At 44.9% G+C, this 119271-nt stretch overlaps 1 protein-coding gene across 4 annotated transcripts; it reads right to left on the reverse strand.

Annotated features, from left to right (window-relative positions):
• Nucleotides 1-16661: 16661 nt before the first annotated feature.
• On the reverse strand, nt 16662-115040 carry cnsta (consortin, connexin sorting protein a). Of its 4 annotated transcripts, none has more exons than XM_072512880.1 (11): nt 114883-115040; nt 89960-90423; nt 87226-87425; nt 63647-63677; nt 56258-56344; nt 53830-53941; nt 45388-45409; nt 44132-44228; nt 32329-33242; nt 21877-22006; nt 16662-20081 (listed from the first exon to the last, which is right to left on the reverse strand). In XM_072512880.1, exons 2-11 carry the CDS (start codon nt 90354-90356, stop codon nt 19885-19887), a joined length of 2187 nt encoding a protein of 728 aa, XP_072368981.1. In that variant the 5' UTR covers nt 90357-90423; nt 114883-115040; the 3' UTR covers nt 16662-19884. The 4 variants fall into 4 exon arrangements, with proteins under 4 accessions (XP_072368981.1, XP_072368972.1, XP_072368979.1 ...); XM_072512871.1 differs by having other exon boundaries at nt 87226-87443; XM_072512878.1 differs by lacking the exon at nt 114883-115040 and adding an exon at nt 114701-114829 and having other exon boundaries at nt 87226-87443.
• Nucleotides 115041-119271: the final 4231 nt, after the last annotated feature.

Here is a 119271-nt window from a genome sequence, read left to right on the forward strand (position 1 = left end):
GGGAATGAATTTAGGTACCTGCAGGTGCGAGATTTCCTACGCTGGAAGGTCTCAACCTTCGCACTCCTACCGCCAAGGGGATACAGGACAGGGTAGTTTCCAAAATGTGGGTGGGAGAAGGGAGGGTTTCGGACATTCATAAGGAGCTTATGGGGTCAGAGGAGACGCAGACCGAGGAGCTGAAACACAAATGGGAAGAGGAGTTAGGAGGTGAGATAGAGGACGGTCTCGGGGCAGACGCGTTGAGTAGAGTCAACGCGTCCACATCATGTGCCAGGCTCAGCCTGATACAGTTTAAGGTGGTTCACCGGGCACACATGACAGTGGCCCGGATGAGCAGGTTCCTTGGGGTCGAAGACAGGTGCACAAGGTGTGTGGGAGGACCAGCGAACCATGCCCATATGTTCTGGGCATGCCCGAAGCGGAGGGGATTTTGGCAGGGGTTTGCGGATGTCATGTCCAAAGTATTGAAAACAAGGGTGGTGCCAAGTCCAGAGGCGGCGATTTTCAGAGTGTCGGTAGACCTGGGAATCCAGGAAGGGAAAAAGGCAGACGTTCTGGCCTTTGCTTCCCTGGTAGCTCGGAGACGGATATTATTAGCTTGGTTCGACTCAAAGCCCCCGAAGTCGGAGACATGGCTAACTGACATGGCTCGCTTTCTCTGTTTGGAGAAAATCAAGTTCGCCCTGAGGGTCAATGTTAGGGTTCGCCCGGACGTGGCAGCCGTTCGTCGACTTCTTTAGGGAGAATTTTTTTTTTTTTTTTATTAAATATTTTATTGAAAATTTTTGGTCAACCAACACAGTACATTGTGCAGCCTTTACACAATATTATAACAACACAAATAACAATGACCTATTTTATAAACAAAAAATGAATAAATAATAAATAACAAAAATGAAAACTAGCCCTAATTGGCAACTGCCTTGTCACAAGTAACACTCTCCAAAAATATAATTTAACAGTCCAATATATAATTATCTGTAGCAACGACCTATACATACTATACAGTATATATTAACAACCCTGAGAGTCCTTCTGGTTCCTCCCCCCCCCCCCCCCCCCCCCCCCCCCCCCCCCCCCCCCCCCCCCCCCCCCCCCGATCCCGGGCTGCTGCTGCTGCCTTCTTTTTCCCATTCCGTCGATCTTTCTGCGAGGTATTCGACGAACGGTTGCCACCGCCTGGTGAACCCTTGAGCCGACCCCCTTAGGACGAACTTAATCCGCTCTAGCTTTATAAACCCCGCCATGTCATTTATCCAGGTCTCCACCCCCGGGGGCTTGGCTTCTTTCCACATTAGCAATATCCTGCGCCGGGCTACTAGGGACGCAAAGGCCAAAACGTCGGCCTCTCTCGCCTCCTGCACTCCCGGCTCTTGTGCAACCCCAAATATAGCCAACCCCCAGCTTGGTTCAACCCGGACTCCTACTACTTTTGAAAGCACCTTTGTCACCCCCATCCAAAACCCCTGTAGTGCCGGGCATGACCAAAACATATGGGTATGATTCGCTGGGCTTCTCGAGCACCTCGCACACCTATCCTCCACCCCAAAAAATTTACTGAGCCGTGCTCCAGTCATATGTGCCCTGTGTAATACCTTAAACTGAATCAGGCTTAGCCTGGCACACGAGGATGACGAGTTTACCCTGCTTAGGGCATCTGCCCACAGCCCCTCCTCGATCTCCTCCCCCAGCTCTTCTTCCCATTTCCCTTTTAGTTCATCTACCATAGTCTCCCCTTCGTCCCTCATTTCCCTATATATATCTGACACCTTACCATCCCCCACCCATGTCTTTGAGATCACTCTGTCCTGCACCTCTTGTGTTGGGAGCTGCGGGAATTCCCTCACCTGTTGCCTCGCAAAAGCCCTCAGTTGCATATACCTGAATGCATTCCCTTGGGGCAACCCATATTTCTCGGTCAGCGCTCCCAGACTCGCGAACTTCCCATCCACAAACAGATCTTTCAGTTGCGTTATTCCTGCTCTTTGCCACATTCCATATTCCCCATCCATTCCCCCCGGGGCAAACCTATGGTTGTTTCTTATCGGGGACCCCCCCAAGGCTCCAGTCTTTCCCCTATGCCGTCTCCACTGTCCCCAAATCTTCAGTGTAGCTACCACCACCGGGCTTGTGGTGTAGTTCCTCGGTGAGAACGGCAATGGGGCTGTCACCATAGCCTGTAGGCTAGTCCCCCTACAGGACGCCCTCTCTAATCTCTTCCACGCCGCTCCCTCCTCCTCTCCCATCCACTTACTCACCATTGAAATATTAGCGGCCCAATAATACTCACTTAGGCTCGGTAGTGCCAGCCCCCCCCTATCCCTGCTACGCTGTAAGAATCCCTTCCTCACTCTCGGGGTCTTCCCGGCCCACACAAAACCCATGATGCTCTTTTCAATCCTTTTTAAAAAAGCCTTCGTAATCACCACCGGGAGGCACTGAAACACAAAGAGGAATCTCGGGAGGACCACCATCTTAACCGCCTGCACCCTCCCTGCCATTGACAGGGATACCATATCCCATCTCTTGAAATCCTCCTCCATCTGTTCCACCAACCGCGTTAAATTTAACCTATGCAATGTGCCCCAATTCTTAGCTATATGGATCCCCAGGTAACGAAAGTCCCTTGTTACCTTCCTCAACGGTAGGTCCTCTATTTCTCTACTCTGCTCCCCTGGATGCACCACAAACAACTCACTTTTCCCCATGTTCAATTTATACCCTGAAAAATCCCCAAACTCCCCAAGTATCCGCATTATTTCTGGCATCCCCTCCGCCGGGTCCGCCACGTATAGTAGCAAATCGTCCGCATACAAAGATACCCGGTGCTCTTCTCCTCCCCTAAGTACTCCCCTCCACTTCTTGGAACCCCTCAACGCTATCGCCAGGGGCTCAATCGCCAGTGCAAACAATAATGGGGACAGAGGGCATCCCTGCCTTGTCCCTCTATGGAGCCGAAAATATGCAGATCCCCGTCCATTCGTGACCACGCTCGCCACTGGGGCCCTATACAACAGCTGCACCCATCTAACATACCCCTCTCCAAAACCAAATCTCCTCAACACCTCCCACAAATAATCCCACTCCACTCTATCAAATGCTTTCTCGGCATCCATCGCCACTACTATCTCCGTTTCTCCCTCTGGTGGGGCCATCATCATTACCCCTAACAACCTCCGTATATTCGTGTTCAGCTGTCTCCCCTTCACAAACCCAGTTTGGTCCTCGTGGACCACCCCCGGGACACATTCCTCTATTCTCATTGCCATTACCTTGGCCAGGACCTTGGCATCTACATTTAGGAGGGAAATAGGTCTATAGGACCCGCATTGTAGCGGGTCCTTTTCCTTCTTTAAGAGAAGCGATATCGTTGCTTCAGACATAGTCGGGGGCAATTGTCCCCTTTCCTTTGCCTCATTAAAGGTCCTCGTCAGTACCGGGGCGAGCAAGTCCACATATTTTCTATAGAATTCGACTGGGAATCCATCCGGTCCCGGGGCCTTTCCCGCCTGCATGCTCCTAATTCCTTTCACCACTTCTTCTACCTCGATCTGTGCTCCCAGTCCCACCCTTTCCTGCTCTTCCACCTTGGGAAATTCCAGCCGATCCAAGAAGCCCATCATTCTCTCCCTCCCATCCGGGGGTTGAGCTTCATATAATTTTTTATAAAATGTCTTGAACACTCCATTCACTCTCTCCACTCCCCGCTCCATCTCTCCTTCCTCATCCCTCACTCCCCCTATTTCCCTCGCTGCTCCCCTTTTCCTCAATTGGTGTGCCAGCAACCTGCTCGCCTTCTCCCCATATTCGTACTGTACACCCTGTGCCTTCCTCCATTGTGCCTCTGCAGTGCCTGTAGTCAGCAAGTCAAATTCTACATGTAGCCTTTGCCTTTCCCTGTACAGTCCCTCCTCCGGTGCTTCCGCATATTGTCTGTCCACCCTCAAAAGTTCTTGCAGCAACCGCTCCCATTCCTTACTCTCCTGCTTCCCTTTATGTGCCCTTATTGATATCAGCTCCCCTCTAACCACCGCCTTCAACGCCTCCCAGACCACTCCCACCTGGACCTCCCCATTATCATTGAGTTCCAAGTACTTTTCAATGCACCCCCTCACCCTTAGACACACCCCCTCATCTGCCATTAGTCTCATGTCCATTCTCCAGGGTGGGCGCCCTCCTGTTTCCTCCCCTATCTCCAAGTCCACCCAGTGTGGAGCGTGATCCGAAATGGCTATAGCCGTATACTCCGTTCCCCTCACCTTCGGGATCAATGCCCTACCCAGCACAAAAAAGTCTATTCGCGAGTAGACTTTATGGACATAGGAGAAAAACGAGAACTCCTTACTCCTAGGTCTGCTAAATCTCCACGGGTCTACACCTCCCATCTGCTCCATAAAATCTTTAAGTACCTTGGCTGCTGCCGGCCTCCTTCCAGTCCTGGACTTCGACCTATCCAGCCCTGGTTCCAACACCGTATTAAAATCTCCCCCCATTATCAGCTTTCCCATCTCTAGGTCCGGAATGCGTCCTAGCATCCGCCTCATAAAATTGGCATCATCCCAGTTCAGGGCATATACGTTTACCAAAACCACCGTCTCCCCCTGTAGTTTGCCACTCACCATCACGTATCTGCCCCCGTTATCCGCCACTATAGTCTTTGCCTCGAACATTACCCGCTTCCCCACTAATATAGCCACCCCCCTGTTTTTCGCATCTAGCCCCGAATGGAACACCTGCCCCACCCATCCTTTGCGTAGCCTAACCTGGTCTATCAGTTTCAGGTGCGTTTCCTGTAACATAACCACATCTGCCTTAAGTTTCTTAAGGTGTGCGAGTACCCGTGCCCTCTTTATCGGCCTGTTCAGCCCTCTCACGTTCCACGTGATCAGCCGAGTTGGGGGGCTTCCTACCCCCCCCCCCCCCCCTTGTCGATTAGCCATCACCTTTTTCCAGCTCCTCACCCGGTTCCCACGCAGCTGTATCTCCCCCAGGCGGTGCCCCCCCGCCCATCCTCTCCCATACCAGCTCCCCCCTCTCCCCAGCAGCAGCAACCCAGTAATTCCCCCCTCCCACCCCCCCCCGCTAGATCCCCCGCTAGCGTAATTACTCCCCCCATGTTGCTCCCAGAAGTCAGCAAACTCTGGCTGACCTCGGCTTCCCCCCGTGACCTCGGCTCGCACCGTGCGACGCCCCCTCCTTCCTGCTTCTCTATTCCCGCCATGATTATCATAGCGCGGGAACCAAGCCCGCGCTTCTCCCTTGGCCCCGCCCCCAATGGCCAACGCCCCATCTCCTCCACCTCCCCTCCTCCCCCCATCACCACCTGTGGGAGAGAGAAAAGTTACCACATCGCAGGATTAGTACATAAAACCCCTCTTTGCCCCCCACATTCGCCCCACCACTTTGTTCGAACGTTCTTTTTAATAACCCGCTCATTCCAGTTTTTCTTCCACAATAAAAGTCCACGCTTCATCCGCCGTCTCAAAGTAGTGGTGCCTCTCTCGATATGTGACCCACAGTCTTGCCGGTTGCAGCATTCCAAATTTTATCTTCTTTTTATGAAGCACCGCCTTGGCCCGATTAAAGCTCGCCCTCCTTCTCGCCACCTCCGCACTCCAGTCTTGATAAACGCGGATCACCGCGTTCTCCCATTTACTGCTCCGAGTTTTCTTCGCCCATCTAAGGACCATTTCTCTATCCTTAAACGGAGGAATCTCACCACTATGGCTCTGGGAATTTCTCCTGCTCTCGGTCCTCGCGCCATCACTCGGTATGCTCCCTCCACCTCCAACGGACCCGCCGGGGCCTCCGCTCCCATTAACGAGTGCAGCATCGTGCTCACATATGCCCCGACGTCCGCTCCCTCCACACCTTCAGGAAGACCAAGAATCCTCAGGTTGTTCCTCCTTGCGTTGTTTTCCAGTGCCTCCAACCTTTCCACACATCGTTTCTGATGTGCCTCCTGCGTCTCCATCTTCACCACCAGGCCCTGTATATCGTCCTCATTCTCGGCTGCCTTTGCCTTCACGACCCGAAGCTCCCGCTCCTGGGTCTTTTGTTCCTCCTTTAGCCCTTCGATCGCCTGTAGTATCGGGGCCAACAGCTCTTTCTTCATTTCCTTTTTGATCTCTTCCACACAGCATTTCAAGAACTCTTGTTGTTCAGGGCCCCATGTTAAACTGCCACCTTCCGACGCCATCTTGGTTTTTGCTTGCCTTCCTTGCCGCTGTTCTAAAGGATCCACTGCAATCTGGCCACTTCCCTCTCCTTTTTCCATCCGTATCCAGGGGGGATTCCCTTCTGGTTCACCGCATAGTGTTTTTAGCCGTCAAAATTGCCGTTGGGGCTCCTATCAAGAGCCCAAAAGTCCGTTTCACAGGGAGCTGCCGAAACGTGCGACTCAGCTGGTCATCGCCGCACCCGGAAGTCTTCTTTAGGGAGAATTAACCGGCAGCAGAAGCGTGGGGGTAGTTTAGTGTAGAATAGGAGGCTAGAAAAGGTGGGACCTGTGAGAGAGGAAGACAGCTTTTGCACGATGTTCATAATTGTATTTATACTGTTTCTTCTGTTACTGTTATAAAACCATAAATACCTCAATAAAATGTTTATAACCAAAAAGATGATAATGAAGCATTTGTAGCATACGCAAAAGGGACAAGTGTGTTATTGTTTTGCCAAAAGAATTAGTGAGCTCACCTAATTCCATTAGAAAAGTTTGAATAAAAGCGTATCCCTCTCAAAAATCTGAAAATAATTCAGCTGTTGTCCAACAAACGTACAGAAATGTATCGTGGGGTTTCGAAGGTGTCATGAGATGTACAAAGCTTGTGCTTCACTCAAACACACAAAATCCACCTTTCACGTACTGTGGGTTGATATAGACCCAGGGCCAATTCCATAACTTCATCTTGCTTGTCTCAAGTATGAAAAATTTCCATCTGGAGGGTTCATTTCATTATAGGAAGATTTCTGAACTTTGGTATATTGTACTGCCTAAATCAATGTAAAATAGTTAATCTTAAATTTATTGCTAACATTAGAAAAAAAAAAATCACTTCAATTTTTAAAGATACGTTGGTTCTCTCCCCCTCCCCCACCCCCTTCCCTCCCCCCCTCCAAACAAAACAACCCCTTTGGGGGGAAAATGGCATCAAGACAAAAAGGCTCTTTGCATAATTAATCTGACGCATTTCATTTCGATAAAAGGCTTGTACGGCTACAGCTCATTTACACCCACACCATTCAACGTAATTTAGAGTTACAGATTGCATTAAAAATTAATTTCCATTCACTTTATTGCTGTTATGGAAGCTGTACTTCCTCTGGGGGATATTTAGGTGAGTTGTTTGCAGGTGGTCAGAGGGCCAAAGAATTGTAGAACTAGCAGTCAAGGGAATTGTGTTTAGTATACAGACAAGCAGGCATTTAAAAAATATATATACATAGGTGCAACAAGGGCAATGATTCTGGGCTGAATAAATCCACAACCTCTAAGTACAGTTGATTTAATCTCGAGACATGGCAAATACTTGCGTCATTTTAATTTATAAACATGAGCAGATTACATTCATGAAATAAATCCGGTGAAATTCTCCTGGTTTAGTAGAATACATTTGCAACACATCTGTTCTGGATAACGTTATACGTCACTCAATCGAGTACATCCAACCATTCAATTTGTAAATTTAGGAAAGAAAATCCCAAAATGTCTTCATGCAAACTAGCTCCATGATTTTAATAAGATCTACGTATTTAAGTCTTCCATTCAGCTTCATAAATGTGTATGCAGAAGAGAATATGTTTGATGTCCAGCGGAACAACATTTCTCAGAAAAAGTTTCTCAGACCACAATGGAGTTGAGAGGGCACCACGTAACATGGCTAGATTCTCCGCAGCCCCATGGCAAAATTGCGTTTGGCGTGGGGGCGGAGAATCCAATTTCACGCTGAAATCGGGCCCGGCGATTCTCCGGGACCCGAGAACCTGCATGTTCGCGGAGTACTCCGCGCGGCTGGGGGTGGGGCCATTGCCAAAGGCCTGCCCAGCGATCCTCTGCTCCCGACTGGCCGAGTTCCCGACGGTGTGGTTCCAACCACCTATCGCCGTTCGGGAAGCTCGTGTGGCGGCTGCAGACTCAGTTCGTGGCCGCCCTGCTGGGGGGGCGGGAGGATCGGACAGCGGGGGGGGGGGGCTCCTGGGCAGCTCGGCTGGAGGCCGCTGCCAGGCGCGGACTCAAAACCAGAAGTGCGGGGGCCCGTATCTGCAGCTAAAGCTGTGTGAATCACTCTGGGTCCCTGCTAGCCCCCTGCGGGTGAGTGAATTGGCTGATCTTTTTTGAAGGAAACTCCAGAGTGAAATGCCAGCGTTTTTACGCTGTCGTGGGGACATAGTCCCATTTTGGGAGAATCCAGCCCGATATCTCTAAAATAGTGTGAAGAATAGCCAGAATGAGATTGTACAATAGCGGCTTGAAGTGAATCAGCTACTTATCTTTCCTTTCTAGTATAATTCAACTCTTACCATGTAGCTGACAATTGCAAACATATTTGAATCATAACAGCAACTGGGATCTAGGTTCCATTCCAGAATTGTGTGTGTGTGTGTGGAGTTTGCACGTTCTCCCCGCGTCTGTATGTGTTTTCTCCGAGTGCTCCGGTTTCCTCCCACAGTCCAAAGATGTGCAGGTTAGGTGGATTGGCTATGCTACAATTGCCCTTAGTGTCCAAAGAACAAAGAACAAAGAAAATTACAGCACAGGAACAGGCCCTTCGGCCCTCCCAGCCTGCGCCGATCCAGATCCTTTATCTAAACCTGTCTTCTATTTTCCAAGAATCTACTTCCCTCTGTTCCCTGCCCGTTCATATATCTGTCTAGATGCATCTTAAATGATGCTATCGTGCCTGCCTCTACCACCTCCGCTGGCAAAGCGTTCCAGGCACCCACCACACCCTGCGTAAAAAACTTTCCACGCACATCTCTCTTAACTTTCCCCCTCTCACCTTGAAATCGTGACTCCTTGTAATTGACACCCCCACTCTTGGAAAAAGCTTGTTGCTATCCACCCTGTCCATACCTCTCATAATGTTGTAGACCTCAATCAGGTCCCCCTCAACCTCAGTCTTTCCAATGAAAACAATCCTAATCTACTCAACCTTTCTTCATAGCTAGCACCCTCCATACCAGGCAACATCCTGGTGAACCTCCTCTGCACCCTCTCGAAAGCATCCACATCCTTCTGGTAATGTGGCGATCAGAACTGTATGCAGTATTCCAAATGTGGCCTAACCAAAGTCCTACACAACTGTAACATGACCTGCCGACTCTTGTACTCAATACCCCGTCCGATGAAGGCAAGCATACTGTATAACTTCTTGACCACTATCGACCTGCGTTGCCACCTTCAGGGTACAATGGACCTGAACTCCCAGATCTCTCTGCACATCAATTTTCCCCAGGACTCTTCCTTTGACCATATAGTCCACTCTTGAGTTAGATCTTCCAAAATGCATCACCTCGCATTTGCCTGGATTGAACTCCATCTGCCATTTCTCTGCTCAACTCTCCAATCTATCTATATTTTGCTGTATTCTCTGACAGTCCTCCTTGCTATCTGCAACTCCACCAATCTTAGTATCATCTGCAAACTTGCTAATCAGACCACCTATACCTTCGTCCAGATCATGTATGTATATCACAAACAACAGTGGTCCGAGCACGGTTCCTGTGGAACACCACTAGTCAACTTTCTCCATTTTGAGACACTCCCTTCCACCACTACTGTCTCCTGTTGCCCAGCCAATTCTTTATCCATCTAGCTTGTACACCCTGAACCCCATACGACTTCACTTTTTCCATCAACCTGCCCTGGGAAACTTTATCAAGCGCCTTACTGAAGTCCATGTATATGACATCTACAGCCCTTCCCTCATCAATTAACTTTGTCACTTCCTCAAAGAATTCTATTAGGTTTGTACGACATGACCTTCCCTGCACAAAACCATGCTGCCTATCACTGATAAGTCTATTTTCTTCCAAATGTGAATAGATCCTATCCCTCAGTATCTTCTCCAACAGTTTGCCTACCACTGATGTCAAGCTCACAGGTCTATAATTCCCTGGATTATCCCTGCTACCCTTCTTAAACAAAGGGACAACATTAGCAATTCTCCAGTCCTCCGGGACCTCACCTATGCTCAAGGATGCTGCAAAGATATCTGTTAAGGCCCCAGCTATTTCGTCCCTAGCTTCCCTCAGTAACCTGGGATAGATCCCATCTGGACCTGGGGACTTGTCCACCTTAATGCCTTTTAGAATACCCAAAACTTCCACCTTCCTTATGCCGACTTGACCTAGAGTATTTAAACATCCATCCCTAGCCTCAATATCCGTCATGTCCCTCTCTTTGGTGAATACCGATGCAAAGTACTCATTAAGAATCTCACCCATTTCCTCTGACTCTGCATAAATTCCCTCTTTTGTCTTTGAATGGGCCAATCCTTTCTCCAGTTACCCTCTTGCTCCTTATATACGAATAAAAGGCTTTGGGATTTTCCTTAAACCTGTTAGCCAAAGATATTTCATGACCCCTTTTAGCCCTCTTTATTGCGTGTTTGAGATTTGTCCTACTTTCCCGATATTCCTCCAAACCTTCATCAGTTTTAACTTGCCTAGATCTTATGTATGCTTCCTTTTTCATTTTAGCTAGTCTCACAATTCCACCCGTCATCAATGGTTCCCTAATCTTGCCATTTCTATCCCTCATTTTCACAGGGACATGTCTGTCCTGCACTCTAATCAACCTTTCCTTAAAAGACTCCCACATTTCAAATGTGGATTTACCCTTAAACAGCTGCTCCCAATCCACATTCCCTAGCTCCTGCCGAATTTTGTAATACATGGCCTTTCCCCAATTTAGCACTCTTCCTTTAGGACCACTCTCGTCTTTGTCCATGAGTATTCTAAAACTTACAGAATTGTGATCGCTATTCCCAAAGTAATCACAGACTGAAACTTCAACCACCTGGCCAGGATATTCCCCAATACCAGGTCCAGTATGGCCCCTTCCCGAGTTGGACTATTTACATAAACTTGTACATCTTGTGACACCCTAAAGACTGCAAAATAAAAGTTGGTACACTCTCAAGACATTTCCTTACCCAAGCCAGAAATACAGGTGGTCGAGTTCAGCCAGCAGAAAATATTTCTTTACAATCACAAGTAGCTGATTCTTCACACTATAACTCTTCAACTAAGGGGAACAGCTGCTCCCTATCCATCCTGTCATTGCCCCTCGATCAGGTCACCCCTAAGGTTTTTCTGCTCCAGCGAATACAATCAAAGCCGATCCAACCTCTCTTCATAACTTGAATGTTCCATCCCAGGCAACATCCTGGTGAATCTCCTCTGTACCCCATCCTTCCTATAATGTGGCATTAGTTTCACACACTACTCCAGCTGTGGCCTCACCAAAGTTCTATACAACTCCAACATGACCTCCCTGCTTTTGTAATCTATACCTCAATTAATAAAAGGCAAGTGTCCCAAATGCCATTTTCATCACCCTATTAACCTGCCCTCTTGCCTCCGGAGATCTATGGACAAACATGCCAAGGTCCCTTTGTTCCTGGAACATCCCGGTGTCATACCGTTAATTGAATACTTCATCAAATTACTCCTTCCAAAGTGCATCACCTCACACGTTTTCAGGGTTAAATTTTATCTGCCCGTTTGACTGTCCTGTCTAGATCTTCCTGCAACCCAAGACACTCAATCTCACTGTTAACCACCCGGCCAATCTTGATCATCTGCAAACTTACTGATCCTACCCCTCCACATAGTCATCTATGTAGTTTATATAAATGACAAATAATGGGGACCCAGCACAGATACCTGTGGGACACCTCTGGACACTTGCTTTCTGTTACTAAACAGCGGTCAGTCATCACCCTTTGTTTCCTACACCCAAGCCCATTTTGAATCCACCTCATCAAATTACCCTGTACCTTCATAAATCTCCCGTGCGGGACCTTGTCAAAGGCTTTACTGAAATCCATATAAACTACATCAACTGCACTACACTCATCTACACACAGAGTCATCACCTCAAAATATTCAATCAAATTTGTTGGCATGACCTCCCTCTGACAAAGCTATGCTGACTATCCAATCAAACTTTGCCTCTCCAAAAGGAAATAAGATTCGCTCCTTCAGAATTTTCTCCGATAGCTTCCCTACCCTGTTAGTGAGGCTCACTGGTTTGTACTCCCCTGGCTTATCTCGACAACCTTTCTTAAATAGTGTAATGAGGGCTACACGGTGGTGCAGTGGTTAGCACTGCTGCCTCACAGTGCTGAGGTCCCAGGTTCGATCCTGGCTCTGGGTCACAGTCCGTGTGGAGTTTGCACATCCTCCCCGTGTTTGCGTGGGTTTTTCCCCCACAACCCAAAGATGTTTAGACTAGGTGGATTGGCCACGCTAAATTGCCCTTTAATTGGAAAAAATGAATTGGCTACTTTAAATTTATATAAAAAATAGTGTAACAACATTATCTGTTCTCCAGTCCTCTGGCACCTCTCCTGTGGCAAGAGGAATTAAACATTTGGATCTGAGCCACTGCAATCTGCTCCCTCACCTCCCACAGCAGCCTGGGACACAATTCATTTGGACCTGGATATTTGTCCACTTTCAAGCCTGCCAACCCCTCCAATACTTTGTCACACCCTACTTCAATTTACTCAAGAACCTACCAATTTCCTTTGGTTCCACCCACAGATTGTCCCTTGGTCCGTAATGGACCCTACTCATCCCTGGTTATCCTCTTCCCATTGATATACTTTGAGAATATCTTGGGATTTTCTCTTCTTTTACCGGCCAGAGCTTTCTCATATCCCCTTTGCTTCCCTAATTGTTTCCTTAAGCTCCATCTTGTACTCCACTAACGCCTCTGTTGATTTGCTCCCCGAATACTTGCTAAAAGCCTCTTTTCCTTCTCATCGCATCCTGAGTGTCCCTAATCATCCATGGTTCTCTGGGCTTGTTACTCCTTCCCATCACCCTAGAGGGAACATGTTGGGGCTGGACCCTCCCCATTTCCTTTTTGAATACCTGTTATAACCTGCCTACTGACGATTGGCTGGGGACTAATGACTATCCCACAATCCTATGGGAGTATGAACTTCCCCAATGAGGGGGGCGGAGAAACTCCTACTATAAATAAGCTGGCCAGTCCAGGAACCAGGAGGAAGGAGAAGGTAGCAAGGGAAGTTACTGCTACTGCTATGTATATATTGTTATAGTAAATAAACGTTATTATTTTGTATCCTTAAAACTCGTGCTGGATTCTTCGGGGCCCTTACAAAAATACCCCCCCACTGATCTTCTGTACATTTCTCCACAAGTAACTCTTCCCCAGTCCACCTTGGCCAGATCCTGTTTTATTTTACTAAAATCTGCTCCCCCCCCCCCCCGCTGCTCCAAAACCTTTTTTTGCAACTTGTTTATTTCTTTGTCCATAACAAGCTTAAATTGTACTACGTGGTCCCTATCATTAAAATACTCCCCCCACCAACACCTCAACCACCTGCCAGCTTCATTCCCCAGAATTAGGTCCAACACTGCATCGTCCCTTGTTGGACCTCTACATATTGACCTAAAAGGTTCTCCTGTAAATATTTTAAGATCTCCACTCCATAACACTATAATTATCCAAATTAATGTTGGGAAAGTTGAAATCACCCAATATAGTTACCCGATTGTTATGCTTTTACACACCTCCATGAATTGTGCAGATATTTGCTCCTCAATTTCCCACTGACTATCTGGGTCTATAATAAACACCACCTGGCAATGTGACTGTCCCTGTTATTCCTAAGCTCTACCCACAAAGCTTCATTTGATGCCCCTCCAAAATATCATCTCTCATTTCTGCAGTCTGACTCCTTAACTAATAATGCAATGCCTCCTATTTTACCCCCTCCTCTGTCTCGCCTGAAGATTCTGTACCCTACACACAGGGGGGGGGGGGGGGGGGGGGGGAGATTTAATGAGGCACTTGAGTAGCATTTGAGGGGCACGGGGCACTGAAGAATTAGGAGGATGGAGTGCCCGTCACCTTTCTGACTTGTCATCAACAGGGAAGGTAGAGGATGCCTTTCTTGCCAGGTGGCCAATTGAGGCCCTTAGGCATCAATTAGGGACCACTGCAGCTGCCATTTTACTAGTGATGGATGGAAGGGTGCCTTTTCCACATGGAGAGATCACCCAGTAAAACCTGATGCCCTCCATGCAAGCTCCAGTGTGGGGCCTCCTCCTCCAGCACCCTAGGGGCTTTTCACAGTAACTTCATTTGAAGCCTCTTGTGACAATAAGCGATTTTCATTTCAATGTCCCAGAGAGCGAGAGTGGGTTCTCATCCCTTAAAAGAGTCCCAACATCAGCTTGTTCGCTGCCTGACGGGGCTCTCCAAAACAGCTGAGGTAGGTGTTTTGGCCTGCCCTTGGGGCCACCATTGCCTCAGAACGACTCATCACGCTGTTTCTCAGTTCTAGACTTGTCAGTGTCATCATGGAAGTTAAATAAGAAATTTGTTTTTAAAAGTTAAAGCATTTTTTTTTGTTGCTATTACTTCTTGATGACAGCATCTGAGGTGCTTACCAGGAAACAGAGACCAGTAGTTGACAAAGATTCATCCAGACTCAAAACATTAACTCCCTTCTCTCTTACAGATACGGTCAGACCTGCTGCGATTGTCCAGTATTTTCTTTTGTTCTATATAACCAGCTATCCACAAATATTAATATATTTTGTGGTGTCACAAGGAGCTGTGTGCTGGACGGACAGTACTTATAATATTCTCTAGTTTCTTGACAAGAGTTTCTCCCTACCGAGATGGCCACCGGATGTCAACCCGGAAGTCGCATGGCAGACTGATGGAAAACTCCCATCAGGAATCAGTACAATGAGGATCAGCTGTGTAGCCTTGCTAGACTATATAAGCAGAGCATCATATGTTACTCTTGGAGGAAGCCAACTTGGTGAATGCAAGGAAGGTGCCTTGGAGAGTGAAGAACTTGCTGTTGCATGTTGCTGACCGTGGAATTTATGAAAACCCTGGTTTGGATTGAACACTGGCCTGTATGAGAACCCGTACTGGTAATCTGACTGTCGCTGTTATATACTGTATTTGAGTTTTCCTGGGAAACAGATTAGCCTCCAGGTTTAAATAGGGATATACCGTATGGAAAACGGGGCTCAAAGAAGAGATAGGTGTTTATTCACTTTCTTTCCTGTTTTGCTGATTATGTGAAGACCTTTAAGTAAACTTTCAGATTTTGGTATTTGAACAACTGTGAGCTATTGAACGGAGTGAACTTCACCCTGCCTATCGCAATCCCCAGCCCCTGGCAACATCAAAATTTCTAAAATATTAATATGTTTGCATTTAGTATGCACATGTGTCATGATTTTCCCATTCTTCTTCATAGTGTTACATTTGAATATTTTAACTGTAAGGGATGTGCTTTTCATTAGTTAGCTTCCATTCCTCCCGATGTGCGACTGCAAAATCTATCGGCGAGGCTTGTATTTATACGTTACTGGATGGCACTTTCTATTTATAAAAAAAAAAATGTTTTTTAAAGTACCCAATTTTTTCCAATTAAGGGGCAATTTAGCGTGGCCAATCCACCTAGCCTGCACATTTTTGGGTGGTGGGGGGAAAACCCACGCAAACACAGGGAGAATGTGCAAACTCCACACCACAGTTCCCGGGTCACTACTGCTACTATTGTCCTTGACCTTTTCCTTTGACCATGCAGCCTATTTTTGGCTCCTCTCCTGTAAGAAGATAACGAGAGGTAACAGATATAGGTTGAGAGACAGCAGATTTAAAACTGAGATGAGGAGGAATTACTTCTTGCAGAGGGGGGTGAATTTGTGGAACTCACTGCCACATAGTGCGGTGGAGTCGGAATCATTAAATGGTGTCAAGAAGGAGATAGCTATATTTCGGATTTTAAAAAATAGGTTAATGGGATATGGGAACAGGTAGGGAGGTGAATTTGAGACCAGGATGAGATCAGCCATGATTTGATTGAAGGGGTGAATTGCCTACTTCTGCTCCGAATTCCTATGTTCCCAAGAAGGAAGCAGCACTTCTACCACTGCTATTTCAGGCTTTGTGCCAGCTAACTGCCCAACCACATGTGCTCTTTGCACCCAGTCCCAAAGGCACCAGCACTCTACTACCACTGTTTCAGGCCCGGTCATCTGCATGGCCACCCTCAATTTGTCTTCTCTACCTTAGCAGGAGATACCATGTCCTAGTCTGCCAACATCTTAACAGGAACAGAGAAGACAGGTATTTGACAAGATGATATGAACTGGGTGAGGTTGCAACAGACCATCACACTTGAACAGCCTGTTGACACACTTTGTCTACTTGGGCGAAGTACAAGAGAGGGTGGTTGGAACTATCTTGCAGCTGAAGTCATCACCTTCAAGAGACTGGAGGACAAAATTGACAGGATAAAAAAAAGGTTCATTGTCAGTTTTTAGAAGCTTGTGGTCAATTCAGTTGCAGCCATACCCAATGAGTTAAATGTGTTTTCTGTAAATATAAAAATCAATTACTTTAAATGAGGAAAAATTCATACAAAAGGTTTAACTCGTGATTTTCTATTTAAGATCAATGTAAATCACAAGTTGCAATCTCAAAATACATGGCCAGTGATGGAAATTACATGATTCACTTTACAACAGATAATTCCATCTTCAAGTCATAATTCTGTTTACAGGTTTTACATGTTAAACTGATGCTAATAAAATTACTATACAGTGTACTTCATGATATTCTGGTGGCCGTGTTAAATTATTTCTGGTGAAGAATGCAATAAGTATTACATGATACAAAATGAATAAAAACCTTTAACAGTTCATACATTAAGCACTCAATTCAAGAGGTTTAGCTACCTCTAATACTACAGAGCAAAATCTTACATATTTCCTAGAATGATAACATGCCAATCATTTGAATTTACAAAAACAGGAGAAAAATAAAGCTGAAATGATTTGCTCTACATACAGCATAATTTACATTAAATAAATTAAATTTCCAAATCATTAACTTTGTATAGTGTACTGATCCAGCCAGTAACACTGCTAATGTATTGCACCCTCTACAATATAATCATGCGCCATGATACAGTTCAGGTTAAAAGCTGGCAACTTTATAGATATATATTACTTAAAAGTTGCTAAGCTAAAATTTAAGGCCCTTTTACTGAAATTTTTAAACTGATGACATATTTCAGACAGAGGGATAAATTTACTTGTAAATCCCCTAATCCAACATGCCGGAGCATTTCTACAATATTCAACATGGAATCAAAGAAGGAAACAATGATTGCTCACTTCTATTTACATCGACAGACTTGTTAAACACAGAACAAATGCCCACAAAGAAAAACTCAAGACAGAACAACAAAGCAGGTCTCTGTACCTGAATGGTTAACCTCTCTCTGTCTCAGCTGCTGAGCAACCACCTGCACAATTATAGTGCTTTTTTTCTGTTTTTACAAGAATCAATTACACACAATATTTGCAGATGCCAATGAATTAGAAAATAGAGATCTGTTTATAGAAGCAAGGCTTTAAAGTGTTATGCAATGACATCGAGGAGTTACGGTAATGACTCAATCTGCTACAACCAATGTGTGTGTACCTTTGTGTAGAGACCTGCTCTTTTCTGAACAATTTTGCAGTTTTCTAAAAAAAAAAACTAACTTGAATTCATAATTTCGCTTAAGATCAATATTCCACACCTCAAAGTCAAAATTGATGATACACGGCTGTAAAATGCCTCAGCACATTCATTTTGTAATATTGTGCGTGCTTTGTAATGCAGTAATCAGACTTAAAGTTGTCAATTCTTTTACAGTGTTCACAGCATTCTCCTACATCCGTGTATCCCAGTAGTAATATATCACGAAACTCCTTAAACACATCTTTCCTCCCAACATTATTCTACAATGTCAGTTTACCTAAAACATACAAAGGACGAAGCAGCAGAGCACAACCTGCTGACAGGTACCAGCAGCAAAGATAGAAGCCAGAGTGTAGGTCAGGCTTCCACCTTTTGCTTTTCTCAGCTGCAGTATCTGAGGGGGAAACAGCAAAAATAATAAGATTTCTATCTACAAACAAAAATCAAGATAACCTCAAAATGTTTCAACCTCAAAATTAGCCAATTTGAAAGATAACATTTTACATAAACACAGAAATGCTCAACCTACTTTATAAACAGAAAGCAATTTTAAGGCTGTAACTCAAAAAAGGCTTCAATGGAATGTACCCTTCCACTGATCTTCAAGGTGGCAGAAATCTAATCGCCAGCACTGGTCAATGCTGCTCAAAAGGGAGCAAAGCACACTCAGGTGGACTGACTGGGTTCTTTGCTCCGGATGCAATCAACCCTTGTTTAGTGCCTCTCCCTCACTTCCTAACACCTTTTCTACCAGCATAACTGAGATAGAGAATTTAATATGTGGAGAAATCACAATGCCAACCTAGATCTGTCTGTCCCCTCTACACCATAAATGAAAAATGTGCTCAAGCAACCGCCACACTAAGAAATAATAATCCATCACAAATGAGTTAAACTCAGGGCAGCACGGTGGCACAGTGGTTAGCACTGCTGCCTCATGGCACAGAGGTTCCAGGTTAGATCCCGGCTCTGGGTCACTGTTCGTGTGGAGTTTGCACTTTCTCCCTGTGCTGCGTGGGTTTCGCCCCCACAACCCAAAGATGTGCAGGCTAGGTGGATTGGCCACGCTAAATTGCCTCTGAATTGGAAAAAATGAATTGGGTACTCTAAATTTATTTTAAAAAACAAATGAGTTAGATTTGCAAATAACTGTTTTGACAAATGATCTAAAATGAATAAAAATTAAACTTAATTTAACAGAACAAATTCCCAAGATGAGAAGGAACAATCAGTGAATTATCTCACTGCCTGCTAAAGTCATCTTGCTCACTCACAGACACATCCAGTTAACAGTAAATCATTCTCAGTGAATTATCCTCTTTCAGATGTGTGACATGTTACTCAAAGGTAGCACTGACAATATGTACATTTGAATATTGACTCAACATAGAAAATGTTACTCTAGCAGTAACAATATTCTCAAAAATATTAATTTGTATGCTTTTTTTTTTAGACTGGGGTGCAGAGAGAGCGTTGGAACAAGATTTAAAAAAAGATTGACAGATAAAATCAGACTAACTTTTAAACACAACAGTATCACTGCCAAATCTGAGGTCTGTAGAAAACATTGTAAGTTATCGATGAAAAAAAAGCCCTGAGGCAGCAAAGGAACCTGACCATAATTAAAATGGTTCTGAAAGTAAAACTATATAGATTATGATACACCATGATTTTTAAAAGGAAAAAAATAGTAAAACTGACAAGTAACAACCATTACAAAAATCAATGTATAAATTGTCTGTTCACATTTGAATGATAAATTATTCTACGACCCATTATAAACCCAAATTATGTGCAGATTGCCCTAAAAGGCAAATTATACAAAAGCCATTTTTTTCAAAGTGATTGGCAAAGTCTGCTGTCCTCACAAATTATGCAAACAGTATTAACGGAGTTGCATATTTATCCTTCCTCGTCATGTCAAGCTAGGATTTGTTTTGTTGAGGTCCACAACTCCAGCTCTGAAGTTCCTGTGTTGTGTCTTACTGACAGTTGTATTCCACAGCAGATACTGCATTGTAGCAGGAACACGTGATCAATTTTTCAATGTAGTCCTTTTGAACCCCGACTTACACAATGACTTCAATTCTATTTATAAAGATAGTGTTGTTTTAAGAAAATTACAGCCAGTGCTTTGCTTTCTCAATGCCTTGTTGGAACTGTACATAGTAAAAGTTCATTTGTGTTGTGAAGTCTTTGCATACATTGGACTCCAGATCACCAAATGTACAATAAAGCGCTGTCCCTCCAACACTCAAAAGTACTGTGACAATGCACAGCAGGACCAAGAGGAGGCAGGAGTTTCCATTTACTTCATCTAAGGGAAAATAATAAAAATCAAGTCAGCATATTGACATGTGATAACAATGAAATATGGTACAAAGACAGTCTACCAACTCACTTGATATAAAAAAGACAAGATAAATTGAATTTTCAAATGTTTCTAAACAGACATAGAATTTACAGTGCAGAAGGAGGCCATTCGGCCCATCGAGTCTGCACCGGCTCTTGGAAAGAACACCCTACCCAAGGTCAACACCTCCACCCTATCCCCATAACCCAGTAACCCCACCCAACACTAAGGGCAATTTTGGACACGAAGGGCAATTTAGCATGGCCAATCCACCTAACCTGCACATCTTTGGACTGTGGGAGGAAACCGGAGCACCCGGAGGAAACCCACGCACACACGGAGAGGATGCGCAGACTCCACACAGACAGTGACCCAAGCCAGAATCGAACCTGGGACCCTGGAGCTGTGAAGCAATTGTGCTATCCATAATGCTACCGTGCTGCCCTTATCCACAATGCTACCGTGCTGCCCTGTTGCTCATACTGTCTACAACTTGGCATTTCATTCCATCAGCCTTCAATATTATTTCAGTATTATTCATAACAGGGTATGATCCATTCGCCTTCCAAAGTTGTATAAAGCCCCAACAAACAAGGCGGGTGGACTAGCTCCCAGGGCTCCATCAAATGACACTTCAAATCAATAACCAGAAGATGTACAAAGCTCTAAGAACACAGAAAACAGGAGGAGTTGGACATGCAGTCCTTTGAACCTGCTCTGCCATTCAGTAAGATCATGGTTGATCTTACCTCAACTCCACTTTCCTGCTCTACTCCCATATCCCTATTAAGACATTGCAATTAGTTGTCTCATTTATGTTAAGTATCCATTAATTGACACTGATATGTAAAGGGGCTTCAGGTGGCCTCTGTCAGGTGGTGTGTTGTTAAGAGTTTTGTGCAGAGGCTGTGGAAGTGAAATAAATGGTGTTTGGTGAAAAGGAACAAGAACTTTAGACTCTTCATTTCACAGCAACTAAAACGTATAACAATCCCATGAATAGGTTTCCTTTAATTCCCTATGCTGTTTGATGGACTTGACTTCTACTCCTGTCTTTCCACAGCACCAGGGAATTAGGAGTCAGCTGTGGGTATAGGGGCATGGGATGGAAACTATATTCTGCAGTGACATAAAACCAGGCTCTGGTACTCTGAAATGCTGAAAATCAACTCCTTGTAGCATCCACTGATTTTTCTAGGTTTACAAGATTAGTAATGGGCTGATGTTTTAGCTCCTTTAAATAAAACTCCTCTGACTAATTGATAGAATGTATTTTCAAGTGTATGAGGAATATTTACTGAACTGCGCACCAAGACTAGCAACCGTGCTAAATAGAGAGTACAACAATATTGATCTTTTCATGGTGTATCCCTACTAAAGAATTGAGCCATGGTCCATGTGATATACTGCACCACTTGAGTATCCTAAAAAAGAACTTGTCTGAAAATGTTATATTCATATTATGTTGAAGGTTGGAACAAGGACATTTGATTTGACCTACTTCAGGTTTGATATCACCTGATCAAGATTCCTACACTTTATTGCACTGATCAAAATAGTACTTTTTTCTGCTATTCCGTAAGGCACATGGTTTTTGGCTTTATTTAGTTTTTACATCACAATTATTTTCAATAGCTGTCACATTCAATTCATTCTATTGTCAACAAACCAGAGTTTGAGGTCTGACAACCCAGTCCTAATATTTACATCAAAAATGTGCACAAGCAGCACCCAAAAATGCCAAGAGTCACCATCTTACCGTGCTCCAGCGTATCCTGTGGTTCCTGAAATCTTACTCTCCTCTTTGACGGCTTCGGTTGTACCCGCAAGACGTCTTTGTTTAAACTTCCTTTTTTCAGAATGGAAACAAGACCCTCTGGATGGGTATTCTGTATGAAATGGAGCAGAATGACTTACACAAGAAGAAAATGTTCTACATATGCCAGAGCAATCTCCATTTTAGAATAAAGGGTGTGCGAATTCCATAGAATCATCAAAATGATACAGCACAGAATGGGGCATTCAGTCTACCTTGTCCATGCCGATCCCAAAACACTTAGGTGCTCTTTCTAATCCCATCTTCCTGCACATGGCCCATAGCCCTGCAGTTTACAGCGCTTAAGGTGCAGATAGAGGTACTTTAAAAAAAAGAGTTTAGGGTGCCTGCCTCCACCACCAACTCCAGCAGCGAATTCCTGACACACTCAATCCTGTGTAAAAAAGATTTTCCTCATGTCCCCTCTAATCCTTCTGCCCTTAGCTTGAATCTGACTCCTGTTTTTGAACTCTGCCAAGTGAAACAAATTCCTCCTGTCCACTCCATCTCCACCCCTCACAATTATGAATACCTTATTCTCGTCAACCCTCAGCCTTCTCTGTTCCAAGGAAAACCCCAACCTCTCTAATCTTTCCTCGTAGTAACAATTCTCCAGTCCTGGCAACATTCTAGTAAATCTTCTTTGCACTCTGTCCAGTGCATTAACATCCCACTAGGAGGAATCCAACATGAATGCTACTGGAACACAAGGTGCTTCACAATGACTCGGATTAGCCTTCCACTTACAGGAGACCCAGCTGTCCCAATCGTCTCATTGGATACAGGTTGCCACAGGAAGTGTTGAAGTGGATTTGCTGTATATGGACAGAAGGTTTCTCACTATGGAAACCAATAGCCCTTTTGTTATTGGTAGGTCGACCTGGGTAAATTACATTACCAGCATGGGAATACTGAAATGTACAGTGCTCTAACAACCAAGACCTCTTTCCACTTGATTTAACAACCAACACTGGTGTTCAATGACATGGCATGCTACTTTTGAAAATCAAATTCATTTTGGCATACTATAAAATAAAAGGGTTCTGCAACAAAATATATATACTTTGTGAAGACAGAGTGTGGTTTAACCTTGTGCCTATGGCACTGAGAACCCGGCCCCGGATCACTGTCCGTGTGGAGTTTGCACATTCTCCCAGTGTCTGCGTGTGTTTCACCCCCACAACCCAAAGATGTGCAGGTTAGATGGATAGCCACGCTAAATTACCCCTCAATTGGAAAAAATAATTGGGTACTCTTAAATTTATTCAACAAAAAAAAAAAAAAAAAAAAGGAATTTAAGGCTTAATTTAAAACCATGATGGTGGAAGCTTTGGGCCCAATCAGGGAGCAACTGAACAAGACAACTAAAGCAGTAGGCGTGCAGGCAGAGAAACTGAAAAACATGGAGGTCTCCTTATCCCAACACGAAGACAGATTTGCGTCCTTGATTTAGAAAATTGGTCAGGGCGCATGAACCGGAGGCTGGTGGGTGTACCTACGGAAGTTGAGGACGTGAGGCTCACCAGAATACTTTGATGTAAGTTCTCCCAATTGATGAGTGGTGATGAGGTATTTTCTGTGCCAGAGCTCGATAGGGCACACAGGCCTTGAGGCAGGAACCATGACCGAATGAGCAATCGCAAGCGGTGATCATTCAGTTTCATAGTTTCCAGAGAAAGGAGCAGGTCCTGGAATGGACCATGAAAGCCCCAAAACATCATCTGGGACGGCAACATGATCAGGATTTACCAGGACATCGGCACGGAACTGACAAAACAACAGGTGGCCTTCAATAAGGTAAGACGGTCCTTCTTAATCGAGGAGTGCGATTTGGGTTGTGTACCCGGCGAACTTAAGGGCCGTGTCTTCAGGATCCTTAAGGGGGAGGGGGAGCAGCCAGAAGTCGTGGTGCACATTGGTACCAACGACGTAGGTAGGAAAAGGGGTGTGGAGGTAATAAACAAGTTTAGGGAGTCAGGATGGAAGTTAAAAGCCAGGACAGACAGAGTTGTCATCTCTGGTTTGTTGCCGGTGCCACGTGATAGCGAGGCTAGGAATAGCGCGAGAGTGCAGCTGAACACGTGGCTGCAGGAATGGTGTAGGAGGGAGGGCTTCAGGTATTTGGATAATTGGAGCGCATTCTGGGGAAGGTGGGACCTGTACAAGCAGGACGGGTTGCATCTGAACCAGAGGGGCACCAATATCCTGGGAGGGAGGTTTTCGAGTACTCTTCGGGAGGGTTTAAACTAATTTGGCAGGGGAATGGGAACCAGATTTGTAGTCCAGCAACTAAGGTAGCCGATATTCAGGGCGCCAAAGCATGTAATGAGGCAGTGGGGAAGGGAACACTGACAAAGGAGAGTACTTGCAGGCACGGAGATGGGTTGAAGTGTGTATACTTCAACGCAAGAAGCATCAGGAATAAGGTGGGTGAACTTAAAGGCATGGATCGGTACTTGGGACTACGATGTGGTGGCCATCACGGAAACTTGGATAGAAGAGGGGCAGAAATGGTTGTTGGAGGTCCCTGGTTATAGATGTTTCAATAAGATTAGGGAGGGTGGTAAAAGAGGTGGGGGGGGTGGCATTATTAATTAGAGATAGTATAACAGCTGCAGAAAGGCAGTTCGAGGAGTATCACCCTATTGAGGTAGTATGGGTTGAAGTCAGAAATAGGAAAGGAGCAGTCACCTTGTTAGGAGTTTTCTATAGGCCCCCCAATAGTAGCAGAGATGTGGAGGAACAGATTGGGAAACAGATTTTGGAAAGGTGCAGAAGTTATAGGGTAGTAGTCATGGGCGACTTTAACTTCCCAAATATTGAGTGGAAACTCTTTAGATCAAATAGTTTGGATGGGGTGGTGTTTGTGCAGTGTGTCCAGGAAGCTTTTCTAACACAGTATGTAGATTGTCCGACCAGAGGAGGGGCAATATTGGATTTAGTACTTGGTAATGAACCAGGGCAAGTGATAGATTTGTTAGTGGGGGAGCATTTTGGAGATAGTGACCACAATTCTGTGACTTTCACTTTAGTAATGGAGAGGGATAGGTATGTGCAACAGGGTAAGGTTTACAATTGGGGGAAGGGTAAATACGATGTTGTCAGGCAAGAGTTGAACTGCATAAGTTGGGAACATAGGCTGGCAGGGAAGGACACAAGTGAAATGTGGAACTTGTTCAAGGAACAGGTGCTACGTGTCCTTGATATGTATGTCCCTGTCAGGCAGGGAAGAGATGGTCGAGTGAGGGAACCATGGTTGACAAGAGAGGTTGAATGTCTTGTGAAGAGGAAAAAGGAGACTTATGTAAGGCTGAGGAAACAAGGTTCAGACAGGGCATTGGAGGGATACAAGATAGCCAGGAGGGAACTGAAGAAAGGGATTAGGAGAGCTGAGAGGGCATGAACAATCTTTGGCGGGTAGGATCAAGGAAAACCCCAAGGCCTTTTACACGTGAGAAATATGAGAATGACTAGAGCGAGGGTAGGTCCGATCAAGGACAGTAGCGGGAGATTGTGTATGGAGTCTGAAGAGATAGGAGAGGTCTTGAACGAGTACTTTTCTTCTGTATTTACAAATGAGAGGGGCGATATTGTTGGAGAGGACAGTGTGAAACAGATTGGTAAGCTCGAGGAAATACTTGTTAGGAAGGAAGATGTGTTGGGCATTTTGAAAAACTTGAGGATAGACAAGTCCCCCGGGCCTGACAGGATATAGCCAAGGATTCTATGGGAAGCAAGAGATGAAATTGCAGAGCCGTTGGCAATGATCTTTATGTCCTCACTGTCAACAGGGGTGGTACCAGGGGATTGGAGAGTGGCGAATGTCGTGCCCCTGTTCAAAAAAGGCACTAGGGATAACCCTGGGAATTACAGGCCAGTTAGTCTTACTTCGGTGGTAGGCAAAGTAATGGAAAGCGAACTGAAGGATAGGATTTCTGAGCATCTGGAAAGACACTGCTTGATTAGGGATAGTCAGCACGGATTTGTGAGGGGTAGGTCTTGCCTTACAAGTCTTATTGAATTCTTTGAGGAGGTGACCAAGCATGTGGGTGAAGGTAAAGCAGTGGATGTAGTGTACATGGATTTTAGTAAGGCATTTGATAAGGTTCCCCATGGTAGGCTTATGCAGTAAGTAAGGAGGCATGGGATAGTGGGAAATTTGGCCAGTTGGATAACGAACTGGCTAACCGATAGAAGTCAGAGAGTGGTGGTGGATGGCAAATATTCAGCCTGGATCCCAGTTACCAGTGGCGTACCACAGGGATCAGTTCTGGGTCCTCTGCTGTTTGTGATTTTCATTAATGACTTGGATGAGGGAGTTGAAGGGTGGGTCAGTAAATTTGCAGACGATACGAAGATTGGTGGAGTTGTGGATAGTAAGGAGGGCTGTTGTCGGCTGCAAAGAGACATAGATAGGATGCAGAGCTGGGCTGAGAAGTGGCAGATGGAGTTTAACCCTGAAAAGTGTGAGGTTGTCCATTTTGGAAGGACAAATATGAATGCGGAATACAGGGTTAACGGTAGAGTTCTTGGCAATGTGGAGGAGCAGAGAGATCTTGGGGTCTATGTTCATAAACTTTGAAAGTTGCCACTCAAGTGGATAGAGCTGTGAAGAAGGCCTATGGTGTGCTCGCGTTCATTAACAGAGGGATTGAATTTAAGAGCCGTGAGGTGATGATGCAGCTGTACAAAACTTTGGTAAGGCCACATTTGGAGTACTGTGTACAGTTCTGGTCGCCTCATTTTAGGAAGGATGTGGAAGCTTTGGAAAAGGTGCAAAGAAGATTTACCAGGATGTTGCCTGGAATGGAGAGTAGGTCTTACAAGGAAAGGTTGAGGGTGCTAGGCCTTTTCTCATTAGAACGGAGAAGGATGAGGGGCGACTTGATATTGGTTTATAAGATGATCAGGGGAATAGATAGAGTAGACAGTCAGAGACTTTTCCCCCGGGTGGAACAAACCATTACAAGGGGACATAAATTTAAGGTGAAAGGTGGAAGATATAGGAGGGATATCAGAGGTAGGTTCTTTACCCAGAGAGTAGTGGGGGCATGGAATGCACTGCTGTGGAAGTAGTTGAGTCGGAAACATTAGGGACCTTCAAGCAGCTATTGGATAGGTACAAGGATTACGGTAAAATGATATAGTGTAGATTTATTTGTTCTTAAGAGCAGCACGGTAGCATTGTGGATAGCACAATTGCTTCACAGCTCCAGGGTCCCAGGTTCGATTCCGGCTTAAGTCACTGTCTGTGCGGAGTCTGCACGTCCTCCCCGTGTGTGCGTGGGTTTCCTCCGGGTGCTCCGGTTTCCTCCCACAGTCCAAAGATGTCCAGGTTAGGTGAATTGGCCAATGATAAATTGCCCTTAATGTCCAAATTGCCCTTGGTGTTGGGTGGAGGTGTTGAGTTTGGGTAGGGTGCTGTTTCCAAGAGCTGGTGCAGACTCAAAGGGCCGAATGGCCTCCTTCTGCACTGTAAATTCAATGATAATCTATGATTAATCTAGGTCAAAGGTTCGGCACAACATAGTGGGCCGAAGGGCCTGTTCTGTGCTGTATTTTCTATGTTCTATGTTTGACTCAAAAAATTTCTGTTTTGAAACTCCCGAGCAGGCAAAGGACTTTATCAGAGATCATGGTTTGGGCATGGCTTGAGGGCTCCGGGCAGACAGGTGAGGTGTTAATATTTTACTGTTTTTATTGTTCATGTTGTTAAGGTGTTGAGTTGGGTTAATGGTGGAGTTGTTTGGATGGGGTCGTTCCTCGGTTCAGTTTTGAAATAAAGCTTACCCTTCTTTATGGGCTCAGTAGTTGCTGGGATGGCAGGGGGAATCTTTCCTCACCTTGGGGCAGCGTGCTTGGGGCAAATATGCCCTACCAGCATTAGAAATTAGCCAGTTAAAGGAAGCCAAGTGGGGGACGGTGCTGCATTTTATCAGCCGGTTTGGTTAATCTTGGTGGGCTAGAAGTGTGTGTTTTGGGGGGGGGCTATGGCAAAGGTGTTAATTCCTTTTGTAGAAGAAAGAATAATAATCTTTATTAGTGTCACAAGAAGGCTTACATTAACGCTGCAATGACGTTTTTATCAAAATTCCCTAGTCACCACACCCCGGAGCCTGTTCGGGAACACGGGAGAATTCAGAATGTCCAATTCACTTAACAAGCATGTCTTTTGGGACTTGTGGGAGGAAACTGGAGCACACGGAGGAATCCCACGCAGACATGGGGAAAATGTGCAGACCCCGCAGACACAGAGACCCAAGCGGGATTCGAACTAGGGACCCTGGCACTGTGAAGCAACAGTGCTAACCACTGTGCTACCAGTTACTGTGAAACGGGGGTGGGATGGGAGAGGAAACAGACCCTTGGCGAAAAGAGTTCTCGTTCTTCTCCTCCGTATATCATGTTTTTTCCAGGATTAACTATTTTGTCATAAGCCGAGCTCTAGTGGCAGAGGTGAAGAAATCGTAGTATTCGGTGGTGGTCATTTCTGATCATGCCCCACGTTGGATGGAATCTGAGATCAGGGAAGGTAAGGGGCATCGAAACGGGTGACTGCTGGATGTGGGTCTGCTAGTGGACATTGGGTTCTTTGCAAGGGGCTATCCAGGATCATGTTTTGAACAATGACAATCCCTCGACACTAAGGGAAGTACTGAAGGTTGTAATTAAAAGAGAAATTATATCATTCTCGGCCCATGTAGAGCTGGAGGCAAGGAGGGAATGGGTAGATCATAAATATGCGACAGCCCATCCCAAGAACAATTAGCAGAGAGGAAAAAGCTGGAAACGCAGTTTAATCTGCTCACTACAGATAGGGTGGTACGACAACTGAGATGAGCTAAGGTATTTAAGACCTTTTACAAAATTTATACAGGTTAGAACCTCCATGGGATGGGTAAAATATGATGGTAGGCCTGCTCTACCCTCATCTACATATCTTGTAACCTCCTCAAAGAATTCAATCAAATTTGTGAGGCATGACTTACCCTTCACGAATCCGTGTTGACTATCCCGGATTAAGCTGCATCTTTCCAAATGGTCATAAATCCTATCCTTCAGGACCTTTTCCATTAATTTACCGACCACCGAAATAAGACTAACTGGCCTATAATTACCAGGGTCATTTCTATTCCCTTTCTTGAACAGAGGAACAATATTCGCCACACTCCAGTCCTCTGGCACTATCCCCGTGGACAATGAGGACCCAAAGATCAAAGCCAAAGGCTCTGCAATCTCATCCCTTACCTCCCAAAGAATCCTAGGATATATCCATCTTCGTGATAGACAATTGTATCTGGCTCACAGATCACAGCATGGAATACCAAAAGAGAAGGCAGGCCCTTTGCTCGTCTGATTTTCATCTGCTTTCACAGATGCTGCAGCACATTGGAGCAGAGGTTCTGTAGGAGTGTCCTATACTCTGCAGTAAATGGAAGGTTATTAGCAGATCCAACCTACTTCCCTGCCGGATGTTGGGAATGACCCACTGTGGCACTGAGCTATCAGGGGAGCTGAACTAGCTGATCTCAACTGAGGTAGCAATTGAATCACTGGAACAAACCCAGTGCCCATGAATTAGGGAGGGGAACATTAGCCATGATACTCCTGTGATGCCTTCAGGAAAGTGCAAGCGTGTAGATGTTGAGTTAAGGCAGGATTGTCCATGCAACTGAGTGAGCTGTTGACATTGCCTACTTAAAAAAGAAATTGATGAAGTGGTTGATTGTGCACTATCAAAAAAAGAGGCTAGAAGATTCAGTTAGATACTCAACCATGGGTCACAGGGAGCAGTAAGAGACATTTAGTTATTAACATTAACAGTCTGTTTTTAATGGAATCTATAACTTTTTTTCAACTTGTATCACGTGTATAGACGGAAATGTGCCATGATTTAGTGGGCAGCACGGTAGCACAAGTAGCTAGCACTGTGGCTTCACAGCGCCAGGGTCCCAGGTTCGATTCCCCACTGGGTCACTGTCTGTGTGGAGTCTGCTGGATTGGCCATGATAAATTGCCCTTAGTGTCCAAAAAGGTTAGGAGGGGTTAGTGGGTTACTGGGATAGGGTGGAAGTGAGAGCTTAAGTGGGTCGGTGCAGGCTCGATGGGCCGAATGGCCTCCTTCTGCACTGTATTTTCTATGTCTATCCCATCTGGACCAGGGGACTTGTCGACCCTAAGGTTTTTCAAAATTGCTAATACATCCTTCCTCAGAACATCTACTTCCTCTTGCCTACTCGGCTGTATCACACACTCATCCTCAAAAACATGGCCCCTCTCCTTGATGAACACTGAAGAAAAGCATTCATTCAACGCCTCTCCTATCTCTTCTGACTCCATGCACAAGTTCCCACTACTGTCCTTGACCGGCCCCAACCTCTCCCTGGTCATTCTTTTATTTCTGACATAAGAATAAAAAGCCTTGGGGTTTTCCTTGATCAGACCTGCCAAGGACTTCTCATGCCCCCTCCTCACTCTCCTGAGCCTTTTTTTTTCAAGCTCATTCCTTGCTACCTTGTAACCCTCAAGCGACCCTACTGAACCTTGTTTTCTCATCCTTACATCTGCTTCCTTTTTCCTCTTGACAAGACATTCAACCTCTTTTGTGAACCATGGTTCCCTCACACGGCCATTTCCTCCCTGCCTGACAGGGATATACCTATCAAGGACATGCAGTATTTGTTCCTTGAACAAGCTCCACTTTTCATTTGTGCCTTTCCCTGACAGTTTCTGTTCCCATCTTATGCTCCCTAATTCTTGCCTAATCGCATCATAATTACCCCTCCCCCAATTATAAACCTTGCCCTGCCGTATGGTCCTATCCCTCTCCATTGCAATAGTGAAAGACACCGAATTGTGGTCACTATCTCCAAAGTGCTCTCCCACAAACAAATCTAACACTTGGCCCGGTTCATTATCCAGTACCAAATTGCCTAGCGAACCACCATTAAAGAATTTTACATAAAGATGTAAGATTTCTTTTAAAAGTAAAACTTTTCGAAAGGTAAAATTTTCTCCTTTTATTAATGAAGGTCTATTCTGTATTTCTCCCATAGTGACTAGTGATTTCTAAACTTCCTTTTGAAACACCATGTTTTTCCTGAACTCCCAAAGAGATGAGTCTTTAAGTGCTCTGGACAGTGTTGGTCGCTGGACCTTATGAAGGACATACTTACCTTAGGGGGGAGGGACTTACCTTAGGTGGGAGGTGTGCACAAAGGCTCACTACCACTATTCCTGGGATGAGAAGGTTATCCCATGAGGAGGGATCGAGGTATTTACAAGAACAGATAGATGGTGCTTTACAGTTTAGATACTGGCATGCTAAAGTCTAGAACTTGGGGGAAATAGACTCACGATAAGGAGACAGCCATTTGAGACAAAAATTAGGAGACATTTATTTGCTCAGATGCTCATGAATCTTTAGTGCTCCCTGGCCCAGAGATCTGTGGATGCTCAAACTGGAGAGTATATTCAAGGTTGAGATCAATAGATATTTGTCACCAAGAGAAGTAAGGGATGGGTTGGAGGCTTAATGAGCCATATGGCCCATTCCTGCTTCTTATGTCTTACGTCAAGTGCCCTGGCAGCTTTGTCAGTGCACCTGTAATTTTTTTTAAAAAGATGCTCCAAAGTAGTGTTTCTCCTCAACCACTAATAAACTGTTTACTGCAATGACTGCACAGTCTACCTTCTTGTAGCCATTGATGCAATATTCAGTCATTTAAAAAAATAGTTTCACAAAGAGATTTATATACAACTAATCAACTGGCCAAGATCTTGCTTCCTTTGATCAACTTTTGAAACACAAGCTTTGCACTGTTAATCACAACTACTTCATCTAGTTCGCTTTTTGTTCTTTTAAATCTTGATTATACAATATTTTTTATAATGCATTGGTGCTTCTCATTCTCAAAGTGGGGCTTGATTTCATATTCTTCAAATGTGACATATTAAAAAGTGGCTACACATTTTTCAATGAGAGCAAATTCAGTTTTATATTTCAAGTCACTTTTTCCATTGCATATTAATCATTTGATGTAACTGCTTTTCCTAGACTGGCAGCAGTTTGCTATAACCAATGTGAGCTGCACTTCAGAATGACAAGAGTATGGGGAATATATTAGCTTTGGAATACTGTAGAGGTCAGTAGGCTTAAAAAGATTGCAAACCAAAGTAAGCAGTTTAGAATTACAAATAAAAATGGACATAATTTGTCTCATCTGCATCTTAACAGAAGGAGAAAGGTAGAAGAAAACCGGTCACGAAAACACACTCCATTTGTGTTTTGATTTTGAGCTTGGGTGCAAATAATGGAAAAAAATGTCGTTACCATATACAATCTGATCAAAAGTAACAAACATGATGTTGTGAATAGTTCAAAATAAACATTACCTCTTCTATCTGTATCTTTTTTGCAAGTTCATCCAAGGAAAGTGAACTATCATTCAACTGCATTGATAACTCATCAGTATCATTCTTCTGACTGGATGAGATAACGTCCTGTATAGAACTGTAGAGTGCTTCAACATTCTTATCGTCCTCCGGTTTTTTGGAAACTTCATTTGCCATTCGGCTCTCATTAAACTTTGCACTGCATGGAATTTCTTCCTCCACTTTTGAATCTACTTTATCTGTCATCTGTTCACATCCATTTATTTCATTCAAAAGATCGGTCTGGTTTTGCTCTGTTGCTTGGTAGTCTATCCTCATACTTGCTTCTGAATGACCTGTATTCTGTCTAGTCATGGCCTCTTTTACACAATCATTGGAATCAATTTCAACTTCTTTTTGAATTGCAGAATTGCTTTGTTTGGACACAGCTTGGCCATCTGTAATGAATTGGATAGTTTTATTACATTCCAACAAATGTGTTTGCACATTTTCCTCAGTTTTGCCAGCAAACTTCAAATCATGTAGGTTTTTAGATTCCTCTGCATGAAATAACGGAGCAGTGTTCAGGACAACTTCTGTCTCGTCAGAGAAACCCTCTGTCTCAATTGTTTTTGAAGCAGTTAGCATGTCCTGGCAAGGCGTTGTGGCATGTGGCTGAAAGCACACTTCATCTGTTACAGTGTTTTCAGAATACAAATGTTCTGGCTCAACATCAAAGTGTATCGTTCCCATTGCTCTTGCTGCTTTTACTTGACCCTCCAGCGATGATTCAGCATCATACATTGCATACTCTCCCTCAGAGCTTTTACCCACCGTTAATGCAATCTGTACAGAATCAATACAGTATTTTTTTCTGCCCTCCGGGACTTCCAATGATGCATCATCACATTTTCCAAGAGGTTGGTCTGTAAAACCTAATAACAGAGCAGAGGAATATACTTTTCATGAGCAATTTAAGATATTTGCTGCAGAGCCCTTTAAAAATTGATATGCTTCGACTTTGGATCTCCACTGCTGAGTGAAATCCCATCTGCCAATCCTGGCTCTGTTCCACTCAGTAAACAGACATAAGTGACATTAAATTTTAATGGATTTTTATACATTATCCATTCAGGAAGAGACAGGCAGTCACATGATCACCAAGGTTGATGTACACTTACTGATGATTAACTATTCACAGTGAATCGGACTCACTAAAAACCTATAATTAATTAGATGAAACCAGAAATGTTACCATACTTATATGAACCTTGAATGGAATAATAAAGTTTGAGTTCTGTTCTGTTAGAATTACAAGATCAGCACTTACCATTTTAAATAACCAGTGACTAAAAAAGGTCTATACAAATGACAGCTCTTCCTGTTTTTGCTTATTGAAAACACCAAAATATTTGTTCTGACACTAAGAAATAAAAATCCAACTTGATGTTTAAAATTGACAAGTGCACAAAGAATGAGGTTTTCTGTAGTAAATTAGGATTAGCGGACACCTGCATTTGTCTCTTTCCAGTCTCTAATTTCTCACTACTTGTTCCACTAAAAGCTGTGCAAACTTTGCAACTCTATGTGCCAGAAAGGTGGTACAGTTCAAGCTATTTACTGGAAAGGAAAGAACATTTAAAAACAATGAAGATTATAACTGCAATGAAATGCTGGAATTTTGAAAGTAAAATTGTTTCAATCATGCAACATTAAAAAAATAAATGTAATCTTCATATTTAACCTGACTTTATTGCTGTGACTCCTGGCTTTGTTTAAATGCTATAACAAGTTGAAAGTTTAATTTCCTTGGATCAGCGAACAGTCTAAAATTAAACATTTTTATTGGTATTGTCCCATTCTTTCACATTACATTTTTGGCACACTAGAATCAAGTTCACTATGTACCATTCACATAAAAAAACCAACTGATTTTTACACAAATCACTTGAGCCACATATGAATGTAAAGAAATGCTTTCCTGTTTGGTTACTGATTTTACTGTGTAGTTAAAGCGATCTCCGCTGATCTGATCGTTTGCTAATAGGTGAGCGACCTGCAGTTGCTATTAAACTAACTTGTTGAAAGTGAAAACAAACAAGTGACATACGATTCAGCAAACAAGAATATACAAATGTTACTCATGATTTGATAAACAGGGCGGCATGGTGGTGCAGTGGTCAGCACTGGTGCCTCACGGGACAGAGGACCCGGGTTCGATCGCGGCCCCGGGTCACTGTCCGTGTGGAGTTTGCACATTCTCCGTGTCTGTGTGGGTCTCACCCTCACAACCCAAAGATGTGCAGGGGTAGGTGGATTGGCCACGCTAAATTGCCCCCTAATTGGAAAAGAAGAATTGGGTACTCCAAATTTATATTTTAAAAAATGATTTGATAAAACAGAATTCAATGTTTAGTGTCAGAATACATATTGTTTGAAAAAGTGACATACCTCCCTTTCCTCAGTTTGTTTTAAAAAGATTTATTTTTAAAAAATGGTGGCTACTGTGTGCACTTTATTGAAAATCAAGATAAATGTTAAATTTAAAGCCCATGAGATGAAAAGGATAGTGGCAGCATGGACATAAAATTGGCTGAGGGATAGAGAGCACAGAGTAATAATGAACAGTTGTTTTTCGGACTGGATAAATGTATACCGTTCCCTAGAGGTCAGCATTAGGACCTCTCTTCTGTTTGATATATATCAATGATCTGGTGTTGCATCTCCAGGGCATAATTTCATGACATCAGATGTCATGAAACTATGATGACAGTCTCCAGAAGGACGAGTAACAAAGTGGGCAGACACATGGCGATTTCAAACATTAGCTGGCGGACAAGGAAGGGTTCTGTGGTCAGCATGATACAATTTCAAAATCCTATTTCTTTCCTTCAGGCCATGATGAATTCTAATTAGTGGTGATGAAGAGGAGGAAGAAAGCTAAGCAGACAAATCAACAAATGTGCAGCCAACTTTATGGAACTTCTCCCTGCCACAAGGAGATTTGTTTAAGGGCGCCAGTATCTCAAGGGTTGATGTAATCCATTCTGTATTCTTACTTGAAATCAATAAATTTTCAGAAAATTCATTTCCAGAAAACATGCATTCCAAAATCAGGCTTGCACCGTTTCCCCCTACTTTTAAGAAAGTTTGGAATACATAGATACACAGAAGATAGGAGCAGGATGAGGTCTTTTGGCCCTTCGAGCCTGCTCCACCATTCATCATGATCATGGCTAATCATCCAACTCAATAGCCTAATGCTGCTTTCTCCCCATAGCCTTTGATCCCATTCTCCCCAAATGCTATATCTAGCCGCCTCTTGAATATATTCAATGTTTTAGGCATAAACTACTTCCTGTGGTAATGAATTCCACAGGCGGTGGGCCAGTGGCTCAATGGATAACGCGCCTGACTCCGCATCGCGACATCCTAGGTTCGGCTCCTGGCTGGCTCGTGGCGGACGTTTCGACATCAGTTTCAGTCCATGAAAATGAATTCCACAGGCTCATCACTCTTTCTGTGAAGAAATGTCTCCTTATATCTGCCGAAATGGTTCACCCTGAATCCTCAGACTGTGACCCCTGGTTCTGGACACACCCATCATTGGTAACATCTTACCTGCATCTACCCTGTCTAGTCCCGTTAAAATGTTATAAGTCTCTATGAGATCCTCCCTCATTCTTCTCAACTCCAGCGAGAACAATCCCAACCTAGTTAATCTCTCCTCATAGGACAGTCCCAACATCCCTGGAATCAGTCTGGTAAACCTTCGCTGCACTCCCTCGAGAGCAAGAGCATCCTTCCTCAGAGAAGGAAACCAAAACTGCACACAATACTCCAGGTGTGGCCTCACCAAGGCCCTGTATAATTGCAGCAACACATCCCTGCTTCTATACTCCAAACCTCTCGCAATGAAGGCCAACAAACCATTAGCCTTCTTTACCACCTGCTGCACCTGCATACTTACCTTCAGCGACTGGTGCACAAGGACACCCAGGTCCCGCTGCAGACTCCCCTCTCCGAATTTACAACCATTCAGGTAGTAATCTGCCTTCCTGTTTTTGCTTCCAAAGTGAATACCCTCACACCTAAGAAATTATACTGCATTTGCCATTGATTTGCCCACTCTCCCTCGCCCATTGATTTGCCCAAGAATGAAGTTCTCCTTGCATGCAGGAGGTGGCAATAACATGATTCTGCTTTGAAATTTGTGCAACATATCTTGTATAGGGTAGAAAAGGCTGATGCAACTTTTAATATTGGAGTATTAAAACAAAATGTGCATGAAGAATGTCAAAAGTTAATTTGATTTGATTTATTGTCACATGTACCGGAGTACAGTGAAAAGTATTATGTAAAGAATTATGAAGAAAATATTATTTTGTAATAGTAAACATAGCAACTACTAGTTTTCAAAGGAAGTAAATGTTCAAAATTCTAAATAGCAAAGTAATATGTAGAACAAACAAATCGAAATGTGAGTAATTAATTATCTTGAAATTGTATAAAAGGAAGCAAAAGGACCAGATAAATTCTCATTTATTTTAAAAGGCCGGAATCATCATATCGGACCAGCATCTTCCATTGTCTTAAGACACCAAACAAATCACTCAGGCCAGGATGCGAAGACCAGGGGGGGTCGCAATTTTGGTGAGCAAGCGGGTGGCATTTGAGGTGGCAGGTATTGTGGCAGATAAAGGGGGTAGATATATTATGATGAGTGGCAGGTTGCAGGGGGCCCGGGTGGTGCTAGTGAATGTGTATGCTCCGAACTGGGATGATGCAGGGTTCATGAAGCGGATGTTGAGTAGGATTCCAGATTTGGAGTCAAGCAGTTTGGTAATTGGGGGGAGAAGAGACGGGACTTCAGTACGGTCCTGGACCCGGCACTGGACCGGTCTAGGTCGAGATCGGATAAGAGGCCGGCAGCGGCCAAGGTCCTGAGGGGGTTCATGGACCAGATGGGGGGAGTGGACCCGTGGAGATTTGCCAGGCCAAGGGAAAAGGAGTTTTCTTTCTTCTCCCATGTGCACAAGGTGCACTCGCGGATTGATTTTTTTGTGCTAAGTAGGGCGCTAATCCTGAGAATGGAGGGGGTGGAGTATTGGGCCATTGCAATCTCGGACCATGCCCCGCACTGGGTGGAGTTGGGGCTGGGGTAGGAGAGAGGCCAACACCCTCTGTGGAGACTGGACGTAGGACTATTGGCGGATGAGGAGGTCTGTGGGCGGATTCGGCGGTGTATCCAAAGCTATGTGGAGACCAATGATACGGGGGTTTTAGTGAGTGTGGTCTGGGAGGCGCAGTTATCAGGGGGAGCTAATTTCAGTCAGGGCCCACAGGGAGAAGAGGGACCGGATGGCGAGGGAGAGGTTAGTGGGAGATATACATGGGGTGGACAGGGGGGGGGGTGGGGGGGCGGAGGATGAAGCAATTCCTGGACCAACTGAAGTTCCCTAAGGTGGAGGAGGGTGGGTAGAGGGATTGGGGGCCCCGATTGAGTTGGAGGAATTGGTTAAATGGTTGGAGGGTATGCAGTCGGGCAAGGCCCCGGGACCGGATGGGTATCCCGTAGAATTTTACAGGAAATTCTCAGAGCTGTTGGGTCCGCTATTGTTGAGAACTTTTAAAGAGGCTAAGGAAAAGGGAACCCTTCCCCCGACGATGTCGCAGGCTCTGATCTTGCTCATTATTAAGCGAGATAAGGACCCGTTGCAATGTGGCTCCTATAGGCCGATTTTGCTGCTTAATGTAGATGCCAAACTGTTGGCCAAGATCTTGGCCACTAGGATTGAGGACTGTGTCCCGGGAGTGATCAATGAGGATCAGACGGGGTTTGTGAAGGGCAGGCAGTTGAACACGAATGTGCGGAGGCTCCTGAATGTGATCAAGATGCCCTCGGAAGGGGGGGGCGGATGCAGAGGTGGTGGCGGCAATGGACGCGGAGAAAGCTTTGATCGGGTGGAGTGGGAGTACCTGTGGGAAGTGTTAGGCAGATTTAGGTTTGGAGAGGAATTTACAGGGTGGGTTAAATTGTCTCAGGCCCCGGTAGCGAGTGTGTCGACGAACTGGCTGCTGTCGGAGTACTTTAGGTTACATCGAGGAACGAGGCAGGGGTGCCCCCTGTCCCCCCTGCTGTTTGCACTGGCAATCAAGCCGCTGGCGCGTTCGATAAGGTTCCCCACGGTAGGCTACTGCAGAAAATACGGAGGCATGAGATTCATGGTAATTTAGCAGTTTGGATCAGAAATTGGCTAGCTGGAAGAAGACATAGGGTGGTGGTTGATGGGAAATGTTCAGACTGGAGTCCAGTTACTAGTGGTGTACCACAAGGATCTGTTTTGGGGCCACTGCTGTTTGTCATTTTTATAAATGACCTGGAGGAGGGCGTAGAAGGATGGGTGAGTAAATTTGCAGATGACACTAAAGTTGGTGGAGTTGTGGACAGTGCAGAAGGATGTTACAAGTTACAGAGGGACATAGATAAGCTGCAGAGCTGGGCTGAAAGATGGCAAATGGAGTTTAATGCAGAAAAGTGTGAGTTGATTCACTTTGGATGGAATAACAGGAAGACAGAGTACTGGGCAAATGGTAAGATTCTTGGCAGTGTGGATGAGCAGAGAGATCTCAGTGTCCATGTACATAGATCCCCGAAAGGTGCCACCCAGGTTGAGAGGGTTGTTAAGAAGGCGTACGGTGTGTTATCGTTTATTGGTAGAGGGATTGAGTTTCGGAGCCATGAGGTCATGTTGCAGCTGTACAAAACTCTGGTGCGGCCGCATTTGGAATATTGCGTGCAATTCTGGTCGCCGCATTATAGGAAGGACGTGGAAGCATTGGAAAGGGTGCAGAGGAGATTTACCAGAATGTTGCCTGGTATGGAGGGAAGATATTATGAGGAAAGGCTGAGGGACTTGAAGCTGTTTTCGTTAGAGAGAAGAAGGTTAAGAGGTGACTTAATTGAGGCATACAAGATGATCAGAGGATTGGATAGGGTGGACAGTGAGAGCCTTTTTCCTTGGATGGTGATGTCTAGCACGAGGGGACATAGCTTTAAATTGAGGAGAGATAGATATAGGACCGATGTCAGAGGTAGGTTCTTTACTCAGAGTAGTAAGGGTGTGGAATGCCCTGCCTGCAACAGTAGTGGACTCGCCAACACTAAGGGCATTCAAATGGTCATTGGATAGACATATGGATAATAAGGGAATAGTGTAGATGGGCTTTAGAGTGGTTTCACAGGTCGGCGCAACATCGAGGGCTGAAGGGCCTGTACTGCGCTGTAATGTTCGATGTTCTATGGCATTGAGGGAGTCCAGAAACTGGAGGGGGCTGGTTCGGGGGGGGGGGGGGGGGGGGGGTGAAGAGAGCATCGGGTTTCACTGTATGTGGATGACCTGCTCCTGTACATTGCGGATCCGGTGGAGGAGATGGGGGAGGTCATGCAGATCCTTAGAGATTTCGGGGACTTTTCGGGGTATAAGCTGAATGTTGGGAAAAGCGAGCTTTTTGTGATACATGCGAGGGGCCAGGAAAAGAGACTGGGAGAGCTACCGCTTAAGATGGTGGAGAGGATCTTTCGCTACTTGGGCATTCAGGTGGCTAAGAGTTGGGATGCCCTGCACAAGCTCAATTTAGCGCGGTTGGTGGATCAGATGGAGGAGGACTTTAAGAGGTGGGACATGCTGCCGCTTTCCCTGGCGGGCAGGGTGCAGTCCGTGAAGATGACGGTCCTCCCCAGGTTCTTGTTCGTCTTCCAATGCCTTCCCATCCTCATCCTCAAGTCTTTTTTCAAGCGGGTAAACAGGGTTATTACAGGATTTGTGTGGGCAAACAAGACTGTTTTAAGAGACTGTTCTTAGAGCGGAGTGGGGGTGGGGGTGGGCTGGCGCTGCCGAACCTTTGCAGCTATTATTGGGCAGCGAATATATCCATGAATCGGAAGTGTGGAGTAGAGGAAGGGGGGGCGGCATGGAAGCGGTTGGAGGTGGCGTCTTGCAGGGATACTAGAACATAGAACATTACAGCGCAGTACAGGTCCTTCGGCCCTCTATGTTGTGCCGACCTGTGAAACCACTAGTCTGGGAGCATTGATAACGGCTCCGCTGCCGCTCCCGCCGACACGGTACACCACCAGCCCGGTGGTGGCAGTGACACTGAGGATCTGGGGTCAGTGGAGACGGCACAGGGGGGAGGCAAGGGCTTCAGTCTGGACCCCGATACGGAACAATCACAGGCTCGTTCCAGGTAGAATAGATGGTGGGTTCGGAAGCGGGCACAGAGCGGGTATCAAAAGGATGGGGGACTTGTTTATTGATAGGACTTTAGCTAGTCTGAGGGCGCTGGAGGAGAAATTTGGGTTGCCCCCAGGGAATACCTTTAGGTACATGCAGGTTTGGGCGTTCGTGAAAAAGCAGGTGGGGGAATTTCCATTGTTATCTGCCCGGAGGATACAGGACAGGATGTGTGGTATGGGGATGGATGGCAAGGTATCGGACATATACCAGGAGCTGCAGGAGGCGGAGGAGGCCTCGGTGGAAGAGCTGAAGGGCAAGTGGGAGGAGGAGCTGGGTGAGGAGCTAGATGAGGACCTGTGGGCTGATGCCCTGGGCAGGGTCAATTCCTCCTCATCTTGCGCCAGACTTAGCCTGATTCAGTTTAAGGTGGTGCACCGGGTGCATATGACAGTGGCAAGAATGAGTAAGTTCTTTGGGGTGGAGGACAGGTGTGTGAGATGTTCAGGGAGCCCAGCAAACCATGTCCATATGTTTTGGGCATGCCCAGCACTTACAGAATTTTGGAAAGGCTTTGCAAAGGCTATGTCTAAGGTCTTGGACACTCGGGTAAAACCGAACTGGGGGATAGCGATATTTGGGGTATCAGACGATCTGGGAGTGCAGGAGTCGAAAGAGACCGGAGTTGTGGCCTTTGCCTCCTTGGTAGCCCGGAGGCGGCTCTTGTTAATGTGGAGGGACTGAAACCCCAAAGTGTAGATGCTTGGGTCAGTGACATGGCTGGATTTCTCAGGTTGGAGAGGATAAAGTTTGCCTTGCGAGGGTCCTTGCAGGGGTTCTCCAGGTGGTGGCAACCGTTCCTTGACTTTCTCGCGGAATGTTAAGTGGAGATCAGCAGCAGCAGCAAACCAGAGGGAGTGGGTGGTGGATAGATTTTATTTGTAAAGGGCAGATACCCCACCTTGTTTTGCTAATTTGTTAAGTTGTTTTCTTCATTATTACTATGCTTTTTGTGGTATTCTTTTTGTAGTGGTTTGTAAAAATTATTGAAAAATTTTGAATAAAAACAAATTAAAAAAAAAAGACACCAAACAAATATCAAGAAACAGCAACACATCGCTATTTAGGTGCTAGATTACAGACATCAACTTAAAATCTATTTAACATCTGCTACATATAAATTGCACTGGAGTACGAACTAATGCATTTAAGCACTGCAGCAACCTATAAATATGGCACATACCAACAGACTTCCTCATATGAGACTCTTGATAAATAGAGATTTGTAATATTGAAAAATTCCAGATAACAAAACTGATTATAATTCAACGGGAATTTTTACATTGCCTCCTATTTCATTTCATTTTGGGCTAAAGTCTGACAACATTAAGTCACAATATTAAAAAAATGGTGTGAAATCGCACAAGGTACAGTTTCTTCACATATGTACTCAAGCAAGTATGTACATAATTGGCAGGGAAGTGGTATTAAACAAACTGTTGGAGCTACGGGTTGACAAGTCCCTGGGTCCTGATGGAACTCATCGTAGAGTGTGAGATAGTTGGTGCGTTTGTTTAAATTTTCCAAAATTCCCTTGATTAGAGGAAGGTTCCATTAGACTGGAAAATAGCAAACCTTTATTCAGAAAGGGAGGGAGACATAAAGTAGGAAATTACATGCTGGTTAGCTTAAAATCTGTCATAATAAAAATGTTAGGCAGTCTGATTAAAGACATTATAGCAGGGCACATAGATGAATTCATGGTAATCAGGCAGAATCAGCATTGCTTTGCGAGAGGGAAATCATGTTTACCAACTTATTGGAGCTCTTTGAAGAAATAACGTGCTGTGGATAATGGGGAACCGGTGGATATACTGTACTTAGATTTCCTGGAGGCAATTGATAAGGTGCCACATCGAATGTCATAGTGGAAAATAAAAGCTCAAGGTGGACAGGGCAACATATTGGCATGAATAGAAGATTAACTAGCTAACAGCAAACAGAGAATGCATAAATGGGGTCATTTTCTGGTTTGCGAGGTGCAAATAGTAGTGTGACACAGGAGCCAGTCTTGGGGCCTCCATGTTTTACAATTTATATAAATAGATTAGATGAACGGACCAAAGGCATGGCTGCTAAATTTGCTGATGACATAAAGATAGGTAGGAATGTAGGTTGTGATGAGGACATAAGGAGGCTACAGAAGGTATAGAAAAGTTAAGGGAGTGGAAAAAGATTTGACAAATGGAGTATAATGTGGGAAAATGTGAAATTCTCAATTTTGGCAGGAATAATAATAAATCTTGTTATCTGAATAGTGAGAGATTGCAAAGCTCTGAGATGCAGAGGGATCTGGGTGCCCTAGTGTATGATTCGCAAAAGGTTAATCTGTAGGTGTGCAGCACGTAATTAAGAAAGCTAATAGTTTTATTGTTTATTGTGAGGGGAGATTATGCTTCAGTTATAAAGGGCATTGGTGAAATCACATCCAAGTATTGTGTACAGTATTGGTCTCCTTTTTTAAGGAACAATGTAAATGCACTGGAAGCAGTTCAGAGAAGGTTTACTAAACTAATACCTGGATTGGGTGGGTTGCCTTGTAAGGAAAGGTTAAACAGGCTAAGCTTGTATCCATTGGAGTTTATAAGAGTAAGATGTGACTTGATTGCAACATACAAGACCCTGAAGGATCTTGGTAGGGTGGACGTAGAAAGGATGCTTCCTCTTGTGGAATAACCTAGAACTGGGGGGTGGTCACTATTTGGTTAGCCTCTGTTGTTTAAAGTATAAATTGCTTACAAAGATAGTGTTTAGTTAACAATTCTTTTAGTCATTTGTTACAGTACATGTTTCAAACCATGAAATTTAGATGCGTCGTTCTTTCAGCTAGTAACTGGAAGTTCAATTTTTTTTTTTAAATTGGTCTCAACAGAGACTGTAACACTTTTCTTGACATGAGAATCTAGCACTACCACTATTAATTTCTCAATGAAAGGTACTTATCGCTTATTGAAGAAGTCCTGCCGATCAGCAATTATGAGGTGGTGTGGAAGGAAGCTCAGCATGATCACAAACAAAATAAGCAAAGTGAGAGCATAAAAATAAAGGATAAATAAAATGTTTAACTTTTCATGTTAAAGGTAGACAGTACCAGAGTGGACATCATTAACAAAACTTCTGCTTGAAATTTCAGTTGCCTCTCAAAGTATGATTTTTGTGAAGTATATAACCGATAGTTTCAACCACAACCAAGTTTCAATCACACAGGTTAGAATAGGGGGGAATAATCTTTTTTAAAAATCAACTCTCAATGAAACTGCCCATCCTCAATTACAAAATATTGCGACTTCTGCATGTCCTTTATTATCGATTGAGATCCAATGCAGCATGTTTTGATAATGGACTATATAACTTGACAATGCACAGAAAACAGTGAGCATTAAATATCTGGCTTTGAAAACAAGGTTTTCTGAAGCTTAACACAATTTGCTTACTGCCAATATTCAATAACAAAGGAGTGCTTCAGTTCTTCAATGAACAAATGTCATTTAAGGCAACATCAACAGTTTCAATCATTTCACACTTACTTGAGTTGTACTCTGCAGTATTATTTGTACAAGCATCTCCTCCTTTTGAAGGGAGATGATATTCATTTTTGTAGAAGCATTCTGTTAATACAGAAATCTGAAACATTAAAGAACACCTTAAGGCTTGCAGCAGAAATTACATTTTAAAATTATATACAAGATTTTCTCAACTGTCCTTTCACCGCCTAATTTTTGTGGCCATTGATGCAAATTATTTTTCTCCCAAATGCATTGAACAATTTACAGCATTCAAAACTTCAAATATCTAAACTGGACGCAGCAATTTATATCAAAATTAGAGCTGCATTATAGGTTTAATGCTAGCACTTTAACTGACTTCATTGATGTTGTTTATATTAGCTATAACTACGAAATAGAGTATCTAATAAATCTAGACTGGTTCATCTCAAACCATGAGATTTCTCAAAATCTGGCTCAGTGTTTTCTGAAAAATCTAAACAGATTATATGGCATTGAAAGACTGTATGTGAAGCAATGGAGTTTAACCCCTTTTGCATTCCTACAGTACCCTTCACACTCAACCGAATGTTTCAAAGCACTTTACAAGGTAGTGGACAAAGGATATCAGAATGATAAGTATAAAGAAGAGAGGATGCATTTAGGAATACATGGCTGAAGGAAATCACCAAAGTAAGGGTGGGGAAAGATAATGAGACTATTTGAAGTTGAGGATAAGGAGTTAAAACTCTCTATTTAAAAGTACATAAAATCCCCCTTCTGATTATTTACGATAGTCAGTAATGACACAGTAATTGGCTTCTAAGTTAACAGATCTCAACAAACAAGTAATTTGCACTGATCTATAATACTATGTTTCAAGTTCCCACTCCCCCAGGATTAATGAAAACATCACATCCTTGAAGTGAGTCGTGTGTAGCTTTAACAAATCTTTCCAGAAAGTTAAACTCTTCCTTACCAAACAAAAAATACACATTGCATATTAGCCTGAAATATTAAATCTCATTGAAATAGGATATTCGGAGACAATCAGGTAGTCAACCTACACACACAAAAAAAAACTGCAAATTGGTATTGTATAGGTTCCAAAGTTGTATATAGTCACATATCCCTGTGTGTACTCTCCACTTGTCTGACACAAACCAATTTCTTGTTCTCTGTTCCACCATCAGTGGCTGCTCGTTTTCATATTGTGTTCTCTTGCTTTCTGCACTTCTCTCCCCACACATCTCCACTTTGCAATAATCATCATTTTAAACAAAAGTATAAATTCTTACCTCGTTTACTGGTACATTTGGCCTGAAAGAACAATGGAAACCTCCATAAATATTGATTTCACAAGTAAAATTTGACTGGATTTAAATGAAAGTTAAGCCAGGCATCAGCATTTTAACATTGGGACCTTAAAAACAGTGAATGCAATCACTTTCCCAGTATGATGCAGGTTACTGCACAATATGCGTTGTGTCTAATGAGCAATTGGCTAAGTACTTCAATTAATGTTCGTACTGTACTGGAGACAGATAAATTGGCACTGATGACATTGTAAGACTATAGTATTTCTGGCAATGAGTTTTACGACAACGATTTGGATATGGATCTAGTGGGAATGGTGTTGAAATTCATGGACAATCTCAAATTGGGAGGCACTGTTAATTATTTAGAATACAAGGAAAAAACGTGAAGGGATGGATATGGGGGTCTAGTGGGAGTGTTGTTGAAATCCATGGACAATCCCAAATTAGGAGGCACTGTTAATTATTTAGAATACAAGAAAAAACGTGAAGGGATGTTGATAAAATGGGAAAACATGGCAAAATGTAGCAGATGGAATTCAGTGTCAGTGTGATATGATCCATTCACAGTATAATCACTACCAAAATGTAAGTGAGCTTGGTATGATGGATGAGCAGGGATTTAGGGATACACACCCACAGGATATTAAAGGATGCATCTAGGGTTAAGGCCATTAAAAAAGAAAATAGATTTCTGGGTGTTATCACAAGATGTAAAATAAAAGACAAGAAGCAATGTCAGCCTGTATAAAATGAAAAAAATGAAATGAAAATCGCTCGTCACGAGTAGGCTTCAATGAAGTTACTGTGAAAAGCCCCTAATCGCCACATTCTGGCACCTGTTCGGGGAGGCTGGTACGGGAATTGAACCGTGCGGCTGACCTGCCTTGGTCAGCTTTAAAAGCCAGCGATTTAGCCCAGTGAGCTAAACCAGCCCCCTAGTGCGTCCTTCTAGTGCCACCTTATATGGTGCGTTGTATGCAGTATTGGCTCTACACTGTGCAAAAGATATTGAAACTGGAGGGAACTGACCCAAAGGGATCCACTTGGTATTAAAAAATGATTAAAATGAAGACATTTAGAGCAACACACATTACATGACAATATGGTTTGGTGTTCAAAATCATGAAAGAATTTGACAGGGATACTGTGATGTTTAGAACAGAAGACAGGAAAGACTTCTTGGCACAGATAGTTGTGAGACTGTGGAATTCACTTCAATGACTAGTTGTTGAGGCAGAAACTATGTCAACATTCAAGAATAAATTAGATAAATGGATGACGCATAAAGGAATAAACAGATATAGGAACATGGAAGGCAAGTATGATTAGGACTATTTGCTCACACATACAAGTTTTATTACTGACAATAAAATTAGCATATAGGCCCAGAACTTGAGTTAGCGATGGTGTTCTCTAGGTGACTGGCAGCAGTGATGCTATGAAACAGGAAAAGCAGGCAATCACTTCAAAGAATTTTCAGATAGGACACCAGGACGTAAAATACACTGATTATCCATAAGTTTTATAACTTTTACATGGAATGAAATAAAGTTTGGGATATACACATTGGAGTCTGTAATATTATAAACTTAAAAAATCATATTTTAAAAACTACGGAATTATCATAATGGAAATAACCGACAATAGGCAAATATAAAACTAATTTTCCTGGGCCAGAAAGGATGTTCAATAGTAATTATGGCTGAGTACCTTGCTAAAAACCTAGCTATGCCGCAAGGCAAAACTTTTCACGATTTTTATCAGGGCTGTTACGGAGTAAAAAGAGAATTTGTCATTAGTTTAGTAATTTCTAAACATTGCCCTCCCTGGGGACTTCAACAATGCAATCGATGGAGGAGCAGGGAATCAGTGACAGCAACTACTGGATTTCTGCATTTAACTGTGTGTGCATGGATGCACATTTTCACAGACCAATGTCGACAGTTCTACTTTTATTACAATTGCACACTTTGAGTCAACGTATATCAAGTGTCACAGTTTCCTGTTCACAAACTCTAAATAGCTGTAGTTACAAAACTGCAAATGCCGAACATTGCCATCTGAATTATCTACTCAAAATACAACATTTCCCCCACTTTCTTACCTGCTTGAACTATCGCATGTACATGCGTTTAAACTGGCTCTGGATTTAGATCTTGGAAATATTTCTTTCACCTCAACTTTCTACAGTTTATAATGCAATGAAATGTGTTTTTCTCCCTCTATCCTTTGTCTGCATTTTTCTTGTTTAGCTCATATGTTTTCCATTCTTCTTTTTATAGCTTGCTATTAATGCTTCTTTTAGCATGTTTTTGATTCCATATTTGTCCTTCTCTAAATTGCTTATAAACCTCATGCTGACTCATCCTGTTTTTCCTGTAAAAGCCAAGGCGGCAGATGGAAGAACTGCACTGGGGTGAACCTAAGGAACATAAAACAGCCAATATAATTGGCCGGTGAAAGGAGTGATTAGTGGTCAAGTCTGAGACAACCTCATGCTATTCATAAATTTATAGTTCATATATTTTTAAAGGTCACCAATCAAGCACAAAAACCAAGAATAATATCACTATTTATGTTTGGGCCACATTGGGAAAGTTTTAAAAACCAACAAATGATAAGCCAATAAAAATAAAGAAAAGATAAATGATGAAGGTAAACTAACAAATAATATAAAAACAGACAGCAAGAGTTTATTTAAATATATAAACAGGGAGAGAGAGGCCAAAGTGAACATAGGCCCCTTCGAAAATTAGACTGGGGAAATAATAATGGGGAACCAGGAAATGGCAGAGGAGTTAAAGAAATACTTTGCATCAGCCTTCACAGTAGAAGACACTAATACATTCCAAAAATAAATAATCAAGGGCAGAAGTGGAGAAGAGGAACTAAATACAACAATCACTAGGGAAAACTAATGGGGCTGAAGGCCAATTAACGATGGATTGCATCCCAGGATATTAAAGGAAGTAGCGTCAGAGATAGTGGATACACAGGTAGTAATCATCCAAGAATCCTTAAATTCTGGAAAAGTTCCAGAGGATTGGAAAACTGCAATTGTAACACCTTTATTCAAAAAAAGGAGGGAGACAAGAAACTATTGGCCAGTTAGCTTACCATCTGTCATTGGGAAAAGATTAGAGTCCATCAGAAAGGATGTGATAGCAGGACATTTAGATATGCAGAGTATAATCAAGCAGAGTCAGCATGGATTCATGAACAGGAAATCATGCCTGACAAATTTATTAGAATTCTTTGGGTTGGTAATGAGCATGGATCGATGAAGGGGAACCAGAAGATTTACAAAAAGCATTTGATAAGGTACCACACAAAAAGCTACTTAATAAAAGACCATGGTGTTCAGGGTAGTGTATTAGCATGGATAAAGGATTGGTTAATTGATGAGGTTGGAGAGTTGGAATAAGAGGTGCATTTTCAGGATGGCAACCTGTAACTAATGGAGTGCCACAGGGATCCATGCTGGAGCCATAATTACTCACAATATATTAATGACTTGGAAGAAGGAAGTGAATGCACTTTTGCCAAGTTAGCAGATGACACAAAAATAGGTGGGAAGGCAAGTGTCTACAGAGGTATATGGACACGTTAGGTGAGTGGGCAAAAACTTGGCAGCTGGAATATAAGAAAATGTGAAGATATGCACTGTGATTGGAATAATAATCTTTATTGTCACAAGTAGCCTTACATTAACACCGCAATGAAGTTACTGTGAAAATCCCCTAGTCGCCACACTCCGGCGCCTGTTCGGGTGCAGAGAGGGAGAATTCAGAATGTCCAATTCACCTAACCAGCACATCTTTCGGGACTTGTGGGAGGAAACTGGAGCACCCAGAGGAAACCCACGCAGACATGGGGAGAACGTGCAGACTCCACACAGACAGTGACCTAAGCTAGGAATCGAACTCGGGTCCCTGGCGCTGTGAAGCCACAGTGCTAACCACTGTGATAACGCACCGCCCATATAGGATTCTTTGGGCCTTGACAAGGGAGATGCTAAAAGGATGTTTCCTCTTGTGGGAGTCTAGGAGCAGAGGGCATAATCAAAGAGTAAGCCATTTAAGGCAGAGATGAGGAAGAACTTCTTCTTTCAGAGAGTAGTGAATCTGTGGAATTCTTTACCGCAGGGAACTATAATGGCTGAGTCATTAAGAATGTTCAAGGCTGTGAAAGAAAGATTTTTAATCAGTTAGGGAATCAAAGATCATTGGGATAAGGAGAGAAAGTGGAGTTGAGGATTACATCAGATCAGCCATGATCTCGTTGAATGGCGGAGCAGACCCAATGGGCGAGTGGCTTACTTCTGATCCTATGCCTTATGGTCGATTTTAATAGGATAAGATAGGATGTGGCCAAAGTGGACTGGGAGCAGCTACTTGTAGCAAAATTCACATCAGAGCATTTGGGGCCATTCGAAAAGAAAGTTCAGAAAGTACAAAGCCATTATGTTCCTGTAAAGAGTGGAACAAAAAAGTCCTGGATGTCGGGGGAAATACAGGATTTGATAAGGGAAAAAAAAGGAAATGGAAGATACAACGAGGGTTACAAAATTACGAGTAACAGATAGGGTAGAGAGGAAGAAACCTTTCTCCTTAGTTGAGGGGTCAATAACCGGGGAGCATAGATTTAAGGTGCTGGGCCGGGGATTTGAGAAAAAGCTTTTTCATCCAGAGGGTGGTGGGAATCAGGAACTCGCTGTCTGAAAGAGTGGGAGATGCGGGAACCCTCAACATTTACGAAGCATTTAGATGAGTACGTAAAATGCCATAGCATCCAGGCTACGGACCAAGTGCTGGAAAAATAGATTAGAATAGATGGCTATTGCTGACAGGATGGGCAGAAGGGCCTCTGTGTGTTGTATAACTCAATATTTATGGCTGATCCGTAAACAGCCTCTTAAAAAGAGACTTTATAAAAAAATTTAGAGTACGCAATTAGTTTTTTCCAATTAGGGGGCAATTTAGCGTGGTCAATTCACCTACCCAGGGCGCATCTTTGGGTTGTGGGGGCGAGACCCACGGGGAGAATATGCAAACTCCACATGGACAGTAACCCAGGGCCGGGATTGAACCCGGGTCCTCAGCGCCATGAGGCAGCAGTGCTACCCACTGCACCACCCCCAAAAAAATACTTTTCGATCACTAAAATTATGGACATTTCAAGAATAAATTGACCAAGCTCTCATTCTCAATATTTCCATTATAAAGAATAATTGTTTTCTATATTCGTTGAATATTTGTTAGAAGGCCAAGTTCGGTGAGAAAAGAAATTGGCACAGATCAGTTACTGAATCCTTCAAAAGTACAAATTGAGTAGACACTAACTGCAATTCAGCTCAATAATTTAACATTGCAATGGATTTCCCACACCTCATACTTCAGCAACAAACTTAAAGGTGCATGTTAATTTATGAGTTTAACACTGTAGCCACCTAAATTGGCCAGCTCCCGATTTAAAATGGCGAACGGCAAAGGCTGCTGGGAAAGTCAGCCAACATAGACAGAAACCAGCAGCTGCAGGTTTGCTGTGTATTTATCTCTGGAAAGGCCAGACAACAGTGATACCAGCGACCATCACCATAACAATGTAGCAGCCATTTGCATACTGATGAGTAATCCCCAGGAACAATAAGTAACATTTTGGACACACAAAGCGAAGCCAGACTCCTCGGCGCCAGCAGGAGCCAACACAAAGGAGGTGAACGAGCACCTCAAGACCGCCCATCGATCAGGGAACCGCTCCAGTATTGGAGAAAATTGAACCAAGCGATTGGGACAAAGTCCAATCACTTGGGACCAGATACAGGGTCCGCCCCGAAACGCGGGAAGCCCCTGGGGACTATAAGAGTTAAGCCCCAAGTTCAAATCGGTCTCTCTTCACCTCTTCGTCCTGCCCGGGTCACCCAGCAACACGAACCAACATTGACCGTGACCGGTGCAGTGACCACCAAACAAAGTAAGTCTTAATTCAACGCTCGCTACGAGATAGGCGCTCCTAGCTACCAATCCTTACCAACTTTGAATCCCACAGACTCAGAACCCGAACGAAAGGCCATTTGTTCCCCTGACCTGGTGGGCCAGTCCGAAGTTAAGTATAGGCCTGTTAGTTGTAGAAGTAGCTTAGACATAGAATTTGTATGAGTAGCGATTACTGTGTATAATACATGTGCTTTGATTTGAATCTTACTAATCGGTGTATTGGGTTATTGATCATTACTCGGACTTGAACCTCGTGGCGGTATCATAAAGATACCTGGCGACTCGAGAGCAAAGGTAATAAAACAGAGCAATTGAACCAAGGAGAAAATTAGCAACAACACTGAGCAGAAACTAGCAATGTGCAATTAATAATAGCAATAAGTATCAGAATAAAATTAAAATGTTGCAAATACTGTAAGCAAAAGAGTCTAAAATATATGGAAAGAAAAGATAGTAATATTTTGACTAAACTTTGATGAAAGTGCAAACTTAAAATGTTTACTCAATTCCTGCATTTTTTTTACATTTCAGATTACAAACCATGCTTATTTTAAAAAAATCAATATTAACACAAATGTTTTACTTTTATCAATCTGGGTAACAATTTGCTGAAAGTGCCTATGACCGGAACAAGGCTACAAAAATCAGCTTTGGTATAAGATAACCAAGTCATCACTCACCACATATCACAGACCTGCCTCTGACAACGCGAGACTTTGTTCTCACAATTTAGAACAATTTTGCAAGAGCTGACAATTAGAACTATTTCTGATGTTGAGATCAGATTTAAAGAGGAGAATCTGAATGAATTTATTAGCTTTGTGCATGTAATTAAAAGAGCATAGACCCGAGTTAACTGTTTAGGCCAGGTTTGTCCAACCCACATTCCACAAGCCAGATTGAGAAGCTGAAGCCACTGTTCAAACTGCCAGTGAGACAAATAGTGAAGTTTAAGATTCTGCAAGATGTTACTCCTCCGCTCAGTGAAGGAGCGGGAGAGAAAGAGAAGGGGGGGCGGGCACGACATAGAAACTAGGAGTAGGCCATTCAGCCCTTCGAGCCTGCTCCACCATTCAAAAGTCATGGCTGACACCATACTCGCACCATCTCCCCATTCCCCTTGTTGCCTTTAGTGTCTAGAAATTTATTTCCTTCTTAAATATATTCAGTAAACTTGGCCTTGTGGTAGAAAATTCCTCAGGTTCATTGCCCGCTGAGTGAAGAGGTTTCTCCTCATCTCAGTCCTAAATGGCCTATCCTGTATCCTGAGGCTGTGACCCCATGTTCTAGACGCCCCCAGCCAGAGGAAACAACATCTCTGCATCCAATCTGTCCAACCTGTCAGGATTTTATACATTCCAATTAGATCCCCTCTCATTCCTTTAAATTCCAGTGAATACAGGCCCAATTGAACCAATCTCTACTCATCCAACAATCCTACCATCCCAGGAATCAGTGTGGTGAACCTTCATTAATCTTCCTCGAAGTATATCTTTTTTAGTCACACAATACTCCAGCTGTGGTCTCACCAATGACCTGTACAGCTGCAGAAAAACCATCTTGCTTTCCGAATTGCTTTCTCTACCTTCATGTTTGCTTTCAGTGACTGGTGTACGAAGACACCCAGGTCGCTTTGTATGTCAACATTTCCCAATCTATCACCATTTAAATAATACTCTGCCATTCTCTTTGTTCATCTGAAGTGGATAAGTTCACATTTATACACCTTTTACTGCATCTGACATGTATTTGCCCACTCACTCAACTGGTCTATAAATCACCTTGATGCCTCTTAATATCCTCCTCACCACTCACATTCCCACCAAGTGTTGCATCGTCAGCAAATTTGAAATATTACATTTGGTTCCCTCATCCAAATGATTGATGTATATTATGAATAGCTGGGGTCCGAGGGCGGCATGCGTGCAGTGGTTAGCATTGGGACTGCGGTGCTGAGGACCCAGGTTCAATCCCGGCCCTGAGTCACTGTCCGTGTGGAGTTTGCACATTCTCCCAATGTCTGCGTGGGTTTCACCCCCACAACCCAAAGATGTGCTGGTTAGGTGGATTGGCCATGCTAAATTGCCCATTAATTAGAAAAAAAAATAATTGGCCGCTCTAAATTTAAAAAAAATGAATAGCTGGAGCCCAAGCACTGAGATCTAGTCACCACCTGCTTTTTTTTTGGGGGGGGGGGGGGGGAGAATTTGTGCGAAGCCGTAACTTTCTGACGTTTGTTCATCAACCTCTTGAGGGAGAAAAATGGAACTGTTGGTCCCTGAGTGAAAAGGTTTGTCAAGCCTCGTTTAGACAATGCCAATTTCCAGAAATAAGGCAAGAGAAAACTACAGAATTGCATTGTTCTAAGATTTCAATACATTTAATTGACATATTGTGATAATGTAATTGCAAATAGTGAACTTACCTGGAGTGTGTTGCACAGAATCTTTTAAGCTTTACTATTTTGTCATCATCTAATGCTTTAACAGACCTCCCTTCTGAAGTCTCTCTTATGATTGCTGCCTTCTGTTTCACTTCTGCAAGAAAAAAGTCAGCTGTACAGTAGCAGTTTCCAATAAAATTCATGTTGGCTGCCAAAATCTGCAATAAGGGTTTAACAGGAATATAATTAAGTGGAAATCAAATGTAGCAATTATCCAGCCAGAACAGGTCATGCTCTAGTGATACTTAATCTCATGTGTCACTCCTTCATTAGCACAGCAGTTAAATTTTGTCAAACATGTGTTTCAATTAATGCGTTTTTGCACTACATGTCAGCAGCCATGCACATATGATCTTCCAATGATTAAGTCATTGGTTCTCCCAAGTTAATTGTTTCTCGCTCTCTTTCACCACCCTAAACGGTAGTCAATTACCTGTCAACACCAACTTCGTGGCATTAGTGATAGTGGTAGAAAATACAAGATGCCAGTGGTCAACAACAAAATTGAGAAGTCAGCATGGACTGGTGAGAATCTAAAAATAGTTGAGTTTACACCACTGCAGACACTGCAGGGAGGTGGGGGTCACTGGAATAAAATACCCAAGTTTTTAATGTACATTTTATAAATCAGAGGTCATGAATTCTGCAAAATAGTCAAGAGTTAGATCATCCCCTCTACTTCAGATAAACCAGAATTAAAATCATTCATATGGTATTCCTCACAGGCATGAAGTCTCAAAGAACTTTGCATTGAAGAGAAAAACAGGGAGGAAAAATATGAAGCATGGGTATAGGTTTGCAATGAACATCAAAACATTGTAGGAAAATAAAGGATTCCTTTTGCTGCTGATTTCATCTGTCCTTGGCTGTGCAAGGACAAAATTATGAAACTGCATCTGGACATCCTTATTAATAACACCTTAAAATAGTGCAGCTGTATCCAGAACTTCTAAATGTTACAATCCCATTAAAGTTGACACAATTTGGTGAGTGGTTTCCTACTTATAAATTTGCTAATATTTTTAACCACTAATTGTACTTTTTAAACAGAATTAGATAGGATGTAAAGGACAGAAACAGGTCATTTGGCCTCACAGGTCCAAGCCTGTGTTTATGCTCCATATTAATCACCTCCTACTCTACTTCATCTCATCCAATCGACATACTTCTACTCCTTTCTCCCTCTTGAGTTTCTACAGCATTTCCTCAAATGCATTTACGCCAGTCACCTCAACTAAGCTTTGTGGTAGCGCATTCTACCTTCCAACCACTCTCTAGATATACAACTTTTGCCTGTCTTCCTCATTGGATTTATTAGTTACTATCTTATATTTCTGATCCCCAGTTTTGGTCTCACCCATAAGCTGAAACATATTTTCTATGTTTCTTCTCTGTGATGAAAGGTCACAGACCTGAAACATTAATTCTGTTTTTCTCTCCACAGATGCGGACCCAAGTATTTTTAGCATTCTGTTTTTCGCGATGTTGAGAGCTCCAGTATTTTATTTTTGTCTTCAAATCTACTCTATTAACTTCTTTCACAATTTTTGGGACCGCTATCAAATCATATTTCAGCTTTGTCTTCTCCAGAAAGAGAGCCCCGGCCTGTCTAATCTTTCATGGTACATAAAATCGTTAGATTTTTGTATCATCCTTGGAAAATATTATTCACCTTCTCTGAACCCCCTCTATCCCTTTTATAGGGTGGTGGCCGGAATTATGCGAGGTCAAAATCAAGGTTAAACTTAACTTTCCTATTATTTCATAGAATCATACAATGAGATAGCACAGTAGGCCATTTGACCCAGTGTGCCAGTTCTTCAAATGGGCCACTTAATTAGTCCCACTCCCTGCTCTTTTTCCATATCCCAGCAAATCTTTCCTGCAGTAGCTCTTCTGTAGTGGGGAGGCGGTGGTGTGCTGGTAATGCTCACTTGCAAGCCATGAACAAATAAGTCTAGTAGGGCATCTAACCAAATAAGGCCATGCCAACAGTTCTCAAATTAAAACTGCAAGGGAGTCTATTACACACAGGTACAACAAACGTCCTGAAACTCGTGCTTGATATGGTTTCTAAATATTCCTACGGCATAAAACCCAGTTCTTCCCCCTTTCCCTTAATTTCATTTAAAAATAAAATGGCTACTTGCTGCTTCCCCAACAATGCTCCCAGTTATGTACTAGGGAAGATTCCTTTATCTAACATTCATGTGGGCTAACATTACTGAAACCTAAGTAAATGTAAAAGAAAAACTAAAGAGTTCCCAGTTTTAACCTAACTTCAACCCAAATTTGAAAACACCGAACCTTCAGTGAATTGTAGCTGGCAGATATTTGGACCTCAAAATAAATATCAAAAACATATTTAATTAGTGATGGTGTTCATTATGGATATATACTCCATACATACCCCAGTGCTCCTGAATAGCAGCAAGATTTGCCAGCAACTTTTGATGATACAGCTTTTCCAGCTGAATAAACTGTATTGCTTTCTCATCTACGTGTAGCATAAAGGAAAATCACATATTGCTCGTATCAAACGAACTGCAAAATGTTGCTAATTAAAATTGTGTTAATAGCACAGTATGCATGTAGACCAAAATTTATCCAGTAGGAGAGGAATTCCGGGATGCCACCACAAATATTGGATTTTCTTTTTAGGGATTGCAAAGTAGGGTTAACTGAACAATATTGGTCCTAATGGTCAGCAAATGTAAAAGTAAAATTAATTCAGTAGCAATATTAGGAAACAAAATTTAGAGAAAAACTTCATGACAATTAACTATGGTGATGCGAGGGGCAGCACGGTGGCACAGTGGTTAGCATTGCTGCCTACAACGCTGAGGAGAGCCGGCCCTGGGTCACTGTCCGTGTGGAGTTTGCACATTCTCCCCGTGTCTGCATGGGTTTCACCCCCACAAACCAAAATTGTGCAGGATAGGCAGATTGGCCACGCTAAATTGCCCCTTAATTGGAAAAAATAATTGGGTACTCTAAATTTAAAAACAAACAAACTATGGTGATGCATGGGCAGGTCAGGACCGTTTAACTTGGAAGGCAATGGATTTTCGAAACGTGGACAAATAACCTGGGCATGGTTACTATCTGCTGGATTCGGCTCAAAGTTATATAATATTGGATATTGTTTGAAAAAAAGGGGCGTCTCAGAGTTCAGGAAACGTAGGTAGTTGAGAACAAAGGGTTAACTTCATGTGTATAGCCATCATGTAGTTAACTGTACTATTGTAGTGTACTATAGCCTTTCATGCCGTGTGTTTTACTTTTAAGTGAATTAATATTGTTTATTAATTGGGACTTCCGGGTGCAGCGATGACCAGCTGAGTCGCACGTTTCGGCAGCTCCCGGTGGAACGGACTTTTGGGCTCTTAATAAGAGCCCCAACGGCAATTTTAACGGCTAAAAGTACTGTGCGGTAAACCAGAAGGGAATCCCCCCTGGATACGGATGAAAAAGGAGAGGAAGGTGGCCGGATTGCGGTGGATCCTTTAGAGCAGCGGCAAGGAAGGCAAGCAAAAACCAAGATGGCGTCGGAAGGTGGCAGTTTAATATGGGGCCCTGAACAACACGGGTTTTTGAAACGCTGCGTGGAAGAACTCAAAAAGGAAATGAAGAAGGAGCTGTTGGCCCCGATATTACAGGCGATCGAAGGGCTAAAGGAGGAGCAAAAGACCCAGGAGCGGGAGCTTCGGGTCGTGAAGGCAAAGGCTGCCGAGAATGAGGACGACATACAGGGCCTGGTGGTGAAGACGGAGATGCACGAGGCACACCATAAACGATGTGTGGAAAGGCTGGAGGCGCTGGAGAACAACGCGAGGAGGAACAACCTAAGGATTCTTGGCCTTCCTGAAGGTGCGGAGGGAGTGGACGTCGAGGCATACGTGAGCACGATGCTGCACTCGTTAATGGGAGCGGAGGCCCCGGCGGGTCCGCTGGAGGTGGAGGGAGCATACCGAGTGATGGCGCGAGGACCGAGAGCAGGAGAAATTCCTAGAGCCATAGTGGTGAGATTCCTCCGTTTTAAGGACAGAGAGATGGTCCTTAGATGGGCAAAGAAAACTCGGAGCAGTAAGTGGGAGAACGCGGTGATCCGCGTATACCAAGACTGGAGTGCGGAGGTGGCGAGAAGGAGGGCGAGCTTTAATCGGGCCAAGGCGGTGCTTCACAAAAAGAAGATAAAATTCGGAATGCTGCAGCCGGTAAGACTGTGCGTAACATATCAAGGGAGGCACCACTACTTTGAGACGGCGGATGAGGCGTGGACTTTTATCGTGGAAGAAAAATTGGAATGAGCGGGTTATTAAAAAAAGAACGTTTGAAACAAAGTGGTGGGGCGAGTATGGGGGGCGAAGAGGGGGGTAAAAAGGGGGGAAAGAGGAGTTTTATGTTATTAATCCTGCGATGTGGTAACTTTTCTCTCTTCCACAGGAGGTGGTGGGGGGAGGAAAGGAGGTGGAAGAGATGGGGCGTTGGCCATTGGGGGCGGGGCCAAGGGGGAAGCGCGGGCTCGGTTCCCGCGCTATGATAATCATGGCGGGAATAGGGAAGCAGGAAGGAGGGGGCGTCGCACGGTGCGAGCCGAGGTCACGGGGGGAAGCCGAGGTCGGCCAGAGTTTGCTGACTTCTGGGAGTAACATGGGGGGTGTAACTACGCTAGTGGGGGATCTAGCGGGGGGTGGGAGGGGGGAATTATTGGGCTGCTGCTGCTGGGGAGAGGGGGGAGCTGGTATGGGGTGGGATGGGCGGGGGGGGCACCGCCTGGGGGGGACACAGCTGCGTGGGAACCGGGTGAGGAGCTGGAAAAAGGGGATGGCTAATCGACAAGGGGGGGGGGGGTAAAAAGCCCCCCAACCCGGCTGATCACGTGGAACGTGGGAGGGCTGAATGGGCCGATAAAGAGGGCACGGGTACTCGCACACCTTAAGAAACTTAAGGCAGACGTGGTTATGTTACAGGAAACGCACTTGAAACTGATAGACCAGGTGAGACTACGCAAAGGTTGGGTGGGGCAGGTGTTCCATTCGGGGCTAGATGCGAAAAACAGGGGGGTGGCTATATTAGTGGGGAAGCGGGTAATGTTTGAGGCAAAGACTATAGTGGCGGATAGCGGGGGCAGATACGTGATGGTGAGTGGCAAACTACAGGGGGAGACGGTGGTTTTGGTAAACGTATATGCCCCGAACTGGGATGATGCCAATTTTATGAGGCGTATGCTAGGACGCATCCCGGACCTAGAGGTGGGAAAGTTGGTAATGGGGGGAGATTTCAATACGGTGTTGGAACCAGGGCTGGACAGGTCGAGGTCCAGGACTGGAAGGAGGCCGGCAGCAGCCAAGGTGCTTAAAGATTTTATGGAGCAGACGGGAGGAGTAGACCCGTGGAGATTTAGCAGACCTAGGAGTAAGGAGTTTTCGTTTTTCTCCTATGTCCACAAAGTCTATTCGCGAATAGACTTTTTTGTTTTGGGAAGGGCGTTGATCCCGAAGGTGAGGGGAACGGAGTATACGGCTATAGCCATTTCGGATCACGCTCCACATTGGGTGGACTTGGAGATAGGGGAGGAAACAGAAGGGCGCCCACCCTGGAGAATGGACATGGGACTAATGGCAGATGAGGGGGTGTGTCTAAGGGTGAGGGGGTGCATTGAAAAGTACTTGGAACTCAATGATAATGGGGAGGTCCAGGTGGGAGTGGTCTGGGAGGCGCTGAAGGCAGTGGTTAGAGGGGAGCTGATATCAATAAGGGCACATAAAGGAAAGCAGGAGAGTAGGGAACGGGAGCGGTTGCTGCAAGAACTTCTGAGGGTGGACAGGCAATATGCGGAGGCACCGGAGGAGGGACTGTACAGGGAAAGGCAAAGGCTACACGTAGAATTTGACTTGCTGACAACGGGTACTGCAGAGGCACAATGGAGGAAGGCACAGTGTGTACAGTACGAATATGGGGAGAAGGCGAGCAGGTTGCTGGCCCACCAATTGAGGAAAAGGGGAGCAGCGAGGGAAATAGGGGGAGTGAGGGATGAGGAAGGAGAGATGGAGCGGGGAGCGGAGAGAGTGAATGGAGTGTTCAAGGCATATTGTAAAAAATTATACGAAGCTCAACCCCCGGATGGGAGGGAGAGAATGATGGGCTTTATGGACCGGCTGGAATTTCCCAAGGTGGAGGAGCAGGAAAGGGTGGGACTGGGAGCACAGATTGAAATAGAGGACGTAGTGAAAGGAATTAGCAGCATGCAGGCGGGGAAGGCTCCGGGACCGGATGGATTCCCAGTTGAATTTTACAGGAAATATGTGGACTTGCTCGCCCCGCTACTGATGAGGACCTTTAATGAGGCAAAGGAAAGGGGACAGCTGCCCCCGACTATGTCTGAGGCAACGATATCGCTTCTCCTCAAGAAGGAAAAGGACACGCTGCAATGCGGGTCCTTTAGACCTATTTCCCTCCTAAATGTAGACGCTAAGATTCTGGCCAAGGTAATGGCACTGAGGATAGAGGATTGTATCCCGAGGGTGGTCCATGAGGACCAAACTGGGTTTGTGAAGGGGAGACAGCTGAATACGAATATACGGAGGCTGCTAGGGGTAATGATGATGCCCCCACCAGAGGGGGAAGCGGAGATAGTGGTGGCGATGCGGAGATAGTGGTGGCGATGGATGCCGAGAAAGCATTTGATAGAGTGGAATGGGATTATTTGTGGGAGGTGCTGAGGAGATTTGGTTTTGGAGATGAGTATGTTGGATGGGTGCAGCTGTTGTATAGGGCCCCAGTGGCGAGTGTGGTCACGAATGGACGGGGATCTGCATACTTTCGGCTCCATAGGGGGACAAGGCAGGGATGCCCTCTGTCCCCATTACTGTTTGCACTGGCGATTGAGCCCATGGCAATAGCATTGAGGGGTTCCAAGAAGTGGAGGGGAGTACTTAGAGGAGGAGAAGAACACCGGGTATCTCTGTATGCAGATGATTTGTTGTTATATGTAGCGGACCCGGCGGAGGGGATGCCAGAGATAATGCGGACACTTCGGGAGTTAGGAGAATTCTCAGGATATAAACTGAACATGGGGAAAAGTGAGTTGTTTGTGGTGCATCCAGGGGAGCAGAGCAGAGAAAGAGGACTTTCCGCTGAGGAAGGTAACAAGGGACTTTCGTTACTTGGGGATCCAGATAGCCAAGAATTGGGGTACATTGCATAGGTTAAATTTAACGCGATTGGTGGAACAAATGGAGGAGGACTTCAAGAGATGGGACATGGTATCCCTGTCACTGGCAGGGAGGGTGCAGGCAGTTAAAATGGTAGTCCTCCCGAGATTCCTCTTTGTGTTTCAGTGCCTCCCGGTGGTGATCACGAAGGCTTTTTTCAAAAGGATCGAAAAGAGTATCATGAGTTTTGTGTGGGCCGGGAAGACCCCGAGAGTGAGGAAGGGATTCTTATGCGTAGTAGGGATAGGGGGGGGCTGGCACTACCGAGCCTAAGTGAGTACTACTGGGCCGCCAATATCTCAATGGTGAGTAAGTGGATGGGGGAAGAGGAGGGAGCGGCGTGGAAGAGATTGGAGAGGGCGTCCTGTAGGGGGACTAGCCTACAAGCTATGGTGACGGCCCCATTGCCATTCTCACCGAAGAAATACACCACAAGCCCAGTGGTGGTGGCGACTTTGAAAATTTGGGGACAGTGGAGACGGCATAGGGGAAAGACGGGAGCCTTGGTGGGGTCCCCGATAAGAAACAACCATAGGTTTGCCCCGGGGAGAATGGATGGGGGATTTGGAATATGGCAAAGAGCAGGAGTAACGCAACTGAAAGATCTGTTTGTGGATGGGAAGTTCGCAAGTCTGGGAGCGCTGACCGAGAAATATGGGTTGCCCCAAGGGAATGCATTCCGGTATATGCAACTGAGGGCTTTTGCGAGGCAGCAGGTGAGGGAATTCCCGCAGCTCCCGACGCATGAGGTGCAGGACAGAGTAATCTCAAAGACATGGGTGGGGGACGGTAAGGTGTCAGATATATATAGGGAAATGAGGGACGAGGGGGAGATTATGGTAGATGAGCTGAAAGGGAAATGGGAAGAAGAGCTGGGGGAGGAGATTGAGGGGCTGTGGGCGGATGCACTAAGTAGGGTAAACTCATCGTCCTCGTGTGCCAGGCTAAGCCTGATTCAATTTAAGGTGTTACACAGGGCGCATATGACTGGAGCACGGCTCAGTAAATTTTTTGGGGTAGAGGATAGGTGTGCGAGATGCTCGAGAAGCTCAGCGAATCACACCCACATGTTCTGGTCATGTCCGGCACTACAGGGGTTCTGGGTGGGGGTGACAAAGGTGCTTTCAAAAGTAGTGGGGGTCCAGGTCGAACCAAGCTGGGGGTTGGCTATATTTGGGGTTGCACAAGAGCCGGGGGTGCAGGAGGCGAGAGAGGCCGATGTTTTGGCCTTTGCGTCCCTAGTAGCCCGGCGCAGGATACTGTTGATGTGGAAGGAAGCCAAGCCCCCGGGGGTGGAGACCTGGATAAATGACATGGCAGGGTTTATAAAGCTGGAACGGATTAAGTTCGTCCTAAGGGGATCGGCTCAAGGGTTCACCAGGCGGTGGCAACCGTTCGTCGAATACCTCACAGAAAGATAGAGGGAATGGAAAAGAAGAAGGCAGCAGCAGCAGCCCAGGGGGGGGGGGGGAAGGAACCAGAAGGAGTCTCAGGGTTATTAATATATATGTATAATATGTATAGGTCGTTGCTATAAATAATTGTATATTGGATTGTTAAACCATATTTTTGGAGAGTGTTTATCTGAGACAAGGCAGTTGCCATTTAGTTTTAGTTTTCGTTTTTGTTATATATTATTTGTTCTTTGTTTATAAAACAGGTCATTGTTATTTATACTGTTATATTATTGTGTAAAGGATACACAATGTACTGTGATGGTTGACCAAAAATTTTCAATAAAATATTCTTTTAAAAAAAATATTGTTTATTAATTGATCACAAAACAGGCTGGACTATTCCTCCCTGGTTGGCATATCTTTTCTGGCAGTGTACAAATTGAAAATATACATCACTAAGAACTGATGTTCCAAGTTACCCTTCTGGGTTTTGGGATACCCTCACATTTCATACCAGCAGGATTCTTAACACACTGAACTGCATTAATTCAAGGCAGTGACTCAGCATCACCTTCTCAAGGACAATTTAGAATGGGCAACAAATGCTGGCCTGGTCAGCGATGGTGACATCCCAGGAAGAAAGAAAATCAAGTAAACTGCCCTACTCTGTATGTATTGTCGAGTTTCCAGGGTGTTATTAAAGCTAAGTATACCCACAGTTTACAGTTCTGATGTGAGCTTTTAGAAGATGCAGAGGCCATGACAAGTCAAGCCACATAGCAGTGTACATAGCCTTTGCTCTGCTTACAGCCAGGATGTTGATACGGCTGTAGTGCAGCTCACCATGCTGAAACTGGATACTCAAAGCCAAGAGAAAAATATTGGGATTTGTGCAAATTCTACAATCCGGTTTCTTTCAAGTAACCCTGGGTTTGAAATGGCCGTAGGTCCATAGGCTGGGGAGAAGTTCCCACGACTGATCATTATTCAATGACCCTTGTTGAAATTGTATATATAAGTCATTGAGTAAGACAGGATAAAACGTTCACCTATGCCATTGGCATCCTGCAATACTTCAGATCTAGATTTGCACAAATAACCACCTGGATCCGATATTAGAGAACAACTAAAACCAATGAAATTGTACAAGGAGGCATGAAATGCTTGTAAATGCAGAAAGGATACATTCTTCTTCGTCAAAATAGATTTCTGCAATCTGTAAATGAGAAAATAATAATCAACGCTGAGTCAGACTGCCACATTTATGTATGACAGAATACAGTAACTGGATCATAACATGTTACATTGCATGAATTGTTTTGAAGCCACTTCACAGCACTGTTAAACACTGCAGAGAATAATAATCTTTATTGTCACAAGTGGGCTCACATTAACATTGCAATGAAGTTACTGTGAAAAGCTCCTAGTCGCCACATTCCAGTGCCTGTTCGTGTACACAGAGGGAGAATTCAGAATGTCCAATTCACCTAACAAGCACATCTTTCGGGACTTGTGGGAGGAAACCGGAGCACCAAGTGGAAACGCACACAGACATAGGGAGAACGTGCAGACACCTCACAGACAGTGACCCAAGCCAGGAACCGAACCTGGGTCCCTGGCGTTGTGAAGCAGCCGTGAATTACAAGGATTCAATAGGCAAACTATATTCTTTACAAGAAATGCACATCCAAAAAGTCAGTTCTTATTCAGTGATTAACAAATTGGCTGCAATTAACACATTAGGAGAGGCGGTGGCATAGTGATATGGTCACTGGGCTACTAATCCAGAGATGCAGAATAATGGTCTGGAGACCTGGATTCATATCCCACCACAGCAGATGGTCAAATTCCAGTTCAATAAGTCTATCATTAAAAGTCTAATGATGACCATGAGGACATTCTGATTCACTATTGCCCCCGAGGGAAGGAAATCTGCCATCCTTACCTACACGTGATTTGAGATCCACAACAAGCCACTCAGTTCAAGGGTAATTAGGGATGGGCAATAAATGAAATGAAAATCGCTTATTGTCACAAGTAGGCTTCAAAGGAAGTTACTGTGAAAAGCCCCTAGTCGCCACATTCCGGCGCCTGTTCAGGGAGGCTGGTACGGGAATTGAACCGTGCTGCTGGCCTGCCTTGGTCTGCTTTAAATGCCAGCGATTTAGCCCAGTGTGCTAAACCAGCCTAAATGCTGGCCTAGCCAGCGACATCCCATCCAATGAATGAATAAAATTACAAATTGTCCTGCGTATAACTAACATAATTGAAATGCTATTCATTAGTGCAGTTATCAAGGGATTTTAAACATTATCCCTCAACTGAAAACGATTGCCAAAATCTTTTTTTAAAAAGTAAAACAAAGTTATCAAATACAAGTACAAGGGTTGTGGGAAATGCATAGAAACTCTATTAAGTAATATAAAGACCCTGATGGCCATTCATCTCATCCTACAAAAGCAAAGTACTGTATATACTGGATATCTGAAACAGGAACAAAAAAAGCAAGAAAAACTCAGGCAGCATTTGTGGACAGAAGCACAATTGACACTTTAGGTCGATGACCTTTCATGAGAAGTGGAGACCAAAATGGAACAATTAAGCCAATAGAAGGGGGAGGAGTGTAGGAACAATAAAGAAGGCCCGAAAGAGAGTAGAGGCTATGGGAGTTTAAATAACAGAAGATTTCATGATGCAACAAAGTGGTAATGGATGTAGCAAAGAAACAAAGCTAGTGCTCACATGAAGCATGAATTGCTACATTTAAAAATCTGAATGTAAGATGAAGGGATAAAGAAACAAGACAAACACTGACCCAGCAAAACGAGGAAAAAACACATCTGAAATTGAACACCCAAAAGGCTGCACAGTATTGAATCAAAATATGAGGTGCAGCTCCTCCAGTGAACACTGTATGTAGCAGGCTATGGTAGAAAGGTCAGGCTGGGAGCAAGGTAGAGAATTAAAATGTCAAGCAACCAACCAGAAGTTCCAGGTTGTGCTTTCAGACGGAAAGGAGGTATTCCGCAAAGCAATGACCCAGTCTGCATTTGGTCTCCCCAGTCTGGGAACAGTGTCCTCGCAGTCAGCATCACAGAGAAACAGTCATGATTTAAAAGGTGTTTTTGTTTTGGAAGGAGGGATTAACTGAGAAACACGTGTGAAAGTCAGGATAATTACAATAAAGTAATATAAGTAAGCAAAGTAGGGTAAGAGAAGTAAAGTTAGCATAAGGGAAGTAAAGTTAATAGCATTTGTATATAAGCATAATTCTGTTATTAAAAAAGGGTGTAAATAAGGGGCTTAAGGGTAGCCATGGCAGGGGAGCTTGCACTGTGATATGCTCATCCTATGCTATGTGACAAATCATGGAAGCTTCAGTTGTCCCTGGTGATCCCGTGCAAGTGTGTGTGTCCAACTGCAGTTACTGGCTAACCATATTTTATAGCTGGAGCTGAGGGTAGATTCACTGTGGGGCATCCGCGATGTTGATGCTGAGTAAGTCATGGATAGCATGTTCAGTGAGGTGGTTACACTGCAGGTGAAGACTGAACAGGCAGAAAGGGAATGGGTGACCACCAGACAGAATAGAGGAAGGCAGGTTGTGCTCCTGTGGTCATCCCCTTTTCTAACAGAAATATCGCTTTAGATACTGTGTAGGGAAAAGGAGTGGCAGCCAACTTCATGGCACCGTGGGTGAGTCTGATGCACAACAGAGGAGGAGGAAGAACGGCAGAGCTACAGTGGTAAGGGATTCAATTGTAAGGGGAACAAGCAGGCATTTCTGCGGATACAAAAGAGACTCCAGGATGGTATGTTGCCTCCCTGGTGCCAGGGTCAGGGTTATCACGGAGCAGCTGCAGGGCATTCTGAAAGAGATGGGAAAATAGAAATACGGTGGTGATGGTACATATTGGTGCCAACGATATGTGCAGAAAAAGGGATGAGGTCCTGCAAGCATAATTAGTGAGCTAGGAGGCAGATAAAAAAACAGGACCCAGAAGGTAGTAATCTCTGGATTATGTCCGGTGCCACATGCTAGTGAGTATAGAAATAGGAGGTTAGTCCAGATGGATGCAGACATGGTGCAGGTGGGAGGGCTTTATATTTCTGGGACATTGGGACCGTTTTTGGGGAAGTAGTGGGACCTGCACAATCTCAGAATCTACAGTGCAGGAGGCCATTCGGACCATCGAATCTGCACCGCCCCTTCGAAGGAGCACCCCACTTAAGGCCACACTTCCAACCTACCCCTGTAACCCAGTAATCCCACCTAACCTTTTTTGGACACGAAGGGAAATTTAGCATAGCCAATCCACCTAACTGCACATCTTTGGACTGTGGAAGGAAACCGGAGCACCCGGAGGAAACACATGCAGACACGGGGAGAACGTGCAGATTCCGCACAGACAGTGACCCAAGCCGGGAATCGAACCTGGAGCTGTGAAGCAACTGTGCTAACCATTATGCTACCGAGCTGCCAAGGCAGGTGTGTTACACTTGAACCGAAATGGGACCAGCGTCCTTGCAGGGAGGTTTGCTAGCGCTGTTGGGGAAGGTTTAAACTAATTTGGAAGGGGTGGTGGGATCCTGAGTGTATGTTCAGCAAGGGGAGACAGGGAAGGAGGTAAATGAGGAAATTTTGATCAAGGAATCAATTACAGAACATAGAACGATACAGCGCAGTACAGGCCCTTCGGCCCACGATGTTGCACAGAAACAAAAGCCATCTAACCTACACTATGCCATTATCATCCATATGTTTATCCAATAAACTTTTAAATGCCCTCAATGTTGGCGAGTTCACTACTGTAGCAGGTAGGGCATTCCACGGCCTCACTACTCTTTGCGTAAAGAACCTACCTCTGACCTATATCTATTACCCCTCAGTTTAAAGCTATGTCCCCTCGTGCCAGCCATTTCCAACCGCGGGAGAAGGCTCTCACTGTCCACCCTATCTAACCCCCTGATCATTTTGTATGCCTCCATTAAGTCTCCTCTTAACCTTCTCTCCAACGAAAACAGCCTCAAGTCCATCAGCCTTTCCTCATAAGATTTTCCCTCCATACCAGGCAACATCCTGGTAAATCTCCTCTGCACCCGTTCCAAAGCCTCCACGTCCTTCCTATAATGCGGTGACCAGAACTGTACGCAATACTCCAAATGCAGCCGTACCAGAGTTCTGTACAGCTGCAACATGACCTCCTGACTCCGGAACTCAATCCCTCTACCAATAAAGGCCAACACTCCATAGGCCTTCTTCACAACCCTATCAACCTGGGTGGCAACTTTCAGGGATCTATGTACATGGACACCTAGATCCCTCTGCTCATCCACACTTCCAAGAACTTTACCATTAGCCAAATATTCCGCATTCCTGTTATTCCTTCCAAAGTGAATCACCTCACACTTCTCTACATTAAACTCCATTTGCCACCTCTCAGCCCAGCTCTGCAGCTTATCTATATCCCTCTGCAACCTGCTACATCCTTCCACACTATCGACAACACCACCGACTTTAGTATCGTCTGCAAATTTACTCACCCACCCTTCTGCGCCTTCCTCTAGGTCATTGATAAAAATGACAAACAGCAACGGCCCCAGAACAGATCCTTGTGGTACTCCACTTGTAACTGAACTCCATTCTGAACATTTCCCATCAACCGCCACCCTCTGTCTTCTTTCAGCTAGCCAATTTCTGATCCACATCTCTATATCACCCTCAATCCCCAGCCTCCGTATTTTCTGCAATAGCCTACCGTGGGGAACCTTATCAAACGCTTTGCTGAAATCCATATACACCACATCAACTGCTCTATCCTCGTCTACCTGTTCAGTCACTTTCTCAAAGAACTCGATAAGGTTTGTGAGGCATGACCTACCCTTCACAAAGCCATGCTGACTATCCCTGATCATATTATTCCTATCTAGATGCTTATAAATCTTGTCTCTTATAATCCCCTCCAAGACTTTACCCACTACAGACGTGAGGCTCACCGGTCTATAGTTGCCGGGGTTGTCTCTGCTCCCCTTTTTGAACAACGGGACCACATTTGCTATCCTCCAGTCCTCTGGCACTATTCCTGTAGCCAATGATGACATAAAAATCAAAGCCAAAGGTCCAGCAATCTCTTCCGTGGCCTCCCAGAGAATCCTAGGATAAATCCCATCAGGACCCGGGGACTTATCTATTTTCAGCCTGTCCAGAATTGCCAACACCTCTTCCCTACGTACCTCAATGCCATCTATTCTATTGGCCTGGGTCTCAGCATTCTCCTCCACAACATTATCTTTTCCCTGAGTGAATACTGACGAAAAATATTCATTTAGTATCTCGCCTATCTCGTCAGACTCCACACACAACTTCCCATCCCTGTCCTTGACTGGTCCTACTCTTTCCCTAGTCATTCGCTTATTCCTGACATACCTATAGAAAGCTTTTGGGTTTTCCTTGATGCTACCTGCCAAATACTTCTCATGTCCCCTCCTTGCTCGTCTTAGCTCTCTCGTTAGATCCTTCCTCGCTACCTTGTAACTATCCATCGCCCCAACAGAAGGAAGGAGGGAGGACATTTAAAAAAAAAATGTATTTTATTCGAAACTTATTTGAACGGTTACAAAACATAACAGTCCAGAGAACATACTCCGCACCACATTTATACAATTTAAACAAATTTTTCTCCATTTTCACCCGTCCCACCTGCGACAAACAACTCCTCAAACATGGCCACCAACACACACCCCATCTCGTCTCAAAGCCCTCCACTGAACCCCGCAATTCATATTTAATCATTTCCAGATGGAGAAAGTCACCAAGCCACCAAACCCAGCAGCGTTGCCAACTGCCATTCCAATAAGATCCTTCGCCGGGCAACCAGAGAGGCAAGGCCGCGACATCAGCCTTCCTCCCCTCCATCAGCTCCGGCTTCTCTGAAATCCGAAATAGCGTCACCAAAGGGTCCAGCCCAACCTCTTTCCCCACAATCCTCATTAGTGCCGCGAATCTCTCTAGCTTCTCACAGCCTCAAAACATATATGTGTGGTTTGCTGGTCCCGCCCACACTTCTCGCACTCATCTGCCACTCCCTGGAAAGACCCACTTATTCTTGCCCGAGTCATATGCATCCTATGTACCACTTTGAATTGCATCCGGCCACTCACACCATGGCTGCCACCGCAAGTTCAGGAAGGATGACATCTTAAGAAGGCTCTTCAAATGAAGCCATAATGGCTGAACTTAAAAACCAAAAAGGAGCAATCACATTGCTGGGAGTCTATAGGCCCCTTAACAGTCCGAGAGAAATAGAAGGGCAGATATGTAGGCAAATTTCAGAGAAGTGCAAAAGTATTAGGATAGTTATAGTGGGGGATTTCAACTTCTCCAACATTAACTGAGGTGGTCATAGTGTGAAAGGTTTAGAGGGAGCAGGATTCTTCAAATAGAACTTTTTAAGCCAACATGTATAAGATCCTACAAGAGAGGGTGCGGTCCTGGACTTAATTTTAGGTAACAAAGCCCGGCAAGTGGTTGAAGTATCAGCAGGGGGGCATTTTGCAGACAGCGATCAGAACTCCATTTGATTAAGATTGTTATGGAAAAGGACAAGGATGGGCCTGAAATCAAAGTTCTAAACTGAGGGAAGGCCAATTTCAATAAGATCAGATATGATTTGGCAAGAGTGGACTGGACACTTTTAGTTAAATCTGTGACAGAACAGTGGGACGCATTCAAGAGGGAAATAGGGAGAGTACAGGGCCAACATGACCAATAAAAGTGGGATCAACAAATCCAGTGAACCCTAGATATTGAGGATACACAGCATTGGATAAAGAGATGGAAGGATGGCTTAAGGCAGATATAGTGGGCTCAAAACAGCAGAAGCTCGAGAGGTGTATAAAATGTGCAAGCGGGTACTTAAAAAGGAAATTAGGAGAGCAAAAAGGTGACATTTAAGGATACTAGCAGGTAAAATAAAGGAAGCTCCTAAGTTGTTTTACAAGTACATGAAGGGCAAAAGGATAACCAGGATAAAAGGATAACCAGGGTAAAAGGAAAACCAGGATAAAAGGAAAACCAGGATAAAAGGAAAACCAGGATAAGCGTAGGGCCCATTAAGGGCAACAGTGGTAATTAGTGTGTGAAGCCAGAGGACATAGGTAAGGTTCTAAATGAATACTTTGTGTCGGTTTTCACCAGTGAGAGGGATGGTGTGGGTATAGAAATCAGGGAGAAGAACTATGATAAAATGAAATTAACATAGACACAAGAGATTCTGAGTGGTCTGGCAGGGTAGATAGATCTCCAGGGCTGGATGAAAGTATCCCAGGCTTGTTGTCATGTAAGGGAAGAAATAGCAGGGGCACTGGCAATAATTTTCAATTTAGGCCACAGGAAAGGTGCTGGAAGATTGGAGGATAGCTAATGTGATACAATTATTCAAGAAGGGAGGAAGGGATAAACCAGGAAACAACAATGCCAGTCAGTCTAACCTCAGTGGTAGGGAAACTATTGGAAACAATTCTGAGAAACAGAATTAATCTGTATTTGGAGAAGCAGGGGTTAATCAAGAACAGTAGATGTGGTTTTGTTAAGGGGAGGTCGTGTCTGACCAACTCAATTAAATTTTTCGAAGGGGTGACCAGGTGTGTAGATGAGGGTAATGTATTTGATGTAGTCTACTTGGACTTTGGCAAAGCTTTTGATAAGGTCTCGCATGGGAGATTGATAGTGAAGGCAAGAACCCAGAGGATTCAAGGAAATTTGGCAAATTGGATCCAAAATTGGCTGAGTGACAGGAAGCAGAGTGTGATGGTCGAGGGCTATTGTTCTGACTGGAAGCCGGTGTCCAGTGGGGTCCCACAGAGGTCAGTGTTGGGGGCCTTGCTGTTTGTGATTTAGACTTGAATATAGAAAGGTTGATCAGTAACTTCACGGATTAAACAAAAATTGGAGTGTTAAATATTGAGGAGGATAGCCATAGATTATAGGAGGATATAGACAGGCTGGCCAGATGGGCTGATCAATAGCAAATAGAATTCAATCCGAATAAGTGTGAGGTGATGCAATTAGGCAGGACAAACAAGGCAAGGGAATACATGATAAACAATGGGACTCAGAGGATCAGCGAGGTCCTTTGTGTGTATGTACACTGGTCCCTTAATAATAATAATTGCTTATCGTCACAAATAGGCTTCAGTGAAGTCAGTGAAAAGCTCCTAGTCGCCACATTCCGGCGCCTGGTATGGGAATTGGACCCGCACTGCTGGCATTGTTCTGCATTACAAGCCAGCTGTTTAGCCCAGTGTGCTAAACCAGCCCCCATTAGGTAGCAGGGCAGGTGGATAAAGTGAAGAAGGCATATGGTACAATTGCCTTGAATATTAATAATACTAATACTTATTGTCACAAGTAGGCTTACAATAACACTGCAATGAAGTTATACTGTGAAAATCCCCTAGTCGCCACACTCCGGCGCCTGTTCGGGTACGGAGGGAGAATTCAGAATGTCAAATTACCTAACAGCGCATATTTCGGGACTTGTGGGAGGAAACCGGAGCACCCAGAGGAAACCCACGCAAACACGGGGAGAACGTGCAGACTCCACACAGACAGTGACCAAAGCCAGGAATTGAACCTGGGACCCTGGTGCTGTGAAGCAATAGTGATAGCCCCTGTGCTACCGTGGATTAGCCTAGACATAGAGTTTAAGCACAGAGAGGTTTTGCTGGAACTCTTTAAAACGTTGGTTAGGCCACAACTAGAGTACTGTGCGCAGATCTCGAATCCACATTATAGGAGATGTGATGGCACTGGAAAGGGTGCAGAAGAGATTTATCAGGAGGTTGCCTGGAGAGTTTTAGTTATGAAAAAATTGGATAGACTGGGGTTGTTTTCCTTGGAGCAGAGAAGACTGACAGGGGACATGATTGAGATGCATAAAATTATGAGAGGTTTAGATAAAGTAGACAGAAATAAACCTTTCCCCTTGGTGGAGGGATTAATGACCAGAGCACATAGATTTAAATTATGGGGCAGGAGGTTTGTGCCAAGTGGGCGGCACGGTAGCACTGTTGCTTCACAGCTCCAGGGTCCCAGGTTCGATTTCCGGCTTGGGTCACTGTCTGTGCAGAGTCTGCTGTCATGTGAGGGTACCTTTAATAAATGGGTGTTTAAGAAAGGTACCTTTAAGAAATGGGTGTTTATCAGTGATGTCAGAGTGTGGGTGGAGCTGGGCTGTCTGTCAGCTTTTTACTTTCGTTTTAGACTGTTTGCTGCAGGGTGTGTTTCAGTTTCATTTTCAGAGCTGGATAGCCAGAAGGGGTATTAGTCGCTCTCTTTGTAATCTAAAGACTGTAAATCGATCCTTTGGTGATTTAAAACTAATAACTGCTCTCAGTAATGACTTTAACCTGATGTGCTTCTGTTTAAAGTTTTTTTTAAGTCTTATGAATGTTAAAAGGACAGCTTAAGGATTACTTTGTGTTGTATTCTTTTGTGGTTGTATTTGAATTGATGGTTGTTAAGATGTTCACTGTACGTTTTTAAAAGGTTAACTTGAGTTCATAGAATAAACATTGTTTTGCTTTAAAAAATACTTTTCCATTTCTGCTGGACCACACCTGTAGAGTGGGCCGTGTGCTCCCCATATCACAATCTACTAAAAGTTGTGGGTCAGTTGAACTTCATGATACACTTTGGGGTTCTGCAAACCCTGGCCCATAACACTGCACGTTCTCCCCATGTCTGCGTGGATTTCCTCTGGGTGCTCCGGTTTCCTCCCACAGTCCAAAGATGTGCAGTTTAGGTGGATTGGCCATGCTAAATTGCCCTCAGTGTCCAAAAAAGGTTAGGTGGGGTTATGAGGATAGGGTGGAAGTGTGGGCTTAAATGGGGGGGCTCTTTCCAAGGGCCAGTGCAGACTCGATGGGCTGAATGGGCTCTTTCTGTACTGTCATGTCGCTGTGAAAATGAGGGATAGAAATGGCAAGATTAGGGAACCATGGATGACGGGTGGAATTGTGAGACTAGCTAAGATGAAAAAGGAAGCATACATAAGATCTAGGCGACTTAAAACTGATGAAGCTTTGGAGGAATATCGGGAACGTAGGACAAATTTCAAACACGCAATAAAGAGGGCTAAAAGGGGTCATGAAATATCTTTGGCTAACAGGGTTAAGGACAATCCCAAAGCCTTTTATTCATACACAAGGAGAAAGAGGGTAACTAGTGAAAGGATTGGCCTACTCAAAGACAAAAGAGGGAATTTATACTTGGAGTCAGAGGAAATGGGTGAGATTCTTAATGTGTACTTTGCATCGGTATTCACCAAGGAGAGGGACATGACGGATGTTGAGGCTAGGGATGGATGTTTAAATACTCGAGGTCAAGTCGGCATAAGGAAAGGGGAGGTTTTGGGTATTCTAAAAGGCATTAAGGTGGACAAGTCCCCAGGTCCAGATGGGATCTATCCCAGGTTACTGAGGGAAGCGAGGTCGAAATAGCTGGGGCCTTAACAGATATCTTTGCAGCATCCTTGAGCACGGGGGAGGTCCCAGAGGACTGGAGAATAGCTAATGTTGTCCCTTTGTTTAAGAAGGGTAGCAGGGATAATCCAGGGAATTATAGACCCGTGAGCTTGACGTCAGTGGTAGGCAAACTGTTGGAGAAGATACTGAGGGATAGGATCTATTCACATTTGGAAGAAAATAGACTTATCAGTGATAGGCAGCATGGTTTTGTGCAGGGAAGGTCATGTCTTACAAACCAAATAGAATTCTTTGAGAAAGTGACAAAGTTAATTGATGAGGGAAGGGCTGTAGATGTCATATACATGGACTTCAGTAAGGTGTTTGATAAAGATTCCCATGGCAGGTTGATGGAAAAAGTGAAGTTGTATGGGGTTCAGGGTGTACTAGCTAGATGGATAAAGAACTGGCTGGGCAACAGGAGACAGAGAGTAGTGGTGGAAGGGAGTGTCTCAAAATGAAGAAAGGTGACTAGTGGTGTTCCACAGGGATCCGTGCTCGGACCACTGTTGTTTGTGATATACATAAATGATCTGGACAACGGTATAGGTGGTCTGATTAGCAATTTTGCAGGTGATGCTAACTAAGATTGGTGGAGTTGCAGATAGTGAGGAGGACTGTCAGAGAATACAGCAAAATATAAATAGATTGGAGAGTTGGGCAGAGAAATGGCAGATGGAGTTCAATCCAGGCAAATGCGAGGTGATGCATTTTGGAAGATCTAATTCAAGAGCGGACTATACGGTCAATGGAAGAGTCCAGGGGAAAATTGATGTACAGAGAGATCTGGGAGTTCAGGTCCATTGTACCCTGAAGGTGGCAATGCAGGTTGATAGAGTGGTCAAGAAGGCATACCGCATGCTTGCCTTCATCGGACGGGTATTGAGTACAAGAGTCGGCAGTTCATGTTACGGTTGTATAGGACTTCGGTTAGGCCAAATTTGGAATACTGCGTGCAGTTCTGGTCGTCACATTACCAAAAGGATGTGGATGCTTTAGAGAGGGTGCAGAGGAGGTTCACCAGGATGTTGCCTGGTATGGAGGGTGCTAGCTATGAAGAAAGGTGGAGTAGATTAGGATTGTTTTCGTTGGAAAGAAGGCGGTTGAGGGGGGACCCGATTGAGGTCTACAAAATTATGAGATGTATGGACAGGGTGGACAGCAACAAGCTTTTTCCAAGAGTGGGGGTGTCAATTACAAGGGGTCACGATTTCAAGGTTGAGAGGGGAAAAGTTTAAGGGTGATTTGCGTGGAAAGTATTTTACACAGAGGGTGGTGGGTGCCTGGAACGCTTTGCCAGCGGAGGTGATAGAGGCGGGCACGATAGCATCATTCAAGATGCATCTAGACGGATATATGAACGGGCGGGAAACAGAGGGAAGTAGATCCTTGGAAAATAGGCAACAGGTTTAGATAAAGGATCTGGATCGGCGCAGGCTGGGAGGGCCGAAGGGCCTGTTCCTGTGCTGTAATTTTCTTTGTTCTTTGTAAATTCTATGATAAGTGCTGGAAAATGGGATTTGAATATTTAAATGGTTGTTTCTGACCAGTGCAGATGCATGGGCCGAAGGGCCTTTTCTGTACTGTTGACTTCTATGACTGTGTAGAGGAGACCACATTGTCAACAGCAAATACAATATACTAAATTGAAAGGAGAAAATTGCTGTTTCACTTTGGAGGAGTATTTCGGGCCTTTGACAGTGAGAAGGGCAGGTTTTTCACCTCCTACACTTTCACAGAAAATTGTCGAAGGGAAGGGAGAAGGTGTTGGGGGTGACTCAGGAGTGGGCTAGGCTGTCACAGAGGGAACAGTCCCTATAAAATACTGAAAGGGGAGGGGAGGCGAGGAGAAGATGTGTTTGGTGGTGGCATCACGCTGCAGCTGGCAAATGATCCATTGAATAGGGAGGCTGGTGGAGTGAAAAGTGAGTTCAATGGGTTCATGGTTCTGGGAGGGAGGGAAAGGGGTAAGAGCAGAAGTGCATGAAATGGATTGGACTCATTGTCAACCATGCTGGGTGAGTGTCTTTGATTGATTGAAAAAAAGAACACTTTGGAAGTCCTAGTGTGGACGGTTGCATTGTTGAAACAGATGTGATGGAGATGAAGAAACCAGAAAATGGAAGAGAGTCCATACAGGAAGCAGGATTTTAGGAAGTGCAGCTGAGGTGGCTGTCGGAGTCTAGGTTTGTAGTGAGTGAACTTTAGTAGATAGCCTATCACTATGAAAGGAGCCGAGATGGACCAGGTAAAGGTGAGGGAAGGGTGGAAAATGAAAACAAAGTCAATGGCCGCGATTCTCTTAAAGAATCTCTCGGTTCATTTGTGGCAGGTTTTTCAGAGAGTTTCCCACCGACTCTGCTGGTGAGTTTCCCACCACTATTCAATGACACTTTTTTGGGCCCTGGGGTGTTTCTCACTGGTTTAGTCCACACTTAGAATTTTTTTTTAGCACTGGGGAGCTGGATTCAGAGATCGGGCCGCCATTTTGAAAGGGTGCCCCAATCTCTAAGTGAGCTGGTGGGTCCCCCCCACCCATAGGCAATGTCACCCCCCATACACATGGGCACTACCCCACATCAACCAAGTGAAGACACCATGCTATGGGATCCCTGGAGGACACTCTCTTCAGGCCTCCCTAAGCCCATTTTACAGCACCACCCCCCCCTCCCCCATCACCTCCTCCAACCTCCCACAGGCCCCTACCTACCTGCCCTGCACACCCCCACCCTTCGGACCCCTCCTCCATCCTCCTTTCATGGGAATGGCCCCCTCACACCTGACCCTTGGCAGTGCTCCAGCCAGCTTGGCAGTGCCACCCAGGCACATTGGCAGTGCCAGGGCAGTGCCAAGGTGCCAGTTGGGCAGTGCCCAGGTGTACACATTCCACTGGGAGGGTCAGGGGGCCATCCTGCACTGATCCTGACCACCCATGGGTCTCCAAAAGTCCCGTTCCGCCCGGACCACAATCTTGTGGATCAGCACTGATGGGCGCTGTGATGTGGCCTCCTGGAGAGGCTAGAGAATCAAGGAAGGACGATGTGTCCCAAGTAGGCCATAAGTAGGTTTAAGACATACATCCGCGAGCGCAGTTTGGTCCTGCCACCTTTGGGTGGAGTTCCGACTCCGACGCCTCGCGGGAATTGGGCAAATCCCACGAAGCATGGACGCTGTCGGGAGGCCCGCAGGAGAGCTTTCCCGGGATCCTCCGGCCGCGTTGTGCTCTCGCTTGAGCGCATCGTGGCCAGAGAATCGCACCCAATTACATTTTCTAGCTCGAGGCAAGAGCAAGAGGCGGCACCAATACAATCTTCAGTGCACCGGAAAAAGAGATGAGTAAGTGGGCCTGAGCACGACTGGAATAATGCGTGTTCCACATATCCAACAAAAAGGCAGAAATAGCTTGAATCCATGCAGGTACCCACAACAATATCTTTCATTTGGAGGAAAGAAGTTGTTCAGAGTGAGAACAAGCTCAGCCAGGTGGTGAAGGGGTAGTGGGTGGGGACTGGTTGGGCCTCTGTTCGAGAAGGCGGGGAGTTTTGTGCCTGACCTGGTGGGGTATGCACATGTAGAGGGATTGGATGTCTATAATGAAGAGGAAGTAGTTCAGGCCAGGAAATCCTTGAAGTGATGTGGGTTGAGGTCAGTTACGGTCCTGGACACAATAATGTGATGTTAGGTAGTAGGTAGGGGAGGTAAGAGAAACTGTTGACATTCTGTCTCTGCTAGGTCGGGGTCAGTACATCAGACAACAATAGTGCCACCCTTGTCAGTTGAATTGATAACAATGTTAGGCTTGGATTTCAGAGAACAGAGTGCAGCAAGTACAAAGGGAGACAGGTTAAAGTGAGCAAGATGAGCAGAGATATTGAGACAGCCATTGACACTCTGGAAGCTATCAAAGAAAAGATCTAGAGAGAGTAAGAGGCCAGAAGGAAGGAAAGATTCAGGTGGAGGGAGAACGTTGGAGATAGGCAAAGAGATCCATTGAGTTAAGGGGAGACCTCCTGGTCAAGGAAGTGGGCACAAAGGCAACTGAAGAAAAGCTCAACTTTGTGCCGAGCTTCAAATTCATCAAGATGGGGACATAAAGAGGTGAAGACATAAAGAGATGAGAGAGGGTTGAAGGGAAGGGAAGGAAGGATCTGGAGGGGCGTTGGTACCCATGGGTTGGTGAAGCTTGTGCTCCTTCACAAGGTAAAAAAGATTTTTAAATGTTTTTGTTAAGAAAGTGCCGAATGAGGTAAATAATTAAGTTAAACAATGGACCAGGATAGCTTTGGGACAGGGTAATGTGTTCCGTCTCAGGTTGAGACGACAAGAATTTGAGTTCTGGATATCTTGGAGATATGGGTGATAATAAAAAGGGTGAAACTAATTTGGAATCCATTGAGAATATGTTGAAGCCGGAGACAGCTGATTAAAGAAATGTGGCTGCGGAAGTGGAGTTAAGCTATCTGATCAAACAAGAGAAAGGAAATAGAAAACAATGAAGATGGACAAGAAAGAAGAGCCAAATGGAATTCCTGTCAGAGAGAAGGACAGAGCTATTTCAAGTTAGCCATTCCTGGAAGAGAAGTGCCAGTGAATTAAACACCAATACAAAAGCAATACTGCAAATGCTGGAAATCTGAAAAACAAACTAGAAAAGTACAATTGGTCAGACAGCATCTGCAGAGAGAAACAGAGTTAATGTTTCAGGTAATTTCATTAGAACTGAAGAAAGATAGAAATCGAAGCATTTTTAATCCAATGCAAGGTGCAGGAAGGAGAAGATCTGTGATAGTGTGGAGGCCAGGGAGGTTTAAATAGCTAAAGATACCATGATGCAACTATCGAAAGAAGTGAGAATGAATAAAGTAAAGAAGCAACGTCCAAACGAAGCGTAAATTGCTACATGAAAACCATCTGAACACAAGGTGAAGGAATAAATAAGGTGAAGCCTGACCCAACAAAACATAAGTAGGAAAAATAATATAGAACTAGATGGAGATGAGAGGTTATGATCTCATCTTGATCATGCAATCATCCAGGTTCGATTTGACAACTATTAACAATTCACTGCTTTACTTAACGCTGACAAAAGAATTTTTCCGCTTTTGTAACGGCAAGAGCAAAGACTGGTGTCAAAATTGGCCGAAAACCAGGAAAGAAGCTAAAATAGCCAATTTAATGCTGTGTTACTGCCAACAAATAAGCAAACAACTTAAATAAATACATTTAGAATAACCAACTTTTTTTTGCAATTAAGGCGCAATTTAGTGTGGCCAATCCACCTGACTGGCACATCTTTGGGCTGTGGGGGTGAAACCCACGCAGACACGGGGAGAATGTGCAAACTCCGCAGTGACTCGGGGCTGGGATCAAACCAGTCCTCAGCACCGTAGGCAGCAGTGCTAACCACTGTGTCACCGTGCCGCCCCGTAAGCAAACAAATCTGTTGTTGCTTGTTAAGACTTGGTTGGATAAATCATTTCTATTTAAGGTCCAGTATTTCCCTCAGAGATTTTAAAACAGCCAAGTTGGAGTTAACTCACGCAACTGGCATTAGTTGAATGATTGAGCAGCTAACCTCGAAGTCAATATCTGTCCAACTCGTATTTTGTTACACTGACTGGTTCTGTCTTGCCTTTAGTGAGAAAGGACTTTCTAGAAAAGTGAACTACATTAGATAACTCACCCAACCAACAACTTGCAAACAGTTTACTGTGCTGCGTCTCATTGACAATGCAAGTTATTGTATACAGAATTGTTGTCTCACCTATTTCATCCTCTATCCACTGTATGTTGCAACATTAACATTAATGCATTACACAAATTTACTTCAAGTTCTTTTGACTGCCTGAAGTCAGTACACAATAAAAGCAACACATTATTTTGCATTGTGCCTTTACCATAAGAATCCAGGCTCTTTGAAGAAGTATAATTACAAAAATAAACTGTCACTGGGCCAAAGGGAGATACAAAATAAACTTGATCAAATAGGAAGGTTTTAATTGTGGTTGTCAACATGGAAGAGAAGTGCATAGTTTAGAGACATTAGTACTGCCAGAAAAAAGCTCACTAAACCTCAGAACATCCCATATTTCTTCACATACATTGTTATTTTTAAGATGCAGTCGATTATATGGAAAAATACAGCAGTCAGTTTGCACACGAGAAGGTCCCACAAAGGTGAGTTCATTAACCTGTTAGACTGTTTCTCGTTGAGGAACTAGTGATTAGGGTACTGGAAAAACGCCCTGCTCAAATTCAAGTAGTGCTGTGGGATCTCATATGTTTGCCTGAAGCAATAGTACACGGAAGGCCCTCAATTCGGTTGGTCACTTGGAATGGAAGAGGGTTGAACGGTGCAGTAAAATGGTTGAGGATATTTGCTCATTTGAAGAGCTTGAATGCTGATGTGGTGTTTCTGCAGAAGACATTTGCGGACCAGGGACAGTTAGGAAAGGGATGGGTGAACCAGGTATTCCACTTTGGTTTTGATAGTATGGCCCAGGGGGCTGCAGTTCTGATAATATAAAGGGCTTCTTTTTGGCTGCTAAGATTATGATGGACCTGAATGGGAGACACGTGATTGTCAGTGGGTCTGACATTGGGGAGCATATTACATTTAACAAAAGTGAGTCTATCTCACCTTTTACGTTGTGGGGCGGCCCCTTAAGCTCATCATCATGGGATAGATAATGTTCTTACAAGGACAGGACTGGGAGACTGGGAAAGTCTCACAAGGTTAGGACTGGGAGGGTGGAGCGGCAGAGGCTGGCGGGTTCCATCCTAGAGGTGGGCTGCCAGTTCTTGCTTGCCCTAACACCAGAGTTGTTGACGAGTAGGAAAAAGTTGCAATTCGAGCTACTCTCGATAGGTAAGGCGGTGAGACAGCTGCTACACTCGCGGAAGACATTTTATGAGCACGGAGAGAAGGCCAGTCACCCCTTTAGTGCACAAACTGAGGCAGCAGGCTGCCTCCCGGGAGATTGTGCAGGTAAGGGACTCGGGTGGAAGGCTGGTTTCCGCCCCATCAAAGGTTAATGGAACATTTTAAGCTTTTTAATCAAAGTCTGGACGGAGGGAAGGTCGCCCATGATGCAGATTTTGGAACGGTTGTCTTTAGTGGAGGTGGAGAGGAAGAGAAGGGAGGAGCTGAAATCCTTGTTGGGTCCCGAGGGGCATATGAAGTGTATTGGATTGGATTGATTTATTGTCACGTGTACCGTGGTACAGTGAAAAGTATTTTTCTGTGAGCAGTTCAAACAGATCATTTAGTACATGAAAATAAAGTAAAATAAAAATAAAATACATAATAGGGCAACACAAGGTACACAATGCAAATGCAAAGACACCGACACCGGTTGAAGCATACAGGTCAGTCCACAAGAGGGTCGTTTAGGAGTCTGGCAACAGCAGGGAAGAAGCGGTTTTTGAATCTGTTTGTGCGTGTTCTCAGACTTTTGTATCTCCTGCCCGATGGAAGAAGTTGGAAGAGTGAGTAAGCCGGGTGGGAGGGGTCTTTGATTATGCTGCCCACTTTCCCCAGGCAGCGGGTGGTGTAGATGGAGTCAATGGATGGGAGGCTGGTTGGTGTGATGGACTGGGCTGTGTTCATGACTCTCTGAAGTGTCTTGCAGTCTTGGGCCAAGCAGTTGCCATACCAGTCTGTGATGCAGTCAGATCGGATGCTTTCTATGGTGCATCTGTAAAAGTTGCTAAGAGTCAGGGTGGGCATGCCGAATTTCCTTAAGTTTCCTGAGGAAGTATAGGCGCTGTTGTGCTTTCTTGTTGGTAGCGTGAATGTGGGTGGACCAGGATAGATTTTTGGTGATGTGCACCCCCAGGAATTTGAAACTGTTAACCATCTCCACCTCTGCCCACTGATGCAGACAGGTGTGTGTACAGTACTTTGCTTCCTGAAATCAATGACCAGCTCTTTAGTTTTGCTGGCATTGAGGGAGAGATTGTTCTCTATCTCACTCCTGTATTCTGACTCATTGTTCCGACCCACTATGGTCACGTCATCAGCAAGATTACAGATGGAGTTGGGGGCTAAGTACGCAGCCTTGCGGGGCCCCAGTATTGAGGACTATTGTGGAGGTGTTGTTTATTCTTACTGATTGTGGTCTGTGGGTCAGAAAGTCGAGGAACCAGTTGCAGAGTAAGGAGCCAAGTCCTAGGTTTTGGATCTTTGATATGAGCTTGGCTGGGATTATGGTGTTGAAGGCGGAGCTATAGTCAATAAATAGGAGTCTGATGTAGGAGTCCTTGTTGTCGAGATGCTCTACGGATGAGTGTAGGGCCAGGGAGATAGCATCTGCTGTGGACCGGTTGCGGCGGTATGCGAATTGCAGTGGATCTAGGCATTCTGGGAATATGAAGTTGACGCGCTTCATGACCAACCTCTTGAAGCACTTCATTATGATTGATGTCAGGGCCACCGGACGGTAGTCATTGAGGTACGTTGCCTGGTCCTTCTTAGGCAACGTTATGATGGTGGTCTTCTTGAAGCAGGTGTGGACTTCGGAACGGAATAGAGACAGGTTAAAGATGTCCACGAACACATCTGCCAGCTGATTCAATGCAGTCAGGCAAAGCTCCGGTCTGGATGGGTTTCCCATAGAATTCCCCACTGATATTAGATACATTTAACGATTCCCTTCCCTGGGGGGTAATGCCAGTTACATTGGCTAAAGCCTCTATTTCCCTGATTTTGAAGAAAGATAAGGACACTATAGAATGTAGGCTGTATCGGCCTATCTCATTGTTGGATGCTGATGCTAAGTTGTTGGCTAAGGTGTTCCCAGTGCGGTTGAAGCCCTGCCTTCCAGGGATGACTTCGGAAGAACAGACAAGTTTTTTCAAGGGTTGGCAGCTGCCAGCCAATATACAACGACTATAAAATATCGTACTGTCCCCCCTTTAGTGTCTGAACTGGAGGTGATTGTTTCAATGGACTCAGAAAAGTAGTATGATAGGGTCAAGTGGGGGAATGGTCAAGGATCGACTTGGGATTCTTGGGAGTTTTAGTTTCAGGCCAAAATCTATATCTTGGATTAGTTTGTTGTATAGGGCTCCCACCACTACTGCTCGGACAAACAACTTGCGATTAGGTTATTTTCAGTTGGCTATCGGGACAAGGCAGGGTTGTCCATTGTCTCCGCTTCGGTTTGCCTTGGCAATTGAACCACTTGCTATAGTGTTAAGACCTTCCACAGAGTAGAGGGGAATAAAACAGAGAGGGAGAGAGCATAGGGTGTTCATATATGCAGATAATCTACTATGTTTATATCACAGACCCAGTCTCCACCATGGACGAGATAATGCAGCTACTGAGGAGTTTTGGCTTGTTCTCGGGGTACAAGTTAAATTTGGATAAGAGTGAATACTTTCCGGTAAACCCCCAGGAAGGGGAGTCGACCTGGGGATGTTGCCTTTTCGCGTCGCTAGATCTAGCTTTCATTATCTGGAAATCAGGGTAACCCATGTGCTAGTCTGGCGAGTGAGATTAGAACTGGATTTGCAGAGGTGACATAACCTCTTCCTATCCTTGGCGGGCAGGGTTCAGACGGTCAACATGAATGACTTTGCGAGGTTTTTATTTCTTTTTCAATGTCTCCCTATTTTTCGCTAGTGTAGCCATCTGGGATGGCCACTTCCAACTAGGTACAGAGAAACTCGCAAAGCCTAGCGGGTAAAATGGACATGCCAAGACTCAGGCAGGCTCAGAGCATGAAATGCATATTTGTAAGCAAGAAGTCCAGATGGTATCGAAACTCCGCCCAGTTAGCATTTTAATGGGGCCGATTAGCATTTGATGGCCCATCCTCACCAAGACAAAGGACTGGTACTCAAGCAACCGGGACAGTTCGGCGCCACTCCCTGTTCAAGGGAAACGCAAACAATGGGGTCAGTGACCGCTTGGGACATGCCCAGCCATCCAGATCCCGGCCCACTTATTGATTAGGAATCGAACGGAGTGATCAGGGATCACCCAATGAGTAGGGCCCAAACCGAGGACCGCTCAAAAGAGCGCGAAAACCCCCAAGTATAAGAAGAAGAGTTTGCCATATGTTCGCTCTCTCTTGGTCCTGGTACCCCGGTCACGGCCATCTCCAAGTGCAGCAACACCAGAAGCAAGTACAAGTTCAAAGCTTGCTACCAGACGGATGAGTCTAGCTGAGCAGCAGTTACTCCTCCAGACCCGAGAAGATCCAGAATCAAACAGCGGCCACTGTTCTCTGACCTAAGCCGGGTGCCCGAAGTTTGTCTTAGTCGATAGATGTAGTTAACTAGTAGTGTTTATGTTACATGACTAATTGTGTGTAAATAAAGTACCCTTGACCTTGAACTAACTAACTGGTGTTTGGCTCTTTGATCGATAGCTGGTCGAAACTTGTGGTGATAGCATTTGATACCTGGCGACTCTAAGCATTAGGACATAGATAACATAGAAAGAAGGACAAATTTACTGATTGCCATAATTGGAACAGCCACAGGAAGGACAGAGAAAAGAGTATATGAAAAGAAAGGCAACTCTCAATATGATAGTTTCCTTCATTTGGGTGGATAAGACCCCAAGGATTCGATTCGTAGGGTGTTCCTTCGGAGTGTGTGAGAGAGAGCGAGAGTGAGTGAAATAAGTGAGAATGAAAATGAGAGATAAAAAGATGCACGCACGCACGCACACAGTCGGGTTGTTTAACCTTACCTAATGTTATTTTATTACTGGGCAGCTAATATTGAAACGGTATTCAAATTCCATATGGGACCAGATGGAGTCTGGCTCCCACTTCAGTGTTCCCCTGCGCAATTTACCTACAGTCCAGTGGTGGTGTCCACCTCTTGAGGATTTGGAGGCAGTTTAGGTCAAATTTTAATCTTGGCTCTGTGTCGTTGTCAGGCCCCATCTGTCAGAATCATCTTTTTGTGGAGCATGTTTGGACTCAAAGTTCAGGTCCTGAGGGAGGGGCTGGTGTGCTTTGAGGGGTTGTATGTGGAGGGTAGGTTTGTCAGATTGGAGGAGCTTTGGATAACTCCAGAGGTCTAATTTATTTAGATATTTCCAGGTGTGTGATTTCCTGTGTAAGCAGATCTCGGTGCTTCCCTTGACACCTTCACTCTCCTGCCCGAGGTGGGAGAAAGATTTTGGAAATTTATGGCCAGATCTTGTCGGTGAAGCCGGCTCCATTGAATGGGGGGAGGAGGGGGAGCTGGGTCTGTTTTTGAGGGAGGGGTGCAGAGTGATACTCTTCACAGGGTCAACTCAACCTCCCGGATCTTGATTCACTTCAAGGTGGTGTACAAGGTGGCATCTGACCAAGACGAGGGAGAGTGATTTTTTTCTTGGGGGTGGAAGATGGGTATGAACGTTGTTCTCGGAGGCCGGTGAATCATACCCACGTGTTCTAGTCGTGTCCTAAACTTGCAAGCTTCTGGTCTTCTTTAACACCATGCAAGGAATTCTTGATATTGAACTGGAGCCTCATCAGGGTTTCGGGGCTCACTGGTGCTATCCTCGCCGTTAACCGTTAATAGCTGAGGTGTGAGTTCTTCTGGGGTGGAGTTCTCCTACCCGACCCAGTGCCTCAACCTGGTTTGGAGATCTAATCAAGCTCCTATGCCTAGAGAAGTTCAAGTACACACGTGCTTTTCAAACTTTTTTTTCCTGGGATCCATTTTTACAAACGGCTGTCCTTCGTGACCCACGCCAGCCGAACTTCGTCTCCACCATTTTTGCTTACCTTTACTATGGCAAGTGAGCCTGCTTGGTCCTCACGATCTCACTTGCTTGGTCATTCAATGTTACATTTCTGCTAAGGACTGCAGCTAATGATTTAAGTTCTCACTGCAAGATTTGTCCTCGAACTCGCCATGCTTCAAATGCATTTGAAGTTTTGAGAGTTTTAATCTTTCATTTGCCAGTACTTCCCTGCACATAAAACACATGGATTTTGCATCCTGATTTGCATCAGCACAATTAACAATCCATACCTCAAGGAATCATCTTTATACTGCTTTGTTCCTGATTTCAGCTTCTTCTTAATGGGTTGTTCACAGAGGCTCACACCAGCACTGCTTTGTCCTGCCATGGACTCTCCCGAGAAGCTCTCTCCATCAGGTCCATTTGAGATCTTGGCCTGTTTGTTTCTCTGTCCCTCCCTTCTTTATTCTAAATAGCAGCCATTCATTTCCTTTTGCAGAGAGCTAGTCACTGTCAGCAGGGAGGTTATTGGTCAATGTTTAGTTGTAGATGGGAAGTTTGGGGTTAATTTTTGGATGTGATATTCATGTACTGCACCTGTATGTATTTGTTAGTTAATGTGAATTTATTTTGCAATAATAAAAATTCTTATTTTGCAATAAAAATATTTTAAAAAAAAGAATATACAATCTTCGGACACCGAGGCAAGTATGCAATGTGGGGAAACTGGTTCTTTGACACACATTGATTTTCTGCAACCAAACTTCTAGAATTTACTTAATTAAAATACCCACAACCTGGGGGAAGTTGGACGGCACGGTGGCGCAGTGGTGAGCACTGCTGCCTCACTGTGCGGAGGACCCGGGTTCGATCCCAGCCCTGGGTCACTGTCTGTGTGGAGTTTGCACATTCTCCCCGTGTCTACGTGGGTCTCACCCCCACAACCAAAGATATGCAGGGTAGGTGGATTGGCGTTGTTAAATTACCCCTTAATTGGAAAAAATAATAATTGGTTCCTCTAAATTTATTAAAAAAACACCAGAGGGAAGTCAATCACCTATGCATCATATATATCAGTTGTTTTCCATTCCCAATCAAAAAAATGACCCTCATTGAACCAGAGGTTACTAGATTTAGGAATGCATTTCTGTGACTATCTCTTCCATCTTTCTTTCTTCCATACTCTCAGAATCTGCTGCAACATATGAAGATGAATGAGGAACTCAAACACAGCTGTAAATTTGAGAGCAGAAGGAACTGGAATGGGTAAAAATAATTGAAGAAGAATTTATTTTTCTTGTGCAGCACTCAAATCGTGGGAAAGGGTCGTGCATTGCTCAAATTCATTACTTTATTCATGAATGCAGTATTTTGAGCTAAAAGTATTTCTCTCGACTTGTTTTTCATTTTATGAAAAGTTTAAGCTACAACATTATAATTTAGTGAATCAATTTGCTTAGACAAGAAAATATTCATTCAAAATCCATTCTTGCTACACTTGAATGAGATGACGATGGGAGAAAAGTGGAATCTGTTGTACCTGATGAAGATAGTGTGGCAGGCTACTGGAATCATTTAACTCAGTTTCCCTCTGGATGCAGTTGAGCAGAGTCTGAAGATGTCTTTTCCTGTCGATTTGCTGACTGTTTATTTCTAACCCAGAACTTCTGTCATATCCAAGAGTGTCCAATGACTGATATAAACATGCTGTAGAATCTTCTGTGGCTTCCTCCAAGATACCTGTAAACCCACAAGAGTCTACTTGACATAAATTATATAATTCAGATAAATGAAAACACAAAAGCTTCAACCATTCAAAGGAAAAACAGCACCCATTCAAAATTAAACCAAACTGCATGGTACATGGTATTAGCAAACTTTCCGCTTTTTGGGCTCGAGTTCAAGGATAGCAACTGTCTGACGCGGAATCAGACTATTCACAACCTGGGAGTTGTATTTAACTCCGAGGTGAACCTCTGACTATATACCTGTGCTACTTAGAGTGCTCAATTCCACCTTTAAAATCATCCAATTCAGAGAATCATGGAATTTCTACATTGCAGAAGGAAGTCATTCAGTCCATCGAGTCTGTGATCCTCTGAAAAACCACCCTATACCTCGGCCCACTACCCTGCCTTATCCCTCTAACCCCACCTAACCTGCACATCCCTGGACACTAAGGGGCAATTTAGCTTGGTCAATCACCAAACCTGCACATTTTTGGATGCACCCGGAGAAACCTATGCAGACACAGGGAGAACTCTTGCCTCAGCTAGTTTCCTGCGGAAAACCTCATCCACGCTTTTCTTACCTCTAGACTTGGCTATTGCAAGACACTCTTCTGGCCTCACATCCTCCACCATCATAAAATTAAGCTCATCCAAAACTCTGCTGTCAATATCCCAGCTCGCACCTAGTCCTGTTCAAACATCACTCCTGTCCCCGCTGACCTGCACTGGCTCCCAGTTGAGCAACACTTAGGTTTTAATCCTTGTTCTCAAATCTTTGCAGGACTTTAATCCTCCTAAATTCTGTAGCATCCTCCACCCCTACAAACTTCAGAGGTACCTACACTCCTCCAATTCTGGCCATCTGCATATACCATATTTTAACCATTTCTCTTTCAGCTGCCAGGGTCTAAAGCTCTGGAATTTTATTCCTAAACCTCTCCATCCCTAAAATGCTCCTTCATAAAGCCTACCTCTTTGACAATCTTTTGATCACCTGCCTTAACATAGCTCAGTGTAAAATTTTATTCACTAACACTCCGAAAGCTAGTTACTCCAAACAAATCTGTTGGACTTTAACCTGATGTTGCAAGACTTCTTACTGTGCCCACCCCAGTCCAATGCCGGCATCTCCACATCATGACTCTTGTGCAGCACCTTGGAACATTGTAATACTTCAAAGGCATTACATAAATACAAGTTTTTGTTAAAAGAGATCTCAGTATGCACTATCTATACTTTTCTTGTTGTTTCATCAAACATTTTTTTACTCCACTTAAAGTAATTAAAGTTTTGTTTCCTGCTCCTTGTTGTGTTACAGTTCCAAGGGGCTGGCCTGTGGGAGTATCTCATCCAAATACCCAAACTTCATCCAGGGGAAAAGGCAGGTTATTAAACCAATGAGGGCATTAGAGCAGAGTGAACTCCTGTACTTAGCTCAGGTCCACACTCAGATAGAAATAAAGAGCAGGATCTTGAATTCCCCAATTCAGAAATATAGAACTCAACAATAATCAAAATCAATTAATATTAAAAAAAGACAGACTTGCATTTATATAACACCTTTACAACCGTAGTTGCAAAGCACTTCAAAGCAAATTAAGTACTTTTGAAGTAAAGTCATTGCTATAATGCAAGAAATGTAGCATCAGATTCACAATACAATGTGGCAATGACCAAATTTTAATTTTGTTTTAGTTGATTGAGGGATAAATATTGGTCAGGACACAAGGGGTAACACCCCTTTGCTTCTTTGAAATAGTGCCATGGGATCTTTTGTTTCCACCTGAAAGGGAAGACAGAGCCTCATTAAGATGTCTCATCCACAAGACAACTCCTCCAATAGTTAAACACTTCAACTTTACAGTTCTGCACTGGACTGTCAGCCTGGATTTTTGTGCCGTGGTCCTTCAGTGGCACTTGAATAAACAACCTCCTGACTCACAGACGAAAATGTGACTGACCAAGCTACTGCTAGTCATGGCACAGGTCCGGAATTAAAAATTTAGGGTCTTTTGGTCTGAATAACCGAGGTGCTCACTGCCTTAAACACCTAGGTCACCAGGCAAACTTTACTCCCTTTAAGAATGTGAAGAATGTAACCTGTTATTTATGGTGATTTAAAATACTTTTTAATATTGGGAGTAAGTTGCTGAAATGGAGATTTCAAGGTGGCAGGTGTGGTGGGTTGCCATGGTCAGCAAGAGCTCCATTGCAGTTTACTGGCCCATGTTGGTACAATAGTTAGACTACAATTAGAAGATGATTCCACATGCAATCATTTGTGCAGACTCACTATTTCCGACTCAAACGGATAATGTCGATGAGATAATAAAGATCAACAGTTAAAGATGGAACTATATCTCCTCAAAAGTTTCCATGGTGAAAATAGGGAGGAAAAAATAGCAAGTAAATTTTGTAGATAAACACACCCAATGCACTGAATCATTATTTTGCCCCAAGGTTGTTGTTACTTGCATGCTTGTCGGTTTCAAGTTCTCATTTTTGTTTTGCTTAGGCAGCAAAAGATTCAAACTGAAAATTTACCAGAAGAGGTGATTTTCAATTTTCTTTCCATTTCCGAATCCCAATTCCGCACTGTTTTTACCCCCATTTGCAGTTCGGCACTAGGGTTGGCAATGCTGTTCGAAACCTCAGATTCAGCAACACAATCGACTCCCATACGCTTATTTTGTGCAATCTCAAAGTCAGTTTTGTTATGGTTGTCTTCATTGTTATTGATTAAATCTTGCTTGCTCCACTTAAATCCTCCCATTCTATCATTACTGCACGGTGATATCTGTGCCTCATGAATCCGATTTTCATTTTCATCTGAAATTAACGGGGAAAGACGACTAATTGCATTGGCTTTTTCCACACTCTTGTTACAGCCATTTTTCTCTGTTGCACCAAGTTCAGTTGTGAGCGACCCTCCTTCATCCATGAGAATCCTCTTCTGCAGCCCAGGCTGACACCATCAATTTTCTTCAGTTTTTAAAAATACAATATGCCTGGCAAAAATAAGGTTTAAAAAAGTCAATAAGAAAATGAATTATTAATTTCAGTCCAGTGTCATATTAGAGTTGGAATGACAAATGAGATTATTTCCAAGATATGGCCAACACCCAATTATGCCGTTCAGCTAAACACACAGCATTGAAATTTGATTTACAATTCACAAAGAACTACCTTTTAAAAACTTCACATGGATCTCATTTAATACTGCTATACTGGCTTCTCCCATCTCAAGGCAGCCTTTAACTGGTAAATGAAACGTACAGCACAATTTTTGTTTTCACATCCAAAATGGATACTAGCAGTGTTTTATAGAAAGAATAGTTTAATAGGATCTTCTAGCATAAAAGTGCTAGTGTTAAAATAATATATTAATGGATAACCTCATGAAATGTAGGAACAGACTGTAATTATCACTTGCATTCAATAAACCTATTGGCAATAGCTTCAATATACAATTCACGTGTTGGAATGATACTCTCAACCCTCAACTTCAACTAGCTTTCTTAGTGCAACATAAAATCATATTTAATATTGTAGCCACTGTAAAATATGCCAAGATCTGTGCAATTTCCTACAAACTTATGTTTCAGTGGCTTTTTGGTTCACTAAACTGCAAATTCAGAGATTAATATAAAAAGTATACCAGAAGAAAACACTGCAAACATTAGCTCAGGATGGTGGTGGGAATCTGGAACTCACTGCCTGAAAGGATGGTAGAAGTATATATTTAGATGAGCACTTGAAATTTCATAGCATAGAAGGCTACAGACCAAATGCTGGAAACTGGGATTAGAATAGATAGGTGCTTGGTGGCCAGAACAGACACAAATAGCTGAAGGGCCTTTTTCTGAGCTATAAAATGCAATGACTCAAGTACCAATTTTTTGAAGTTCCTCCATCAACACCAGTGATAGAATTTTTTAAAAATGTATTACCACTTTCATTTATTACCACCTATTCTGTAAAATTTCTAAAGTGACTACACCATTTACTAACAAAGATGACCAGTGCCCACCCTGCATCTTGGTCGTTAATGATGCAGCTTAAGATGGAATAGCAAATGATTCTACCAAATTTCCCTCCACCTTGTCGGAAGCACATGGCCTCTACTTGACACCAATTTTGAATATGGCAGCACAAGGATTGATCATATCACTTCAGAAATGGTGGACACAAGTAATTTTCCTTTCATTCATAAGAAATGTAGCAGCATTAAGCAAATATATTTTGTAGCCAGAAGGTTGTTTATAGTGGGGTTCTGCAGGGATCATTACAAGGTCCCTTGCTTTTTTGTGATATATTTCAATTACTCAGAAACAACATCGGTGGCATGATTAAGAGGCCTGCAGGTGTGGTTGATAGGGAGGAAGAACACTACAGAAAATACCAATCAATTGGTCAGGCAGGCAGAAAAGTAGCAAATACAATTCAATCTGAAAAAGTGAGGTTAATGCATTTTCCAAGGCACAAAGCTGACTTTTACTTCACAAGTACTTCATTGGCTTTAAAGTTCTTTGATATATCCGATGGTCTTCATTAAGATCAGCTCTGTGCTGATTCTGTTGGTGAGGAGCACAGCTTGTGACTAACTGTGGAATACGGCACGGTAGCATTGTGGAGAGCACTGTTGCTTCACAGCTCCAGGGTCCCAGGCTCGATTCCCGGCTTGGGTCACTGTCTGTGCGGAGTCTGCACGTTCTCCCCGTGACTGTGTGTGTTTCCTCCGGGTGCTCCAGTTTCCTCCCACAGTCCAAAGATGTGCAGGTTAGGTGGATTGGCCATGCTAAATTGCCCTTAGTGTTGGGTGGGGTTACTGGGTTGTGGGGATAGGGTGGAGGTGTTGACCTTGGGTAGGGTGCTCTTTCCAGGAGCCGGTGCAGACTCGATGGGCCGAATGGCCTCCTTCTGCACTGTAAATTCTATGATCTATGATAAGTGGAGGATAGCCACAAATTTCTGGGGCCAGCCACATTTGAGACAGATACCCCATTGCCACGGTTGACAGAGTCACAGGCTCCATTTCTCAATATCGTGACAGCATTAGCGGAGCAAAGTCGGAAGAGCCATTTGACACTTGAAAACACCAATGTCGCCGGAGAAGATGACATTTTTGTTGAAATTCTGAAGTACTGCAAGATACACTCCAGATATAGCTGCACAACCACATATCCCTCATCTGGGAAGAGGTGTGCATGCCCAGAGATCTCTTGTGATGCTGTGATTGTGACTCAGGAAGGGAGACAAGTCTGAAAGACAGAGGAGTCTCCCTCAATTGCTTTCCCAGTGGCCAAAGAGCTCCTTCCAGAGTTGCAGTGCGGTTTTCACCCGTCAAGAGGCACCACAATCCTCACAGTGCACCAAATCAAAGAAAAATACAAGGAACAGCCGTTATTGACCTCACAACATGAGTACTCAATGTGAATTTTATTGCTGTTGCTCCATCTTTAATTTAAATGTCTCAAAATGGCATAATTGTTGACAAAGTTCAATCTTTGCAGCAATTGGAAAAGGGGAGGAAGGAGGGAAATGGAGAAAAATAAACCTGTGCCATTCACCGCCATGTCTGTTCACTGGTCCTTCCTTCAAAGCACGGTACCAGTTCCAAAATAGCGACTATAATTCCTTTTCAGGATCAACTGAAGTTAATAATCCGAGATCTCCTCCCTTTTAATAATGAGCTTGGGTTTTTATTGTCTGCATTCTACAACAAACAAGTTTCTTTGTATTCGGCGATTTCATAAGGGATGTCAGGAAATTTAAAGGAAATACTGATTGAAAATTTCAGTAAACTCCGCTTAGCCAATATACGTGTCTGAATTCCTCAGAAGATCATGTTTATCTTGTTTGTGTTATGTCAAGCTGCAACACATTCATCACAGAAGGGGTAGACTCCTCAGATACTGTCCATGCAAAACTGGACAGCATTCAGGCTTGGGCTGATAAGTGGCAAGTAGCATTCATTCCCCATGGGTACCAGGCAATGGCCATCTCCCCATGACATTTAATGACATTAGCATCAATGAATCACTCACTATTAACATCCTGGGGGTTACCATTGACCAGAAGCTGAACTGGGCCAGCCAGATAATACTGTGGCTATAAAAGCAGGCCAGAGGCTGGCAATTCTGCGGTGAGTGACTCACTCTTGGCTTTCCAAAGCCTGACACTATCTACAAGGCACAAGTCACCACTGTGATGGAATATTCTCCACTTGCCTGGATAAATGCAGCTCCAACACTGAAGCAGCTCAACATCAAGCAGGACAAAATAGCCTACTTGATTGGCATCCATTCCACTATCAACGCACAACAGCAGCAGTGTGTACCATCTACAAGATGCACTGCAGCAACTCACCAAGGCTTCTTCAACAGCACCTTCTAAACCTGTGAACTCTACCACCTGGAAGGACAAGGGTAGCAAACACACAGGAACACCACCATCTGAAAATATTAGTGTTTCTTCATTGCCACTGGATCAAAATCCTGGAGCTCCCTTTCTAACAGCACCCTGACACCACATCGACTCCAATGATTCAAGAAGGCATTTCAACACAATCCGAGTCCCTCCATTCTAACAAGATCTGTCTCCGGGCTACCAGGGAGGCAAAGGCCAAGATATCAGCCTCTCTCGCCCCCTGGACTCCCGGGTCTTCTGACACACCAAAAATCGCCACCTCTGAACTCAGGACCACCCTCACTTTCAGAACCTGCTACATAACGTCAGCAAACACCTCCCAGAATTCCCCCAAGCTTTGGACCTGCCTAGAACATGTGGACATGTTTTGCGGGCCCACCCGCGCACCACCCACATCTATCCTTCACCCCCGCAAAAAACCTACTCATCCGGGCCACAGAAATATGTGCCTTTAAACTGAATAAGGCTAAGCCTAACCCACGACAAGGATGCATTAACCCTCCTCAGCGCATCCTCCCACAGCCCAGCCTCCAACTCCCTACCCAACTCTTCCTCCCACTTACGCTTCACCTCCCCTATCGGGACTCCCTCCAGGTCCATCAGCTCTTTATAAATTTCCAACACTTCCCCTCCCTTACCCCCATTTTTGACAGCACCTTGTCCTGTAGCCCCTGGGGCGGCAGGTGCGGAAATGTTGATAACTGCCTCCGCACAAAGTCCCTCACCTGCAAATACCGGATATTCCCACCAGGCAGCTCAAATTCCTCCTCTAACTCTTCCAAGCACGGAAAGCCGCCGATGAACAAATCCCCAAACCTCTCGATCCCTACACGCCGCCACCCCCAAAAGCCCCCAACCAGTCCCCCAGAACAAACCGGTGATTGTCACATACCAATGCCCAAACCGAGGACCCCTCCAACTCCTTGTGCTGCTGCCAGTGTTCCCACACCCTCAGGGCTGCCACCACCACCGGGCTTGTGGAGTACCTGGCCAACGAAAATCAGGAGGTTCTGAAAAACGAACAAGAACCTCGGGAGGACCGTCATCTTTAGCGTTTGAACCCTCACCGTCAATGACAACGGGAGCGCATCTCACCTTCTAATGCCCCCCTTCATCTGCTCTACCAACCAAGCCAAATTCAACTTATGCAGCTGCTCCCACCCCATGCCACCTAAATGCCCAAGTACCGAAAGCTCCCCTCCACCTATCTCTTCTCCTGCCCCTCGCCTGGACCGGAAAGACCTCGTTCTTCCCCATGTTCAATTTATACCCCGAAAACCAGCCGAATTAATCCCCCTAATACTTCCCAGTGGGTCCGAAATGTTCAGCAACAAGCCGTCTGCATACTCCACCACCCCCCCCCCCCCCTTCCACTGCACTATCCCCAGGCAGTCCCTCGATGCTCAACGCCATTGCCAAATGGCTCTATAGCCAAGGCAAAGAATGGGGTGAGTGGACATCCCTGCCTCGTCCCACAATGCAGCCTAAAATAATCGGAGCTCACCGGTTTGTCCGCACTCTCGCCACTGGTGCTTGGTACAGCAGCCGGACCAAATCCACAAATAAAACCCTGTTCAAACCCAAACCGCCCCAGCACCACCCACAAGAAGTCCCACTCCACCCGATTGAAGGCCTTCTCCGCGCCCATGGCGACCACCATCTCCACCTCCAGCCCCTCCACTACCTCTAGTAGTCCAATGGGAGCACCCAGCCCCTCCACCAAATTCTCCTCCAACCTCGGGAATTCCAACCCCGCCAAGAAAAGCCTCATTTCCTCCACCCTGGCTGGGGTTCCGAGTCATACAGCCTCCTGTAGAAATCCCCAAACATCCCATTCACCCATACTGGATCGAAGACCTCCTCCACTAGCCTGACCATCTCCACCCGCTCCGCCTTCTCCCTTTGTGCCCATATCGAGATAAACTCCCCCCTCACTACTGCCTTCAGTGCCTCCCACAACATGGCTGTCAACGCGATCTTTAGGGCAATTGAAGATAGGCAATATATGCCCATATCTGTGAAAGAATGTAAAAACGAGTATAACTCACTATCAGATGCGCCATCTTTCAAAGCCCATCCAACTCACAATTCAGTAAGTTTTAAAGTGGTGGACAAGGATAAGAGTGGTCCTAGGGTGAATGTGCTAAATTGGGGGCGGACGTTTGAGGGTAAATCAACGTCTGACATGTGGGAGGCTTCCAAATGTCAGTTGAAAGGAATTCAGGACCGGCATGTTCCTGTGCGGAAGAAGGATAAATACAGCAAATTTCGGGAACCTTGGATAACAAGAGATATTGTAGGCCTAGTCAAAAAGAAAAAGGAGGCATTTGTCAGGGCTAGAAGGCTGGGAACAGACAAAGCCTGTGTGGAATATAAGGAACGTAGGAAGGAACTTAAGCAAGGAGTCAGGAGGGCTAAAAGGAGTCACGAAAAGTCATTGGCAAATAGGGTTAAGGAAAACCCCCAAGGCTTTTTGCACGTACATAAAAAGCAAGAGGGTAGCCAGGGAAAGGGTTGGCCCACTGAAGGACAGGCGAGGGAATCTGTGTGGAGCCAGAGGAAATGGGCGAGGTACTAAATGAATACTTTGCATCAGTATTCACCACAGAGAATTGGTGGATGTTGAGTGTGGAGAAGGGTGTGTAGATAGCCTGGGTCACACGGAGATCCAAAAAGACGAGGTGTTGGGCGTCTTGAAAAATATTAAGGTAAATAAGTCCCCAAGGCCTGATAGGATCTACCCCAGAATACTGAAGGAGGCTAGAGAGAAAATTGCTGAGGCCTTGACAGAAATCTTTGGATTTGGAGGACTGCAGAATAGCCAATGTTGTTCCTTTGTTTAAGAAGGGTAGCAAGGATAATCCAGGGAACTACAGGCCGGTGAGCCTCACGTCAGTGGTAGGGAAATTACTGGAGAGAATTCTTCGAAACAGGATCTACTCCCATTTGGAAGCAAATGGACGTATTAGCGAGAGGCAGCACGGTTTTGTGAAGGGGCGGTCGTGTCTCACTAACTTGAGGAGGTCACAAAGATGATTGATGCAGGTAGGGCAGTGGATGTTGTCTACATGGACTTCAGAAAGGCCTTTGACAAGGTCCGTCATGGCAGACTGGTACTAAAGGTGAAGTCACACGGGATCAGGGGTGAGCTGGCAAGATGGATACAGAACGGGCTAGGTCATAGAAGGCAGAGTAGCAGCAATGAAAGGGTGCTTTTCTGATTGGAGGGCTGTGATTAGTGGTGTTCAGCAGGGATCAGTGCTGGGGCCTTTGCTGTTCGTAGTATATATAAATGATTTGGAGGAAAATGCAACTGGTCTGATTAGTAAGTTTGCAGATGACACAAAGGTTGGTGGATTTGCGGATAGCGATGAGGACTGTCAGAGGATACAGCAGGATTTAGATAGTTTGGAGACTTGGGCGGAAAGATGGCAGATGGAGTTTAATCCGGACAAATGTGAGGTAAGGCATTTTGGAAGGTCTAATGCAGGTAGGGAATATACAGTGAATGGTAGTGAATGGTAGAACCCTCAAGAGCATTGACAGTCAGAGACATCTAGGTGTACAGGTCCACCGGTCACTGAAAGGGGCAACACAGGTGGAGAAGATAGTCAAGAAGGCATACGGCATGCTTGCCTTCATTGGCCGGGGCACGGAGTATAAAAATTGGCAAGTCATGTTGCAGCTGTATAGAACCTTAGTTCGGCCACACTTGGGAGTATAGCGTTCAATTCTCGTTGCCACACTATCAGAAGGATGTGGAGGCTTTAGAGAGGGTGCAGAAGAGATTTACCAGGATGTTGCCTGGTATGGAGGGCATTAGCTATGAGGAGCGGTTGAATAAACTCGGTTTGTTCTCACTGGAACGGTGGAGGTTGAGGGGCGGCCTGATAGAGGTCTACAAAATTATGAGGGGCATAGACAGTGGATAGTCAGAGGCTTTTTCCCAGGGTAGAGGGGCAATTACTAGGGGGCATTGGTTTAAGGTGCAAGGGACAAGGTTTAGAGGAGATGTTTGAGGCAAGTTTTTTTTTTGAACAGAGGGTAGTGTGTGCCTGGAACTCGCTGCCGGAGGTGGTGGAAGCAGGGACGATAGTGACGTTTAAGGGGCATCTTGACAAATACATGAATAGGATGGGAATAGAGGGATACGGCCCCCGGAAGTGAAGATTTTAGTTTAGACGGGCAGCATGGTTGGCACAGGCTTGGAGGGCCGAAGGGCCTGTTCCTGTGCCGTACTTTTCTTTGTTCTGATGGGCATAAAGGTCTCCCTGGCACATTATTCTCATTGTTGTGTTGTTGTGTGTAGATCAGCTGCCATGTTTGCCTGCAAATCAATAGTTACTTCAAAATTAACTTATGGGTTGAAAAGAGCATGGGAGGACTTCCGGGTGCGGCTATGCAGAGCTAGGTCGCATATTCGGCAGCTCCTGCTTGGAACAGACTTTTGGGCTCTTTTACAGGGCCCCCACGGCATTTGTTTGACATTTCCCGGTGTGGGAAGAAGGCTGCAATATTCCCCCGACAGTGTCCCCCAGGAAGGGTATGTCTCTGGGTTGCCAGACACGACAGAAACAGTAAAAGATTTGGCTGCAACTGCAGGATAAACAGGGCCTCTTCCAGCATGCAGGCAGGGGAAGGGCAAGCTTAAAGCTGCAAGCTAACCTGAGGGCCTGTATCAAAGGTGAATTCTAGCAGCAGAGGGAACAACTGTGAAAAGACCTCATCAAGGCCACTGAAGGGACTTCCGGTTGCGGTGAAGCCTAGCTAGCCGCACGCTTCGGCGGCTCCAGCTCTGACGGACCTTCGGGCTCTTTTAAGAGCCCCAACGGGGAATTTTTCGACGACGCAACCCGGTGTGGGGTGTGTGAGAAGGGAGTCCCCCACCAAACGAAGGAGGAAAAAACCGGCGGCGGCGGCTGCAGTGCGAGGAATCGTCGACCAAAGGATCAGAAAGAGAGAAGTACAAGATGGCGGCGGAGAAAGCGCAGGCGACATGGGGGCCTGAGCAGGATGAAATTGTGAGACGGTGCGTGGAGCTGCTGAAGAGGGAGGTGCTGGCCCCGTTGCTACAGGCAATTGAGGGGCTCAAGGAGACATTAAAGACCCAGGAGACAGAGCTCCGCGTGGTGGAGCAGAAGGTGACAGATATTGAGGATGAGATCCTGGGCCTGGCGGTTAAGACACAGACGCACAAGGCACTTCATAAAAAATGTACTGAAAGGATCGAAGCCCTAGAAAATGGAGCGTGAAGGAAGAACCTTCGGATACTGGGTCTCCCTGAGGGTGTAGAAGGAGTGGACTGTGGAGCGTACGCAACTACGATGCTGAGCTCACTGATGGGTGCTGAGGCCCCTACGGGCCCTTGGAGGTGGAGTGGGCAAATCGGATTCCGGCGAGAAGACCAAAAGCGGGAGAACCACCCAGGGCGATAATCGTGCGATTTTACCGCCTTAAGGATAGAGAAGAGGTCCTGAGATGGGCTAAAAAGGTGCGGAGTAGCAGATGGGAGAATGCAGTGGTACGGGTATACCAGGATTGGAGTGCGGAGGTGGCGAGAAGGAGGGCGAGCTTCAACCGAGCCAAAGAGGTGTTGCATAAAAGGAAGGTGAAGTTCGGGATGCTGCAGCCGGCAAGACTATGGGTCACGTATCAGGAGAGACACCATTATTTTGAGACGGCGGAGGAAGCATGGACCTTCATCAAAGAAGAGAAATTGGATCGGAACTGAGGGACTGATGCTGCAGGAAATGTTATTGTTAATGTTATGGTTGAAGTTAATTGAGAAGTAAATTGGGAAGGGGGGAGACATTGGGGAAATGTGGGCGCTGGTGAGGGGGGAAAGACGGGACATAGTTGGAGAATGGGGAAGGGGAGGGGGAGGGGAAAGGGAGCTGCGCCATAAGAGGCGGGTCAGGTAAAGGGATGTTCCCGCGCCAGAAAGAATAAGGCGGGAAGACAGGCGCAAGGCGGATGAGAGTTCCCCACAAGGGGGGGTCGAGGAGTGAGCAGGAGTAGCCGGGGTCAGTTGAAGTCAGCTGACTTACGGAAGTAATATGGGGGAGCAATCATGCTAGAAAGAGATCTAGCGGGGAGGGAGGGGGAGGGGACAACTGGGTTGCTGCTGCGGAAATCCAAAAGGAAATGGCTAAAGAGTGGGTGGACGGGGATGGTGTGCGACGCTGGGGGAGCGAGCGGGAGCGCGGAGGCGGGATATGGGACTAGCCTAGAGAAGGTAATGGCTAGTCGACACGGGAGGGGGGCAGGTAGCCCCCTAGTGAGGCTGATCACGTGGAACGTGAGAGGCCTGAACGGACCGATAAAAAGGGCCCGAGTGCTCGCGCATTTGAAAGAACTAAGGGCAGACGTGGTTATGCTCCAAGAGACGCACCTAAAGGTGGCGGACCAAGTTAGGCTAAGGAAAGGATGGGTGGGACAGGTGTTCCACTCAGGACTGGACGCAAAGAATAGAGGGGTGGCCATTTTGGTGGGGAAACGGGTAGCATTTGAAGTAGAGACGAAAGGGGAGACACGGTGCGAAGGGCAGGAAACATAAATGAGGTGTTCAAGACCTTCTATGAGGAACTGTATAGGTCTCAACCCCCAGAGGGAGAGGAGGGGATGCGGCAGTTCCTGGACCAATTGAGGTTCCCGAAAGTGGAGGAGCGGGGGGTGGTAGGCCTGGGGGCACCGATTGGGGTGGACGAGGTTATTAAGGGACTGGGAAGCATGCAAGCAGGGAAGGCCCCAGGACCAGACGGGTTCCCGGTGGAGTATTACAGAAAATATGTGGACTTGTTGGCCCCGTTGATGGTGAGGACATTCAATGAGGCCAGGAAAGGGGGGACTCTACCCCCGACGATGTCGGAGGCGACGATATCGTTAATTTTGAAGAGGGATAAAGATCCGTTGCAGTGCGGGTCCTATAGACCCATTTCATTATTGAACGTGGCAAAGGTACTGGCATCGAGGATAGAGGACTGTGCCCCGGGGGTGGTGCACGAAGACCAGACAGGGTTCGTAAAAGGGAGACAACTGAATGTTAACGTGCGACGACTATTAGGGGTGATAACGATGCCCCCAGTGGAGGGGGAGGCAGAGATAGTGGCGGCAATGGACGCAGAGAAGGCATTTGATAGGGTGGAGTGGGAGTATTTATGGGAAGTGTTAAGGAGGTTTGGGTTTGGGAACGGGTTTATTAGCAAGGTTAAGACTTCTTTATGGGGCTCCAACGGCAAGCGTAGTTACAGGTCGACATAGATCGGGGTATTTCCGACTATATAGGGGAACAAGACAGGGATGCCCGCTGTCTCCATTGTTGTTCGCGTTGGCAATTGAACCTCTGGCCATGGCGTTGAGAGACTCCAGGAAATGGAGAGGGGTGATTAGAGGGGGAGAAGAATACCGAGTCTCGTTATACGCGGATGACCTATTGTTATACGTGTCGGACCCAGCGGGGGGGATGATAGAGGTTATGCGAATTTTGAGGGGGTTCGGGGATTTCTCGGGGTATAGGCTAAACATGGGGAAGAGTGAATTATTTGTGATACATCCAGGGGATCAGAGTAGAGAGATAGAAGGCTTACCTCTAAGGAAAGTGGAAAGAAACTTCCGATACCTGGGGATTCAGATCGCTAGGAGCTGGGGAACCTTGCACAGACTTAATCTGACACGGTTGGTAGAACAAATAGAGGAGGACTTCAAGAGGTGGGACATGCAGCCTCTATCGCTGGCGGGCAGGGTGCAAGCAATTAAGATGATGGTCCTCCCGAGGTTCTCATTTGTATTTCAATGTCTCCCTATACTAATCACCAAGACCTTTTTTAATAAAATAGACAGGAGCATCGCGAGCTTCGTGTGGGCAGGGAGGGTTCCGAGAGTAAGGAGGGGGTTCCTTCAGTGTAGTAGGGACAGAGGAGGATTGGCACTACCGAACTTGGGCGATTACTATTGGGCCGCCAATGTGGCAATGATACGTAAATGGATGATGGAGGGTGAGGGAGCGGCGTGGAAAAGACTGGAGAGAAAGTCCTGTAAAGGGACGAGTTTAGAGGCGCTGGTGACGGCGCCGCTACCGATCTCACCTAAAAAGTTTACCACGAACCCGGTGGTGGCGGCAACATTGAATATCTGGGGACAGTGGAGGCGACAGAGAGGGGTGCGGGGAGCCCTGGTGGGGTCCCCAATCAGGAACAACCATAGGTTCGCCCCAGGAAGAATGGATGGAGGATTTCAGAGCTGGTACCAGTTGGGAATTAGGAGGGTGGGAGATTTATTTATAGATGGGACTTTTGCGAGCTTGGGAGCATCGGAGGAAAAGTATAAGTTGCCCCGGGGAAATTTCTTGAGATATATGCAGGTGAGGGCGGTTACTAGACAACAGGTGAGGGAATTTCCGTTGCTCCCGACACAGGGATACAGGACAGGGTGCTTTCAGGGGTGTGGGTCGGAGAGGGCAAGGTGTCAGAGATTTACCGAGAGATGAGGGAAGAGGGGGAGGAGTCGGTGGGCGAACTAAAAGGAAAGTGGGAAGAAGAACTAGGGGAGGAGATAGAGGAGGGTATGTGGGCTGATGCCCTAAGCAGGGTAAATTCCTCTTCCTCATGCGCCAGGCTTAGCCTGATTCAATTTAAGGTGCTACATAGAGCACACATAACGGGAGCAAGATTGAGCAGGTTCTTTGGAGTGGAGGACAAATGTGTGAGGTGTGGCGGGAGCCCGGCAAACCACGCACATATGTTTTGGGCGTGCCCAGCACTGGAAGGGTATTGGAAGGGAGTGACGGGAGCGATTTCGCGGGTGGTGAAGGCCCGGGTCAAACCAGGCTGGGGGTTAGCTCTATTTGGAGTTGCGGAAGAGCCAGGAGTGCAGGAGGCGAAAGAGGCCGACGTTGTGGCCTTTGCGTCCCTAGTAGCCCGGCGCAGGATCCTACTCATGTGGAAGGAGGCGAAACCCCCCGGACTGGAGGCCTGGGTAAATGATATGGCGGGGTTCATTAAACTGGAGCAGATAAAGTTTGCCCTGAGAGGATCGGCTCAAGGGTTCACCAGACGGTGGCAGCCATTTCTCGACTACCTAGGGGAACGTTAGAGGGAAGACAGATGACCAGCAGCAGCAACCCAGGGGGAAGGGGGGGGGGGATTAGTTTAGTTTAGGTCAAAGATAAAGGGGTTTTGTTACTTGTGTATTGTTAAAAATTTCTGTATTGTTATTGTTGCGTTTGCTTTGTAAGACGGGAAAAATTGTTGTTTGGGAAAAAAATTTCAATAAAACATTTTAAAAAAGAAAGAAAAGAGCATGGGACATACTTAGAACTTGAAGGGTGCTACACAAATACAAGTTATGTTGTTCTACAGTATGCAAGCTAAAATATAACACAAGGAGCAGAAAGAAAATGGATTTAAGGAAGGGTGAATTGACTAAAGGAAAATGGTTCTAATTAAATTTAAAAATACAGCTGATGGTTTATGGAAAAAGTTACACCCAACAAGTTACTCATGCTCCAGCTGTTGAACTTGCACTACCACCCTCTCAAATAAATCTGCTGAGAGTATACGGTGGGGAAAAGAGGCAGAATTTGTTTCATCTTCTGTGGTCTTGTGTTTTTCATTTTTCTATCAAAGATTTGTACCTTGTCTCTTCTTTCTTTAAGGTAGCTCTGTTGCTTCACAGCGCCAGTGACCCAAATTTGATTCACGGCTTGGGTTACTCCCTGTGTAGAGTCTGCATGTTCTCCCCGTGTCTGCCTGGGTTTCCTCTGGGTGCTCCGGTTTTCTCCCATAAGTCCAGAAAGACATGCTTCTTTAGGTGAATTGGACATTCTGAATTATACCTGTTTACCCGAACAGGCGCCGCAGTGCGCCAACTAGGGGATTTTCACAGTAACTTCATTGCAGTGTTAATGTAAGCCTACTTGTGACACTAATAAAGGTTATTATCCTGTAGTTAGTATATGCATTCTTTTTGCAATCAATTGTTTTACAATAACCAGTAGGTTCACTGCAGAGAGCTGCATATCCTTAGGGGTCGAAGAAATTACGAAGTGCAGCTAAGATTATGTAATTCCAAAATTGATGAAGCAGATGAAGACTTCTACAGATATTAACAACTCTGCTTGTAATTTGTTCTGGGGAGGTAACATTCTCTAAAAGTTGTTTTTAGATTAGGTTTCTCATGGCTTTCCTTTCCTCAGCAGCTGACAGCAACCCTGAAGTAAGCTTTTTTAAAATATTTTTATTGAAAACTTTTTTATTAAAACTGTAATACAAAACAATGTAAAAGGAACACAATCAACAATTGGGAACACATCCAATCCACATTAAACTAAAAAAAAACGTAACAGCTGACGGGGACTAACTCCTTAAAAGAGGAAATGAATAGCTGCCACATTAGGTAGAACCCTTCTACCGACCCCTAATGGTGTACTTGACATTTTCCAAATGTAGAAACGCCATGAGGTCACCCAACCAGGCTGAGGCACTGGTCGAGTAAGCGATCTCTACCCATGCAGAACGTGTCTCCAGGCTATTAATGAGGCAAAAGCAAAGACATCCACCGTCACCCCCATCTGCAGCACCGGCGAGACAGAGGCCCCGAATATGGCCAGCAGAGACAAGACATTAAGACAGTTCGACATTAAGAATTTCTGACATGGTGTTTAAAGAAAGAGACCCAAAAACTTGACAACTTGGGAGACGACTGAAACATAGGAGCATGATTAGCCAGCCCCCGAGAACACCGCTCGCACCTGTTTTCCACCCCTGAGAAAAAAACATTCATCCTTGCTTTGGTCAGATGAGCCCTGTGCACCACCATGAACTAGATCAAACTAAGCTACATACAGGAGAATGTGGAGTTGTTTTTTTAATTTGTTCATGGGATGTAACCCTACAAAGAGCCTTGTTCCACACCTCATCCTGAGATTCAACTCTGTATGCATCCATGGTGCCAAGGTGGAGATGGTTATCTGCTTCAAATTCCTAGTTGTGCACATCACCAACAATTTGTCCTGGTCCACCCACGTCGACACTACAATCAAGAAAGCACAAAAGCACCTGTACTTTCTCAAGAAACTAAGGAAAATCAGCATGTCCACATTGACTCTTACCAATTTTTACAGAGGCACCGTAGAAAACATCCTATCTGGCCCATGTTCTTTTTAAAAAGCATCCGCATCCTCCGGCGCATCAAAAAAATAAATTTTTCAACTCAAAAGTCACTCTGAGTCGCGCAGGGTGTACAACCCCAGATTGAAATCCAATCAAGGTAGCCTTAACCTTGTTAAACACTGCCCGCTTCCTTGCCAGCTACACACCAACGTCTTGATATATCCTGGTGTGACCTTCCCATTTATGGTTACGATGTTCCTGAACCCATCTCCGCATCCATTCCTTTTCCTGAAAGCTATGGAACATTATGATAACAGCTCGTGGCGATTCGTTGGGATGGGGCTTCTGCCCGAGTGCCCAGTGCACTCGATCCAGCTCAGGATGGGACATGAATCCACCCACCCGCAAAATCTTCCCAAACATCTTTGATAAGTATTGTGGGAATGGTGCCACCATTCCCTCTGCAATTAAACAATTTTGATATTCTGCCTCCCGGAATGATTCTCCAGTTCGTCCACTTTGGCTTTCTGCGCTTTATTCACGCCGGCCATATGCAACTTCTCAGCTTCCAGAGACGCTATATCGAGAGAGAGAGAGAGAGAGAGCGCGCGCGAGCGGCTTCCACTCCCTTTGTCGCAAGCCAAGGTTTTTACCAACTCATTGGTCTTCTCCAATGCCGACCAAATGGGAGATAGGGCCTCTTCTATCGACTGCCTTTGCTTCTCAAATTTCACTTCCAAGATGCTGTTAGTGGAGTGGACGAGAGTCGCAGCAGGAGCCTCTGCCATTTTCTCCGAAGAGCCCAGAGGAGTCTCCGATTCAGTCGACAAATTTCTTTGTTCAACTTTCTTTTCCCTGGTCCTTCTGGACATTTCTCTTATGTGGACTTCTTATACTATTAATCAGTCGGGACTTTAAACCAAAGTACCCCCAGAAACTGGACAAAGAGGGCTAAACAAATGCATGACCTTGGCAGGAGCTACCAAGTGAGTCTTCCTAATACTGCCACTGAAAGTTCAACCCTGAAGTAAGCTTATCAAATCAAATACTGCAGGGGCCTTGATGACCCAGTAAAGGCACATTTTGCAGACTTTAGCAAAGTGATCCTTAATTCAGAACTGGTACTAATTGAACAAGACCCTCTTTCCACTCACCGCCCCCCCCCCCCCCGCCCCCCAGCAGCCCTGATCCCAATAAGCCAATATAAAAGTTCTAACAGTTGCCTGTGGGAGGATAGTCTATGATAAAATAATCACACATGGGCCTGTAAGTCTCTCAGAGTGGAAATCTCCAGCGGATTGCCACTCTCGACGGACTTATCCATGCTGGGATTCTAAAGCCCGTCTCGCCGAACCTTCCTCTCTCAGGGTGAGAGAGGTAGGAGCAAGCAGCTGCATCGGCATGGAGTAACTAGGTGCAAAGGGGTAAGAAATGCCCCCTTTATACAGCAGTAACTGCCTCAGAGGAGTTTAAATGGACATTTAAAAGGTGAGTGGTTCAGACAACGAGAGGGAGGGGGCAGAGTTTGGAGAGTGCTCTGTGCGAGGAGTTACTCTGGAGTTAGAAGTGATTTGTTTCCTCTAACTCTTTCAGAATAACTATCAAAGTCAAACTGGCAGAACCATCCAAAGTTACTGATTTAAATTGCTTCTGTCGGATCGTTCCTAGCCTAGCGCAATTGTTCCGGGGAAGTTAGCACTTCTGGGCAATTACTGGGTAAACCCTTGCATGGGAACCTCCTCGAGGGATTCCCCAGGACATCATTGGGGGTAGCCTCTAAATACAACGCTGGGGAACCAGGAAGATATGGGCCCCATGAACTCTGGATGGAGTGAGTTTGATGGACAGAAGACCTTTTATCATTCCAGACTTCTGTAGTGATTGGAGCACTAATACATCAAGCTACTACCCCTCTAAAACCGGAGAATAATTTGTACAGAACAAAATAAACCCTTTGCATTCCCATCAAGGTCAAATTGTTACTGTTTAAACAATAATTACTTTAGAAAAATGACAATGAATGAAGAGAACTGGCAAAACTTCACTTGCAGCCCAAACTACAAAATATGTAGAGCACAAAACAGCTTCCAACTTGTGACAAAGTACTTAAATTAGATTTTCAATAATATATTAAGCTGCATCAAAAGTACATCATGCATGTACACTTGGGGGAAAAAATGTAAAAATAGCACATGCTCATACCTGCAATAGAAGAGCAAATTCAGTTACTTTTGGGTGCAATTCAAACAAAATGCAATTTTTAAACAAAGAATAAAGCTCATTGGAATCCAGGCAAAAACTATTATCGATGACAATTCACGAAAACATTTCTTCGTCCCTTATTTTAACAGCGGTATTAAATCGATGTTTATCATTTATTTTACACAAAATAATGCCTTCAGATAGTAGAGAGGGAAGTGATAGGAACACATTTTGCCAGTTACTAACACTCAATAATTTTACTTGATCAGTTGTGCATGATGCACCTTAACCACATAAAACCGCTTGCGTGATTCTCCAAACTTGATTAAACAGATATTTCGTTTCTGATTAAACCCCCTCATTAAATTTCAAAAGGTTTTAGTTTATTGGAGCAGAGCTTCAACAGTCAACTCTTATTTCAAAAGGAATTACTACAACACCTTAGCAACATTAATGGATCTGTTTATATGCACTGAACAGACAAGTCTGATATCATGCTAGACAAATAATCTGGGCTTTGCGATTGCAATGACACTGAAACTATCAATTTCCACTGTCATTACTCTGAATTGGATGGAAACTTCTGGCACTCACATGCACAACTAAACACGGACTAAATGTTGCTATAGCTACTTTCACACACTTTTCCGAAGCTCCACCGCTGAAGACAAGTTGCTGCAGAAACTCACGACTGACAAGTGGCGTCTTTGCTTTTGAAAAAAAATTGTTCAGCAACTCCAGAAGTCACTTGTTATAATCAAAACTTTCTCCTGATCCAATTTTTTATTTTGCTCACTATTGATCTGGCCCACACCTTGGTCACACATTTTTTCAACTGTGTTAACCCGGTGCTGGTCCTCTCAACACTGTCCCATTCACTGAACTGACAGGCTCGGAGCTGCAATCTCACACAGGGAACTGTCTACTTACTAGCTTTTCACTTGGGCACTAGCTCAGCGCTGTGTCTCCAAAGTTTTTCTTCACAGTCAACATGCTGCACTTTCAACAGTCTCCAATGCAGCAACTTCATTGCAACCTGACCAAAATGTTGAAGGTAGCCATGTAGTATAATTGATGACGATTCACCATGCTGTTCCTGCACTTAACCTTGCTACCACAGGTCTCACCATCGTTGATCACCATGTTGTGTTATAATGATATAATACCTTGGGTTTTACTGTACAAGTTACAAGGCACCAATTGCTCTTAAGGGATTTGGTAAATATGTTGTGTTCATTTATTAAGACTAGGCACATGAAAACAATTATACATAGGTATAAAGCTTAAAGACATCAGAGCCGTGTGCCTGTGCTTTGCTCAAAACAAAAGTGGAACTAAGACTGGATCATGTGACATGATTAGAAGGGAAAGGTGTCATGCCCTTCAAGGCATATTACAACATTAGGTTGTCGAAGGCTGTTTCTGGAGACCCACACAACACATAGTACTGCATTAGCATAGAATCTCATTCATTGTTCAAAAGTGGTTGATTTGCTCAGTCTACATGATGTTGAGAATCTATGTTCTTCCACCATCACATTCACATACCTTTGGTAAAAGCGAGGGGGTAGCCTAATAACATGATTGTTATCAACAACTTTTACCCACAGCAAAATTAGACTGCATTCAAGGAGTATAAAGGGTGAATTTCTCCAATACTTGTCAGTGACCACAAGCTAACACACCAAGACAAAAAGATAGATGTCGCCTGGCTTCAAGGTTCTGCTAAACATTGTGCTTTTGTGGATGGTGATTCTCAGGAGCAAGCAAGATACACTGAGGTGAGACACTATCATTAGTCAGTGTCTGGGAAACAAGAAATTTTCTGTCCATCCATGTATTCATCCAAACACTCACCTGTCTCTTTTAGTCTTTAATTCTGTGTTATGCATTTATTTAACTTGTTACTTTATTTCAATATTCTGGGCTGTTTCCACAGACTCATACAATAAAAAGGACCTCTTTAGCATAGTAGGATAAAAGCAAATTATCACAGATGCTGGAATCAGAAACAGGAAGTGCTGGAAAATCTCAGAATCATTTGCGGAGAGAGAACAAGAGCTAGCGTTTAAAGTCTGGACGATTCATCATCAAAGCTAGAGAGAACAGGAAATAGGATGAGCTTTGTATTGTTTTTGGGAGTGGATGAAGCAGTGAGTTGGATAGAGGGCCGAGCCTCCACCTACCGCTGGTCCTCTATCCAACCCATTGCTCCACCACCCCTGCCCCCAACAACAGTATAAATCTCATCCTATTTCCATTTTGATAAAAAGTTAGTTCTGTTCTCTCTCCACTAATACTGTTCCAACTATTGAGATTTTCCAACATTTTCTGCTTCTTTACCATAGTATCCCACTTTTGTCAAAATGATCAACAGTAGGCAGGAACTCGTCCTGCCATCCGTAACACAAACACACACCATAACTAAGAGCCAAATAAATAGTCTTAATCCCCTAACATGTATCTTTTTTTAAAAATTAAAAAGCACTGAATTTTACATAACCATGTGATTTCAATGTAGAATGTCCAACCCACCACTCAGCTGAAGTCCATGCTTTACTTTGCCCTTTCTTGGATTAGCCCTTTGCTCCCTGCCACCCGTAACCTGGAAAACAGGTAAATCATCTGACCTATGGACCTCTCCATTGCCACCTTGTGCTATTTGCACAAGAGCTTACTTCAAATCGCAGGAGTGTTATTGGCATTAGCCTAAACAGCTTGCAGCACGAACACCGAGATTAAGTCCCAGTTTTATGGTCTGGCCATTGGTTGATGCACAAGACATGAATGCATTGACATCACTGACCTATAATGATATAAACTCAAAGAAAACACATAGCCAGGCAAGAAAATTGTCAAATGTCATTTTGTCTCATCTACATGTTTAGTAATGTTAATATTGTGAGAGACTCAAGAAATTACATATATTTGAATCTCAAAAGGAGTTTCCCTGGTTAAGAAATCAAAAAGTGCTCGTACAATTAGTGTAATTGATCTGAGAATACAGGTTGGATAATGCTTGCTATGATTTCTATGCCTGACGTTTTTAAATCAGCAACTTCATACAGTCACACAGCTGCGATCATATGGAGTTCAAGAACACAAACTTAAATTGCTAAACCCAACCTGCAACATATTAGAAGCAGAGCAAATAATTCTGTTTTACCAAGAGAATTCTGGGTTAGAAATGCTGAAGCAGGAATTAAATTTGCATGTTTCTGCAGTCAGTAAATAGGCACATCCCTTTCTGCCGGACTGGAAGAGACTATTACTCACCTACTGGCCAAATACCACACTAATCTACTTGCAGCTGCAGGACATACAAAACATATCTCGCGTCCCAGTAAATATATCCCCAAAAGAGATAAAGGACAAAGGCAAATTCCAAAAGAGGAAAAGGAAAATAAAGCAGAAAAATTATCCTGCAAGCAATTTGGGGATACTGTTGCAGTATTTAAAGTAAGTGGTCCAAAAAAGTAAAATGAAACCACAAATACAATTGCTCTGCAAACTGTAATTGCTCAAGAATTAAGTGGACATGTTAATTCAATTTTCACAGCCCAATATGCTGTGTAAACAGCAGGGTTAGATTAAGTTGTAACAGCATGGTGCAGGTCAAAGCTTCATTGTCGTTTTATCCCAAAATGTGTAAAAAAAAGTGTTAACCAAGATAATTCCAGTAACAATAGTCATTGATTGCCCCAATCCATAATACTCTTGTTTAGATGTCAGATGGCTGTATGTAGATTAAAACCTCACTACTGATTTTAACAATGAAAGGGAGAACTGCACTGTCAAGAGGTATTATCTTTGGAGTTGAATTGTTAATTTAAACCCAGTCTGCTTGTTCAAGTGGCTATAAAATCTGACATTAATTATCCATCGAATCCTGGTCAACATTATTTTCTGAACCGCATCAACACAGCTTATATCAGAATTACAGCACTGAAACAGACCATTATGCCCAACTGGCCAGCCACTTATGCTCCATACAAGCTTTCTCGTACTCCGGTCATTAATTTATAAATGGTTGTGGGAGGGGGGCTTTGATACTTCCTTGGTGTTGGGGGTGGATGGGAGCAGGAGAGGAACAATGTCAAAACCTGCAAAATTATGGACTGTCAGAGGGGCAGGTAGTATTGAGGAAGCAGGGGTGTGGCAGAAGAACTTGGACAGACTAGGAGAGTGGGCAAAGAAGTGGCAGATGGAGTACAATGTGGAAAAGTGTGAGGTTATGCACTTGGTAGGAAGAATGGAGACATAGACTATTTTCTAAATGGGAAAAGGCTTAGGAAGTCAGAAGCACAAAGGGACTCAGGAGTCCTCGTTAAAATCACTGAGTGTCTTTATGACAGAGATTGGTATGTTGCCACTCAAGTGGATAGAGCTGTGAAGAAGGCCTATGGTGTGTTAGCGTTCATTAACAGAGGGATTGAATTTAAGAGCCGTGAGGTGATGATGTAGCTGTACAAAACCTTGGTAAGGCCACATTTGGAGTACTATGTGCAGTTCTGGTCGCCTCATTTTAGGAAGGATGTGGAAGCTTTGGAAAAGGTGCAAAGGAGATTTACCAGGGTGTTGCCTGGAATGGAGAGTAGGTCTTACGAGGAAAGGTTGAGGGTGCTAGGCCTTTTCTCATTAGAACGGAGAAGGATGAGGGGCGACTTGATAGAGGTTTATAAGACGATCAGGGGAATAGACAGAGTAGACAGTCAGAGACTTTTTCCCCGGGTGGAACAAACCATTACAAGGGGGCATAAATATAAGGTGAATGGTGGAAGATATAGGGGGGATGTCAGAGGTAGGTTCTTTACCCAGAGAGTAGTGGGGGCATGGAATGCACTGCCTGTGGAAGTAGTTGAGTCGGAAACATTAGGGACCTTCAAGCAGCTATTGGATAGGTACATGGATTACGGTAAAATGATATAGTGTAGATTAATTTGTTCTTAAGGGCAGCACGGTAGCATTGTGGATAGCACAATTGCTTCACAGCTCCAGGGTCCCAGGTTCGATTCCAGCTTGGGTCACTGTCTGTGCGGAGTCTGCACATCCTCCCTGTGTGCGCGTGGGTTTCCTCCGGGTGCTCCGGTTTCCTCCCACAGTCCAAAGATGTGCAGGTTAGGTGGATTGGCCATGATAAATTGCTTTTAGTCTCCAAAATTGCCCTTAGTGTTGGGTGCAGTTACTGGGTTATGGGGATAGGGTGGAGGTGTTGACCTTGGGTAGGGTGCTCTTTCCAAGAGCCGGTGCAGACTCGATGGGCCGAATGGCCTCCTTCTGCACTGTAAATTCTATGATAATCTATGATTAATCTAGGACAAAGGTTCGGCACAACATCGTGGGCCGAAGGGCATGTTCTGTGCTGTATTTTTCTATGTTCTGATTAATAAGGGGATCAGGGGTAATGGAAGAAGGCAGGAGAATTGGGATGAGAAACATATCAGCCATGATTGAATGGCGGAGCAGACTCGTTGGACCAAATGGCCTAATTCTGCTCCTATGTTTTATGGTCCTGAAGATTTTGCAAATTCCTTAGTTGGCCCAAGCACTGCGATTATGTAATTTTCATTTGCAACATTTTAATTACAAAATCCTTTTGGCACTGAACTAGGCCATTCTGCCCAAAAGGTTCATGCTCCACACAAGCCTTTTCACTTCACCTGATGCCATTAACATATTCTTCTATTCTTTTCTCCCTCAAGTGCTTATCTCATTTCCCCTCGAATGCATCTCAGCTATTCACCTCAATTACTCCTTGTGGTCGCGAGTTCAGCATTAAAAGTATTCTGTTAAAAAAAAATCTCCTGAATTCCTTGTTGGATTTATTAGCGATGAACTTACATTAATGGTCCCTAGTTTCTGGTCTCCACAAGTAGAAACATCTTTGCTACCTCAAATCTATATCAAACCCTTTTATAAGCCCTCCAGTATCAGATCAGTTCTGAAAGATAAATTCTGTGTCTCTTCCTCTCCACAGGTGTTGCCTAATCTGCTAACAGTTTCCAGCACTTTCTCTTTTAATCTCAGATTATCAACGTCCATATGCGCAACTCACTGTTCATTGAATATTAATAATGCTGCTTCCACAAAATGTGTTGCATCCTCTTAATAAACATGAAGTCTTATTACTGCGCGTCTGTAATGCAAGACTATTTCTGAGCTGGGAATGTGCTGTGATAGACAAAATTCCAGAGATCATTCACAAATAAATACTCTACATTGGTAGGTACTGCAGTTGTAACACCTCACTTTCACTAGCGTGTCAGGGTATTTAGCCAGGTCTCAAAATAATATTACCTAGATAATGAATAAAATAGTTCTCGATGTTATTTATCACCTTGATTGCAATTGAAGCTAGGCAGGAAATGATACTGAAATCGAAAATTATCACCAACCAAAAAAAAACGAATAAAAATCAAACAGAAAAGAGGGCGAGATGGGAGGGCAGGTGGCTGCTATCAAATGATTTCGCCCAGGGATGGAATTGAGCTTGGCTGCTGCAGGATAAGAGAATTTTTTTTTATTTTTTTAAAAGAGTGCTTTTCAGGACCAAACATCTCAAAAGCAATTTCCAGGCAACAAAGTATTTCTTTGAAGTCACTGTTGCAATGCAAGAAGCAGAGGCCAATTTGTGCACAGCAAGCTTCCACAAACAGCGATGTGATGGTAATGACCAAATGGTCTGTTTTTTTTGTGAAGCTGACCGAGGAGTAAATATTGGCCGGGACCGCCGAGGGAGTCTCGTGCAAATGGGATCCGTCACGTTCGGCGGGGGGGGGCCTTTGGTTTAAATAGGAAATAGCATGAAAGCAAATTACTGCGGATGCTGGAATCTGAAACAGAAAATGCTGGACAATCTCAGCAGGTGTGACAGCATCTGTGGAGAGAGAACGGGAGCTAACGTGTGGAGCCTGGATGACTCTTGGTCACAGCTTTGAGAGTCGCCCAAACTCGACACGTCTCTCTCTACACAGATGCTGTCAGACCTGCTGAGATGGTCCAGCATTTTCTGTTGCGGTCTAAATGCCTCGTCCTCCGACACTGCAGCTCGCCCTCAGTGCGGCCCACTGGCGGGGTGGCTCAGCCTGCACTCTACTGCTCCAATTTAGACATAGACACCAAGTTCAGCCATGTTGGATGATGACAAGTCGAAGGACAGAGACACACGGTAGGTAGGCAGAAGGACACAAACACACGGGGACAGATTAAATTAAAGTATTCCTGCAAATATAAACTGCATGGAGGAATGGCAACGAGCGGCTGGGCGGGGGGGGGGGGGGGGGGGGTAGACGATGGCTGCTGCTCTAAGAATCACCTCAGAGAGAGCAGCGGTCTGCAAGCCAGCATTCACAACAAACGCAGAAAGGCGGATAAACCGGGCCCGGCCCCCGCGGCGAACATCGAACCACCGACCCTGACTGAGCTCCCAATGCACTGGCCATACCCGAATTATTATTTTTTTTTAAACGTTGTGTTTTATATATTTGTTTAAATATACAGGAGCGCGCTGCCTGTCAAGAAGAGAAAGGGGGAGGAGGGGACTCACCCGCGGTGGAAGCGGCACCCCTGCGGACCGCATCCATCGCCCGCCCAACCAACCCTCCGCTTCAGCCGCCCGCCAGCACCAGGCCTCGACCCTCGCGGCCAATGGTCACCGCGCGAGCCGCTTCCCAACCCGGGGGGGGGGGGGGGGGGAAGGAGGAGGGACGCGCCGCGCGCTCCCCTCACCTGCTCGTCACCGTCTCGCGCGCCGGCAGCCCAGCTGGCTCGCGCTGTCGATTCTCCCTCGCTCTCTCGCTCTCTCTCTCTCTCTGCACATCCGGGTAGTCTGAGCCCGGGCCAGGTAACGGTCAGCTCTTGGTACCTGTGCGGCATCGGCAGCACTTTTGGGCAGCCTCCGCCGCTGCTACCCCCTATGGAGTGGAGAGTGATCGTGCAGGCCACCCGCATTCCTTTAGCCCATAGCGCCGAAACTATAATATGAAACAATTGGAGAAGATTGAGAGCTGTACATTTTTGTTTTAACTCCATTGCTGTTCCCCTAAAGATAAATCAAGGAAACTCTAGGAATATTTATGTTTTATTTGATCATAGGATATTGCCATTCTCAGTGATGCACAATCAATACGAGGAGTCATATCGATCTAGCTTTAATCAGATAGAACTGTACCCAGCAGTGATGTTACAGAAGTGAAGACTGCTGGGACGGCATCAGTTCTTATACTCCGCCTCACAGGGCGGAGCTATATACATTACCCAATGGTAGACCCCGCAGCCTAGCCAATGATCATCCACCTCTCAGGTACTGCAATACCTGGTATTACCACATTCACCCCCTGTTAAAAAGGACCCAGCGGGGTGATGGCCAGTATTACTGTCGCCTTTGCATGGTAGGACCAGGTATTGCAGGTACCATGCTTGTCGAGGGCAACGGAGAAAGTTCATGTGTTGTTTATTATATATATTTTTTATGGTGCCGCAATCAGACGATCGGGTGGCCTGGTCGTCCTTGTGGAGCGTCTAAGTTTCGGCAGCGATCCTGGCGAGGGCCCCGGCGGTTGTGACTCTGGGAACGTGGTGACTTCCTCCCAGGCAGTTTCGTCACCCCTAGGCGGTGTAGGGGCGGAAAATGGACAGGGGCGAGGGGCGCCTGTAGGGGGCGTCGGTGCCTGTTTGGCACTGAGTATGGGTTCCGGTGGCAATACCGAGCCTCCGGTCAAGTGCTGTGGGGAGGGTAGGGGTAGGGGCAGTGGCTCGGGCGCGCGTGGGGCTCCGGGAGCGGGCGCCAGGTCCCGAAGAGAGACCGTATCTTGGCGTCCGTCGGGGAACGCTACGTAGGCGTACTGAGGGTTGGCATGCAGCAGGTGGACCCTCTCGACCAACGAGTCCGATTTGTGCGCCCTCGCATGTTTCCGCAGCAGGACGGGTCCGGGTGTCGCTAGCCAGGTTGGGAGCGAGGTCCCCGAGGAGGACTTCCTGGGGAAAACAAGGAGACGTTCGTGAGGTGTCTGGTTTGTGGTAGTACACAGCAGTGACCGAATGGAGTGAAGGGCCACTGGGAGGACATCTTGCCAGCAGGAGACTGGGAGATTCCTGGACCGAAGGGCCAGCAGGACGGTCTTCCAGACCGTTCCGTTCTCCCTTTCTACCTGCCCGTTTCCCCGAGGGTTGTAGCTGGTCGTCCTGCTCGAGGCGATGCCTATGCTGAGCAGGAACTGCCGCAGCTCGTCGCTCATAAAGGAGGACCCCCTATCACTGTGGATGTATGCGGGGAAACCGAACAGTGTAAAAATACTTTGGAGGGCCTTGATGACGGTGGTTGTGGTCATGTCTGGGCAGGGGATGGCGAATGGGAACCGGGAGTACTCGTCAATCACGTTAAGGAAGTACGTGTTGCGGTCGGTGGAGGGGAGGGGGCCTTTGAAGTCCACGCTGAGGCGTTGAAAGGGACGGGAAGCCTTAATCAGATGCGCCCTCTGTGGTCGGTAGAAGTGCAGTTTGCACTCCGCGCAGATTCGGTAGTCCCTGGTGACTGTCCTGACCTCCTCGATGGAGTAAGGCAGGTTTCGGGACTTGACGAAATGGATGAACCGGGTGACTCCCGGATGGCAGAGGTCCTCGTGGAGGGCTCGGAGGCGGTCTACTTGTGCGGTGGCACAAGTGCCGCCGGACAGGGCATCAGGAGGCTCGTTCAGCTTCCCGGGACAGTACAAAATCTCGTAATTGTAGGTGGAGAGTTCAATCCTCCACCGCAAGATCTTGTCGTTTTTTATCTTGCCCCGTTGCGTATTATCGAACATGAAGGCCATCGACCGTTGGTCCGTGAGGAGAGTGAATCTCCTGCCGGCCAGGTAATGCCTCCAGTGTCGCACAGCTTCTACTATGGCCTGGGCCTCCTTTTCGACCAAGGAGTGGCGAATTTCGGAGGCGTGGAGAGTGCGGGAAAAGACAGCCACGGGTCTGCCCGCTTGGTTGAGGGTGGCAGCCAGAGCTACGTCAGACGCGTCGCTCTCGACCTGGAAGGGGAGGGACTTGTCGATGGCGCACATTGTGGCTTTTGCGATGTCCACTTTGATGCTGCAGAAGGCCTGGCGGGCCTCCGTCGACAGGGGGAAGGTTGTGGATTGGATCAGGGGTCGAGCCTTGTCGGCGTAATTAGGGACCCATTGTGCATAGTAGCTAAAGAAATCGAGGCAGCGCTTAGGGCCTTGGGGCAGTGAGGGAGGGGGAACTCCATGAGGGGCGCATGCGTTCCGGGTCGGGGTCTATGACTCCATTCCGCACTACGTAGCCTAGGATGGCTAGACGGTCTGTGCTAAACACGCACTTCTCCTTATTGTAGGTCAGATTGAGGAGGTGCATCAGTTCTTATACTCCGCCTTGCAGGGCGGAGCTATATACATTACCCAATGGTAGACCCCGCGGTCTAGCCAATGATCATCCACCTCTCAGGTACTGCAGTACCTGGTATTACCACACTCAGTCCTGTAGGTACTGGGTCTTCTTGAACTCCTGCTGATGACACATTCATAGTGGAAGATAATTCTATTACTTGGATCAACAATGGAGAAGGAATGACGATTTATGTCCAAGTAAGGATGTTGTGGGACTTGGGACCATCATTAATCAGCCTTCTGCAATGGGTGACCAAGTCACAGCATTTGTCAGTTCCATTGCCATTCCATATCAATCGAATGCATGTCCCAGCAACATTGACACGATTGTACCAGAAACCACAGTAATGATATTGAAAAGGGAAATCCGGTAGAAACATGCGCCATCGCAGAATCTACCTGCAAAAGCACTGATGCGCTCAATGGTAAGTAAATTCATGACTATTTATTGGGTTGACATGCCTAGTAATCCATATCTTCTTGTAAGTGCTTGGCCTTAACTGAGGATCTGCTTCTGAGGTTAGGCTGAGATTGCTACAATCCTATGCTCTAAAACTTAATAATTTGCAGCCTGGTCAGTTTAATTTGTAAATATTCCTTTGTTTCTCTAGGGTACATTAACCTCCAACAGGAGCATATGTTCTTTTGCTTCTCCTTATGCTTGACAGGGCAGGCAGTGTTCTTTTTCGGATGTTGTTTTTCCTCTTGTAAAAAGGGAAATAAATAGAGGCTTATCTAGATATCATTTTTAGTTATCTGTCAGTAGGAATTGATCCTTTGCTTACTCTTAGTGTCCCTGCCCTACTCCAAATTTGAAGGGGGGGATATATTGCTACTGCTTGACATCTCCCTGCTTGGGCCTAAATGTCTCTTGCTCTTGTGTCTGATACATCAAACAAAATACATTATCTGCCTCTTGGGCCTGCACAGCTCTCCTGGGAGCGAATTTCAAAGATTAACGACCCTCAGAGCAAACAAATTCTCATGTCCATCTTAAATAGGAGACCCTTTATTTGAAACTGTGCCCCCTAGTTTTAGCCTCCCTCATGAGGACACCCTCTTATAAAGTTCTGTGGGGACTTAATGGCATATACGTCTCAATACGCTCACTTCTCATTTTTCTAAACTCCAATCAATATAAACCCCACCTGCTCAACCTTTCCTCAAACGGGGAACAAGGGTCAGGGAGGTTGTGGTCAATTAACCGATGACACCATCATGGCTCACGTGATTAACGATCATTAGCGAGGCACTGGAGGGTAATTAGCAATGAGGGAACTATATTCCAACTAGGCAAATTTTCAGGGAAGGAGGAAAAGGCAAGAACTGGAAGCGAGAAAAAAAATAACTAATGAGAGGTGTAAGCCAGGTTTCACTGCTCGTAATTTCTAAATCCAGCACTTAACACCAAGTAACATTTCAGCAGGTCTATATTGTGTGTAGAACGGAGTTTCCTTTGAGAACTATTTCAGCAGAGCAATTATAATGTTTCATTGCACAATATTAGTTTGGTACTCAAAAAAAAACCAGATTCAACTTCCAAGGAGTGGAAGGTAAAACAAGTCCTTGGCTAGTCAAGCCGCCAGCAGAATGACCATTTCCACTTCAAAAATATCATTCATGGGACATAGGTGTTGCTGGTTTGGTTGCATTTATTGCCTATGCCCAATTGCCCTTCAACTGAGTTGCCCTGCTGAGCCACTTCAGAGCATTTAAGTTTCAG

This window comes from Scyliorhinus torazame, chromosome 1 (assembly GCF_047496885.1).
Source record: "Scyliorhinus torazame isolate Kashiwa2021f chromosome 1, sScyTor2.1, whole genome shotgun sequence".
Lineage (NCBI taxonomy): Eukaryota > Metazoa > Chordata > Chondrichthyes > Carcharhiniformes > Scyliorhinidae > Scyliorhinus > Scyliorhinus torazame.

What these genes read in the sequence shown, in the direction of transcription:
- cnsta (XM_072512871.1), bottom strand. Translation starts at nt 90,356, where the DNA reads ATGGATGAAGGAGGGTCGCTCACAACTGAACTTGGTGCAACAGAGAAA. An exon ending in ATTGAAAATCACCTCTTCTG is followed by an intron (nt 87,444 to 89,959) that starts GTAAATTTTCAG and finishes TATGTCAAGTAG; the next exon opens with ACTCTTGTGGGTTTACAGGT. An exon ending in TTCTGTGCAACACACTCCAG is followed by an intron (nt 45,410 to 53,829) that starts GTAAGTTCACTA and finishes TTGTTCTTTCAG; the next exon opens with GCCAAATGTACCAGTAAACG.